General features: G+C 31.3%; 4 protein-coding genes across 5 annotated transcripts; 2 read left to right on the forward strand and 2 right to left on the reverse strand.

Moving 5' to 3' along the window:
• Nucleotides 1-4,959: 4,959 nt before the first annotated feature.
• On the reverse strand, nt 4,960-73,243 carry LOC134691374 (exostosin-1-like). The gene is made up of 9 exons (XM_063551881.1): nt 72,192-73,243; nt 57,475-57,549; nt 56,441-56,567; nt 39,001-39,120; nt 13,117-13,368; nt 11,619-11,717; nt 10,618-10,707; nt 9,870-10,030; nt 4,960-8,177 (listed from the first exon to the last, which is right to left on the reverse strand). The coding sequence occupies exons 1-9, from the start codon at nt 73,091-73,093 to the stop codon at nt 7,814-7,816; spliced, it is 2,190 nt and encodes a 729-aa protein (XP_063407951.1). The 5' UTR covers nt 73,094-73,243; the 3' UTR covers nt 4,960-7,813.
• Nucleotides 73,244-80,526: 7,283 nt separating this feature from the next.
• Nucleotides 80,527-87,641, forward strand: LOC134691375 (dnaJ homolog subfamily C member 27-like). Its single transcript, XM_063551882.1, has 7 exons — nt 80,527-80,862; nt 83,253-83,335; nt 83,859-83,928; nt 84,908-85,072; nt 85,727-85,843; nt 86,684-86,844; nt 87,355-87,641. Exons 1-7 carry the CDS (start codon nt 80,791-80,793, stop codon nt 87,485-87,487), a joined length of 801 nt encoding a protein of 266 aa, XP_063407952.1. The 5' UTR covers nt 80,527-80,790; the 3' UTR covers nt 87,488-87,641.
• A 5,148-nt stretch (nt 87,642-92,789) lies between these two features.
• On the reverse strand, nt 92,790-99,784 carry LOC134691376 (EF-hand domain-containing protein 1-like). Its single transcript, XM_063551883.1, has 11 exons — nt 99,543-99,784; nt 98,603-98,824; nt 98,170-98,320; nt 97,460-97,596; nt 96,864-97,091; nt 96,129-96,470; nt 95,410-95,550; nt 94,615-94,909; nt 94,153-94,237; nt 93,555-93,747; nt 92,790-93,024 (listed from the first exon to the last, which is right to left on the reverse strand). Exons 1-11 carry the CDS (start codon nt 99,588-99,590, stop codon nt 92,947-92,949), a joined length of 1,920 nt encoding a protein of 639 aa, XP_063407953.1. The 5' UTR covers nt 99,591-99,784; the 3' UTR covers nt 92,790-92,946.
• On the forward strand, nt 99,754-117,213 carry LOC134691377 (gamma-1-syntrophin-like). 2 transcript variants are annotated; one of them, XM_063551885.1, is made up of 15 exons: nt 99,754-99,854; nt 102,948-103,091; nt 105,625-105,783; nt 106,437-106,572; nt 107,950-107,987; nt 109,036-109,142; nt 109,853-109,982; nt 111,115-111,153; nt 111,969-112,085; nt 112,473-112,544; nt 113,743-113,895; nt 114,474-114,566; nt 114,958-115,068; nt 116,380-116,454; nt 116,526-117,213. In XM_063551885.1, exons 1-15 carry the CDS (start codon nt 99,846-99,848, stop codon nt 116,544-116,546), a joined length of 1,404 nt encoding a protein of 467 aa, XP_063407955.1. In that variant the 5' UTR covers nt 99,754-99,845; the 3' UTR covers nt 116,547-117,213. The 2 variants fall into 2 exon arrangements, with proteins under 2 accessions (XP_063407955.1, XP_063407954.1); XM_063551884.1 differs by lacking the exon at nt 116,526-117,213 and having other exon boundaries at nt 116,380-116,516.
• Nucleotides 117,214-144,179: the final 26,966 nt, after the last annotated feature.

Below are 144,179 nucleotides of genomic sequence, written 5' to 3' on the forward strand. Positions count from 1 at the left end.
TAAGAGGAGAACAACGACACAACACCGAAACGCAACACACACAGAAACGGACCAAGCAACAGACAAAACACCACGAGAATAACAAATATAACATCAAAACCAAATACATGAATTTGGGATAGACAAGTACAAATACCCATAGTCCTTTAGATTCTGAAAAGGCGAACAGAGCTTACCTTTTCAAACAATAATCTCACTCAAGGAAAAAACTATTAAAAAGCTATTTCTTTTCTTCAAACACTATTTAGTTCAGTCTTTATAACCAATTCGTAGAGGCGAAAGCCAAAACAGAGAGCTGGTTGTTCTGTCAAAAGGTTCAAAAAGTATAACTAGCAGTTTGTGATCATGTCAGTATTTCTTTGGCTGGTTTCTGAATCCTATACATGTGTTTCAAGTGATTTATATAAATGATTATTATCTAAATACATATTGCTCAAACTTTGGGGAATGAACTACTGGTGGTTTGTTGGTGTTATTTCTTATGCATTGCACTATATAGAAATTTGTATTTTCATGAATATTCTTCAGCTGTACAGTTTAAGTCAAATTGTGAAATATTGCCATTTGCATTTAACGTTTGCATTTCTGAAAAAAAATTATATGAAAGATTAACTGGTCTTATTCGTGCAGATTTTATCTCATTAATACCGAACGTAGTAATTTTGGATTACGGACTGCTTTATAATGATGTCCATAGTATTGGTTCAAGCCATCTACATTTCTTGTGATCTTGTCGTTTTCCAGAATAAGACAATTTATCTGTTTTGCACCTATTTTATTATTTCAATCTACAGTCTTTGCTCTTATACCATAATGCTACGTGCTTATTGCAGATTTAGAAAACTATTCGTTGATAAGAACAAATTAAATTTATATCTCGTTCGTATGATCCCTCGCGTGTTGTAAAAGGTCGATGAAAATAAGTTCTCTTTTGTTTTAACCAACGTTCAGCACTGACCCGAACGGTTCTGTCAACGTAAGAAATGAATGGAATATAAGTAGTTACATTGGTAACACAAGAAAACAACTTACTGTGGATATTTGTCGTAACTACAATCCCGTCCCCATTTCCCGAATGTGTCTTGTTACAGGATTGGTACTAACATGAGCAACACGCCGAGAAACACATGTGGGCAGGATCTGCTTACACTTCCAGAGCACCTGAGATCACCCAAAGTGTTTGGTGGGGTTCGTGTTGCGTCATTAGTTTTCTATAATGTGTGTTTCGAACTGTTGATCTTTCTTTTCTTTTTTAGCCATCGAACGTTATTGAAAAAGACAATAGTTTTTTTTTATTATATAGAAATGAGACACACTTTGTTTCAAATTGATTAAAGAAACTAACTTTCAAAGTAGAAGTTTTTTTTGTTCTAAAACTATAATTATGTATTACAGTTTTATAAACCATCAGGGGATTTCAAGATAACCTGTAGACCCATGAAAAGGCGTGCCCTTTTTGTAATGGAATGAGTGCTTATCATTTAACACACCAGACTCACGTTTTGTCTACATAAAACTGATCAGTGACGCCAGAGACATATATACACATGTTTCTGGTGACGCTCAGATCAAAATAGTTAGAAAGATAAACAAGTACAAAGTTGCAGAGCATTGAGGACCCAAAATTCCAAAAAGTTGTGTCAAATACGGCTAAGGTAATAAATGTCTTGGATAAGAAGAAAACTATGGGAACAAACTGTGCGCCTCTTCTTGCCGACTTCTTCTTATTTTCATATGAATCGGAGTTCCTCCAGACACTTGTCAAAAACAAGAGGATCAAAGAAGCCAGATTATTTAATTTCACTTTCAGATATATTGATGATGTTCTTTCCTTAAACAATCCGAACTTTTCTGATTGGGTTCCATTAATATATCCCCCAGAACTCGAGATTAAAGAAACAACAGACACGGCTTCCTCCGCCTCATTTTTAGACTTATATCTCGAATTTGACTTACACAGTCATCTCAGTACCAGAATCTATGACAAACGAGACGATTTTAATTTCGAAATTATAAATTTCCCCCACCTTAGTAGCAATATACCAACTTCACCTGCATATGGGATATATATTTCCCAACTTATTCGATATTCAAGAGCTTGCAGCTCCTACTCAGACTTTGTAAAACGTCATCAGTGTCTGAGTAGAAAGTTGATGAACCAGGGGTATGTCAAAGAACGTCTCGTCCTTTTTTTAAAAAAGTTCATCGGAAGGTACCAAGACCTTGTTGATAAATATTCCGTATCAACTTCTCAAATAATACACGATGGTCTTGATGTATAGATTCTGCGTACTGATGTTGTGTATCATCTTAACAACATGTTTTATTGTTCTTTTATTTGTTTTTGTTCTATAATTAAGATTACTTTTACTGTTGAATGGTTTTATGTGATATCCGTTTGACGTGGCTCGGTACTTATACATCTCGTCAATGTGTTTGTATTGGCTTTCATTTTTTGGTGATTTGTTTTGTATATGTGACTCTTTGTATTTCTTTTGTGCTTATAACGTGACTCTGTACTTTAAAAGATCCCGTCAGTATGATATTTGTCTATAATATGTCATTATGATATATATCTATTATGAATTACTTGTATACGTTGAACCACAAACGTCAAAATCAATCAATGGCGTAGTGGAATTGACAATTTTTGGATTCTCATAAATTCTATGTATAACTTTTGAACTAGTTTGAATCTCGGTCTATTTCTGTAATTTATTCTTACATACTTTTGATTTTTTAACTCTGTATGCGTACATTGCCTATGAAATTTTTTTTTAAATTGTTTGTATGCACATTGAACAACAAATTTATGTGACGTATATAATTTTTCTAACGTCAGACACTCAAATCAATCCATGTGTTCTTAGACAGTAGATGTTATTGTGTCCTGTTAAATTGTTCCCTTTAAAAAGTTTTGGATTCTCATATATTCTATGTATAATTTTTGGACTAGTTTGAATCTCGGTCTATTTCTGTAATTTATTCTTACATACTTTTGATTTTTTAACCCTGTATGCGTACATTGCCTATGTAAATTTTAAAATTGTTTGTATGCACATTGAACGACAAATTTATGTGACGTATATAATTTTTCTGACGTCGGACACTCAAGTAGATCCATGTGTTCGTGGATAGGTTTTTGTGTCCTGTTAAATTGTTCCTTTTAAAAGTTTTGGATTCTCATAAATTCTATGTATAACTTTTGGACTAGTTCGATTTCTGTAATTTATTCTTACATACTTTTGATTTTTTAACCCTGTCTGCGCTCATTGCCTATGTAAAATTTAAAATTGTTTATAATCCAGGTACTTTTGATAACTATTGTATGCACATTGAACGACAAATTTATGTGACGTATATAATTTTTCTGACGTCAGACACTCAAATCAATCCATGTGTTCGTAGATAGTAGATGTTGTTGTGTCCTGTTAAATTGTTATACGATGATGACTGATGTTCCCATATTTTGATTATTTTATTGATTGTGACTGTTTATTTAACGCATCATGTAAATGTAACGGAATTTGATGAGACTGTTATTAAAGTGAGAGGGTTAGCGCTATAGAACCAGGTTTAATCCACCATTTTCTACATTTGAAAATGCCTGTACCAAGTCAGGAATATGACAGTTCTTGTCCATTCGTTTTTGATGCGTTTTGTTTTTTGATTTTGCCATGTGATTATGGACTTTCCAAATTGATTTTCCTCTGAGTTCAGTATTTTTGTGATTTTACTTTTTTCTGGTACAAATGTATGTCCAGTAAATATAATCTACAAACAAAAGGTAATTCAAACGTATAACATACCTCATTTTTTGTCTTCTTCAAATGTATCTGCCTTGTAGGTTCAAAGTCATCTGATAACATTCAGATCACCTGATTTTGTATATCAAATAGTAGCTTACAAAAAAATCTTGTTTTCAATTCAGTTCAATTTCAATGTTGACACTGTGGAAATTTCATAATTAGCCCTAAAAGGAATCGTTGGTTATAAATTATGGGATGCTTTTAAGACTGGATAACAATATCTCAGAACATGTTAAAAAGGTGTAAACATAATTGAAAGAGCAACAATATATATAATTTTAACCTGAAGTATTATCATTATAATAATTTCCAAAATTAAATGTCAAAGTTTTGCATACAATCTTATAATCAAACAAGAATGTGTCCATAGTACATAGATGCCCCACTTGCACTATCATTTTTTATGTTCAGTGGACCGTGAAATTGGGATGAAAACTATAATTCGGCATTGAAATTAGAAAGATTATATCATAGGGAACATGTGTATTAAGTTTCAAGTTGATTGGGCTTCAGTTTCATCAAAATCTACCTCGACTGAAAACTTTACCCTGAAGCAGGACATACAGACGAACGGACTAACAGGCAGACAAACAAACAGAAGGATGCACAGACCAGAAAACACAATGCCTCCCTGCTATCGTAGGTGGGAATAAGTATAAACATGATTGAAAGAACAACATAATATATAATTTTCACCTGCAGTATTATCATAATAATTTCCGAAATTAAATATCAACTATGATACCCGCTAAATCGTGGGCGTTCAGAGCGTTGTTGTATGTATGTTACGTGTTGAAAGATGAAGTTGTAAAATAAAACATAATGAAAGGTATCAAACAAAAGTTATAGGTACTTGGGGACAGGACAATCATTCTTTTACCCTCCTCCTTTTTCTTTTTTTCAAAATTCCCATTTTTTTGTTTTCTCATTTTCTAAGTTGGCATTGAAATTAGTAAGATCATATCATAGGGAACATGTGCACCTAGTTTCAAGTTGATGGGACTTCAACTTCATTATAAACTACTTTGACCAAAATCTTTAACCGGATGCAGGACAGAAAGACGAATAAACATACGGACAAACAGACTGAAAAACATTATGCCCATAAATGGGGCTTAAAAATATAACAACAACTACATGTATATTTTTTTATTATCAAACTATGCTTTCAAAGATCACATTTAATCATATTATATTCACTCAACATAAATCACTTATTTTCTCTCATTAACATTAAATTTATGCATAAATAATGAAATGTGATAAAAATGTTAAATCATGCAAAAAATGTGAAAAATTTGTAAAATGTGTAAATGATGTGAAAATAAAGAGTATAAAAATGTACTTCTAATCTACAAATATTCTCTCAACGATACATTTTAGAGTCAGTCTTTTTTTAAAGCTTACTGACTAGCAATATTATATTAACAAACATTCAATATTCAAAAACAAGAATATACAATTTAAGTTTGTGACCATTTTTCATAGGTGGTAAAACAAGAGGTATATAGCTTCAAAATTTGATACTTGTAAAATAACGTCCTTATCTTTCAAAAAAAAATGCCATTATAATATAAAACATTGTTAGAAACTAAGCAAATAGATGTACTATAAAAATAAAAGTGTACAAATTCTCATATGAGATATTTGCAAATATCTTTTTAGGTGATAAGAATATTTGTTTCACAAACCAGTGTAAGTACTATACCAGTAAATGTTTAAAGAGATACCAAACACATTGACTATAATTCTGTTTTGTTCATTTAATTTTCAAAATATTTTGTCAAAAATATAAAAATTTCAAAAAACTTGAACCACACACTTTATCTGCAAAATTCATTGTATATATAGCAGTTTGATGAACACTAATTTTATTCATTGAGGAGTTTAAAATTGCCTCCTTAAGCTGATTGATACAGAGTTATCTCCCTGCAGTGTTATGTACCATATTAACTTTAGTCTTTTGACGTCACAATTAAAAAGTGATTGTTGCTTGACGTCAGAAGGTTATTTGGAGAAGATCTAAGGTCAATAGGAGACAAAATCCAGCTTACAAATACCAAAAGTGTAAATACATTTATTCAGTTTGTAGAAAAAATTGAATTAAAAGTAGAATATATGAGCTATAAAGCTACATTATAACAATACATAATTTTACAAAACTTGTTTCACAATAAATAGCTTAACTATCAATATACAAAACTGATAAATACTAGCAATCACTATAAATTGTCTTTTCAGTTCTCCGAAGAATAACATTGATAGTATGTTAAATTGATTTTTTTAAAAGATATTTAAAAATTGATAAATATACACAGAAATATAATTCCAATCTGTCTCAAAAATGAATTATCACACAATATTCTTAATGATAAACAAATGAATCTGAATTCTTTGATGAGTACATTAATTTCTATGTATAATTCCATTTTAAAGCATACAATTGAATTCCTTCCACAACTTTAAAAAGGCAGTTACCGGGGATTCACAAAATAATCATTTCTATTTACATACAACCTTTGTTATGAAGTGGTTTTATCACTAAGGCTGGAAAAAATTAAGTTCACAAGTTTCTCATATGTTCTTTTTTTTTAAGCAGATCAGAATTGATTCCATTAATTCCTAACCAATCAAGGCATTAAAAAGGGAACTTTACTGTTGAAATAAGGGTTATGTTTTACACTTGATAAAATTGATTGTTTATGTTCAAAACCATTTTCGGCATTCTTGACCATGTTAAATCAGCCAGTTTAATTGGTGGAGAACCAAAGAAGGCAGAATAAATGGCAGTCCTAGACAACAAATGACTTTGAACTCCTCACCTCAATGCAGACATGGTTGTGATGACTGCAGAGGACTTCTTAAGATTCTAGCAGCTATCAATTTTAGTCAACAAGAGTTTAATTGTGCCTTTTTGTATAAATTACATAAAGTAATTGTTTAGGCGTTTTTTTATGTGAAAATAAAATTTGGAAACTATTTATGATACAAAAAATAGTCATTAACTATCATCTCTTCAGGTGAACGTTTGAGAACACAACTTAGAAATTATTTTTTTCTAGCCTTATAATGTGATACAAAGTATTAATTAATTATGACTACCATATACACTAAACAATGCCCAATTGCCATTTTATGGCTCTGAGACTCTTTGTACAATTAATTAATTCTAAATTTAAATAACATTTTATTTTGTTCTATACGTGACTTTACTTGAGATTAACTGATTACATAGGATACAAACTAGGGTAACTTTGAATCAGTAGGCTGAAATAACATATGGATCGCCACAAGCTATTTAGTGGGTGTATTCCTTGAAATTTGAATTTAGCACCATTCTTTGATCTCCAGCATCATCTTAAATTTCTCAGCATAAAAATGAGATAATTTGAGATAAGTTTGGCCAAAAAAAAAATAATCAATATAATTTTCATTGATTTTGAAAAACCAAAAGTAAGATTCAATTTCAACTTTCTATAATATATTTATATTTAAGCATTCATAAGCTTCACCCTTGACAACGTTTCTATGTTAATCCCTGTAATAATTTGCTATGATTCTTTCTAATGAATATTGATTTTAAAATACTTGGTTATGTATCCATCATACAAAATGGTAAATTTTAATTTATATCAGATTTATTTTTTGAATACTTTACTGTTCTATAAATATACATACTGTGGATTCGTTATTATTCGTTGGATACTAATTTTCGTGAATTTCGTGGGCACAGTTAAACCATGAAATTTCATGTTCAACAAATGATAGATTTTTTATAGGTTTGTATGCAGACTTCAGCAAAACCACGAAATTATATATCCACAAATATGCAAGTTTTTCTTAATCCACGAAAATTGGTACTCACGAAAATAAATAAATCCACAGTAATTGCCTATGTTATCACAAATGCACCAATGAAATATGAAATGAAAACATTGATAAAAAAATTATAATGGAGAAATTGAAATATTTTGAAAAGTATTAGTAATTCTAAAATTAATCCATCATATAACTTCTATTTGACGAAATTTCTTCCGTAAGTTTGATACCGGGTCTTTGAATAACACCGGGTCCATCCGTACTTTTGATCGAATGAGAGGCATATATCCAAATAACTGGACAAAATGAGCTAAGCAAGCTTGTCTCTGTGAAAAATGTTGCTGATCCAATGAGAAAGAGGTTCTTGTCCGCCCACTACTTCCCAGCATGCTCTCTTTGTATATTTTTCTATGAGTCACTTTGATTGGTGGTTGTTTGGTCACATGACTGACTAGAAAATTCATAAGTATATCCTCACAGTTCTGTGATTGGTCCACAATTTGAGTGAATACAGTACTTAGAGAGTTTGTATATAAATAATTATAATACCTGAAATAAAAGATAGTAAAAAAATAATAAACAATGTGTAGTAGATACAAAATAATTACTGAGTTTAATTTTTATTAAAGCAGTGCCCTATTTGAGTGAATGTTGTAAATGACAATAAGACACTATGTATATGACTGTCATACCTGCCAACTGTCACTATTTGTGGGGGATTTCCCCCAAAAAGACTCCCAAATTGAAATTTTAAAAGAGCAATGTTGTCCACAATTTAAACAAAAAAAATAATTTTACAATGACTTCAGGCTTATAAAGGTATGAAGAAGCCAAAAAACAACATGATAATGTATTTGTAGGCCCCCTTGAAGATTTTTTATGACTATGACAGCCATCTTGCATGCAAAACCCACATGGAAATTTTGAAAAGTTGGCTGGTATGGACTGTATTTATTAATTGCATATTGCAGTCAGTTGTTCTTTTCTGAATATATACGAAGTAAGTAATTTTTCTAGTCTTCTTCGATGCATACAATAAGTTCAAGGATTGACTCGTGTGACAATTTTATTTTTCAACCGCTAAATAATTCATCACACTGCAATTGAAGATACAAGAATCAAATTAATCTTGGCAAAGATACAGCACTAAGATTGTTATTGTTTTGTGTCTGTCATAATAATTTTTTAATAAATAGTTTCAAATTAAGACACAAGATTACTCATTTAAGTAAATGTATTTACACTTTTGGTATTTAGCTGTATTTTGCCTCTGAATGACCTTATATCACCTCCGAATAACCTTTTGACCTCAAGCAACAATCACTTTTTAGTTGTGACGTCAAATATTTTGAATTATGAAGTCAAAGTTTACAGGAACCTATGTGATGTTATGTAATGGCGGACAAAGGAGTAAGTTCGGGAAGGACCATAATTGGCCCCAATTATAAAGTTCATAGTTACAAGACAATAAATGTTTTAAGTTGCCTTAAAGACATGTTAGAAAGTAAAATAGAACTGTTTTTGTCAAAGTTTGATTCTAACACGTTGATTTTTACATCCATAAAAGGTCAAAATAAGGGATTTTGGTGAAATTTGACAAAATCAGCTAGATTTCAACCCAATGAAGGACCAGAAAACACAGAGTGCAGGCGTCGACAAGCTTAAGATTCAAATAAGACATGTGAAATGTCTTCACAAACATTATTTTAAAAGATCTTTGTTGTCGACGTATGCGCTCTATGTTCCCTGTCCAATAATATATGGAAATTTACCCATTTTCTTTGATTTTTTCGTGAAAAATCAATATTAGTACAACTTGTGACGTCATAATGAAACGCAGAAACGTAAAATTTTCAACACAATGGTTTATATCCTAGCTTGTCAATGTATTAGCTGTAATTTATCGTGATATTGGTCGATAAATCTGAATTTGAAATTTACGCTAAAAAAGGGGGCCATCTTTTGCATACAAGTGTAAATACGTCTATTGTTTCACATTTGTCATGTCTGGGTTAAAGATGTTAGGGGTTTGAAGGCCACAAGGCGACCTATTACGTTTATATTTACTTCTTTTTAACACAAGTGAATAGCTGTCTCATTGGCAATCCTATTGAAACTCCTTATTTGTATATTAATAGAAGATAATTTGGTACACTGTAGACTTTATTTTTCAATATTAAACCCACCAGTGGCCCTCACTTCAAACAGTTTGAAGATCAAATTAATACAAATCTAACATACCTATGATAAACTGCAGCACCTGTTAAAATCATTGAATATTCATTACTATATGTAGACGTGTAGCTCCAGCGCTTTTTTGTGGTATCATAGAAATGTTCTCTGGCAGGATAACCAACAATTCTATCTGGAAACTCTCTCCATACTCCAAAGGCAAAATCAATCTAAAGAAACAAAATTACAGAAATTTAGTATTCAAATCCTAATGATATAATCAGTTTTTAAGCAAAATTGTAGTTTCTTTGTAGCTGGTTATTTACTTTAAAAGCTCTTTGTGTATTTATCTTTACTTGTTTGGCTTTTTACAGCAATCTCATTGTAGGTGTTTATTTTCCACCTAAATTATTCAATACCATTGAATATAATTAAAAGTTTTGGTTTTAGGTTAACATATCTATTTTACTTGTAATCATTTAATTTGAAGCTTTTAATTGGGAAAGTATTAAAGGATTGAAAATCATGAATTACTTCCCTTAAATCACATCATTGCCTTTCATGCAAAAATAAATTTTGTTGTTGAAAATTTGACCGTTGAAGAGCTTCAACATACAGAAAGTTTAATAGAATCTTAAGAAGTATGCTAGTGAAATATTGTCTAAAAACATGAATTATTAGGTGATGTGTCAAGCAATTTTAACAAATGAGTTATGGACCAAAAAAACTAAAATTTTGCTATAATATCTGTACCAGGATAACTGGCTGCACATTTCTCCATTTCTGCATCAACTGAAATTAACTCCCCCTGACTTACCTCATCTGTGGTGATTAAGGCATCTTCATCTAAACTAAACACTGCCTCTGTTTGTACATCTGGGAAAGCTTGGAATCTGTCACTAATTGACTGAAAAATAAGTGTAGCAATAAACTTATTAAATCATAAAACCAATTTCAATCTGGATCAAAGTCAGGAGCCTATAATTCAGTGGTTGTCATTTGTTGCTATTTTACAGATTTGTTTTTCTTACAGTAACCTATAGTGGTTCATTTCTGTGTCATTTGGTCTATTATGTGACGAGTTGTCTCATTGGCAGTCATACCATATCTTCTTTTCTTATATTTAACCCACAGGATCCCATGGGCAATGCCTATACCAAGTCATGCATAAGTCAGTTGTTTTCCATTCCCTCTGTTAGTTGATATATTGGGAGTTTTTGATTTCTTATTTTTTTTTTATGGACTTCTTACTTTTGAATTAACCTTGAAGCCTGGTATTTTTGTTAATACCTTTTCATTAAAGTCAGCTTTTATCTCAGTCATGCCACAGCTTAAATTATAATTGCAAAGTCAAGATGCAACTAGCACAACTTTGAGCAAACATCTCTTTTTCACTTGTTTTCAATATTTCTGCTAAGTTATCTACACCAGGTATGAACTTTCATCTGTTTACATATTATTTGGATGATAAGTTACCGTATAGCGGGTTATTTTAGCGGGTGTAAAATTTCTTGATTTCAATTTACCAAGGTATACGAAATATTTTGGCGGTTATTATTTTGGCGGATTAAAAACTTTTATTGATACCTTTGTATAAACACCTTTAATTTGGCGGAATTTATTTTGGCGATTTTGTTCTATCGGCGAAAATAAGCGAAAATTTGCACCCCGCGAAAATAACCCGCTATACGGTATTATGTTCATACTGTTTTTTGATTTTGGTTGCTATGTTCTTTTAAGTGCCAAAATCATTTTCCTTGTTGTTTGGTATTTTTGTTATACAACTTTTTATACCAATACCTATTGACAATAATTTACCTTTATATTTCTAGTTTTGACCAGTACTGGTACACCTAAGTTTCCTGGCCATTTTTGTGCAGGGGGTGGGGCTATATCACAGTGCCATACAACTATCATCTGAAAAACAAACATTCAATGCTATTAATAATGTTAGACAGGGAATATTTTATATCCGACATATATATATGTCTACTCAATTATTTAAATTCTGTGTCTGTCCAAAGTCAGGAGCCTGTAGTTAGTAGTGATCTTTGATTCACATCGGTCATATCTGTTTTCCGTAGCTTGTTTTTTTATACATTAGGCTGTTACTTTTCTCAATTGAATTGTTTCATATTTTTCATGTCAAGGCATTTTATAGCCAACTGTACAATTTGGGTTCTACACATTGCTTGATTCCACTTTATTTGAACTTTGGTGGATAAGTGTCTCATACTAAGGCAATCATACTACATTTTGTTATTCTTATAATAATAACAGACAGAATATAATTAGCTTATTTGACAACAGATAATTGGTTTCTAAGAAACAATGTACATTTTCTTATCAATTATTTATATTAACTGTGAAGAAATAACTGTAAACACTATTTCCATTCCTTTTCAAGGCTAAAATCATTTCTTGCTGTTTAGGAAGTCCACAAATATTGGACAACAGGAAAAATCATTTCATTGAAGCTTACATCCCCTTCATCTGTAGATGGATAGTTGTCTCATTGGCTATCATACAATTCTCCATATTTTTTTTTAACTTCAATGAAAAATCTATAGATAAGTTGCCTTATGGCTTCATTCAACAACAAAAACTGGTCATCAAGAGAAAGCAAAAGTGTAGACAGCATACACGTAGCCAGAGGGGGTTCGGACGAACCCCCCTTTGAAAACAAATAAGCACTGTTAAAGTCAATGTTCTGTTCAAATTGTGACTGTTAAAGCCGAGTTTGTGAGTCGAACGAACCACCCTTTGGAAATTCCTGGCTACAGGCCTGGACACTGGTGTTAAACACCAAAAATAAATCAATCAATACAATGTCCTGACTTTAGAAATGTTCACAAGTAGAAATGTCAATTCTTAAAGGAAATATCTTTATAATAAATTGCTTTGCTGAGCACAGCTGGATATGACCACAGAAGTCCAACCCAGAACCTTTGGGGCAAAAATGGACAAAATATTCGCACTTATGATACAGGTCTGAATTTGTGTTGTGATTTTAAAAATATTTGATGCACAATAGGTTTCAGACGACAATGACATTGCAATACTAATATATTATCGCAAAATGTTTTGAGGTCCTATAAAAATAGGGAGATGAAGTATGATTGCCAATGAGTTAAAATGAAAAAGATGTAAGCAATTAAAGGTTTACCATATGGCTTCAACAATGAGAAACATCTAATTTATATTTTATCCATGTGTACTTATTAATAAACTACCCGGTATACCTTATGTACATATGAAGATTTAGCGACTGTTCTGGTTCTGACGAGACTAAACAATGGAGGTTAATAAACTATACCTTATGTACATATGAAGATTTAGCAACAGTTCTGATGAGACGAAACAATGGAGCAGATGAAAGCATGACTGGTGATGTTGCATAGATAATGGCAGTAAACTGGTGCCCCGGACTGGTCCCATTGTCAGAGTAATAGAACGGGAACTGTGACTTGGAGGTGGAATATTCTTGTAGTACAGACAGAGCACCTGGGAAACTGTTCCACACGGCTAGAGATCTTGCCAAATGTCTGTTCACACGATCTTTTACAACCTGAAAATAGATAAAAGTTACTTTGAAATTTATCTCAATACTAAGTTGCGAATTGCAGCATTTTAAAATCATTTATCTTCATCTAAAATAAGGTTTTCAAAATGATACAGTTCTTTGTAATTATTTCAAAGTAAACAATCTGTTGTAAGGAACAGTGATATTTCACAGATTTCTTACAAATTAGCTCACTAATTAATGAAAACTACTATCTCCCAGAATAAACTATGCAGAAGTTTGCATATTTTTGCTTAAAAAGACAAAAACTCACCTAGTTGTTATTTTGAGTATATCACTTATTTATCGTAATTTTTTTTACTTTAATTTTCATTTCATGACATAAAGAAGACTTAAGACAATTTTTTTCACATAAAGCTACAATTTGACAAAAATATTTCAGTTATGTCCCCTTGACCACTACTATCTTAATTTCTAGTTCTACTAATTTTGAATACTTGTAGAACTAAAATGTACATGTGAATTCAAAACTTCTAATATTTTACAAAGTCTTTTACTTTTATTTTGCAGTAAAAACATCTTCAGAAGTGAATCTTCCCCTTAATCTCTTGTGAGGGAGATGAAAATCATCCTCTTTGAAAAGTTCTCCATCATATGAGTTGTTTAATAGAATTTTCAGAGATTGATTTTCACTGAATTTGCAAAGCATTTCCTTTTAGCATCTCACCAAGATCATTGTTTTAACTTATTCAATTTATGCAAAGATAACTGATTTTATCGTTTTATGCCTAACTATAAATATTAAAAATCTTGAATCAAAATTGTTGTCAAGTCCCCTAAGTTGAACACACCTTGTAGGTAGATTGTTGTTGGTGTTTTAACACCACTTTTGTGCTTTTTCATGGCAGTCAGTTTTGATGGGGGGAATTAAGTTCTTGAAGTGACTGGAGAATACCACCAACCTTCGATAGGTATACTGACAATCCTAGTCAATTAAGATTGGAGTCAAGTGCATTTGCACAAGCTAAAAAAAAACTAACAAAAAGTTGACAAATAAAGGCAACAGTAGTATACCGCTGTTCAAAACTCATAAATCCATGGACAAAAAACAAAATCCGGGTAACAAACTAAAACCAAGGGAAACGCATTAAATACGCAAGATACCCATACATCATACAAATACCATACTATCAGGTGTGAAACAGTCTGTTCTAATTCAACCAATGTGATTTATAGTATCTGCATTATAGTGTGTAAGTCATTTGTCAGACATGACAATCATCTGTAACCAATGCTTTTTTTATGATCTATAAATTCACACATTTTGTTTGAAGTTCAGTTCAGAAAACATTACTTATGTACATAAATATTTTATATTCTGACAGCAATTGTGCAGTTTGAAGTTAAGTTCAGAACATACTGAAGTACATAAATATTTTATATTCAGCAATGGTGCAATATCTAAACCAAAAGTAAAATTTGTTGTATTGAATTAAGTGTTGTCTTAAATCATCTGTTGGTATATCTTGGAAAGGTGTGACTTCTCTCAGGAGAAACCTTTTAACGCATCAACATAAACACAGCTTAAGTACCAATGCACTTAAGAATCATGCAATGATATGAAAATGCAAAAAGTTAAGTCTACATATTTTTTCTTTCTTTCTTATTTATATAAAATATAAAAGTATGTTGAAATTCTTATACAATAGGTTAAAAAGGGCGATTTGAAACGACCTTGACTATTCCTCTAGAGTTTCACACAGTTGGTCCAGGTAAGATATATATATTTTGAACAATGCATTATGCAACTTGTTCTAAGGGAGAAAACTCCAATAATGTCTTACAGAATTGATTGTTAATCCATTTCCTAGATGCAGAGCAAAATTGGACAATATTACTGATCACTTTTGTTAACATCTAATTCTATATGGCAACTAATTGACACAAATAATTATTTGTAATATTCCATCAGCTTTATCCCAAATTTTGATGGACCAGATAAACTTGTTTTACATTTGTCATTTCAGGGCTTTTTGTGGCCGACTTAATGCAGAAGTGGATTGCCCAATAGCTGAAGGTCATACATTGACATAAAGTTGTTAACTTCTAAATCATTTGATCTCTAGAAGAGAGTTGTACGTGTCATTGCCAATCATACCACATCTTCTTATTTCTATATATACAATGTATAATTAAGTGCCTAGAAAATCAACCTAAAGATGTTAGAGTAGATTTGATTCCTAACTTCCTCAATGGCGCCGGGGTGGAACCTGTACTTTTTGTTTCTATCTTCTTACTTCTACCACAACACAGCCTTTGATCATGAGAAACACACAATTTGATTGGCTGAACACGATTTTCCTCCATTGGACATAGTTCAAAATCGGGAACAACAATATTTTTCGTGTAGATTTTCACCAAATCGTGTTTTAGAGGGTTTTTCAGGAACACGATCGTGCAATCGTGACAAAGGGTCAAAATCGTGTAGTACACGCCTAAATCGTGAAAGTTGGCAGGTATGCTTCTACCACAACACAGCCTAATATTGCACATTAGTTCTTACTTTAGCATTAAAAGACTAATGTTATATCTTGTATCTTACTATTTTTACTGAGAATATTTTAAGGATAAATTCAGTAGCATGCATATGGGAATTTTTCAAATTGTTGCTCTTTGCTGAACATGGACTTGTTGTGGGTTATAAATAATGTATTAAAAATCATTTCTGAGAATAAATTCTGATTATTGTCTTTCAGTGATTTCCCAGGAGAAATAGTCAAGTATTTGCATGCAAAATTTTACAGATTGGAAAAGCAATTCTTCTAATTTATATTTGAGAAACATCTTAAACTTTTATCAGAGATTTGTTTTTATGACTTTTTTTTCAAAAGCAATTGAGAAGCAAGTTTACATGACAATACAACTGAATTCTATCAATGAAGAATGGAGAACAAGAGAACTATTATAAATGTGAACAAAATATGATCAACCTTTTTCGACTGGTTACCTACGACATCCTGGTACTTGGTCAATTAAGAGGAGTCATAATAGGCAGTAAAATCAGTGCAATTTGTGGGGAAATTTTACTATTTTTCTATGAGTTTGCCGTGTAAAGAAAATATGAAGCAGATATATATTTTCCCCAAGAATAGTACAAATAAAAAGCTTGACTTTCAAATTCTTTACGTTGCTCTATAACTTAACTTGGTATCTGAAAGGATGTCCTAGGTATATAACCTGTCAAAAAAATATAAACTTCGGAGTCAAAAGTCGGTAATATGAAATAGTCAATTGGTGGAATATATTCATGAATAAAATTGAAGGTGCAATTAAAATTGGATCTCTTAGGATCTCTTACTCATGATTCTATTCAATTATTTTGGACATTAGGAAGCCAAGTGAGAAATTGGGATTTCATTAGTTTGTAAAAAGAATGACAGAATGTTCCCATTGATTGGTATAAAGCTGTCTGTTTTGAATATAGATTTAAATTGTTTTAACAATAACCATTTACAAAAGCTGATAGATTTGTTTACAATTTATCAAGGTCTAAAAAAAGAAGTTAAACAGAAGTTATCTGCCTCATGATTTAATTAATTAGCATTAAATTCCAATTGGTCATAATATTAATCTTTTGTTCATATGCATATATATAAAAGCTCTTCAAATGTTGAAGTTTCTTATATATGATAACAAATATTGGTCTTTGAGTGTTCCTGATCAAGGTAAATCCCAAAAAGAGCTATAGAGATTTATCAACCTATATTTATCGCATTTTTCCCCTCCAAAACACCCCTTCTAGACTTTTGTTTTTATAAAAATTTGTAAGGGTTACGCAGAACCCAGTGTCTCGCCTACTTTTGCTGTAAATCGCAGGCTCAACAAAAATGAGGAAAAAAATCAATAAAATATTCCTCTTGATACTATCTTATGATTGAAAGAAGCTTCTGTCCAAGTTTGGTAAAAATCTAGGATAGTTAATGAATCTAATAAATGTTTTGAAAACTTTAACTGCAGACTGCATGCTGTATGTAATGTTAACTGGCAAAAAATCTAAGTCCATGTAAAAGTAAAATACAGAAAAAATGGAGTTATCTTTTTACAAAATTTACTTCTGGATATACTATTTTATGATCATAAATAAGCTTCTGTCCAAGTTTGGTACAAACCCAGGATAGTTGAAGAAAGTTATTAAAATTTTAAAAACTTTAACCACAGAGTGAATGTTATGTTTCCCCGCAGAAATACTAAGTCCATTTAAAAGTAAAATACTGGTCAAAAATCAAAAGTATATCTAAGTTCAGTATAAAAAATGTGAATTTTTCAACCACCAAATGCAAACAAAAATACCTCTTTAATTAGACAGGTGTCGTAATTACTACAAGCCTTAAACCCAAAACTAATTACTAACTTCGGTTAGAAACCTACAGACATTACTGTTCAATTCAAATTTCAATTGGCAAAAAATGACATTGAAATTTTTCAAAATGTCAATTTCGGTAATCTGAGCCGACTTTTCTGAGACAAGACAAATGCTAGTATAAGAAGACAATAAATCTTTGTGATACATTATATAGTTTGAATAGAACATACTATTTCTTTACTGTGTTTGCACAGACATTCAATTAAAAAAAGTTATTTTAAAAGAAAATTGGAGTTTTGAAAAAACGTTGATACTATAAATTGTATTACAATATTCTGCTATAACCAGACATTTAATTTTCATTTATTATTTTATGGGCTACACTGTGTATTTTTTCTTCAATTATAATATTTATTCTTTTCAATCATGTTTGTACTTAACCTTTTCTGCAGCTCACACTTGTAAAAAAATCTGTCAAATCTCTGCATCTTACAAAACCCAAATGTAAACAAACAATGTATTATTAGAGCAGTTTAAAGAATCAACCTTTTTGTACTTAAAGTCAAAGATAAAGATTCTAAACTTCACATGATTTTAGAAGATTCCATCACTTATATTTTGAATGACATTCATCAAATATTGGCCTCTTTGTACTTAAATCAAAAACAAAGATTTTCAACTTCACAGAAGCACGCCAACCTCAAAGAATATTCTTTAATGGCATTCAACAAATTCTGATGTACAAAAAAACATTTTCCCGTCTGTTTGATGTTTGCCTGATATCATTAATGGCAGCCATTTATTATATGTAACATTCACATGCTGATCATTACCAAACATTTAATACAAAGTAAATTGTTTCTTCTTATTAAATAACACCATATTCAAAGTCTGGTTCATGTCCCCAGGGCTATAGCGCTGACACACACCAATAGAGCATCAACACATAAAAAAAATAAACATCAACTTTTATCAGGTTATAACATGCGATAATAAAATTGTTCGTAAAACATCTACAATTTATTTGACAAGATAAAACAGTTTTTCAATATGTTTTTTTGATAAAATAGTATTCAACAGGGACATAAAAAGTCTATCTGATTTTTGCTAGTGCAAATTTAACTATATTCTGTCAGGAATAAATGGACAAATGGAATACATACCAATGATGAGGTAAAATAACAGCATAATCAAACACTAAAAGACAACTGGAAATAATTACAGTGGTCTCCATAAAAGAAACTCAAACATTTCAATTATCAACACTATAATAGGGCAGGCTCAAAATTGCCCTGGAAATCTGGTCAACTAATGTGACAAAACACTTAACAGATTGTTAAACTCATCAAATTCTATGTAAAACCAAGCCACATATTCTTTCACTTGAAAATATTAGGAATTTCTAGTTACATGAAGACCTGTTGGTGACCTTCTGCTGTTGTTTTTTTATGGTTGGGTTGTTGTCTCTTTGATACATTCCCCATTTCCATTCTCAATTTTATTAGAGCTCAAAAAAAGAAATTCAAGAAGCAAAAGTAAACTCTACGAAAAGATTTTTATTTAGTTAATACAGAAAAGTTATTTATTTCCCTTTGAAACATTAAAATTCCTTTATAAATCAACCATTTATTTTTTTTAAATTTTAAAATAAAGAACAAGATTTTCATATTTGTTTGAATTAACTCATGGTTAAGATTTGTATGTTAATAATAAAATCAACAGGTTTTCTCCTCAACATTGTAACCAGCCAAGGGAAATAACTTCAGTTGAAATTGATGCATGTCAACATTGTAACCAGCCAAGGGAAATAACTGCAGTTGAAATTGCTTCATGTCAACATTGTAACCAGCCAAGGGAAATAACTGCAGTTGAAATTGATTCATGTCAACATTGTAACCAGCCAAGGGAAATAACTGCAGTTGAAATTGATTCATGTCAACATTGTAACCAGCCAAGAGAAATAACTGCAGTTGAAATTGATTCATGTCAAAAGTTTTGTAAGAATTATATAAGTAACCAACAGTAAATCATTTCTAGACAAAGAGGATAATAGAATCTCCTAATAAATTTCATCCTGTACCCATATTTTGACTATTTTATTTATTGTGTCTGTATATTTAACGTGCATCATTGTAAATATAACAGAATTTGATGAGACTGTCATCAAAGTGAGAGGGTTAGGGCTATAAAACCAGGTTCAATCCACCATTTTCTACATTTGAAAATGCCTGTACCAGGTCAGGAATATGACAGTTCTTGGCCATTCGTTTTTGATGTGTTTTGTTATTTGATTTTGCCATGTGATTATGGACTTCCCAAATTGATTTTCCTCTGAGTTCAGAATTTTTGTGATTTTACTTTTTTCTATATAATCTGTTCATTATAATAAGAAACTGGCAACTTTTTAAAAGTTTGAAAGAATGAGAATTTTAGGAAGATAAAAGAAAAATTCCATCCATCTAAACAAAAAGTTCTACACCTGCAAAAACTATTTACGCTATTGTTCAGAGAAACAAATCTTTCTTTCTTAATTGGCTCATACACAAACATCTCTTGCAAATTATAAAGAAGGAGAAGCTTAGGAATAAATGTCTTACAACAAACACCCAGTTTTAATTATTCTGTATCTGTATAGGATATAGAGGGTTGTAAATCACATGTATTAATGGTCTGGATAGGGTGCACCATTTCTATAAGAAGATGTGGTATGCATGCCAATGAGACAACTCACCATCTAAGTCACAATGGGGTATAAGTAAATGACTATAGGTCACAAAGTACGGCCTCACACCAAACAGCAAGTTATAAAAAGTTCTAATCGTTGATCCTCTGTCTTTCCAACCTTCTGTGAGGGGGGGGGGGGGAAGGAGGGGTCCTGATCCCGCAAATCTTGGGCTTAAAAACATGAAAAACCGAAATCCTGGCTTAAAATCATGGAATACCGAGGTCCCGAAACTGGAATACAGATTCCCAGAACCCGAAAGGGTCAATCCCGAAATCCTGAGCTTAAAAAACACCCTATCCTGGAGTCCTGATGAAAGTCTTATCCCCCTCTTCTGTCTCTCCCTCTGCTTGTCCCATTTTCATTGCAAGCTTCAGCATGGGGCAGTTGTGACATCAGATACATTCTTTTAATTTTCATGTTGTATTTAATTTTTTATTCTTTTCATATATTTTTTTAATTACTTGATCTCTATTCTTAATATTTTATCACCCATTATTCTATATTCTCTATCTTTTTTCTTTGGGCTTATTTTTCTCAAATCATATATTTTTGGCCTTTTTCTGCACTTTAATTTTAAAGTAAATTACTACTGGTATATAATCTGTAAAACCAATCCAAGCCCTTCTAAATCACATGTATGAATTTCCAGATGAGTACACTTTGATATAAAACATCCTTCAACTGTCAGCCATGTTGGAGAGAAGCATGTGAAAAAAAGATTCTCATCAGAAATTCTTCACATGCTATCCCTTGGACATTGACAGATTAACCTCATATCTACTGTGATTAGAAAGTTTGGATTCAATTGCCATTTTTTAGTTGAAGGAAATACAAAATATAGAAATAACATGTGAAAACTCATCAGAATTCTTCACACTACAATTCTGCTATCCCTAGGACATTGACAGATTAACCTCTGATCTACTGCTATTAGAAAGTAAGGAATGTTTATTTGGGGGCAAGACAACATGGAAGAAATAATACCTGAAATATCATTAGAATTGTTCTCTCCACTGAGAAGTCAACCTTTAATCTCCTCTGATTAGCCAGTCAGGAATCCCATTGCCTTTTTTTATTAGGAGCTAGGGCAACCAATACAAAACATGAGAAATAACATGTGAAATTTCATTAGAATTGTTCTCTCTGCAATCTCAAGATTCCTTGGAATTGACAGAAAGTTAACCTCTTCTACACTGATTAGCAAGTTTGGAATTCAATTGCCATGTTTTAGTTAAGGGCAATATGTAAGAAATAACTTGTGAAAACTCATTAGAATTGTTTTCTCTAAAATCTGACCATCCTTGGACACTGCCCGTCGGACATCTCATCTGAGAATAGCAAGCTAAGAATTTAGTAGAGGTCAACGATTACAAAACAGAAGAAATAACAATGTGAACAATCACAATTGTTCTCTCAGAAATTCTACTTTTAGTATCTCTTGGGACATTGACAAAAACTTAAAATAAACCTCTGGTCTCCTTTGATAAGCAAGTTAAGAATTAAGTGGAGGTCAACAAATACAAAACATAAGAAATAACAACGTGAACACTCATTAGAATTGTTCTCTCTGAAATCAAATGTCTTTAATCTGACTTACTATTGGTACAAATTATAAGTCAACTTTTTAATATATTTGTGTGTTTAATTTATAGCAGTAATAAGAATCTATGATGTCAATGATTGATGCAAAAAAATGAATTATTAATACTTAAGCAAAACAAACTTTCTGATCAAAATCCTTCTAAAATGTCTGTGGATTTATTCATTTTTATGGGTACAAACTGTACCAACTACCATGCTTTATTGCTTTTTCATCATGTTCATATATCAGGTTTTGAGTTTTCTTGTTTAATTGTCTTAAATTTGCCATTTCAGCACCTTTTATAGCTAGCTAACTATAAAGAATGCACCATTGATTTGCTTATTGTCAAAGGTCTGTATTGTGACCTTTAGATGTTGACTACTCTCCATCATTTTGTCTCTGGTTGAGAATTATAATGTCTACATCTTCCTATTCTTATAGAAATATTTTTTTTAATCCATTCCCTAATGGACAACTAATAACTGTTGACCACCTGAGAGTTATAAGATCAATACAGTTCACACAGATCAATGGATTCTAAAGTCCATAGAACAGCCTCCCATATAAATCTATGATACAGTAAGCCACAATGTCACAGAAAGTAATTAAACAAGAAAAACCTTTAATGTCTGAGAGTTGTAAAATTAATGGAAAGACTTTCAGATTCCATTACAGGGATAATGTATCTTATTATTTGAAACCAAGTTGTCCGATTGATCATTTTGTCACATATGATTGGACATTGTGTCTTTTAGAAAGTCATCAATTTCATGCTGTTAGATTAGCTGTCTAGGATTGTTTGAGCACAGTCATCATTGTACTTTATAAGGAGAAGCAAGGTTAGCTTATGGGATTGGTTTAAAACTATAAGTACCTATGGGGGATCCAGCCATTTTAAAAAGGGGGGGTTCCCAACCATGAGTAAAGACGGGTGGTGTTTCAGCTATATGCTCCCATTCACATGCATTGATTGGCCAAAAAAGGGGTGTTCCCACCTTGGATTGCCAATGGTAACTTGGTAAATTTTGGTCATTAAAGTTAAGATTTTCCATAGGAATAATTTTGTTTCAATCAAAAGTACCTTGGAAATCAAGCTCTAAAGTAGGTCATCATTTTAAGAAAGCAAAGATTTTCCATATGATTGGTTTAAAATTGAAAGTCCCTTGATAAATTTAGTCATCATTATACTTTATAAGGAGAAGCAAGGTTTGCTATAGGATTGGTTTTAAATCAAAAGTTTTTTAGAGAATTTTAGTCATACTTTAACCTAATAAATGGGAGCATGGATTTTCCATAGGTTTGGTTAAAAGTCAGAGAGTGTCAGAGCAAATGAACCATTTTCTGACAACCAAGATGTCCATTATAATTTATAGAAGGGACATTTTTCCGTATGCATAGTGACCCGAGCGTAACCCTCCTCGTAAAAATCTGGTGACCACAATACACATGGATCTATAATTGATAAACAAATATCTGATTATACATGTTAAACATATGCTCTGAATACTTATGCTTTTTGTGATTTGTTTACTATAAGGTGACAATCGGTAAAACTCAGCTTCAAAACACGGCATTTAATGAGCAGCCATATTTGTTAATTCATAACAAACAAAGCGAGAAAAAATTGACGATTATATGATATATTTTCGAAAATAATGATAAAATCGTGCACCGAGGACTAAGTTTATGATGTATACATGCATTGGTTCAAGAATTGGACAAACATTATTTTTCACCTCTCACTCGTTTCATATGACTTTAAGTATAGTTTGACATAACAATTAAATCAAACATCCAAGAAATTGTTAGCTTTTCATAGTAATTCAAATTTCGGTCATTTAATTTGTCCTAAAAGTTAATATAATCACTCAAGAATCAAGATATATTCTATCTGAATTATTCAAGAGAGAAATAATTAGAGATTTCAATTGAATCTAAATATTTCCTTATACAAGACAAATTCATCAATAAATAGTTATAACTTTACCATGCATACAAATTAGAAAATTTAAAATCTGTATTGAGAATATATTGCTAAATCAGATCAGAGGGATTGACTCAAATCTCCAACAGCATGCAATTGAATAAACTACAGTGTCTGGTGATAAGGTCAAAGACGCACGTTTTTTAATCTTCCATTTTTTGTTGTCTACAAATAAAGTCCCTTGTGTAGATACAAGTATCAGATCAGAGAGCTTGACTCAAATCTTCAACAGCAATCAAATAAACTAGTGTCTGTCTATAAAGGTCCAAGGACAACAGTTATTGTTCTTTCAATTTTCATTGCCTACAAAGACAGAGTTCACGAAAAGTGTCAGTCCTCAGGATTTCACCACCAAAATTTTGCATATAGGACACAATCTTAGTATTTTTCAATAGATTATTAAATAATAGTGAGGACCAGCAGATTTTCTTCAAGGACCACCAGGGGAAAAAAGATTTCGCGAACTCTTGAAAGATAGTCCCTAAGTGTCTATAAACATGATAAATATTAACTCAAATCTCCAACAGTAATTGAATAAGCTGTACTGTCTAATGATAAGTCAAGGACACAGTTCATACTCTCTTTTGATTTGGGCTGTCTAGAAATATAGTCCCTATAGTGTTTACAAATATCAGATCAGAGGGCTTGACTCCAATATCCAACAGAGATAAATTGGTGACTTGTGATAATTTAGGTCAGAGTCAGTGGCGAATCCAGAAATGTTCAAAAGTGGGGACCCAATTTGACAGTCAAAGAGGGGGCCGCTCCAGTCTGATGCTTGAGTGATTCCCAATATAATCAACCAATTTTTTTCTGATTAAAGGGGACGTGGAGGTGGGCCTCTAGCTCCCCTTAAATCAGCCTCTGAGAGGACACAGTTTTAAAGCATCTTTGATTTTCGTTGTCTACAAATACAGTCCCTAGTGTCTATATATATCATATCAGAGGACTTGATTAATTAATATCCAACAACAACTAATAGTTTGGTTTCAAATGATTAAAGGAAAATATCATATAAATCTCATTGACCTCTGGCAGTGATGAAATATAGACGGTAACTGTTCTCTTCCTGTTTGACACTGACACAGATCTAGAAACATTAGATATTAACGGATAATGAGTCGGAGTGAGTGTTCCCATAAATGGGCACACACTTGAATGTTTCAAATGTTGGAAAAGATTTTCATCATTTAAATTAAGTCCCATAATCTTTATTTCTTGTGACTAATTTGGGTCTCTGTGTAGCACTAGAAATTGAAAATGAGATGTCACGAAATTTTGAAGCTGGACTTGAGTCACTTAATTAAACATTATACATGTTATAAGTTGCATATATCCAGAATTTTTTTGATAAATTGGGGTTGCCCGACTCAGACTGAGAGGGGGCCACTCAAATCATGCCCTTTGATGATAATGACTTTAGAATCATACCATTCAATTTCCTTCATAATTATGAAACACTAACATAAAAGTATTGTCATATTGATATTTCATACAAGAATCTTTAACATATAAATACAAAGAAATTTCAAAAGTGCTGAACTGTCAATTACAATTTTGAAGATTAAACTTTTAAAACTTCTAAATTTTTGACAGCCATTATGTAATACACATCCTGAAAATTTGCTATGACATTTTGATGGTGAGTTAAAGAGCATCTTTCAGAATATTTTATATTTTGTGTACAGATAAATCCATCAGAAGATAATTTAAGGCTTAAATTTCTCATAAACAGGAGATAATTCCTGGGAATCCATATTTATTCCCGAGAAAATTCCATGGATTGAGATGTATTTCTGTCAGGATGGCAAAGTTTTACTGCTACTCAACATGCAACATGTATTTTTTCTTGGAGCCTGTTTTGAAAATATTGACAAGTTTATTTCAATGTTTTAATGCATCTGGTGTTTACATGAAGAGCATTTTGATATTATTTTAAAAAAAATGGCTATAACATGATGCATCAGCACATTGTGACAGTCAACTTAAAATGAGCTGACATTTAAGGTTGACCTGACTTTATCCTATATATTTAGAAATTCAAGTCAGTCCAAGAAAATCTAATACTTTAATAACCTAGTTGTGTTAACATATATATTTATGTTATACATATTCAATTATGGATTTGAAAACATTTTCTGTATAAAGATTTTTATGTTTTGGTATTTGGTATTTGGTTTGAATGAGAAATTAAATGAAATAATTACGCTTCAGGTGGTTTACATGTGTGGCATTTTTAACATCTGTTCCTTGATTTTCCTAATCCTTAAGTATAATTTTAGAAGTTTCCAATATTGAAATCAGAGGTCTGGTAAAACCATTATACCAGTAAAACTAAAAATGTGTACGCAAAATGGTTGTTTCATTTTAAATTACATCTTTTTTTATCATGTTTCCATGCCTACTTTAAATAATCTGCATTTTTAGCAACTAGTCAAATGCCCCAGACTAGTAAATATTGATTCTTTAGTGAAACTTTTTCAAAATTTTATATAGTCATACAGGGACAAATTTTGATATTTAGTTTCCAGACTAGGAGATTTGGAGCAGACTAAAAGAAACTGACTTCACAATAACATTACAACAACTGTGGAGTTATAAAATTTCAAAGTTGATCAAAAGTGACACTTTACGATAAGAAAATGTCAAAGTCCCCACGACATCAATTTGTCTTGTAAATATTTCCCCCTGAAAATAATCCAATGCAATTTGTCTAATTCATGGTTCTGTCAATTTTTTCCAAGAATTTAATCCCCACAGGAGTGGACAGATTATTTTTGTCTCGTTCAACGATTTTGTCCAGTGATGACCATATTTGTTATCGCCTTCTCAAACTTAATTAAGGATAGTGTGAAATGCGTTTCTGGTTTATAACTATACTTGTGGACATTGTCACCAAAACCAACTCATTCATCAAATTATTCTTAAATAAATTATAATGCACATGGGAATATGATCGCAGGAAAAAAAGATGTTGCGGTATTGCAATGAAATTATTAATCTCCTCTATTCTCATATTTTCCTGGCACATACACAGAGAAAAAGATGGTTTTTTTTCTACTTATTTTTTATGTCCACCTCTCGTAGGTTTTCAATGAGCCAAGATCAATTGTTTAAGAAATACCTTTTTAGGACTGTTGAGGGTCCATCATAACTATCTTCTTATAGAAATATAAGTTGCTTATATTCACTTCATTTGAAGTTCAGAACTCTGGTGAATTAAATATATAGTTTCCTTATTTGCAATCATGACCTTAGTGGTGCTCAGAGTTTGCCAAAAATGGTGGGCATCATATTTGTAACTATTCCTATCAAAATAGATTTGGAACAATGTATGCTATAGTACTGCCGAAAAGAGACCAGACACGGTAGCATAATTTTACTTTACAAAGATAAATTATTTGACCAGTATTTAAAAGTAAACACTTTAAGCAAATGGCATCATATTAACAGCTATGACAACAGTTATAAACACCTCCAGGATAAAAATATGTGCTTCTTTGAATGTTCATAGTAAAACTCCAGATGGATCATCTCTTTCATAGTTTTTTTTTGCCATGTTTAAATTTTATCAATATTACCTAACAAACTTTTGTAAAAAAGTATAATGTTATAACAGATTAGAAGAACTAGACTCAAAGCAAAGTCATTAATTCTATGATCGTATGTAAACTATTCCTTTGATTCTAAATAGAAAATCATTGATTTTTCCTTTCAAACCATACATCTAAACCATGAAATTATACATTAAAACTGTAATCATATTTCACATTCATTTTGTCTTGAAACATTAAGTTGAATGTTAATTTTTTATATGAAATAAAACACCCACAGAACTTATAATCTAAGTTAAAAATAAATGAATGTGTCTTGATTCAGTTTTACTTAAAATATTGATATTACAGATATCTGATAGTGCACCAAAGTGCAGTGCTATGACATAAGTATACATTATTAGCTATCTATTTCATAAAAAAAGTTGCTGTTATAGCTGGCAATCTATAGGTATAAATATTAGATTGGAATCGAATGCACCTGCCATGTGTGGGGTTTGAACTGACACCACTGTAGTGATAGCATGGTTAAGTGATACAAAAGATGAACTATTAAATTACCGGTAGTTCACTCCCCACACCAATTCACCTTAAAAATGTAAAATTGAGAAAGGAAACGGGGAATGTGTCAAAGCGACAACAACCCAACCATAGAGCAGACAACAGCCAAAGGCCACCAATGGGTCTTCAATGTAGCGAGAATTCACGCACCCATAGGTGTCCTTCAGCTGGCCCCTAAAAAATATGTATACTAGTACAGTGTTTTGTATTGAAATTGCATTATAATAAATTACAAACAATATTTGGCCTTCATTATATATATAAGCCCAACAATGATTTAATGGATTTTTTATAACGATCAATAGATTCAATACACTTTCCACAGGATCTGTGAATTGGTATTAACACAAGACTAAAAGATTACGTTAAATTTTTAGGTAATTAATTTTAACTAAATGTTTTACATATTCGGTGTTATAATACAAAACATCTGCAACATCATGACAGCACTATACAAAATATTTTTTCTGGAAACATTGTTATTTGAAAAGCATTATTTCCCAAAGGTCATTGGTTCATTTCACTCAGCAACATACAATTCAAATTAGTTAATGAATTAATTTTATTCTACAAAAGCTGAACACATCAGTTCTATTTATGTAAATTATCTCCCTTTTATTAACTCTTCTCTCTGGAGGGGTGTGAAATATTGATCACAAATTACTTTATTCTAAGGGTAATTAACAAAAGACTAACAAGAAGGAAACAAATTACAAATAAATTGTGAAAAATTAATGGATTATTTTTTTAATATTTCATACAGTTTTAGTACTTGCTTTCTGTAAATTTCCGCCAATATGTTTAACCTTAAAGTTCTCACCTTAAGGTAATTATAAGTGTTTGCCACAAATAAGATTTGTGGCAGCAGATTTGTGCACTAAACTATAAACAATTTGGATTTGAAGGCAAATTACCAGCATAAAAATTGGAACAGACCAATATAAGGATAAAGAGATGTGGTAGTTGAGACAACTATTTATCAGAGACCATAGAACATTAGGATGTAAATAACGAAATGTAGATCAAAGTATCACCTTCAACACTGAGCAAAACCAAATAAGTGAAACTAAAAAATTGCCCCAGCATGACAAAATTAAATCAATTGAAACAAAAAGACAACAGCTTTAAGCTTAAGGAACCTACAGGAACAATTATGGCAGTTTAAGCAACTAAGTACAGTTAGGGAGCTACCATTTGATTTTTTTTTTTTTGGGGGGGGGGGGGGGCTAGGACAGGAGTTTTGAGTAAAAAAAAAAGGCAGGATGAGACACTTGCAAAAAAAAAGTCAGGACAACAATTAAGGTAGAAAAAAAGCAGGAAGGAACAGAGTGAAAAATAAAAATGCAGGACAGCTAGAGATTACAGCTAAAAAAAAATGCAGGACAAAATTTTTCATCCAAGCCCCCCCCCCCTAAAAATCAAATGGTAGCTCCCTTAAATAAATAAGTATTCACAGGCATTTGTACCTAACAAATTATAAAACAACCATCAATACAAATTCTAATGAAATCTCACCCCAAATTGAATTAAATTACAGTGTTTAAACTGGACTATCAATTCAAACTTATCAAACACTGTAGGATTGATTTTAATCAAACGTCCGTCAATATTAATGGTAAAACAAGGATTAATTCTTCCATCAATCAACCAGATGACTGATTTGAATGTATGACACATACCAAGAAACCAATTGCCCTTTTTTCTATATTAGATTAAATTTAGAAGTGCTAACATTATGCATAAATGCACAGCCATAGAATTCTATATTTGTTCTTTGAATTTGACTCATGATGCTCAATCACCTGTTATCAAAATTATTCACATCGAATTCTCAATACTGCAACTTAACCATATGCAGATAAATTTTAAATTTGTCTGTGATAAACGAATCATTTATCAAACTGAAAATTTAGCATAGTATTAGCAACACCAGTGCCAACTGTCGCTATTTGTGGGCGATTTCCCTCATGAAAGCTCCACAATGGTAATTTTGAAAGAATGAAAGTCCTGCAGCTAGCTAAGTTGTTTTAAAAGAAAAGGCACAGTGTGATTTAGATAAATGATTATATATAAATGTTTGAATTTCAGAATGCTTTTTTGTTTTTCTGCCCCTTGCAAGTTACTGTATCCAAAATTAATATTACTTGAATGCATTCTTGTTAACACAAAACTATGAATAATGTGCCTGGTCTTCACATTTCAAAAAATTGTTTCAATATAAAATGTATATTACGTTGCATCTGCATCTAAATGCAGAAAATAAATAAGAAAAAAATTGTCAAAAAACCACATGTTACATTTCTCATTAACAAACTAAAACGTTTTGTTGATGCAGCAGCATGTGCATCTGATTCACTGAAGTGTTTTTAGATCCTTGTCAGAAGGTGCAATCCAATAAAGAGGAAATTACAATAGCCGTCAAAGTAGTCCATTAGTCAAGTGTCCACACTTAAGTCTGGGACAAATATAAGTACAATATAAGTACGACAATTAGATAATCAAAGAACATCTCAAGTAAAATCCATAATCTGGGTCTTTTTGTAATCTTTTTATTCATAATTTTGTTTGATGCAATAATGAATTGTTTGATCAAAAGTGTCATTTTGATCTATACAGACAGACATAAGCCTAAAGGAATTATTGCTACTATCATAAACCTACACAAGTACTTATATAGTGTCCGACTTCCATAGTAAAAGTGTCATTTTGATCTATACAGACAAACATAAGCCTATAGGAATTATTGCTACTATTATAAACCTACACAAGTACTTATATAGTGTCCGACTTCCATAGTAAAAGTGCAATAGGAAACCGAATTATCATTTCAAATATCAAATAAATGTCACAATGTAACTCCCATTAAACTGTGTAGTTCAACTGATTTTATTTTAATGTTAAACATATTTAAAAAATAATTTAAACTAAGAATAATTAATTTTACATAGATGAAAAGGAATTTAAAAAAAAAAGAAGCTATTTTGCACAAGTTTGCAAATGAATTAAGTCTTTGCAATTCAATTATTTCGAAAAATTCATTCTCATACTCTAACTGAATGTTTTTCTAAAAAATACCGGGAAAATAATCAGATTAGTGAGTGGACTAATGATTCCATGAAACTGCAATACACCTTAGACCAAGACTAACTTAATTTCAAATCAATGTGAATCAACGTTGCTGAATACCTGCAAGTAAACTTTTAATATGAGTTTTATAGGTAATATTGATGGCAGATACTGATATCCTGGAAATATAAGGATTTTCAATCAAATCTTACAACTCATCAAATCATCAAATGCCAAATTTCCAATCATTGTCATATGAAGAATAATGGAAATACACATTTTATTTGAATTTAATGATCAATGTACTAGTAGTGTTTTTGTGGGTATATATTCTAAGGTTTTTCTTTTTTCTAAGTAGCGAAAACCATGTGAAAATACAGTTTGCACTGTTATCCATTGGTCTGATGTCCAAACTATGTTTAATAAAACACATCTATAGGAAAACTTTGGAATTTGGAATAGAAGTTGGAAAAAATTTGGTGCTGACATTACCATTATACTCATGGCCATGCTATAAAGACGAATACAAAATGTGTAAAAGTAATTTCCTCCAAAAACAAATGGTCATCCTAATTTAAACTCCAATACATGGTTTATGTTTACAAATTGTGACTTAGATGGAGATTTAGTGTCTCATTGGCACTGACATACCACATCTTCTTACATCTGAGTGTTCTGTTTTTTTCATTTGTTTCAATTTACAACATTTTATAATGTAAGTTATATATGTAATATTTTGAACATGATATAGAAAATATGTAACAAGTTTTAAAGAAACCATTTAAAAACTGATCAGAACATTTTTACACCAGGATGAAATCATATAAAAAACTAATTTAGAATTCTATAAGGAGGCTTTTAATACTTCATATAATCGCTATAAACTGCTTTTAAAACATTTTTCTTGTACAATTTCACAGGATGGTAGGCTGACCTTAAATTATAAGTAATTTTATGTATTGATTACCCTATAATTTTAACAGTTTGAACAAAAATAATGTTTTTTTTCTAATTCTATATCCATTTATAGGTCCATTAATTAAATCTGTTACAAGTATACATGAAACACTTCCACTGAATTTAATACATTTTAAAGTGTATATTAAGTCTTATAAAATGAATAGATTAATTGGGGTAAAATTTAAAGCATCAACTTTTTACAAAGTAAAATTTCTGACCCAAATATATAATCTTATTGTTATGGGGCAACTCTTAACTTTCTAGCACTTTCTCCACTCTCTGTGGTACAAAACAACTTTCTAGCACTTTCTCCACTCTCTGTGGTACAAAACAACAAAGTTATCTATACAGTGCCACAGTTATTGTAGAATAAATAAATTTTGTGTATTTACTGTCTTCTGATTGGTTAAAATTATTAGTTTTATTTTCAATGTTGGCAATTTTAATGGCGACACACCCACTCTGACGTTGTGTATTCATACGCCAACATGTGTGTACGTTGTTATTGTCAAGATAAATAATATAAAAAGTTCTTTGAGCCTTATTTTTGATAGAAATTTATTTATAATGAATGGCAATAATTTATTTTGATTTTATTGAACCATAAAACTAATTTTTGACTCTTCACATTTTACATAATTCGCTTCGCGGATTATTCAATGTGAAGAGTCAAAAATTAGTTTTATGGTTCAATAAATTCAAAATAAATAAAAGCCATTCATTAAAGAAGAGATTTATAGGAGGATAATGAAAGGAAAGTTTTTACTGAAAGATACATGCAGATGATGGGCTACTCTTCTTAAATCTTTGTGAAAGGGTCTTAACAGATTCACTTCATAATTTTGTAAGTGGAAAGAGTAAAACATATCTACCACTTGCACAACGTGGAATGAAGACAATGCATATTTTTTATGCCAATATTTATACTTGGGCTGAAATCTTCAGCTTTGCAACCACTTGTTATTTAATAAATACCTCAATGGATGATTTATTAAAGAATGTGGTACTGGTGTTTTTTTAGTGGAAGAGACAATTTAACATAAGCAAGGCGTTGATTCAGCCACCTTTTGAAGGAGGTGTGGGGGGCTTCAACACATGCATGTCATATAAAAGAGACGGGGGGGGGGGGGGGTCCAACTTTTTGTTCCTTAATTACAAAAACAAGTGGGGATTCAAACCCCAGAACACCCCAATGCATAGCTCCCATGTGCTTGCTGTTAAACTGTCTTCAGGAAACCATGCATATTTTTAAAGAAAAGTTGCACTATTTCACAAATAAACTAAAATAGAATTTGACTTTTTGTCAGTGATGCACTTAATATCAAATTGTGAGCTGTTTTTTATTCAGGGCCATGAATCCAATTTACTTCCTTTCCCTTGGTTAAAATTCAAGCCTCATTTTAATTTTTATCTCCTGCACAAATATTATTCTCCAGGTGTGGAAGTCATTTACCAAGTTATGCAATGTGTTTAGCTTGCATTTCAAAGTCAATTACCTGAAAGTTGCAATAATAAACACAGCATGTGTTCACACTTTAAAATCTTCACTGTAGTCTGAACATGGAAGTCATTTATCTCAAGTACTTGGCTTTGATAATGTAAATAGTTATAGGAGATCAGAATTCTTCTTCTAAATAAAGGACAGGTGTTTAAATGTATTTAAATTAAAGTACAGCTGACCTTTCTGACTACCATGTAAGTAGTTAGTCTTTATATGGACCGTGCCCTTATGAGGATCAGCAAACATTTAAAAACTCTTGACGAAATATATGTTGCCTTATCATGCAACTATTTCTAATTACTTAGCTTCCCTTTCTTTATTAACTGCTTTTATTATACTGATGTGTCTTGGTTTTTGGTTATTCAGTTTAAAAATCATAATTCATTTTTACTGAAGTTGTCCCTTATATAAGTGTAAGAACTAGCTGACCATTTATGGAGCAGGATCTGCTTTCCCTTCTGGAGCACCTGAGATCACCCCCAGTTTTTAGTAGGGTTTGTGTTGCTTAGTCTTTAGTTTTCAATGTTGTGTCTTATGTAATACATGTAGTATTATTTGTTGCATTGTCCTTTTCTTTTTTAGCCATGGGGATGTCAGTTTATCTTATTTTTTTGCCTAAGCGAGGTCAGTTTATTTTCAATCTATGAGTTTAAATGTTCCTTTGGTATCTTTCCAACCTTCTTTATGGACATTCTTTTTGTATATTTTATGCCCTTTCTAGCTTGTTGCTTTGCTTTATTATTGCTGACAATGTTCTTTGTAGGAGATGATTCTCATTTGACATATTCTTATCAATTTATGTATATTATTCCACCTGCCAAATCCTTCATTAAAATAAGTTGGTTAACATCTAGTATATAATGTATTACAGCCCTGAAAAAAATATACACTTTTCAATTTCTCAAAAAATCAAATTAATATTATGAAAAAACTAATTTTTTCACTGACAATGTAAAGAATTTTTACCATGTCAAATTGTTTAATTTTTTTCCATAAACAATAAAATAATTTAAAAAAAAACACAGCCATAATAAATTTTCTTTTTATTTCCGATAAATCTCTTTATTTTGAGAAGATTTATAAAAATATACAGCTGGTTATATCATTAGGTATTCAGATTGATCACTGATTTCTGCTGATGATGGGCTAATTGAATGTAAAGATTTACTTGGCATCTCATCAAAGAGAATTGTTATAGTATAAAGTCATCATTTGACTTTACAAACACTTAAAATTAAACTGCCAAATGATTAATTACAGCTAAATGCTTCAATATTTTCTCTACAGAAAAACTGCCTGCTATTTTAACCATGGTCTTTTAAAACTCTGTGTCTGGGACCAGGCTGCTAAAAATTTATTACACTAGCATTACATCATTTATAGAATTTTTCAGATTAAAATGTTGGGTTTTGATGGGCTATGCAGTGGTGGATCCAGGGGGAGGGTTTTTGGGGTTCGAACCCCCACTTTTTTTGGGCGATCAATGCGTTTGAATGGGGACATATAGTTGGAACAACCCCCCCCCCCTTTATCCTGGGTTGGGACCCCCCCCCCCTTTATCAAATGAATGGATACGCCACTGGCATGTCAGTTTGAATATCCCTCTTAGTATTTTTTGCCCCTCCTTGGTATATTGCAAAATAATTTGATTTTAAATCTACTTATCAAAGGAGTAGGTACAGTAAGACCCTATTTTGGCCCCAAAATATAGCAGTTTTACAAAATTGTTAAAATGTAAACTTTTAGTTATTTATTGGACAGTAGAATGCTTTTGCTACATAAATATTGGCTCTTTTTGACAATACAATGCACATATAAAGGGTACTAAAACCTTTAAGCCATGCATGCTTATTTACTGAAATCTTCACAATTCTTAGCATTTTAGTTAAATTTTAGACGGTTTTCGTGTAAAACAAAAGTGGCCACATCCATGTTCATCCTTAATATAGAAATGTAAGTTGTATTTTATGATAATACATAACATATATTAAGGTTGAGGATGAACACAGATGTGGCCACTTTCATTTTTGACAAAAACCATCTGAAAAGTGACATTTTTGGCATATTTGGTAGATTTTTCATATTTGAGTTTGAATCGTATTGTTTTTAATAACTAAATCAGTTAAAATCTTTCACATTGACTAATTGATTCAAATGAAATAGACACTTAAATGTTTAAAAAGTGGTCAAAATCTTTCATCAGATGAACCTGAAATTTGAGACCAAAATCGGTCCTTATCAAACCTACTCCTTTAGTGCCCATCAAATAGAAGCTAATATTTGTGATGATACAAAAATTATTTGTTTGTGCATCAAATCATATACATGTATTTTGGCAGGCTGCACGTTTTAAATCTTAAATTCTTTATCAACTGTCTCAGGAGCAGAGAAATATTGTAATACACTTGATGCAGTGGTGGAGTATAATATTCATCCATTTACAATACTTATAAATTAATGTTAAAATTCATTTATCATATTAAGTATATGACATAATCATTTGTATTTTGGGAAGTCTCAGTGTGCGATACTATATCTTAACTAATCATTATGTACAAAATCCATTTCTTTCATAATAAATTACATAATTCCTATATTTTTGTTCAATCTGTACCTGTTACAGATATCACCGTTATTTTAATTAAAGGTGACTCTTTGTAGTAAATTATCAGATGATTAGCAAGGTACCAGGAACTTATATAATAAAGCAGACATTTTAAAAATACGACTATTTCCTGAAATTAAGAAATAATTGAGCTGTTAAAACAATTATTTCTATAATCTGTTAAGTCGTGAGACAAAAATTGTTTTAGACATGAAATCATCTGAGATCACTTCCTGGATTATTGCTTTTGAGTTTTTAACTACTCCAAGTATTGTATATGCATGAATGTTGAGTTACATAATATTGAATTAACTTTTTTTAGCCTATTTTTAACAGTTGTTTCTTTTTACATGTAATCTAAAGGAACCTTAAAATATTTATAACCTTACAACCTTCCAGTAAATAATCAGCCGATTAAGGAAGATTAATTAAATCATCACAATTCTACAGTCAATGTGTGTGGCTCTTAGACAAGGGTTACAACTGCCAATTAAAAAAAAAAAAAAACTGTCTGGCTTTCCCATGTTTCTTTCTTAATATACTTGTAAATTCAGAATGATTGTTCACATTTATTGATGAGAATTTTGAATAGACAAAAATGTGAAATTAATTATTGCAATTTCAGACAAAAAGGTGCATAACAGAGACCAGGGTACCAGTATCAAAGATCAGAATGTGAGTTCTTATTATTGATTGATTGATTTTTGGTTGCTTCACGTCCAGTGGCAAATGTTTCATGCATATTCAGGACGAGAACAAGTTCACAATAAATACTATAGGTAGGTCTTGAAATAATAGAGGCCATCTGGGATGATTGTCGGGGAAATTTGGACTGCCACTGGAAGATGAGGGTATATTGGATAGGGACAGTAATTTTGCCTTGCAACTTATAACATTATATCAGCTGTACTATAATCTAATCATAGCATCTCAAAATCACATTTAAAAAGATACAAGAGAAAAATAAAGGCAACAGTAGTATACCGCTGTTCAAAACTCATAAATCCATGGACAAAAAACAAAATCGGGGCAACAAACCAAAACTGAGGGAAACGCATTAAATATAACAACGACACAACACCGAAACGCAACAGCACACCGAAACGGACCAAGCAACAGACAATACACCACGAGAATAACAAATATAACATCAAAACCAAATACATGAATATGGGATAGACAAGAGAAAACAGAAACGAACAATATTATAACAATGGCCATCTTCCTGACTTGGTACAGGACACTTTTAAAGGGGAATAAAAGTGGTGGGTTGAACCTGGTTTTAAGGCATGCCAAACCTCGCACTTTAATGGCACAGTTAAATATAACATAGAAATGAAAACAAAAAATTACAGGACTACAATACAAATAAAAATCAGAACATATTAGACAAAGAAAAGCATGATTAATAGATAACAAAAAGCATCAGGTTTAAAATTCAATACGCCAAAAACGCGTCTAGTCCACACGAGAATCACCAGTGACGAAAAAAATACAAAATTGTACAGCACTGAAGATCAAAAGTTGAAAAGGTTTTGCCAAATACGGCATTGTTTGTATGCCCAGGATAAGAACATTCATATTATATAAAACAATTCACACTATTGCAAACAGTAAATTTTAACAAATGAATATGAAAGAGATATACATAATGAAACTGAAGTAAAAACTAATTACAGAAAACTAAACCCGAATACATAACGCCCAGATATACAAGATCGAAAGTGAAAAAAGTACAAAGTTGTACAGCACTGAAGATCAACACACAATTAAAATCAACCAGACAATCTTCATATTCATGGATTACAAATATGAGGAGATACTTTCAAATATTTAATTGAACAACTACACCGAGCAGACATTTATTGAATTACGAATATACTTATCAAACATTTATCAAACTTCAAAAGTTTTAATTATGACATAAACTGAAATTCTTCATAATAGTCTGCAGTTAAATTATATGACAGCTAAAATGAACATCAATATAGTCACATCATATTAGCTTTCGTCTGCATTTCATTTTTTCTGGGAGCTATTAAACCTTTAAAAAGATATTAAACCTTAAATATCTTTTTAACTGACAACAAGCTGGGATGATAAAAGCTTTATTACCTCTTTAACTGCCAACATGAAAACTTCTCTTACAAATAAATCAACCTCATGTGGGTAGAACCTTTTGTTCAAAAAGTGCACATGACCTTCAATAATGCAAAAAGTTTACTCATTTTTTTTTTGTGTGAGAAAAGAGTTTATTCAGCAATTTCCTCTTTCCTGCTGTCTGTCCTCATTTATTCCACAGCTAGTATGTAAAAGAAAGCAACATCAAATGTTGATATGGTCCAGCATACCAGTTTCATAATATACATTCATGTACTCAGGATTCATTATTTTTCTTGTGATATCAATTTTTGGTTGATTTTGGGGGAATCAATGAATCCTCGATTCTATAATGTTCAACTAGTACAAATTTTTGGTATGCCTAATGTAAGTGTATGACAAATCAACCTTAACCAAACATCCCCAAAAATGTTTCCTCTGGTCATTTTAAACTATATTCCACGAAAAAACAAATGGATCACCTAACACTAAATTTTGGGGACTATATATAGTCATGAAATGAACTATATTTTTACATTTGCAATACTTGTACTACTGGAGTTAATCTTCAATGTAACAAACAAGTAATAGTTGTCCCTAAAAGTTTCTTTCAGAGCTGAATTCCTGCAGGAACTTTTACCAGTACGCAAAACAAACCAAAGAGTATTTTACAAACCTGTAACACTGTGTTTACAATTTTATCAATAGAAGAGAAGTATGTCTCCCATAGGAACTGTGTTTGTTGTTTCAGCGCCAGAATCTCAGGAACAGACAAGGATCGCACAATGGATGGAACCTGAAAAATATGTAAAACAATTTAATAATTTTGCTATATATATATATGGAAGTGTTTAACGATCTTGACTGGCTATTCATATGACTTCAGAATATATCAGTGTAAAATTGAGTTATTTGCCTTAGATATCTGTAAGATAGAAGTTTAATAACTCTCAATTTTTCACTGATATATAATGGAGATAAATCTTTTTCACTGATATGAAAGAAAAAGAACTCTTAGTTTTTCACTGATATGTGTAAGAAAGATAACTCTAAGTTTTTCACTGATATATGTAAGAAAGATAACTCTAAGTTTTTCATTGATATCTAAGGAGAATAACACTTAGTTTTTCACTGATAACTATATCTCACTATCTCAATGAAGAGCAATGTACATGAATAAAAACTTTTAAAGGTTACAATACTGCCAATCTAAACATCATCTAAAAACAAATGTTTCTCAGTGTGCAAGACTTTGATTATTAGCTCAACCACCCAAAGTTCTGATTAGAACTGCTCTGAGTCAAAAATACAACTGGTATTGACAGGAAAATTTCTCAGAGGTTTGCTTTGCTTATTTCAAGATTGTATAATATGTGCTTTAATCATCGTATTCATGCAAATCACAATATTTGTGTGATGTTATTGTCTTTTTTCTTTTTAATTTTTAAGAAATATTAAAATAAGAAAGTGTTTGTTATTGAGACTGAACTTTCCACCAGAGACCTAATGACGAAAAAAATAACTATAAGTCATTGTAATGCCTTCAACAATGAGCAAAACCCATACTGCATAACAAGCTATGCTTACTGTAAACTGTCCAAATATTGACTATCAAAAGACACTGTGAGTGAGCTGCCCATGGCTCTGCAGGTGTCAGTATAATAACAAACACTTAGACAGTAGATAGAATAGTGAATTTGTGTAAGGAGTTACAATTTATAAAAGTTATTAGGAATAGGAATGCAGCTTATGGTCTTAAATTACATATATAAATTTATTCTTCCATACATTTTTTTGAAAAAGTTCAAAATTTACATTATCATTTATCTTCTGAGATGGGACATACCTGTGGTTTAACCTTCCATCAACTTAAAGTACTGTATAAATAATATACTTGAACCACCCCCAACTTTTAACTACAGGTAATTAAACTTAATCAAAGGTAAATGCTACAATTGACCATCCATATAATTGGTCAAATTTAAAGGTTAAGAACTTAGACTATTGTACAAGTAGACCAAATCATTAAATTAATTATCAAAACTAAACTAGGGGTTTTACTGACAGAATGGAATGTATTCAAAGTAAGATTAATATACCAAACATGAAAGAATTTTATGTGGAGGCCATTTTGGTGGTTTAACCTTTCAGTCCTTATAACAAAAGATCAAAATGAAAAAATCTTATTAGATGAAATCAAAAAGTAATATAAATGTAAATGCACCTACTAATTATTAGTAAAAAAAATAATTCATGTTATTAACATTTCTGAACCAAATTCTAAGATTTTCTTGAGCTATACTTCATTTTTTTTAAATCATAAAAAAAATTAATAAAAAAATTAGCAAACATGAAAGAATCTAATGTGTAGGCCATTTTGGTGGTTTAACCTTTCAGTCCTTAAATATAACAAAAGATAAAATATGAAAATTAGCCTTTAAGGAAATAATGAAGAAGAATTGACTTAAGGGTGTACCAAACACCTTGACTAAAATGACCTTAAACAATGAAATTCAAAATTATATGAATGCAGACAGTGGCGGATCCAGGGGGAGGGTTCAGGGGTTTTAAAACCCCTTTTTAAAATGCATTTGAGTGGGGACTTATAGTTGGAACCCCCCCCCCCTCCCCCCCAACCCCCAACCCTTAGATATGAGTTGGTTTTTTTTATCAAAGCATTGTGAAAAGTTTTATGACATTTGGTTGTGGTAAACTTAAGTTAGAGAACATAAAACGAAAAATTCAGCATTTTCCATTTCAATATATATATATAAACAGGAAAAGCTCTGGTAAAAGTAAGGCCAACAAATTTTAAACTAATGAAATCTATGTTTTGTGGTAAAAAAAACATTGTGTGTTGACAGTGCATAACATTCATAATGTCTGGTTGATGCAAACTTCAGTTAGAGAATGGAAACGAGAACAGAGAAGAAAAAAATTAGACATTTTTCCATTTGCTACCCTGAGATCTATATCTGTGATATTCTGTATATGTTTCATAATATTTGGTTGCGGAAAACTAGTTATGAGAACGGAAACAATTTCGCGATGTACAGATGATAGGATGTTTGAACGTTGGGAAATCTGAATAAATTAACACGTTTTATCTTTAGTACATGAGTCTAGGTCTCAGTATAAGTCATACAAATACTAAATTCGACTAATTTTTTGTCGATTCATCATCATCTATGTCTGACCTACATGTAGTATAAGTCCTATACTTATCTACTTAATGTGACGATATTTGAATGTCAAAGTCTACCTGTTTCTAAAGCCTAATACTTAAATACCTACAAAGTCGTGGGGTTATAAAATAAGTGTATAAGTGTCCGGTCAAAATGACATGTTCCCATGAGTATAATGTCACCAGTCTCTCCACAGCGGTGTCTGACCCTTGACTCAAGGACCTGTTCAAGTAGTATTATAAAGGACACACTGCTCCTTGTGATAACATAAAGAAGACAAATAATCCAATTTATATCATTGATGGGTGCTTAAATTATACAACCCTCAACCAGCTACTTTTAAAAGGTATAAAGTATTATACATGCACTTGATGACTCAAAAATTGTCTTGTGCCACATTTCAAGTGATGACTAATTGGTAACTTATCCTTAATTTCAATACCAGCAGTTTTAAGAGCTTGTTTATAGTCTAGTTTCTGTCTGAGAGTATTAATGTATAATGATTTTAATAAATCAATATAAAAAAGAAGATGTGGTATGATTGCCAATGAGACAACTATCCACAAAAGACCAAAATGACACAAACATTAACAACTATAGGTCACTGTACGGCCTTCAACAATGAGAAAAGCTTCTTTCTATCTTTTATAGATAGTTTTCAAGATAACCAACAAAAACAAAGAAATTGTTAAATATCTTTTTAAGGCAATAAATGGTGACCTTGCCTAGACTCTAGTTTCTGTCATGTTGACTTATTTGTTGATCATTTTCAACTTTAACAAAATTTTAACAAAGTTACTGAGATGTTACAGAAATGACAATTCTAAGGACAGCAACCAAATGGCACATTGAAAACAAATCATATCTATATAGGTAAACAAACTGTCACCCATATACTCCTGACAAGTTAGGATTAAAATCTATCAAAATATAACATTCCTTAATGGACAAAAAACACTCTAAGATATTTGTAAACTGTCACATCTGAAGATTGCAGAATTCCAACATGTGTTAGTGTAAAAACTTAAGCTTTCAAATAATATGTCCTTCTAAAATGGCCATTAATTTTGATTACTATACAGCCCCCCACAGCAGGATATTAAGCAGGTGTGATCTTCTTAATAATTTATTAGTACAGATCATCCTTCTGGGTTAACAGTATGACAAAGTACAGGTGTTAAGTACACAGGTATGTCACTTTATCAATCAGTATCTAAATTTACAAAATACTCTCAAGAAGTACAATTGTATAGTGACTGATTTATGGTAGAATCCTCCCAAGCTCTGCCCCCCTTTTTGTTCATTTATAGAGCTACATTTAATATGGTTAAAAAAGTAATGCAGACTTTTTACATGTTCCACACCAAACATTGTTTAGTTTTGGGCACCCCCTCCTATTTTCAAAATATTAGATCCTCATCAGAACCCCCCCCCCCTAAAAAAAATCTATGTTTTTCAGTCGTCCATCTATTTATTCTAATGTTGTACAGTTAAAAGGATATTTTTCTAAACATTTTTTATGTGATGTTCTAAAGAGACAAAAAACATTCCTTCATGTTGATAACAGTCATCAATGCCCTCATTAAACTGTCAAACATGACCTTAGTACAAAAGACCATTTAATTTAATGGTCATCTCAAAATACACAAGTTGATACAAATTAATTGAGATAAATAGTATAAAACTTCAAAGTAGACATCTGTGAGCTTGTTATCTCAGTTAACCTTAAGATTATCATCTCTTTGATTCCACATTATGAGATTCTTTGATAACACATGATGAGAAAGAATGATCTTTTAATTAAGTGTGTAATAAAGATGAACTGCTTAGGTGATAGCATAGGAATTGAAGCCTAAAACTCAAATCAAAAGCCTGGATTATGGGTCCAAAAAAATTGTCTTCAGTAAGAAGATGTGATATGATTGCCGATGAAACAATAATTTTAAGAGGTTGATGTAAAGCACCTTCCATTATTTTAATATATATATAGTCCACAAACTGCTAAAATAAGCATGGTCTCCAGCTGAGCTCAAATCAAAAATGGTATTTGCTGCTTTCGTAATGACAATTTGTAAATCTTTGAATCAATGGTGTATAATATTAATCAAAAGATATAATGATATAATTGCAAAAAATTTAGTATATTCTTCTTGTAAAATCTTTGAACTAGGCAGATTGCAAATTTTGTAAAAATCGTAGAAGACTTCCAATTAATTGCTACCTGTAGTGGCAAATATTTCATGCATATTTATGTAAAAAATTTCAAAATACCAGACTTGAAATTTATACATGTTATAACAACATCACATCGTTTCATTCGAGAAAATTCATTGAAGAAAAGGATGCTTTTTATTATATTTTTTTAAGTCAAAATTTCTAAAAGATTTCCTGAGAATGCGGTTTCACATAGAGATAGACATCACAATTTATAATGTACTTGACACATTGCTAAGGTTTAATGCTATTGTTTTGGTCTGGTGAAAAAATAACATGGGAGAACTGATATGCTTCAATACATTAACATTATCACAATATGCTGATTCTGTAAGAATTCCTCTTTGGTTTTCACCAACAATGATTTAATACTATATCAACACTCCTTTCTAAAATTCATAACCTTTAGCCTTGAAAAATCAACTAGAGGCTCCAAGTGTATTTCATTGAGGCCTTTACTAAAGTCCAAAATTTTAATAATTTTTCATAGAAGATCCAGATTGGCATTAAATGTTCTGCAATGGTGCCTATCCTCACAATATCATGACATATTAAAATTAAAAAAATTTCAAGTCTGTGAAGTCAAAGATTTTCAAGTATGAATAAAATAATTTTGACTAAATCTGGATAACTTCAGAAATTGCATACTTTGAATGTTTTTTATCACCTTTATGGTGCCTATCTTCACAATATCATGACATATTAAAATTAATTTTATTTTCAAATCTGTGGTAAGTCAAAGATTTTCAAGCATGAATAAAATTATTTTGACTTAATCTGGATAACTACAGAAATTGCATATTTTGAATGTTTTTTATCAGCTTTCATGGTTTCCCCTTAAAAGTGGTTCAAAGATAGCTATAGAAGATGGTGATTAATTTCATAGGGAATTTTAAATTTTAAAGGATGCAGCCTACAATTCAATGCTACGGAGCTAAGTACACCATGCATATAACATCTATAGGGAAAATATGGACTTCATATTATCAGGCTTGTCAAGTAAGCTTATTATAAACTGTTTACACAGAGGTATTTTGAGTGATGTAATCATAAACTGTAATGATTGTTTATGCCCTTGCCACCGGAAGAAATGTATCACTATTTAGTCATGCATCTGTGACAAGGGGAGACAAATAACAGATTGCTAAGACAAATAGAGGAAATGCAGATAAATAACTGGTAGCTCTGTCAAGCATCTCATTGTGTCAGTTCAAATCAGCTGCATTACAAAGGAATTATATAAGACTTTGACTTGAGGAAAACCCATTGTGTGCAAAAAAAGGCAAAATCTCAAAATCTGCAGATTAGACCAAGTAAAAATGATTTTCACCTGCCAATTGTTTGATGTTATCCTCAGGGTCAATACTTTTTTTCTTCTTCTCAGACTATTTTTAATGATGCTTTAATAGTCACTCTTACAATTAAGTTAATTTCATAAAAAAAAGTCTTATTTATCTGCATTCTTTGAGGTAATAGTATCACATACAGATTGGTGTACACTTTTGAAAATATTACCCAGAATGCATAATGGACTCTGAAATGGTGATTGGATAGTATTAGTTAAGAGAAGGCCCCAACTTTCAAGACACAAGAACAAACCACTAACACCCACTAAATCTGCCCTAATTTTTTGCATTCCTCTTTAACTATTTAAAGTTTCTGTGAGAAAGTAAGAGATATATTTGCACATTTTAACTACACCAACAACATGGCCATCTTTATGCAATAGTATCACATGTATCTGTGCACCAGACTAGATAATACAGATAAAATTATTAACATCACAAAAATGTAGGCTGAGATTTCTAACTATGATAAAACACAGACAAACCGAGTGCTCGCCATTTTATTGTTTTGGAGGCTTTACTCATATTATATTTAAAGTTTGGGGGATAGGATACATAAGAGTAAAAATAATTAGCATCACAAAAAAGTAGACTGAGATTTCTAACTATGATAAAACACAGACAACTAAATGCTAACCATTTTATTGTTTTGGAGGCTTCACTCATATTATATTTAAAGTTTGGGGGAAAGCATACATAAGAGTTAAAATAATTAGCGTCACCAAAAAGTAGGCTGTGATTCCTAACTATGATAAAACACAGACAAACTGAGTGCTCGCCATTTTATTGTTTCGGAGGCTTCACTAATATCATATTTAAAGTTTGGGGGAGAGAATACATAAGAGTTAAAATAATTAGCATCACAAAAATGTAGGCTGTGATTTCTAACTATGATAAAACACAGACAAACTAAATGCTAACCATTTTATTGTTTTGGAGGCTTCACTCATATCATATTTAAAGTTTGGGGGATAGGATACATAAGAGTTAAAACAATTAGCATCACCAAAATGTAGGCTGTGATTTCTAACTAGATGATAAAACACAGACAAATTAAGCTCTCACCAATTAATTGTTTTGGAGGCTTCACTCATATTATATTTAAGGTTTGGGGGATAGGATACATAAGAGTTAAAATAATTAGCATCACCAAAAACTAGACTGAGATTTCTAACTATGATAAAACACAGACAAACCGAGTGCATACCATTTTATTGTTTCGGAGGCTTCACTCATATTATATTTAAAGTTTGGGGGATAATATACATAAGAGTTAAAATAATTAGCATCACCAAAATGTAGGCTGTGATTTCTAACTAGATGATAAAACACAGACAAATTAAGCTCTCACCAATTAATTGTTTTGGAGGCTTCACTCATATTATATTTAAGGTTTGGGGGATAGGATACATAAGAGTTAAAATAATTAGCATCACCAAAAACTAGGCTGAGATTTCTAACTATGATAAAACACATACAAACTAAATGCTAACCATTTTATTGTTTTGGAGGCTTCACTCATATTATATTTAAGGTTTGGGGGATAGGATACATAAGAGTTAAAATAATTAGCATCACCAAAAACTAGGCTGAGATTTCTAACTATGATAAAACACATACAAACTAAATGCTAACCATTTTATTGTTTCAGAGGCTTCACTCATATTATATTTAAAGTTTGGGGGTAGGATACATAAGAGTTAAAATAATAAGCATCACTAAAAAGTAGGCTGTGATTTCTAACTATGATAAAACACATACAAACTAAATGCTAACCATTTTATTGTTTTGGAAGCTTCACTCATATTATATCTAAAGTTTGGGGGTAGGATACATAAGAGTTAAAATAATTAGCATCACTAAAAAGTAGGCTGTGATTTCTAACATTTTATTGTTTTGGATGCTAAGTTTGGGGGACAAAATAATACTAAGAGTTAAAATCATTAGCAATTCAATTCAATTCAATTCAAATATTTATTGTCATATAAACTCTTAACAATAGGTTTGTGACAAATTATATAAACATACACAAAATAGATTTCACAAACAAAACTAAAAGAAAGCATATCCCATAAAATGTAAAAAGTAAAAAAGCTAAACAATCTATCTATATATATATATAATTAGCATCACAAAAATGTAGGCTCGGAGATTTCTAACTATGATAAAACACAGACAAACTAAATACTTAGCTATTTTATTGTTTTGGAGGCTTCACATTTAATCATTTATCATATTATTATATATTTAACATGTTTAAAGTTTGGGAGAGATTTACCATCTGGTAGATATAATTGATCATTATGATATAACAGGTATAAACTTTACATTCTTTTTTAAGTATTACTTTATCTGTATAACCTTGGCAATTTGTTTGCCTTTACTTTATTTTCTCTGATTTAATGATTCAGCTATAAGTTGAACACAAAGCAAATGCTATGAAATTTAGGAAATGACCATGACCAAAAAATTCATAAATAAATGTGTTGTATAAATATTAAAGATGTGGCATGATTGCCAACAGGTCAACTGTCCATAAGAGACCATATATAATGGCATAGAAATTAATAACTTGGATGTTATCTGTTCTTTGGTTGGGTTATTGTCTTTATGACATATTTCCCATTTCCTAAAGTTAAGAACGACCTTCAACACTGAGCAAAACCAGTACCACATGGTCAGCTATTAAAATATTGGAACATTAATGTTTCTTGGTCCACTGAAAAATGGAAAGGGTTAAATAGAAATGTCTACACAGTCAAAACCTTGAGACTATACTCTAATATACAACCTATTTAGAGTAAAAGACTGGATTTTCAAAGTCAAACACAATAGTTATACTAATGAATTGAGGGACCAGCAATATCTCAATCCAGACAAGGAACTGATCAGTCATATCAATCCAAGACAAGGTACCAGTAATACCTCCATCTAAACAAGGTAACAGGTAATATCTTAGCCAGACATAAGGTACAATTTGTATCTCATTCCAGACAAGGTACTAATAATATCTCAATCCAAACATGGTACCAGTTATACAAACAGAACACTTTACCAATCTATTAAAATTAGTTAAAACATCAAATTACGCAACCATGTATTCTCTAATGTGCTTTCATTTTAACTGGTTACATAAGCAAACTATTACGTAATAACGAATAAATGAATTTTTGGTAAGTTTGTCCCGTCAGTTCAATTACCTTTCCATGATCAAAGAAGTCAGCGTAGACATACACATCCTGTATCTTGTAAACACATTAAAACGCAACCATTTACTTTTAAAGAAACTACATATTTAATATTATATAAATGTATGCGTGTTTAACCCATTTTGTTTTTTCACTATCAGCGTTTAATGTCATAAAATATCTTATAAATGTTAGAGTTTGAACGATAAAATTTTATCAAACATGCATGTTTATGTCCTAAATTATAATAGGTTTTACCTATATTAGGTTGAAATGTAAGCATTTTTGAGTCACAACATTACCACATACAAACATCTTTTCATCTTTATTAATTATGGCTTCAATATAAAGTCAGGGATTTATACCACCCTGTCAGCACCAACTATTTAAAGTCACAGAGTTTTAAAAAATATAGCAGCGAATGAAACAGCAAAAGATATGAAGCAAGTCAAAAAGATATAAATATATGTATTTTTCAATACAAAATGGTTGTAAGACTACCATTTAGGATAAATAATTTGCATATGGGCCCAAAGTTTTCAGGTATATTTTCTCATATAAAAGTCTACATTATATGTAAAACAGTTAAATAAACATTGTGTTATTGAAATGAGCAAAAATTATATAACTTTTAAGTAAGCAATAAAAGATGCTTGGACACAATTGATATATATTTAGGTAATTTACAGTTATTCTGATCCTTTCAGTGATATTGTTTGCCTTAAATTAGTGGAGATTAAGGCTTTTTCCCCTGGAGAAGAATCCCAATTTGTAAAATAAACTGTTATCACAGAGATATGTCTCGCCTTTTTGTAATTTTGGCATTGAATTGTGCCAATTAATGCTAATACAATTGCAAACCAAATATCAATGACCTACCACAAGTGGATCCCCATAAATTGGCCTAATCACAAACTAATATTGTAATGTAAGCAAATCAATCAAAGTCAATAGACCATGACTGAGGGGGAGGAGCCAAAAAATCTCCATGGCAATGAGATGTGACAATGCTAATACATCTGCATACCAATTATCATTGATGTACCACAAGTGGATCTCCATAAACTGACCTAATCACAAAGTAATACATGTAGAGTAAGCAAACCATTCAAAGTCAATAGACCATGACTGAGGGGGCGGAGCCAAATAATCTCCATGGCAATGAGATGTGGCAATGGTAATACATCTGCATACCAATTATCATTGACCTACCGCTAGTGGTTCCCAATAAAACTGAGCTAATCACAAACTAATACATTGTTGTCGCCGTCGCCGACGCCGGAAACAGCATACCTATGTCTCGCTTTTTGACTCCGTCAAGGCGAGACAAAAAATGGCTTCAAATTATTCTCAAAGAAACAACTTTTTTTCCCCAACAGTGCAGTCTCAGTAACAATTGTACACCAATACAAACTGAAAAACACTCATTTAAACATTTTTCATGCCTAAAATGACTATATGTGCATATTTGAGGGTCTATTTATGTATCAACACTGACAAAATGGGGTCTTATTTTAAAGCAGGGTTTGACTCTTGAAAATGGGTCTGTAAATTGAAGTTTCAGTCAAATTCATGGTCTATTTTAAATTTCCCAATTTGATGAAAATGATGCATATTTTTCCAATAAAAAAGTGTAGAGGTAGTTTTGAAAAAAGCTAAAAATATCACTGCCTCTTTTTGACTTGTAATATGGGTCAAAAGAATGTATGGATAGATTGCTGTATGCTTAATGTCCAGTGGCAAATAAATCCTGCCTGTTTTGGATAATTGTTTTAAAAGAATCTTTACCCTGGTAGTTAGAATTTATCAAATATCACCTCAAAATCTATTTGGAATAAAAATATTATAACTTTCAAAATGATACTCTCTCTTTACAAGTAAAATGATTAAAGCTCATACAAATCTCTTTCTAAAGTACATGGAAATAAAAGTAAATATATTTTACATATTGGCCTATATTTTAAAATTTTAGGTCACTAAGTTAATTGAGATTTAACCTACAGACCAAATCAAACAAGTAAATGATATGCAGAACTTGAAATAAAATATGCCCAGGGACAAAAGTACTATTATTACACAAACTACCTGTTAAATCAAAAATAAGACATGTCAGAAAGAATTCATTGAGTAAGACACATTTTGCAAGTCATTTTAGCATGTTTAGTGCGGTTTCTCATCACAATGTATGTAGTGTTAACTTCTGGTCCACATACAATAAAGGATAATAAACCTTTTATGTTGCTAATGATTTTTTTGTATGAACAAAATGAGATTTTGTGTGACTTATTAGACTTGAAGTACTGATAGACATCTTTAGAGATATTTTTTCTAAGGACATAATGAAATTTTCAAATAAGCATTTAATAGATGCACTATGTCATTAAAATTTAGGTACATGTATATGAAGATTTGTAAAGAAAGCACAATAGCTCTTGTATGGAAGAGACACTCTTATAAATTTTCAAAAAAGTGGAACATACAATAGTGAGATGACAACTGGAAAAACAGTTTCGACCATTATGTATTGCAAGCAAAAATGTATCTATGACTCATGTTTACATGCATGTATCTACTATAAGTCAAGTCAAATGATATTTCATATTTAATCCATAGACTTTGTATGTCTGGACAGAAGGGCTACTTTCAACTTTCAACATTTAAGGTCTTTGAAATTAAATGCACAATACATTCAATAATCCATAAAATTGCCTCCCTTTCTTACTCTTTAATATTCCTCCATCAAAAGACTTTTATGTTAGTGGTCATAAACAAAAGTGAGGTGGGACCCAGTTGTTTAGTTGTTTAGACCATTATACATATATGGCAAGCAACCTGAAGTAGAACACCATTTTAAATTTAATCCTCAGAAGATATATATATACATAGTTTAATTTATGCAAGTCAAAATGTATTTTATATTTATCCTTTAATTGATGAAGACTTATGTCTGGACAAAAGCTACTGCCATCATTCAAAGTCTTCGGAATTAAATGGTCAATATCAGGTCGCCCATTTGTACAATACATTCAATGTTCCATGGGTCAGGGTAATGTGTTCATAAAATTGCCTCCCTACGGTGGACACATTAATCACCCCTTAGATGTTTGCTTAAATTCTATATGAAATAAAATAACTTTACTTTTCATAAAGTTGAAAAGATAAATTAATTCTCTAGTTCAGGTCCATAAAGCTGTAGTTATGTCTTTTGTCATATTGCCAAATGATTTTTTAATCCATTCATACCCAATTGTCAACATTTAACCGCCCCTTTTTTCCCCTATCTAAACATTCAGTTGATAAATTTGTGTTTCATTGTCCATATTGAGTTCCTAAGATTTAACGTATAATTTTGTTAGATTATATTTTAAAGAATGCTTGAAATATTATTTGCCAAGCTGTTTTCTTAGCGATAAAGTCCAAGTGACAAATTTGATTTTAACCTCTGAACAAGCAAGATAAAAATCATTCAAAAATTAGATCTTATTCAATTACCTGTTATTTGGGGTATGAGCTTACATAAGCAAATTGTATTTTACACCTTGATTAAACATAGCATATTTATCTCCAGATTGTGCAAATTAGCAGAAAATTTGAGGACAGAATTACTTCTGTAAGGGGGATTATGTAAATGTGTTTAATCAAGAGAAAATGAGGTCTGGACACAGTAGTCTAATTGTATCAACTTTCCTACGAAAATAGGACAACTTTTATTTGTAGCTTAAATGTGTTTATTTAAAGAGAAAATAAGGTCCAAATCAGTTCAATTGTATTATATTTACTAATGAAAAGGAGTACTTTTAATATGTAGCCAATTTTTGTTACAAAAGTTTAAGGATCCAGTCCTAGCAAATATGATCTTTAGCCAGTGTATACTCACAATGCAATTAAGAGGTTAATATTAGAGGGCCAAAGTAGCCTATACTTCTTAATTTGAAGCTTGGTCTGTAGATTTGAGCTGAAAATGTCCAGAATGTTTAACCTAAATTTGAACAATGTTGCAGGTTTGCCCCCAAAGTGAAGATGTTTAGAATTTTTCCCTGCATCTTAATGTTTTATTTTTTCATCCAAACTAATGAAATTTGTTTTACACTAGTCATTTTGGGACCCTTTATAGCTTACTGTTTGGCATTAGCTAAAGACTTCTGTACTTTGTCCTATAATGGTTTACTATTTACAAATTGTGACATGGATGGAGAATTAATTTCTCATTGACACTCATACCACATCTTTTTTTTCAAATCATTTATACAGAACATGCAAGGTGCAACTGTATTTTGCCATCAAAGAACTTTTCCCCTTGGGATACCTCATCTTAATCTGCGCAGCAATGACTGCACAATTTAACTGCATTATTTAAAAGGATATCTGTACTGTTTGATTCTGATCAAAGTAACTTTAATTGCAGGTTAACTTTACATTGTACATGTTGTATAATAGGAAGTTATCTGATAATCTAGTATAAATTTAGATCTTAAGATTGTGCAGCGTGTGCAAAATTATTCAAGTAAAAATAGATAAGTTTCCTTCTTTTAAATGGCTAAAACTAAGGTTTTCAAATTTAAGAAATAAAATTTGAATTTTATTGTGATACTGTCTGCATTGTTCATTTCAAATGAATCAATTCTTTGACTGATAGTCTGAAATTGTCTATGGTTAAATTGAAGGTCTTTTTTAAATTTAAGAAATAAGATATAGATTCTTATGCAACACTGTCAATATTATTCATTTTGATCGACCAAGTATACACAATTGATCTGAAATTATGAATGCATCATTTGATTTTTGGTGGTAGTTTTCACTATTACATATAGATATTCTTATTTTTATATGTGAGCACAAGCCTTGAGAAAGTCTGTTTTAAATTTTCATTAAAACTGGGACAACATTGTTGAATTTGAAGATTTGTGGACATCAATTCATTATTTGTTGGTAGCAATTATTTGTTAAATGGTTCCACTGTTGCACCTCCAGTTTCTTCAATAAAATGAAATCAATGACAGTAAATTTATTTTCAAACAAGAATGTGTCCTCAGCACACGAATGCCCCACTCGCAACATCATTTTTTATGTTCAATGGACAGTGAAATTTGGGTAAAATCTCTTATTTGGCATTAAAATTAGAAAGATCATATCATAGGGGACATGTGTACTAAGTTTCAAGTTGTTCGGACTACAACTTCATCAAAAACTACCTTGACCAAAAACTTTAACTTGAAACGGGACAGACGGACGAAGGAACGAACGGACGGACAGACGAACTGACGCACAGACCAGAAAACATAATTCCCCTCTACTATTGTAGGCGGGGCATACAAAGATATATTTAACTCTCTCATCCTATTTTTCTAACTGATGCGGTCCCTTAAACAAACATAATGTCTTTCTTAAAAAATAAGATTTCTTGTAAATTGCATCACAGGAGTCGCCTTCATAAGGGACAATAAACCATCAACAGTTTATGAAGTATAAAATAATTATACTCTGTCATCCTATATTGTTACTGATCAATGTTTTATTTAAACAAACAAAATGTCTTTCTTCAAAAAGTTAATAGGATCTCTTGTAAATTTTTCAATGAAAATATCTTGCTGAATAAATTAGCAAAGCAATGAACCAAACAGACGAAAATTAATGGATTCAATGCACATGTGTACAACCAGAAGTGCATTTAGTACAATCCGTTGTCTGTCATTTCGTGTGTCATTCACAACTTTTCAAATTAAGATAAATAATCTGTCCCATGATTCATACAAAAACAGCGGTTTTTAAAAGATTTAAAAAAAATTTGAACTTCCCTCTACACTTTCAAGCTGTGCTATATTGTGTCTCAATTTAAACTTGAATCTTTGTCACCCGATCGGTGATTATCATGTTAAGTAGGAATATAATATCACATATTTATCACCAAGAATTGCCTGAATATTTCAAATTTTATGTATCTTTCTTAAATATTTATTTCTAAACATTTATAGTTTTTATGGTTTAAACGTGTGAAAATTTCCTTAAAATTGCTTATAAGAGCCATTTTAACATCTATTTAACCTGATTTTTAACTGAATGTTAGAATTTTTGGAAATTTGTTCTATTTTTACAACAAAAGACGACAAATGTTTTACTTTTTATTTCGTTATAAAACATCCCTTTACCTCTCATTGTGAAAAACTGTCAACAAATTTAACACCTTTGAATATATATATACAAATCTTTTTAAATTTGACACGTCAGTAAAATATATAGTCTTTTATGAATGACAGTATACTGTTCAAAAGAACACCTGAATATGTCGTTATATTTTCTGTAACTAGAGAATTCAAACTACCACCCTCTTTACAAATCGTCAGGTGCACTTGTTTCGAAGGATGTGTCAAATATACTTTGGTAAGACCTGGTTACTTAAGTGTGTTTATTAACAAGTTCACAATATAAATTATTCCCTAAAAGCAAAATTAAATGCTAGAATTGAACATTTATTGAGAAACTTCACCAGTTTGAGATTTAGATAAAAAAGATTTATCAACTTTTAAGGCTGAGACCAGTGGTGTGTATGAATCCAGAAATGTTCATAAGTGTGCAGGCCCACTAGCTGTCTTAGAGGGGACCACACTCCAAGCATGCTTCACTGGGATAATCAACCAAATTTTCCCAAAAAGTATGTCCTTCACTAAATTCACTTCTGAAGACAACATTATGCACCCCAAATGGCATTCTCTTAACATGGAGTATCATCTTGCCTCACAGTCATAAAACTTTTGAGCATGATTTTTGTACTCAGACTCGTAAAATCAACCACACAGATTGCTGGATTTCATGTTTCGAGCATGATTTTTGTGCTCAGAGCACTGAGCAAAGTTTTATGCCTTCAATGCCTGATACCTCAAATTTACATCTGGACACAGAGGCATAATAATTTCAATATATGCTTCATGGCCAACCCCACCACGGTCCTCAATATGGGTGTTAATTACTAACAGAAGGGAGTGGTCAAAGTAACCATCAATCTATTTATATCCCAGTCACCCTAAGATGCCATGTTTGTCCAACATTTACTTATATTCCTACACAGAATATTGTTTGCCTATAAGTAAAACCTCTGTTTATATTGCAGCATATTTATACTTCAGGTAAATATACTCTGGAGGCATTCATAGATATTGAATGGACAATTAATCTCTTGTCAAAATAGATGGGATTACTTCCAGCATATTTTTTTTAATGAGCATTGGGCATAGAGTCAATGCAATTTTTTTTTAAATGAATGTAGATTTTTGTTTTTTAACAGCAAAATCATAATAGTCCAGCATATATAATCAAGAACATTGATTCAAGGGCAGAGAGCTGATATTTTGTATTGCTCAGAATATCTGAATCCAGCGATTTATCATTGCAAGTAAAACTAAATACCTTTATGAGGACGTGTTTTAAGTTGCAAACACAGTACATGCTTGGTTTACACATCGATAACCTCACAGACATAACAATTACAGGGTTATGTAAGATCTAAAGGGAATTAAGTGAAGAAATTGACTTAATCCTATTGTCTATAGACAAACTGAATTATATCTAATTCACGACGGTGACGTAATATTTAAACAAGTCCTAAGCAATGTTAGGATCAGTCTAAACGGAAGCATGCAGTTTTACCCAAGATACGGAGACATTTTTACCTTTGATTTGATCATTTCACTTTTGACTCCTTTAAAACTGTCACTCTGCATTAAAACTTGACAATCAAGTAGTTATCTATATAATTATTCTGACTGAAGATGGTTTTATTTACAAAAGAACGGATTAAAATATTTTCATTTCAACTAAATCCAAACCTTTCACAATAAGTACCCACCATAAAATTCAAATCCTCAATCTCCAACCTAAGTTGAATACAGTGGTCAAAGTATTTTAAGCTCTTGAAAATATGGAGAATAAGGACCATTTTTCGACAAAAAATGGCAGTAATTTTACCTATATATAAATAACATTTTTTTTTAAAAAGGAGGAGGGACTCAGGCTCGTGTGCAACTGTCTGAAATTTGTGACTGCGCTCAATATTTTTAAAATTATGCTTCATTGACTAAAGTTTTTAAACGAGGAGGAGGAGGAGGAGGAGGAGGAGGAGGAGGAGGAGGAGGAGGAGGAGGGTCAGTTTATGTCTGCATTCATCATTTCTGAAATGCTTCAATCCCTACCTGAAACAATAGTCTTTCATCACCCCACACTGCAGCCTTGCTCCAGTCAATAACCTCAGAGAAGGGTAACTCCCATCCATTGCTAAGTAACACAGGAATACACCCTGCCTGCAGGGCTTCTAAAAATCTGAAAAATGACAGTCATTGTTAAGTAATAATAAGTAATCCATTAGTGTTACAGTATAGTTCCAGCTTTTCACTGGACCATCATGCTGAACCAGATTTTAAGCCTCCTTCTCGTTTGAATTGTTTTACATTGTTTTATCGGGGCCTTTAATAGCTGACTATGCGGTTTGGGCTTTGCTCATTGTGCAAGGCCGTACGGTTACCTATAGTTGTTAATGTTTGTGTCATTTTGGTCTTTTGTGGATATTTGTCTCATTGGCAATCATACCACATCTTCTTTTTTATATTGTTCACTTCACAATGTAACAGTCTACTGGAAGATATGTCACCCTTCCTTGACATTTTATTCCACCTTCAAGCCTTGGGGAATTTGCTCTTACTCTGTAATGCATTGTGTAAAGTTTTACAACAATTTTGAAAGTCTTTGGTTTGTCATTGCCTAGGATTTGAACCCAAGTTGAGTAAGTTTTTGTTTATCTTTCTTGTTTGTTTTGTTACCTAGCGGTATAAATAACATTAAAAACTGATCATGTCATCATGTTTATTTTTTTCAACACATTTTATCAAGTTGTATTGAACATTATTATCATACTTGACTTTTTATACTTATGTATGCAATGTATATGTTTGCATTTTGTTTGATTTTTCATTATGAGGGCCTCAGGGAAGATTAGTTATATAGCTAACTGTGTAACCCTCTTAAAATAAAGTATTGTTGTTGTTGTTGTTGTTGTTTCTATGTAAAGATCTTTAATCATTTATTAGTCAAGGCATCACATTGAATATTGAGATGAAGAACAGCAATAAAAGTACCATTCCCTTTCTTTAAGTGGTTTGTTGTGCATGTACTGGTACTAACGATGTTGTGTCATCGATGGAAACCCTTTCTATTATAAGACAATTGTTACCTAAATGATCCTAATCTTCTTCCTCGTGGCACCAAACAGAAAGTAGCATTGTATAACAACTTCTTATAATCATATCTGTAAAATAAAAATAAGATTATAAGACGTATTACTTATATTACTGATTGATTGATTGTTGGTTGCTTAACGTCCAGTGGCAAATATTTCATACATATTCAAGACGATCTTACTTCTATTACTGAACTAGGTACCAGGATAAAATTTGTGAATCATCTATATATATATTCCGAAGAATGTATGAATCTACTGCCATTTCATAATAATATAAGCATATGATGTTAAGGCAGAATTATTAGAAGGGATCATGCTTGATCCCTCCCTTTTGAATTTTCCCCTCAGTTCAATCGAGGCAGGTGGGCATTAAAATATTCAAACTGGGAGAATGACTTCATTACTCTTCATGCTCATAACTAGTTTGAAACATCTTATTTCATAATCAATTATTAACAACTTCTTAAGCAATCCTAATTAACTGCCAGCTTTGATGATATAATCTGCTAAAGACATGCTGAGAACAATTATGTTATCATGGTTATAGAGATGTCATTGCTCAAACAATTATTATCTCTCAAACAATCCACAAATGTTATGTCATACCGAGTTTTCAACATCAGCTTAAAAATACATGTAACCTCTCGCTTTGCTGCATTCACAGAAAGAAAACTCAAAACCAATTAAAATTGAATTAAAATCAATTTTGAAATGTTTAGAGAATTTTCTTTCAGTATGCATGACACATCTTCAGAAATTTCATCAACATGATCAAATAGGTGTAGAACCGAAAAATTGGAGGTAAAATTTATAAAACATTCTTGGGAAACATCTTCATCAAAGCCATATTTAAAAGTGCTACAAAAATTCCAACAAAAAACAAACTTCTAAGCTGCGAAACACAAGTTCTATGATACATATATGAATATATTTCTTATTAACAAATTCTTGTGAAACAACAACATCAAAGCCATATATATTTAAAAGTGCAAAAAAAAAATCCAACAAAAAACAAACTTCTAAGCACAAGTTCTGTGATATATTTGAATATAATTGGTATTAACAAAAGCATATTCATGTTACACCCAAAATCTTCAAATACAAAGATGACATTTTAGCCTTTATTTATCTTTGTTACATACATCAAAGGACCTTGATATTGTGGCTTTTATATGATTTTTCACTGGAAATCTATAAAATTAATGCAAACACATGGCTTCTCGTAGATTCTGCCTCTTTATATATCCCTAACTAAAAAATTTTGTTAATGTTTGACAGCTGTAGTTGAGACAATCAATGTCATTAGCAAACCCTAATATTTGCTAACACTTCAGGCAAGAAAGGAATGATTAATAGACTTTTGAAGTTGTCATTAGAATGACACAAATGAGAATTTATGCCACTCAAACTAACTGTAAATTTATGCCACTCAAACAAATGATAATCTATGCCACTCAAACTAATTGTAAGTGACAATAGAATACATTACAAACTTAAACATTTCAATCATTAGCAGAATGTTTCCGATTTCTTAGAAGTTATTTTTTTTCAGAATTATCATTGTAATTTATTGAACTCAGGGACTGTGTGAGACAAAATGAAAACAAACTTTGTGTGTAAAATGTTCATGATCTACATGTACTGTAGTCTGTACATGTGTACACCATCTTCGCTAGCCTGTGATGGTTACGATCCGTTCCCAAAATCTCCTGCAAAGATGACAGTACACACTTATACTAGGTACACGTAATCTCGAAAATCCCAATGTATCAAGTTTAAAATTGAGAATGGAAATGGGGAATGTGCCAAAGAAACAACAACCCAACCATAGAGCAGACAACAGCAGAAGGTCACCAACAGGTCTTCAATGCATATATTCAGCAGATACATGGCAATTTAATAGAATCATCTGAGAAAATTGTAGATGAAAGAAATCCTAATTGTATGTACATGTTTTTCCAGAGGAAAAGAGGTTGTCAAACAATAAGATGAATACAAAAATTGTGCATGGTAGTCGATACCAAATTTCATGGAATGAAATCGTATTTTGTGGAAATTTGATTCATAGATATAAGAAGATGTGATATGAGTGCATTTGATACAACTCTCCATCCAAATCACAATTTCATGATAAAAGTGTGAAACCATTACAGCTCAAAGTACGGTCTTAGCATATATATGAATATAGTTTTCCCAAAGTTATATATAAATTCATGATCCACAGACTAAGCAAGCAAAATATATAAATGCCTGTCTGATCAAATGAAACTAATGAAAAGAATTTTTGTAATCAAATTCCATGATCAGCCAACTAAATTCCAAGATCATCTTTTCTTTATTTTCTTGGCATTTCATCTATCAGGTATATATACATGATATCAATATTTTTACAAGAAAAAATGTGTTTGAAGGCTGTTGGTATAGGTACTAGTGAAATTTTACCAAATTTTGATAATCAGTTTGAGGTGTTTATCGATTAGAGCAAATTGATAGATATATTATTTATCGTGTTTATCTGCAAGGTATAGGGACATGTGCCAGGTCAAAGCTGGTATAAACAGAAAAAAACTTTTTTTCTTCAGCATTTGACATTGAAGAAATAGAAGTAACTAGATTTGATTTTTGTTGTTTTAATGCCATTTTAAGCACTGCATTTATGCTATTTTGTGGCTGGCAAGTTTGAATTGGTGGAGGAAGGTAGAGTGCCCCGAGAAAACCAATGACCTTCGATAAGAAAACTGACAAACCATTGAAACCTAAAGTCATTAAGATTTGAGTGAGTGCACCCTCTTGATCGGGGATGGAACTCAGAAGTAAATAGATCATAGATGTAAGAAGGTGTGGTATGAGTGCCAATGAGACAACTCTCCATCCAAATCACAATTTGAAAAAGTATTTCCATTATACATTTGTTGTAAGTCAATGTATGGCCTTCAACAAGGAGCCTTGGCTCATATCAAACTTAGCTGTAAAGTACCCCAAAAATGAAAAGTTGTGTATGTAAAACCATTCAGACAAGAAATCTAAGTCTTAATTATCTGTATAAAAAATGAGAAACGAGAAATACTTATGAACCACATTTTAAACTAGTCTATATTACCTACATGAAAGGGAAACAATCTTATTCTACATCATCAGTAAAATAATTTCCATTTAAAAATCAAAATAAAGTTTTTTTTAATTCCTAAGTTGACAAGAAAAGTTAAAGAAAAATATATGAGGTTTCAAACATCGCAGTGATTCAGTGAAGACAGTTTGTGACTATAAGTATCAGCTGTGAAGAGCATCTGCTAGCAAATTATTCTATGAAACTTTAAATTAATCTCAACAAAAGCAAAAATTCAAACGTCAATCAAAATCTTAAGTCACAGAAATAATTATAAATCATAGCATGATCAAAACTAAAATTCCAAGAAAGGACACAATGGCAAAAAAAAGCAGAGTCCCAGAAAGAACCCAATGGCAAAACAGAAAGGCAGAAAAGACGAAAAATCAATTTACAAATTATAATACTGAAAAAAAATATCGCATGATCACATGATAAGGTAGCTGCGGAACAGTAGCTCTTAGCTCCTTATGTTATTATTTGACAACTTGCGGATATATAAAAAGCACCATAAGAGTTAGGGTTCCCCAGCTAATGATTTACAAAACGTAGGTGTTAATTTAGTTCATAAAATTGAGAATGGAAATTTGAAATAAGTCAGAGACATCACTCTACAACAGATAGTTACAGCTGAAAGTCTTCAACACAGCAAGAAAATCAAACACCTGCAGCTCCCTGGGCCCTTCAACAAAAATGTGTACTATAGTTCAGTGAAAATGAATGTCATGCATTCCAACACCTTAAATTCACCCAAAATGAGCTCTTTTCAACACCTTAAATCAACATTGTTGAATCATTTCAATGATAATTTTATTAAAGTTCAATATCTTTTCTATTGAATATTGGACAAGGTACTCAAGAACTTTCTAAGTATCATTAAACAGTAAGACATAATCTGTTTGAATAAACAGTGAAATATTTAGAGTACCTATAATTAAAGGGGGGTAATGTAAACCTGTTTGTTTAAAGTAGTGGAATGTTTATATCCTGTTAAAAAATGTGATGAAATTATTGCTCTTATATTTACTAAATTGGACAGTCAAGTTTTAATAAGTGAAAATTTTGAACTTTGAAAAAAAAAATATATATATATATACTGGTATATGCATGTATTAGCAACACCTTGCAGGCTTTAGTCTGAATGGGTGTGTCTAATTTGCATCCAAGATATCATTGTCAATATAGAATTAGATTGACAGTTAATTTTCTATAAATTAGTACGGGGAGGGGAGTCTTTTAGAGATTTGACCATATATGTTATTGAAAATTAAAGCATGATAAATGCAAGGTATCCAATTTCATTTTAGATATATCTAGGTGTAAATATTTAAAATGCTGCTGTTATAGTAGTCTCTAGCTCTTTTATATATATATAATTAATTATTTACAATTTTAAACAGCAAAAAAAAGAGGGTTATTTCCAATAGTGCCTAGATGCTTCCAATAATAATGAATGTAGATCAAAAGCAAGAATGTGTCCATAGTACAGGGATGCCTCACTTATCATAGGTAACATGTGTCCTTTAAGTTTCAAGTTGATTGGACTTCAACTTCATCAAAAACTACCTTGACCAAAAACTTTAACCTGAAGCGGAACAGATGGAGGGACTAACGGATGGACAAACAGACAAACAGACGCACAGACCAGAAAACATAAAGCCCATAAATGGGGCAAAAAAACCAGCCACTGAATGCAACTAGTTACAGGGGGTTAAAATTTACCAAAATAACAAATCTGTTAACTTTCATACATTAATATGAAGAAAACGTTTTCATTCTATTTAAATAGAAGTTTTTCAATACAGTTTTGAATCCATCATTCCAATTCAATTCACTAAACAAACATTAATGTCTGGTCTCCACCTTAATTTGGACTTAACTAAGTACACCTTTTCACCTCGACAAATGGTCTAGAAGATGTTCACCTACAATAAACAGTACTAACAATTCAGTTATCTTTCATATCTGAATATTTTTTCAATATTTTAACTCAAGCATTAAACCTTTATGTAATAGCACAACAAACATTGAACAAAGCCGATCATTTTGTTAAATTCCTTTTTAACCATATATACATACAATTTAACGTACTAGAATTGAGATTGTATCAGAAATCTTATAAAATTTTAATGCCCTGTTTGAGGAAATAAACTTTGTAATTTCGTTTTATTACACCATTGGTATAAAAATTCTTTTTTAAACAAATAAGGAGAAAAAGTTTTTTGATAACGACCATTAAATTTGTTTGCCAATGTGACATTAAAGTTTTGATTTACTATTCAACAATGTAAATATAGCCAAGAAGTTTTTTCTTTCACACGCCTTCGAAAGGTAAAAATATCTTATAGACTTATATTTGACCATGATAACCCCTAAGATACACCCCAGGAAAATTTATGTACAATCTGCGTTCTAATTTAATGAATGATGAAAGTTGAGTTATACAGGTAATAAGATGGTGTTAAATTTATACCTTTAAGCTATTTAATGCTTGATATTTCCTATCAATCTCAGTTTTAAATCCAAATGATTTCAAAAATGATTAGTTTTCTTGAATAATGTACTGTCAATTCAATCACCCTATCTACATACTAGACCACTATTTTCAAACTATGTATGAGGGGGGATAGGACCTTTATCAGGACTCCGGGATCGGGTGTTTTTAAGCTTGGGATTTCGGGATTGACCCTTTAAGGATATGGGAATTCTTTATTTTGAATTTCTCTACCTCTGGATTTCGTATTTTTAAGCCGGGCATTTTGGGATTTCATGTTTTTAAGCATGGGATTTTGAGATCAGGACCCCTCCTACCTCTGCTCATGTATTATGCAGTAGTACTCATACAATATATAATTTCAACACTATCAGTGGCATTTCCAGTGGGTGGAAAGTCACCCCCCCCCCCCCCCTCCTTTTTATTGGCGGATCAATGCACTTGAATTGGTACATATGGTTGGAATGCCGAACACCTTTTAAATTGGCTAGATCCACTTCTGCCTACAGATACATGGTCTTCAAATATAAAATTCAATCTTAGTTAGGCTTATAAAAAACATGAAGAATATGAGGCTTATATTTGCCAAAGTTTTTCTATCCTGATTTGAGCATAGAAATAAAAAGTATTTGCAGTAGTATACCTGTTTATTTAATGGAGATTTTAAATCGGTTGTATATGAAATATTTTGGGTATAAATCAGCAATTTTCAATTTGAAGAGGACAACTTAAAATTCCATAAACCCACGGGTAGTGTTCTTTATAGACTCAAAGATTTAACTGTATTTAAACAACTGTCACGAACAAGGCTTTTTAAGGTCAGTAACTGTATTAGGACATATGTTAAGATTGTGAAGATGGTCTGTGCAAAGACATGTAGCACATGCACAAGTCATCAGGTCAATTCATTTTGGAGGGGGGATAGGAGGGTTCCTGATCCCGAAATCCGGGCTTAACAACACGAAATCCTGAGGTCCCGAATTTAAATAAAGTAAATCCTGACGTCCTGAAATTCGAAAACAAGAATTCCCGGATCCCGAAAGGGTCAATCCCGAAATCCAGAGCTTAAAAACAGCCGATCCCGGAGTCCCGATAAAGGTCCTATCCCACCTCATTTTGACTTCTTGCAAATACATGTACCATATGCACAGTTGCAGTATAAAATCTATTACACCTATACATCTAATTATGCTAGGTCATTCACCCTAAATTAATGTCATTTACTCATTAAGTGGATCTGTAATATTATATATCATATTACATCTGTTTCCAAAATATAGGATATCAACTACCTACTTCCCATCAGTTAACATGGTTAATGGCTTTCTTCCTTAATTCAACAATTTCCATCCTGTGACATAAATGTTTAGAATGTCATGTCATGTTTTTATATTTCATTTAATGACTATTCATCTTAATATTTCCTATACTTAAAAGAACAGTGTCTGGTTACATATCAAAGTGTTGCCCTTTGAACATTGGTGACTCATTTGGTTAGTTATGTCAGAAAAACTTGTTGTCTTATTAGGAAATACAGCGAACTTCTTTTTTATTTTTCACCCCAAATATCTTTTATTTTCTAAAGCAAAGGGAAATATTTTTTTTTTATATAAAATGGGTTGAAATCAAATCATATAAAACAGAATTATCTCCATACAATGAAGTGAACTTCGACATGTTCAACAAACTTTCTATTTTATACAAAAAAACATTTGTCAGACAATGCAGATTAAATATTACATTTCAGACAGTCACTGAAAGTTAAATTATTACATTTGTCATGTTTGTCAGTCAATGAAACTTAAAGTATTACATTCATAACATTTGACAGTCAATAAAACTTAAATTAAATTATTACATTTGTCAGACACTGAACCTTAAATTCTTACATTTGTCAGACACTGACCTTAAATTATTACCATGATTACATTTGAAAGCCAATGAAAGTTAAATCATCAAATTTGACAGTCAATGAAATTTAACTTAAATTGTTACATGTGTCAGACACTGAAACTTAAATTATTACATTCATGACATTTGACAGTCAATAAAACTTAAACTTAAATTATTACATTTGTCAGACACTGAACCTTAAATTATTACATTTGTCAGACATTGAACCTTATATTATTACATTTGTCAGACATTGAACCTTAAATTATTACATTTGTCAGACACTGAACCTTAAATTATTACATTTGTCAGACATTGAACCTTAAATTATTACATTTGTCACACTGGACCTTAAATTATTACATTTGTCAGACATTGAACCTTAAATTTATTACATTTGTCAGACACTGAACCTTAAATTATTACATTTGTCAGACATTGAACCTTAAACTATTACATTTGTCAGACATTGAACCTTAAATTTATTACATTTGTCAGACACTGAACCTTAAATTATTACATTTGTCAGACATTGAACCTTAAATTATTACATTTGACAGACATTGAACCTTAAATTATTACATTTGACAGTCAAAATGGTCAATGAAAGTTAAATTATCAAATTTGACAGTCAATGAAATTTAACTTAAATTGTTACATGTGTCAGACACTGAAACTTTAAATATTTTATTTGTAGGACAATGAAACTTTAATATTACACAATGAAACTTTAATTATTACACTTGTCAGAAATGAAACTTTAATATTCATAATAATAGTTTTCAGACAATGATTCTTTAATACATGTGTAACATTTATTTTCCGACAATGGATGATGCTTAAATGCAGAATTACTCTGTTTTTCTTTAAATAAAAGCTGTTGCACTCCTAGCACTAAGCCTTTTGTAATCTTCCATAGATCAATAAATTCTTAGAAAAGATGTTACAAATAAAATTTTATTATTTCCAATTATATTTTAAAATGTTAGATGAAAAGCATTTGAAGTTTTGATCTGCTGACTAAGAACAGATATTCCAACAGCACGCCCACATGTAGTAAATTAATAAACTTATTAAACCCACATGCATAAATTTCAAACACTTTATGCAGGAAGATAGGAACTTTAAGCCATAAACCAGAAATTTTATAATTGATTCCATAACTTGTTAATGCATCCTGAATTCTAAAAGCATTCAAATTCGATTAAAACTTTCTGCACTTGCTAAAAAGCTTTATATCCTGATAAATTAATTCTCAGCTTTTGATAGATCTGTTGAAATATATATACATGTTCACTTGAAATGTTATACAAATTAATTTCATGAAATATGTATACAGAACCTTGCCAAAATAATTGTGAATGCAGAAGTGGGATGTTCAAGTCAGTTGAGATTGAGGACAGGTTGAGACCAAAAAGAACATATTGGATGGAGAGTTGTCTCATTGTAGTCCGAGATTACTCTGACGTCCAGCTTGTCTGGCAAAACAGCCGTCGGACGTCAGAGTAATCTGGGACTATCATTGGAACTCACACCACATCTTCCTATATCTATATATTCAATCCTTCCACTTCTTGATATTTCTTAATCCACATCTGTAAGATGTCTATCTATGATTGTTTATTATTGTTTATCATGGTTTACTACTGTATATTATTGTTTTAAAATCAACAATGATCAAAGTGTACAAACACTTCTCAAACATCTGTCACCTTCTGATTATACCCAGTTTTTTTCCTTTTTTTTACTTCATGTATTTCTGAATTCTCTGTCATTAATCAATGGGAGACATCAACAATGCAGATGATATCCAGCAAGATTTTTCTTCATTCTACACCAAGCTTTTCTTTATATTTGATTTTATCTTTGGTATGATCTACACACTACACATGGTCTACAAGTTCATGTTTATTTACTAACGATCACTGCCAGTCTCCTGGAGAGCACCAGATCTAGAGTTCATTCCAGGTTCTTACATGTTTATTTACTAAAGATCACTGCCAGCCTTCAGCCAGAGCACCAGTTGTAGATTTCATACCAGGTTCTTACATCATTTGTACATGTTTTAACTTGATAAATCTGTGTTTTGTGTGTGGCATTTCTAATTTCGATTTGTATGCAGAGGCATATCCAGCCATTTTCAAAAAGGGGGTTCCCAACCCAGGATAAAGGGGTCTTCAACTATATGTCCCAATTCAAATGCATTGATCGTCAAAAAATGGGGGGGGGGGGGGGTTGACCCTCAGATCTTTTCATAGAGAAATAGGTTGAGGTACTACATGTACTAATGCATTTAAAATTTTAAGACAACAAAATACTGTGGACATCACAGAAAACTTAATACACTAACACCAACATGGCCAATGCCTTATTGATAATTACTTAACATCACATCAGGGCTAAGATAGCCTTAGAAGATGACATGAATTTATTCAATTGTTTGCTTTTTATCAAATGATTCATTAGAAGAACAGACTCAAATACAGCATTTCTGTCGAGAGCTAATAGAGGCATGACAGGATAAAGATCATTACCAATGCCGCCAAGGTTTCTTGATATTAAAGTGTTTGGTCAATTTCAGACATTGAGTACGCTACATTTATCATAAGATTGGCATACAAACAGCAAAATGACTCACACATTTGAATTTAGAGACCTTATATATATATATATATATTAATGAGGAATAAAATGGATTACTACATACAGTACTGTAAATTGTATGTCGCTTAAACAGACAAAAAGAAATGCTGAAATGGATGGTATCTTAATTTGCCATTTAAATTCTGAATCAGTGAAATCCACAAAAATAGAAATGTCCTTTAGGCTATGATGTAATGACAAATTTATCTCTGCATATGGTATTATATGGCATAATATGGTATTTTAACAAATAAATGTTCAAATTTTTGTTCTTTAGTTTTTACAAACAGTTGTCATGGTTGTCGCAAAAATAAATGTAATGTAGTACTAGCATGACTAGTGCACAATGTAAATTTAGAACTTTTTTTGTCCCTTTTTTAACTTGTTACAAAATAAAATATACATGTATCACAGATTAGTAATCTAATTTATTAAGATTAGACTAGAATCAAGGCATTTAGAGGCATGCATATATAATAATTTCAGATTCTATGAGATCATGTAGACATGGTAGATGGAGAAACACTTAAAACACACAAATGTTTTGGCCATCCCTTCAGATCAGAGCTTTATGTTTCAATCTCCTATAGACCCCTCTCTATTCCTTGTTACAGAGGCAAACACTTGACTTGACATACTGTGTAATTAAACAGCCATGATTCACATGTCACCCTCCCCTAGACCCCTCTCTATTCCTTGTTACAGAAGCAAACACTTGACTTGACAGACTGTGTAATTAAACAACCATGATTCACATGTCACCCTCCCCTAGACCTCTCGCTATTCCTTGTTACAGAAGCAAACACTTGACTTGACAGACTGTGTAATTAAACAGCCATGATTCACATGTCACCCTCCCCTAGACCCCTCTCTATTCCTTGTTACAGAAGCAAACACTTGACTTGACAGACTGTGTAATTAAACAGCCATGATTCACATGTCACCCTCCCCTAGACCCCTCTCTATTCCTTGTTACAGAAGCAAACACTTGACTTGACAGACTGTAATTAAACAGTCATGATTCACATGTCACCCTCCCCTAGACCCCTCTCTGTTCCTTGTTACAGAAGCAAACACTTGACTTGACAGACTGTGTAATTAAACAGCCATGATTCACATGTCACCCTCCTATAGACCCTCTCTGTTCCTTGTTACAGAAGCAAACACTTGACTTGACAGACTGTGTAATTAAACAGCCATGATTCACATGTCAGTCTCTGTACTGACATACCTAACGAAATAATTTGTTATCTTAAACCTACTGTTTTCCTTTAGTTTGCTATAAAACTGATTTATTACAAAAAGTGTGAATAGATAATGAAAGAGTATTGCTACTGTTTGATGATGTGATGAAAATTAATTCTGTGAACATGTACATGCATAATATGCAGTAAACTGACTGATGGTGATGCATGTGCAGTATACATGTACATGTATGCTTATTGTGCACAAATTAGATGTGGCAATTGAAGACAGCACAGACCTGAATTTTGTAGAACTTGTACTGTACCAACCCAATACACTGTATCCCCTGTGACTTATCTTATATTATCTGAAAACTATCCTATGATCATATTTGTCAATAGAAATCGAGGTGCCAAGGAAAAACATACAAAAAATTTAGACACATAAAATATACAATTGTATAAAATGTATTTTAAACTGTCTAATTTTTAAACAAGGTCGAAGACTTGATTATCAGCAAACTTTTCCATTGGAAACACACTGCTGATTCTAAAGACTGTGAACTACTATCAAATTTCAATATTTGTCAAGTAAATATTTACACCAATTATAGTGGATGGTGATTTTGAAGTATTTATTTTAAGATTGACCAATATGACTTATGTACACCATGTACACAGTTGTCACTGATATAAATAATGTTCAGTCCTCACAGAGTCCTTAATGGTCAATTCCTTCATGACATATACATGTACATCATTTAAATGTAAAATAAAGAATGGAAATAGAAAATGTGTCAAAAAGACAACAACTCAACCAAAGGGCAGAAAACAGCCAAATGTATATATACATGTATATTTGCAGTATACCAGTACTGACTGTACACATAAACAATAATACAATATAATCCATATGATAAATGGATTTAACAAGAATATATATGCCAAATTCTTTTTAAATCTTAGTATTTAAAGTTACAGGTAATTGGCATAAAAAGTGATTTTTGTGTTACAGTATAATGGGGAAACATCCCCCTTTTTTTTACAGCTGGTCATCCTATGTTCCAATATTCCCAGATGAAATAGACAAAAGTCCAGAGAACATCAAGCAATTTTTGCCATAGTCATGATAGTATTGAACATGAAGAAAATTGGTTTTTTTTCATGTCCATGATGACAATGTCGATGACAGAAAGTAAAATTTAAAACATGGATGTAACTGACAATTTCACCAGTGCAAGATACAACTTTAGGTGAACTTTTAATAATTTGGTATTTTATAAGTAAAAAATACATCTAGTCATGTATAATGAGGTAGAATTATGTACATGTAGGTGTTTCAGCTACATCATGATCTCAACTTTTCAATCTTCAACAACTGTGCTTTCTGCTATAAATACGATACATGTCAGAATTTCTTTCTCTGGCATAAAAAAAACAAGAATGAGTCTATAGTATGATGGATGCCCCAATCAACTATAATTTTCTATGTTCAGTGGACTGAGAAATTCAGGTCAAAACTCTAATTTGGCATGAAAATTAGAAAGATCATATCATAGGGAATATGTTTACTAAGTTTCAAGTTGATAGACTTTCAAATCCATCAACCTTGACCAAACTCTTTACCTAGAGCAGGGCAGCCTAACTGGTGAAAAAAACGAATGCACAGACTGAAAAACATAATGCTCCTAGGTGGAACATAAAAACATGAACAAAATTTTCATATATATATATAGATATAGGAAGATGTGTTGTGAGTGCCAATGAGACAACTCTCCATCCAAATAACAATTTATAAAAGTAAACCAATATAGGTCTGACTCAATGTACAGCCTTTAACACTTAGCCTTGACTCACACCGAACAACAAGCTAGAAAGGGCCCCAAAATTACTAGTGTAAAACCATTCAAACAGGAAAACCAACGGTCTAATCTATATAAAAAATGAAAAACAAGAAACACCTATAAATTACATAAACAAACGCGAACTACTGTTCATCAGATTCCTGACTTAGGGACAGGTGCAAACATTTGCAGTGGAATTAAACGTTTTAATGGTACCAAACCTTCTCCCTTTTTCTGAAACAATAGCATAACATCACAACATAGAAAATATCAATTGGCAGGCTTAACTTACAAATGACTTAATCAAAAAACGTAAATTAACACACTATGAACGATTCAAATAAATTATGTATTTAACCTACATGTAATTGGGCTGCATATTTACTGAACAAATCAAGACTCGAAACTTGTCAGATTAATTCTTTGGCCAATATACATGTAATATAATCTTTCCTTTGATTTTTCTATTAAATTTGGATAATCTCAACCTAACTTCACACAATACTTGTGTCAAAGAAAATTAAGTTTTAAATACTTCAAAAACAAAGTCAACACTATTTCCCCAAAGATTTGGCTTAAATAGTGTTTTGTATTCAAAAAGATTCAATTGAAAATGTCTACTGATAGAATCGGTTTTCATTTTACGACAATATTTAACATGTACATGTATGTAAATTTGATGAATGAGCTTCAACTGCATGTTTTAATGTACATGCATGGGTAAACTAAAGGTTTTTATCAAATAAAGTACTGTTTCAAGTGTTTTGTACTCAAATTCACAATAACCATGTTTTATTATGCCTTTTAAATCTGCATTTAATTTTTCATATTTTGAATTATTATTGTGATTATGTGAAACATTGAAAATAAAATTCCCACACACTATAAATGACAATACATTTAAAATAAGTTGTAAATTTCCCTTGAATTTAAGAGATCTGATATCAACTTCCACATACATGTAGCCTAGTGTATTTTTTTTCCTTCATTTTAATTGCCTTTTATGTACATGTAGCTTATATTTTTATTGAAGCTTCAAATTCGGGAATGGTAATTTACAACTTCTAATGTAAATTACTTGTAGTGGGAACATTTACAATACATGTAATAAGGAAATTTCATAATTTTTATTTATATCTTGCCCACCTTTCACTGGTAAAACCTAAATCTTGGTTTATGAACCCGGGCGCTTTTCATTTTTGAGGAAATGAAATTTTACAAATGAAAAAAAGAAAAAGCAAATCATTATCATCATGATTATGTTAAAAAAAAACGCAGCAAAATATGAATTCACGTAATTAAAAAAATAAAGCAAAACGATTTGATATAAAAAAAAAAACGAATCTATTATCATAAAGCTTTCCTTTGGATTCGCTATGATTTCTTTACTTGATTTTTCTTGTTCTGACCCCTCCTGAATTTTAACTGAAACATTCTGATAAGGGGGCAGAAAAGAATAGCTGCTCTTCATGTTCTTACAAACATACTTAATTGTAATATTGTATATATAAATCTTAGTTTATGTAATGTTATTTTTAACTTACTTGTCATATTCTTCGTTATCAACTTTACATCTTGTATCATTTAATTCTCTTGCTTTTTTCTGCCAGTTTTTTCCATGCCTACATGTAGTTAATAAAATTATATCCTCTTTGTTATGAATATGGTAGAGTGAATTTCTCGTTTCTGAACCGATTCCTGTTAAATATCTTTTTCCTTTAAATCCTAATAAATATTCTCGAAACGGTGGGATGTTGTTTATAGAGTTATACACATAAGCTCTTTCCCCACCTATTTCGGGGAGTTCTTTGGCAAATAATGGAAACGATATATCGAATCCAGGGCGGAATTTGAACACAGATAAACTTGCTTTGGCAATCATTGCCTCGCCTATATCAAAATCCAAACTTTCTATATAGTTTGGCCAAGTTCCTGAATATAAATTTAAAACAATATGATTTTTACCATTATTCCATAACGACAATTGGTCCAATTTAGATTGGATATCTTTGGCGTAGTCTTTACTAAGGGTATCACGATCTAATGTATCAATGGATAAAATGAATATACACGCTTGCTCCGGGTCCGATGTATAATATATGGAATTTTGAATGGTCCGTAAGATTTTACTATAGGTTTCTGAAACCCTTTCTTGAATGGGGTAAATATAAACTTTAAATCCCAGTTTACACTTATTGAAATCAAAGCAGGTTTCCATCCTACAACGTTGTTTTTTGGACTCAGATGCGGTTTCCCTTCTTTGTTTAGAGGACAAGTGCAAGTCCTCTTCAAAGATTTCATCCTCGATGTCAAAGAAACTGTACAAATTCCTTTGAAAAATTCTTCCATGGTGTGAATTTTTATGGAGCTTTGTACCCAAAAAACACAATAAACATATGATAATCCCTAGAAGAATTAAAAGAAAATATCGCTTTTTGGCCTGCATGGAACATTTGATCCTATTACTCTAGACTGTCATTTCGAATCAACAATATTTTACCCAATTTCAAACATATTTTCAACTAAATCCATTAGGAACGAGAAATACACACATCCATGGTGGCCGCCATGTTTACGTCAATGCTTTGTGATTAGTTGAAAGGTCAAGCGATTGGGATCCTAATGGGGGAATGTTGTGTATTTGTTATTAATCAGATTATATAACTACCTATTAAACCATTAAAGGTGATAATCATTTAATTAACGCCAATATACATTAACTGTTTATCTAATCAACACCGAAAATATAATGATTGCGGGAAAATCGTTAATTGCATATTAAACGGGCACCTGTCGTTTCTTTTTACCGTAAATGTTATAAATCTCTTACCATGCCTTTCACTATTGTACTAAGATATAACAAGTCGCTAACAAAATATGTAAATGCAGTTCAATATTTTAGCATGCATTTTTGATAAAAAGAAACTTAAAGTACCTTAAAAGTTTTATTATTTTTACACTCATAATTTTATTATTAAAATTGGTAGTTAAAAAACGGCTGTGTTAAACTGTTCACAGATTTGAAATTCAAAATACCTGATAATTATTTCAAAATTAAATTTAATGTAAACATTTTTTTTTTTATTTTGTCTGATAGTATTTTTTTTTATTGGCTAAATTTATATGCAATGGGATTTTTAAATCTATTTTTACAACATTACTTGAGGTTGTATGTATATATAAATGAAGCATATGATTGTGACTGATTTTAAAATCTTCAGAAGTTATTTCATAGATAATAAGAAGATGTGATATGAGTGCCCGGCGTTTTACGTTTCCGCAAATTGGCATTACTTTTCCGAAAAAAAAGATGACGTTTCCGAAAAAAAAAGTTTACGTTTCCGCAAATAAATATCTTACTTTTCCGAGAAAGAAAGTAACTATTCCGCAAAAAATAAATTATTACTTTTCCGCAAATATTAAGGAATACTTATTGATCGAAAGCAAATCCATGATAAAAAAAAATCAAAATTTATGAAGTTAAAGGTCATCAAAACATGCAAGTTAAATTCATCATTGAAATGGATGCATGAAAACGTATGTTCAAAAGTCGGCACTAATTCGCTATATCTTGATATGAATTCATAAGTCAGTTCTGGCAGAATATTTGTTGCAAACACGTCGTACAAAATCCACAGTAGTACATTCTCCGTTTACAAGTTTTGTATTTTGTTCAAGAAGGAAGTCCATCTTCTCCTTTTCCGATATATCCGAACGGGAACTTTTACAGTTATAGAGTTCACATCTTTATGTAAGATGTTGTTTGCAGTTTCGATAACTCATCGACACAGACAAAAATGTTAGGATGGCTAGCATCACTCTGCTCTTTCATGTGGGCATGAAAAGACTCGGCACCATTCGTTGTTCTCTTTTGGTCGGGGTCAGGAGGTGATGCCCAAATGGTTGGTGGAAATCTAGAATTGCTATATATATAAAACTTCAAGATGTAATCTGCAAACTTTATGCACCTACCGTCAGATGGAGAATCGGCTACTAATTCAACAAACCATGCTTTTAAGCATGTCATTTGGCAAGTAAGACAAATCAAAGAAATGTGTTAGCCCTTTACCAAAATCCTTACCAGAGTCAACTAGTTATATTTTAATTTTATATTGAAGATATAAGATTAGAACCTTTTCTTTATTAAAAATAATAAAATAAATATTTATCTAGTATAATTGTATTCAAATGTTTATAATTTACCAGGTAAATTTCCGGAAAAGTCATAAATACAAATTGCGGAAACGTGTACTTTAAATTTGCGGAAACGTGTACTTTAAATTTGCGGAAACGTGTACTTTAAATTTGCGGAAACGTAGTTTTGGGACTTTGAAAAAATAGCGGAAAGGCAATACGCCCTGAGTGCCAATGAGACAACTCTCCATCCAAATGCAAGTCACAATTTGTAAAAGTAAACTACTATTATAGGTCAAAGTACGGTATTCAACACGGAGCCTTGACTCACACTGAACAGCGAGTTATAAAGGGCCTAAAAAAATTAGTAGTGTAAAACCATTCAAACGAGAAAACGACGGTTGAATCTACGTATAAAAAAAAAACGAGACACGGGGAAAACACTTATGAACCACACCAACAAACGACAACTACTGGACATCAGATTCCTGACAGGTACAATTGGGTGCTCAATATTTTTATATTCATTACTTTTTACAAATTCTTAATTTCCCTTTGACGGAAGAATGTTTTTATATCACAAAATGGTAAAAACATTTACTAAATTATATCATGTGTACAAGGAAATAATATCGTAAATATAATTTGATATTTAACATTCATTCATACATCTTAGGTATTTCCATGCAATCTTTAATCATTGTGTTAATGGTAATATTCTTTACAGAGCACAATATTGTCGACATTCACCTCAAAAGCTAACCAAAAATTTAAACAGACTAATTCAGAAGGGATGTTGTTAGGACATTTCAGCTGGCATATGTTGGTAATGGGAGAGATCCGTTTGCGCCAAAAATGCGTCCTTTTGCGCCACAACTTTTTTCTCCAATGTTTTGGAGTTAAGTATGACATCCATTTTCACAGAACTAGTAATCGTTAGGTTTTGGGGGTCAGCTGGAGACCGCCTCCGGATGCGGGATTTTCTCAAAGTGTTGACGACCCATTGGTGGCCTTTTTCTGCTATTTGGTCGGGTTGTTTTCTCTTCGACACATTCCCCATTTCAAATTCAATTTTATTTTAAACTATATTAAATCAGGGATTATAATACTAACCCTAATTATAAAATAGAAGATGTGGTATAATTGCCGGCACAAATTAACAATTAATATTCATTGTCGAAGGCTGTCATGACAGTGGTCTATTATAGACTAAAGATCACTGTACAGCCTTTGACAATGAGCAAAGTCCATACCGCTTAGTCAGCTATAAAAGACCCCGAAATGACAAATGTACCACAATTCAAACGAGAAAACTAACAGCATAATTTATGTACAAAAATGAACGAAAAATAAATATATAAGACATCAACAAACGACAACCACTGAATTACAGGCTTCTGACTTGGGATAGGCATATACATACATAATGTGGTGGGGTTAAACATGTAAGCGGAACCCATCCCCTAAAAATTGGACAACGGGGTGTAACAGTACAACATAAGAACGAAAAATAAAAATCAGTTGAAAAGGGCTTAACTGATCAGGTTGACACACATTTTTAGAACTAAATATAACAAAAACACAGACTGAGTGGATGTGGCCGGGTACCTGTATTGTATCCGGGCCAACAACAAAAAGTTACCAAGTACTGACCTGAGAGTACTCGCAGTTACTCACAGCTAGTGCAAAGCCTCTATCAGCTAATCAAACAAATTATGCATCTAAATTATCAATCAATACACATCCAACTGATTTAGACATCATAAAAAGTCAGAGAAAAACATTATCCTAACCCTTTTCTGACGGTATATATGTAAGTTAACAAAAAGCATATGTTACCGTTTTTCTTTTGGTATGCACCTAGCTTGGGGGTTCAGGATATCATGGCTATAAATAAATAAATCGGTTTAAGACTTTAACAAGGTCCTACTTTTCCAATACATTATTTGTCTAATTTTCATTGTTTGAGCGTGTCCTAAAAAGAAATACATGATACTATAATTTAATGTCGTACAACTGCAACGTACGCATATGCACATCTATATACTACTCTGAATTCCAGTAAAAAACAAAAATATAAAAAAAGAAGATGTGGTATAATTGCCAATGAGACAACTGTCCACAAGAACAAGAACAAAATGGCACAGACATACTATAGGTCACCGTACGGCCTTCAAAGACTTTTTGAAATAGCTATTGTGCAATACGAATCTATGAAACTGACCTTATACCCTCTAGCTTATATCGTTGCATTCTAATCAAAAGTTATGATCTTCTAAATCTGAATTTGAAGGCTCTTTTTTAAGACTCTCACGCTAATCAAGTCTCTATACCAAAATTTGACAAAACGAAAAGGTCTCTCTTCTGAGTCCTTCATAATAATCCTTTGTTTCTACTTCATTTTTTTTTAATTTAACATAGTTATCATAAACCAAAGCTAGGGTTTTGATTAAGACTCACAAAATCTAGGTAAGGGTTGGGGTTAGGGTTTGGGTAAAGGTCAGGATGATTTCAGTGTTTAGATAGGGATGAGATAACGATTCAAGATTATGGTTAGGGTTAGGCTTGTTAGGGTTCAAGTTAGGGTGAGGGTTAGGGTTAGGGTTAGGGTTAGGCTTGTTAGGGTTCAGGTTAGGGTTAGGGTTAGGGTTAGGATCGGGATTATTTCAGGGTTTAGATAAGGATGAGATAATGAGTCAAGATTATGGTTAGGGTGCCTGGGGGTTAGGGTTCGGGATAGGGATGGGGTATTAATGAGGTCTTTTCACTACTATGATATTTCTTAGCATGCACTTTCGTGTAGCTTTTTGTTAACTCATTTTATAAATGTTTTTTTCTGGCTCACATTTATTATTCTTTATATACATTTTTGTCTCCCTTTACTCCTTTCTTTTGCATGTCTCTCGTCACCTCTTTCTTTTCTGCCGCTCCTCTCTTGTTGTCTCCCTTTACCCTGTCAGCAACCTCGATTAGGTTTCGGTTAGAAACTAAGCTTTAATTGTTAGTCTTGTATGATTTTTATGAGTTGACCTTAGAGGAATTTGACATTAATGTTTATGTTCTTTTTTTTACCATAAAGCTTTCGACTCATCCTTAGCTTTCAAATTTTCGACTTTGACCGTTCCTGATGAAGGAAAATCAAGAAGAGCGCTTTGGACGCATAATGGTTTTTTTTTGTTTTTTTTAGAGTTGCTGTTATCATTTTTTAGGATAAAGACTAGGTTTTGAGTTTCAGGGATAAGGTATGGTCAGGTTTATCTTTTTTAGGGGGAGTTACAGTTGGTTTGAAGTTTAGAGTAAGAGACACGTAAGTAGAGTAAGGTTTATCTAGAGTTAAGATAGGGAAGTTTGCGTTAAATAAGTGTCGAGTTATGGTTACAGTGATAAGGAAGTGTTTAAGGTTAGTTTTGAGGTTATATTGTAGGGTATACCGGCGTTCTACCAAGGATTTTTATTGTAAGTCTTACTACGAGAATCATTGGTTCTACACTAGATTAAGTCGGGTGTAGTGTTAGGTCTATGGTTTTTGTCATGTTGTTCATAAAAATAAAAAGTTTTAAGTAAGGCTTACGATTTGATTCTATGTCTAGATATAGGAAGATGTGGTATGAGCGCCAAATGAGGCATCTCTCCATCCAAATAGCAATTCATAAAAGTAAACCATTATAGGTCAATGTACGGCCTTCAACACGGAGCCTTGGCTCACATCGAACAGCATGCAATAAAGGGTCCCAAAAGTTACTAGTGTATAACCATTCAAACGGGAAAACCAACGGTCTAATCTATATAACAAACAAGAAATGAGAAACACTTATGAACCACATAAACAGACGACCACCACTGAACATCAGATTCCTGACTAAGGACAGGTGCGAACAATTGCAGCGGGATTAAACGAATGATTAAAATGGGTTTATATTAAAGTAAGGGTTAAGGTTTGGGTTTGGGTTTGGGTTAGGGTTAGGGTTAGGTTAACCCTATCCTTTCTCTATATGTTCCACCAAAAAGTATATTGAATTGAGTATGCATATAATAATACTTTTTTTTACAAAAGTTTATTTGAGCATAATTATTTGACATTGTTGCATTAATGTATATTGGTTAGATCCAACAAAGCAGAATTAGCTATACAATTTACTGATTGTTTGTAAAACGTTTAAAAAAGTAGAATAATTAATAAGAGCTCCCAGGAAAATTCAATACGGACAGTCCCTTATCAAATGACAAAATCAAAAGCTCAACAAAGCAGAATTAGCAAAGTATACGTCAAACGAATGGATAACAACTGTCATATATCTGACTTGGTACAGGCATTTTTTTCTGTTAAACAATCCAATCCAAGACTTAAGGAATAGAATATATTGAATCCCGAAACTTTTGTAAAATATTTCGGAATTTTATAATTGATTAGGTTCTTAAAATGTTATATTTAAACACAGAGTGTTCAAAATTTTCAATCTGGGAATATTGTGTTCTTTTCTGATTCAATGTCATTTTGATTATGCATACAACATGCATGCTGGTATGAAAGTATATCAAAACAGACGAAGAGTAACTTCAAATTGCAACTAAATTAGATTGTCAGATCTAAGAAATAGTGTGACCGTACCATGGTGATGTACTAAATTTACCGTTTTTATTCTCGCTTTGATTGCTTATGTCTTTTTTTTTTTTAAAGATCATGTGGAAGCATGTATGGTTCATTAGTAAAGGACGAAGAAACGTGTTTTAATTCGTTAAAATCGTGATTTTTTTAAAATTCAATCTACATAAAAAAAAATAACATTTTAATAAAAATAAAAACTGTGCGATTTTAGTTACAGAAAAACATCAACATTTTGAAGATTACATTCTGACGCATGCCTGATTGAGGTTGCTTTTAAAAATTAATTTCAATTTTTCTTTATTTTTAAGCTTTACGATTTTTATTGAACTTTTAATTTTTACATTTAAAAAAAAAAATTAAAAAATTAAGATCAAAACAATAGGTTCATTTAGTTTAAGTGAGAAAAAGGTTTTAAGGAATACTTCATGGGTAAGTGCATCCTTAAAGTTGTCTGTAGAAGTTTTGTTTGCAATTTCAGGTGGTAGTTTATTCCAGTCTTTGATTGTTTGGCTGGAGAATGAGAATTTAAAACTGTCTTTATTGCATTGGAGCTGTCTGAATGTTAATTGATGAGTAGATCTTGTTTTGGACTGGCTTTTCATCAGAATATCTTGAGATGGTATTGCAATTTCGTTATGTTTTACTTTGTGGAACATTTGTAACCTGGTTTTAAGCCTTCGTTCTTTTCAGATTTTGAAGCATATCAGATACACTGCTGGTGTTGTGAAATCTGTTGCATGTATATCGTGCAGCTCTTCTTTGCACTTGTTCCAGTCTGTATATATTTTCTGATGTGTATGGGTCCCAAACGGTACAACAGTATTCGAGTTTTGGTCTTACTATTGTTTGATATGCTCTTTCCATCATTAAATTTGAACTAATTTTTAGATTTAGTCTGACGAAAGATAAAGATTGATTTACTTTTGCAAATATATAGGGGTACTGACAAAAATAAAGATTGTAAATTGCTTGATATATTATAATCACTATAGGCTAGATAACAAATAAATTTTCTACGTGTACTAATTGTTAATCGATGGTATTTATGTTATTTACGGTAGAGAATAGAGATTTCCCTTGACTGCCTCACTACAACTATCCAATGAAAAATCACGTTTCTGTTTTTGTTCGGTGATATATCAACTTCCGGTTGGAGTTGCCATCGACGCTTTATAAAACATTCCTAAGAAAAATGTGACATGGTACAAGATTAAAGCAAAGACAGCACATAGTTTAAGATATTTCAGTAGTTTACCACTATCTATCATGATGAATAGAAAGACACCTGTGTGATTTCTTATCGATATTGCCCACCAAAAAAGAAACTTTACTGAAAAGTTCCAAAACCGGTTCATCAGGTTCAACTGACTGCAATGAAAAATATGTTGTAAAACCCAGATCATATGGAAATGGGCAAAATGAAAAAGTCATTGCGTATTAAAATCATCAGCATGGGAAATGCTGAAGTTGGAAAGGTACATTTGTAGTTAAAACTGTTACTGTTGCTTAGTTTTATTTGGTAGAGCTGCTACAGATGTAGCTGTCCCTTGCCTTGCACAGCGGTGCATATCATATTAAAGATATTATTGCGCAGACATGTGTGCACTATAAATACATTTTAAAACACACATCAAATTCCCTCTGCTCCCATTTCGATGTAATAAACAAAACTCAACACATATTAAGTAATGATAATCATATTTTGGCATAAATAAAAATTTACAATCATACATATGTCATAAATAATTTCTCATTTAAAGTCCATATTCTTGATAAATATTAATTTCCAAAATATATATAAATGCACCAGTCACTTCCCAAACAGACATCAAATTCATCAATCTGCATTATCTGAAAAAGACTAATTTCTTCGATTTAATAAGGTATAACACATGTACAACAATATTCAAATAATACAAAAATAAAATGGGCGGAAGGGTGGGTAAATTTAACGTGTTGAATTGACCAGTAAACTTTAGAAATGTCCAGGAAATATTTATGAAAATTTACCTGAAGTGAACAGGTATTTCTATTAACCAATCAAATTCGTATAAATTATGAACGATAAATTTTGTTCAAACAGGTAACGAGTAATGTCGAAAGGTAACGAGTTATGACAAAGCATCAAAGATGGAATTAAGTATTTTCAATTAATTAAAAATTTACAGTTGATTGGCATATATTTCTGCCCAAAACATCTATGATACGCTCCCTGTGTTGCTTGTTTTTTTTTTAGCCCATTACACTTTATTTCTTCTAAGCAAAACCAAAATATCTGTACTATTAATCGAAATAAATCAATTATATTATTAAATACACACCAAAAAAACAAAACAACTGACATGACTTTTAAACATTGATAAATAGAAACTTATTTAACGAAAAAAATCGCCAGAATTTATGAAAGACATGGAATTATGATAAGTCTTGGGCTGAGTGGTCTAAGTCGTTACTACAGTGTAATCCCTAGCCAAGGTGTAAGGATGTGAGTTCCAACCCCGCGCTTGACTCCAATCTTAATTGATTGTCAGATTTCCTATCGAAGGTTGGTGGTTTTCTCCAGGCACTCCAGTCAGGGTTTCCCCATGGTCAATTATTTTTTTCGCCACTTTCACCAAAACAATATTTTTTTTTTTTCGCCACTTTATTATTTTTTTCGCCAAGTAACACAAATATATTTTTCTTTTAAAATTTTCCTTTTTTTCCAGCCCCATCCCTAAATAAGAAGTGGTTTTTACAACAAAACGAAGCATCTTATTACTTGGAATTGATGTCTCGTGTAAGATATAATCATTACATTGAAGGATTACTCTCATGCCAACCTATTGAATAGTTTTCTTCATAACGAAAGTTTTCTTTTCTAGACCATCATAAATAAGTAAAACTATATGCTTGAAACACGTGTGTAACTGAAACGACTTTGTAGTAACCTCTAGATCTCTAATCAATGATCTATATGAACATGATGAAAGTTAAATGATAAAGTTTTAATCAGAGACCTTTCATGCTTTTGAACATTTTTCGTCATAACAACAATTTTCTTTTCTGAACTATCATTAAAAGAAGGAGAGGAAGCGTGAAAATTTTGCATCAAACACGTACGTCGCAAAGTGGTTAATAAATCCCTTTTGTGACATGTGACAGAAGCCATTTAACCATTTCATTTTGTCATATCATACAATCAACACCTTTATTAATTAGTCCTTTGATGTCGATAGCTATGAATGCAATCAGCTGATTATTGATTTTCTGTCAAAATCTGAACGAGTTCGAGGTGAATTCTGAGTATTGTCTGATCTGAAAAGTCAGGGAAACCCGAAAAAAGTAAATAAACAAGATGGCTGAAAATAAATCGTTTTATATATTTCTTTCGCCAAATTCTTCCGCCAATGACAAATTTTAATCGCCACAATTATTATTTTTTCGCAAATTGCGAAAATGGTGACCGCCGGCGGAAACCCTGTCTCCAGTTTTCTCCACCAATAAAAACTGTCTGCCACGAAATAGCCTTAATATGGTGCTTAAGCTATTTCAAATCAAATCAGTGTTAAACAACATGTAAAGCCTCATACTAAGAGGTTCCTATGTTTTAATTCTTTGTGATTACCTTTTTTTGAAATTCAGCACAAAAGTAATTGAAATGTAATTATTTATTTTTGCAGCTGAATGTAAATGTCATGGCCAGTTCAAGTGTTATTTGAAATATAAATGATATGATTTTTGAACACAAACTCATATTTCTGTAATGGTTTTTATAATATACACTGGATTAAGTCATGTATTGGTTCAATGTTTAACATTGTTGCATTGTACATAAATTTATAATTCATAATGTGTTTTAAAATATATTCTCTTTCTATTTCAGAGTTGTATCATCAAAAGATATTGTGAGAAAAGATTTGTTCACAAATACCTGGCAACTATTGGAATTGATTATGGTGTTACTAAGTATGTCAATGTTACTTAATTCAGCTTGATTGTTTTCATAGGGCTGCCTGCCTTTTTTCTAAATGACACCCTTCTTTAAGACATCCTGCCTTTTTTGCAAGTCTATGCTTTCATTGTCATATTATTTTGATGAAAATACTGTTATTTTCCTCACATTTTATCAAAATCTATCGACAATTTAATTTCGATGGGTAAAATTTATTAAAAACATTAAAAATAACATTTTCATGAGGAATTCATCTTTTGTTGATCAGAAATGTTCCCTGAAAATAGCTGAAGTGGAATTGTGAACTTGATTTCCAATTGCTTAATCTAGTCTTTATATTTAAGCATCACATCAGTCAAATTATTCAATAACAGATGCCTACATTTGTAGCATGTCTTCTTCTTCAGGATGCATTGTTTTTTAAAGTGACGCTAGATGCTACTTTGAAGAACTTTTAAGTTAAAAGTGTTATAGATTTATTTCTTATGTTATTGAATTTGATATGAAAGTAATTAAACAAATTCCTCACCTTTTCAGAGTCAACATAAGAGATAAAGAGGTTAAAGTCAATATATTTGACATGGCTGGACATCCTATATTCTATGAGGTAAGTAAACAATATGTCAGGAACACACAATATACATTTTACATGTAGACCATGTGATATGTGGAATTAAAAATCCTTATTAACAGACTGGTATTTTCTAATGAGGTGAGTCTCTTGTTTTTCTATTTCAAAAGATAACATCCAATATATGATTTACAATAAGTTTTTTCAGATGGAATAAATCTTTATAAAAACGTTTTAAATGAACTTTTCTTTACTATGGTTTATTAGATTTCATATGGGGTTCATGAAGTCACCTTTAAGTTTAAAAGTGAAGCACATCAAATAATAATTACATTAGATGTAAGTTTCATTATAATACGCTATTCTGATTGGCTAACATGTTATTCCGTAAACAATTGCATCAGACAATAACATTTATCATGCATGATGACACGAGGTCCCACAAAAAAGTGCACAGGTGAATTAAATAAAAATGGATAAAAATCGTGTTTTCACGATTTTAGCTAAAAAAATGTAATTATAAGTATTGAATACTTCTTTTTGAAACTTTATAGGGTTGTAAAAGCGTTGACCGTGCGTACATTTTTAGAATGAAGCGCTTCCACGCTTCATACAAAATGTACTTCGGTCAACGCTTTTACCACCCAATAAATTTACAAAAAGAAGCATTCAATTCTTAAATGTTGTTGCATTAATTTCTATAACATTGTTTATTTTTAACAAATCTTGACAGGAAAAGTCCTGTGGTTGAAATATTTGTTATACTGTACACTACTAACCCTCTACAAATCAATATCAGCCTCACCCAAAAAAGATAGTAAATTTTATTTAGAGATGACGTAATAACAGACAAAACATGAGCCCTGATAAGCTCTTTAACCGACTTTCACATAAAAAATCATGCAGCATCATGCAAATGGAAATCAATTTTTATTTATGGACACTAAATATGAAAAAGAAGATGACACTAATAATGTTAGAACGAGTGAAACTTTAATTTTTATGTTTATTTTAGGTAAGGAATGAGTTTTACAAGGATACTCAGGGAGCTATTATTGTATTTGATGTATCAGACAGAGGCAGTTTTGAGGCACTGGATTCCTGGCTATTGGAGCTGCAGAATGAAGTAGGAAACCAGTCAGAAGTAGATAATATTGCAGTCTGTGTTTGTGCTAACAAGGTAATCTCATTATTTTTGGTTGTCCATTAAATAAACAATTACTCTACATTCATTAATATTTGTTGGATACTAATTTATGTGGATTTCAGGGGTACAGGAGAACCACCAGTTTAAATGTTCAATGAATTACCAATTTTCTAATGAAAGAAGGACGAAAGATACCAAAGGGACAGTCAAACTCATAAATCTAAAACAAACTGAAAACGCCATGGCTAAAAATGAACTTTGCCAGAATCACAAAATTAAATATCTACTAATATGCAGGTTTTCCTTAAACGACAAAAATTGATGCCCACAAAAATAAATGAATCCAGAGTATTAGCCAGAGACCATTACTTATTATCATATTAAAATTTCACTCGATTATAATGTAGTATATTTCTCTGAATTTACAAAGTAAATTAATCAAATACAACAATTGAAGCAATGCATTTGAATTAACATATATATATAAGTGCTGGTTACTATATAGGATTAAAAAAAAACCTTCTAAATATTAGTATTTGGAATGTATTTTTAACTTTGGACTCATTATTGTTCTGACAAATGAGCCCAAATGCGTCTGTTGTATTCACATTTTATAATTTTTACATTTTGTAGTTTGATAATGTTTCCTCATTCATTATGAATTGATGTATTTCTGATCTTTTTTAGACTGATAAGAAGAGAGTGGTTGATGAATCTGAAGGTAGGATTTGGGCTGACACAAGAGGTTATCATTACTTTGAAACATCAGCACAAACAGGGGAAGGTGTCACAGAAATGTTTCAGGTAAAAACTCAAATATCTATAGCTTATTGATGAGCTTTCAAACAAAAGGTATTTTAAATTTACTAAACCAACCTGCCTTACAAATAACAAGATGTGATCCTACCTGTAGCCAGGGGGGGGGGGTCATTTAGACGACCCCCCCCCCCTCCTTGAAAACAAATAAGCACTGTTAAAGTAAATGTTCTGTTCGAATTGTGACTGTTAAAGTAAGGTTTATGGGTCCAACGAATCCCCCTTGGAAGTTCCTGGCTACGGGCCTGGAGATATGGTGGCAAATTAGACAGCTAAGACCAGACTCTAAATGATGGAGATGTTAGCAACTACAGGTCACCATACAGCTTTAAACAATGAACAAAACCCATATCACATAGTAAACTATAAAAGTCCTCAAAAAATTTGAAAAGAGAAACCATAAGAACCTGACTTCTGCCATTAGAACGAACAAAAAAAATATTTTTTGTGACAGCACAACATATTACCTATTGCATTGGTTGCAACCATAACCATGATTTCCTAGTGAAATAAAAATTGTGAAATAAACTCTTTTATTTCACTCCTCCTTCTACAATAGGTGTTGTCAAGACCTTGGTGATAACGTAATACCAAAGCTAATTGAAAATGCGCATAAAGATATGATCCTTACGCTTTTCTACTTTTGATTCCATTAAAAAGCTCATTGTCAAAGCAACGTTATAAAAAGAATAACAATCAAAGAATTCAAATATTGAAAATCTTAAAAATTAGCTCATGTACTATGCATATCAGTGAATTAATTTGTTGAATATTTTTCTATTTGTGAATTTTTTCGATAAGTTATTCTATAATTATTTGTATTTACAGAACTTATTTGAGGGTGTTGTATCAGCTGTAGAAAATGGTGGAAAGAAAGCGCCTTTCATGACACAGTTAGGATACTCCAAGGATCAAGTCGAGGCTATACAGAAGCTTAAAGCAGCAAGGAGCGATTATGAGAGGCTAGGTGTTAATATAGGAGCTTCAAAGTATGTAAAATATGTTAAATTGTGTAAACTTTTTATATATAAGAATGAAAGAATAAAACATATACATGTGAGGTATTTGTCAAATTGACAGAAAATAACCAAAAATATTTGAAGGGCAGTACCATATTAGTCTACAACAAAAGACAGGGGTTAAACATGGTGTTTAGCTCTAAATCTTATCAATCTTGTATAGCACTACTGATGTGGTTCCTTAAATCCCTAAGAGAAAAGGCGTTTTATATTTTGAGTTTTGATTCAGGGAGTATTTCATTTAATTAATTATTTAATAATAGAAAAATGATTAAATAAAGCAATTTATTTTTAACTGAAATTAAAGTTTTAACTTTAATTCATTAACAAGTTGTAGGAGCAAGCAAAAAACATTTGAACACAATTTTTTTATGATTTTGTGTGGATAAGTTTTGGATCTATTCTACAATTATGAGAATTTTGTTATCTTATACAGTATTGAAGATAAAAAATCACTTACATAACAATTTACTTTTTCAGGGATGAGGTGAACAAAGCTTACAGAAAATTAGCAGTATTATTACATCCAGATAAAAGTGTAGCACCAGGCAGTGAAGAGGCTTTCAAACTTTTAGTGGCAGCTAGGACTACTTTGTTAAAGAAATGTTCATAACACACATTCAATATTAGTTGTTGATTGTACCTTATAGCGGGTTATTTTCACGGGGGTAAAATTTCGCTATTGTCATTGAATTAGGTATACAAAATATTTTATAAATATCTTTGCATGTGCACTTTTAAATTGGGGGAATTTATTTTTGCCGATTTTGTTCTTTGTGCAAAAGGAAGCAAAAATTTACACCTCGCGAAAATAACCCCACTATACAGTAATTATTTTATTTATAGGTAACACAGTCATTAAACCTGTACTTAATGGATTTAGAAATTTAGAAATTATGTTAAATTTCACTGATTGTTCCAAGTATCTTTACAAATGTTTTCTAGTCCAATGAAATTTTTACATTCAAAATGCAGTTCTATGTCTCTATAGAGCAACTTGCCTTTAATGATATTAGGTTTTTAAAACAATCCTTTTAATTTAAAGTATATATAAAATGGCTCTAAAGAGCAGGGAAAAAATGCAAGGTCATCATCTGTGCTATTTTAAATTGCACTACATGGTTTTATCCATGTAGTGCAATTTAAAATGTTGCTTATAACAACACAATGATTTTTCTTTTCATCACAGATTTATAACATGTAGGTTGAAATGCTATTTTCTAAATTCTTATAAAATTTAGTTATATTTTTATAGTTTATGAAAGAAAAATAAGCCTATGTTCATTGTATGAAAAATTTAAACAAGAATCATTTCCCGCCAAATTTTCAATTGCTTTTATCTGAATAGCACAGATGATGACCTTGCATTTTTTCCCTGCTCTTTAGAGCCATTTTTTATATAGGAATAAGTTTCTACACAAAAAATAATTCCCAAACCATTTTTTTCATAACTCTAGAAAAGTGGCAACCCTTTTAACTGCATTCATTAAAAGTTTCAACAAATCCATGAATACTGTGATATTTTGTTATATATTTTTGTTTTAAAATTGCTAATTTTATAAGTTTTAGTCATAGAAAACCACAATTACAATATGTATGTAAAAATGTAATAAATGTCACAAATGAAAAATAAGTGTATTTGCATGTACTAAACTGTATAATTTAACTTCTAATTGATGTAAAAGAATTAATGAGTTTTTTCATGCATTTTATTTGATCCTATAATTTGAGTGTATCATCAAATCAGAATTTGTTTCATTGTTTGTGTACCATTAAATAGTAAGATGTGTATTCTTAATAATAATTCAATTTGTTTTTTGTCATGCGAAATAAAATTTCATTTTATTCAATTATTATGATGTATCCAGCCATTTTAAAAAGTGGGATTACTAACCCAGGACTAAGGGGGGGGGGGGGGGGGTCCAACTACATGTTCCCTTTCAAATGCATTGATCGTCCAACCCTGGAACCCTCCCCTCTGGATCTGCGCCTGATGTATAACTGTAAAATGCTAGAGAGTTTGATTTGCTGCAGCTTGTGAATTGAGTTAATTGTTAATTCCAATAAGAAATGCTGCACATTTTATATTCCTTACAAGCTTTCTAAGTTAACCTACCGGTTTAAATTTTTTTTGCTTGGATATTGTTTAGTTGCACTTAAGTTTCATTGATTTGTCACTCTTAATTCCTAATAATTGGTGAAACAAAAATTGCTTAGACAGAGCATTTCACCTTTTATATTGTTATTGGAGTAATTGCCCTAAGATGATATTATTGACCCAATCATTTTGCATTTTTTGCTAATAACATCATTTATGAAGTGCAACTTTCTTATAAACTAAGAAGATTGGAAATAAACAAAATAGTTATATTTGATCAATAATATCTTTTGTTTTTATTTGTTTTTACTTAATGAGAAATATTTTGCAATACTAATTAATGTAACCTTTGTTGTGGTGTTGCACTGTTTTAATGTATTAAGCAAAAGAATATATATATTTATTCCATATTGCTAAAACTTTAGCAGATTTTCTATTGGAAAGGAATTTTGAATAAATAATCATATTCACTTGCAGAATAAGTATATTCACCGTGCAAAACGTCGCATTCTTTTACGTGTATAATTTTGGTAAAAAACATTTGATTTACAATTTGTTTTTTGAAAAACTGATATTCACTTTGGCCATTGGCTTCAGTGAATATCAGTTTTTCAAAAGTCATTAAAACCACATATTTACCTCATCCAAAGACAGTTATTTGAAAAGTTGAAATTAAAAATCGAAAAAATTGTAATAGTTTTTCTCATTATTGATCTATAGTGTTAAACATGTAAAATAATAATAATTAATTTTATTAAAGTGTCACATACTGTCTACAGATGTTTATACAGATTTTATAATTAACATATAAGGTGCTAAATGCCTCTACATTAAAAAAAATTACCAAATAAAAATGTATGTCCCTTTGTCAATTTAGTAGGTGGTTAAAATATAACAACTCCTTCATAAATCAACCAAATTCTGCTCGTTGTAGAATGCTACTAGAGTATAGCCTCTGAAAAAGTGTTTCTAAACAATTTAAACTTGATTTAAGAATTCTATGATTCATTAATAACACTTAGTTAGCATTGTTATAGGCTGTTATAGCAGATTAGCTTCTACAATATGTTTTAATTTTGTTAGTCAATTTAGGAACTTATTTCTGGAGGACAAACTGTTTATTAACAGTCCTACAGCCAAGGGAAATTAAACCAACAAAAAGTATATGAACTGAAAATTTATCCATTTATACAAATATTGCATATAAGGTTCACTATAGTTGAGTATAATTTTCCTGAAGGTAAATTTTCAATATTCCGACAAAAAATAGTAAGTAACTAGGTTTAAAACTGGTTGAGGTTATATAGGATCAATGCTAACCATTTTGTTATTAGTCACTTTAACGTAAGGCTATTCCATTGATCTATTAAATTTAAAAAAAAAAATACAATCTATATCAATCTGGAAAATATAATCTTTTTCCCTTATCTAGGGTTAAAACTTAAGACTTTGGCAATGGTAGCCCACAGCTTAAATTTTGAAGCCCACATATATAGTCCTAAACAAGAAAAGCGGAAATGTAAGTAGCCCACACTAAATTTTAGGGGCCATTGGCCTGTGGGCCCCTGCTAATTTCATACCCCTGCTTATCTTTGATCTTGTAACAGTGATTAAGATTAGAAGAGAGTCCATGATCAGTAGTCATTATAGAAGTATTTGTACTACATTACTATAATTTGAGATTAGATGCTACTTTGTTTAAGTTTTATAATTAATTTATAGTAATGTTTTTTATAAAGCAAAATAAAAATGAATTATTTTATAAATTTATGTTTCTATATTGTACATGTATTACCAAGGAGGTTATAAGCAATAAGAGTATAATTTCCTACCAGTTGCTGGTGTGAAATAATCGTTACTGTAAATACAGAAATTATTGCGTGCAGTTATTGCGATTTTGTCATTGACTAAAACACGTTTAAGGTATTGCGATATTGAGAAAAATCATGTTGTAGTTTTATGAAAAATATCAAAATACGAGTTTAAATTAATGCGATCATAACCCTGTTGCATTTTTGGCAATAATTAAAAAATCACAATAATTTCTGAATTTACAGTATTCTACAACCATTTAATTAATTGGTTTTTTTATCAATATGTGGTTTGCTTGGTTCGAATTCTCCATTGGTCAAAATTCAAATATAATAGAAAAAGAACATTTGGTTTCATTGCCAATGAGACAAAATTCCACAAGGGACCAAATAACACAAAAATTAACAACTATATGTCACTGTATGAACTTCAACAATACAGCCATCTATAAAAGGGCCTGAAATGACATGTAAAAACATTTAAAAGAGAAAAAAAAACCCGGTTGTTTTATATACAGAATAATGAACTACAAATAGGTAACACAGATACAAATCTAAACCACTGGATGACTTGCAATTTTGACACCATTTCTTGTCGAGTCTGCGACTTTTGTCACAGAAAGCTTGTCATAGAGACAGTGATCCAGCAGTGTTGGTGTTAACTTACTTCTTAAAGCTTTATATTTAAGAAGGTAGAAGACATGGATGCTTCATCCTTTGTGTATAGAAACCTTATGTTACAAAGGTTTGGTCTGTCACATGACCATTGTCCTTGACCTCATAAGAAGTAATAGGATAACTGTATTTTGTATGTGCGTGCCTAGCAAGATCTTCATGCCTATCAGACAGTTTTCGCTCTACCCCAACCTCATTTAATGGATCAATTACTAAGGATAAGTTTTGGTGGTTAAGTCCATATCTTAGATACTATTATAAAAAGCAATCTATAGTTAAGTATACTTGGCTTAGGAAGGACTGTAAGGTGCACATGTCCAACTGGCAGGTGTCATCTGACTTTGACCTCATTTTCATGGTTCTGTGGTGAATGTTATGTTTTTTGTGTTTTTGTCCCTATTTCTTAAACTGTAATCAATAGATCTACTATAGGTGGTGTGTTGAATAATTGTAAGGTGAACATGTCTGACAGGCAGGTGACATTTGACGTGACCTCATTTGGCATCTGGCATATATACTAAATTTGGTCCTAGTATCTATGATGAGTTTATTTTCATGGTTCAGTGGTCATAGTTGAGTTTTAAAGTTTTGACCTTTTTTTTTAATACTATTTGCAATGGGTCAACCATATTTGGTGTATGGAAATATATTATGATGTACGTTTCAGTCTGGCAGGATTTGTTTGACCTTGACCTCATTTTCATAGAAATTGACCTGATGCAATTTCATTTCAATGCATATGTTTACCAATATTGTATGTATTAAATCTATAAGGAAAGTGTTTACTGTGAAAATTGAGGTGTTATATCAGTACCATACAAAACAGACCAAAATTCACCTTTTGTATTGTATTTCAATGTTACAAAATTAATCAAAAGACTTATATATGTACATGAATGTGTGCACTTGCATAAGGACGATTAATATCTGATGCAGCTCAAATGTTAAACAATTAAAACAAGAAAACTAAAGGCCTGATTAAAATTAACAATTATGAAAAACAAATATATGACAGTAACATTCAAGGACCACTGAACAACAGGGTCTCTACTTGAGATGGCACATAGAGAAAGTGATAAGGTAAAAGACCTTTTCCACAATGACAGGGGTATACAATGTCCATAAAACCTAACAAAACCAACTGCTTGATTAAGAAGTTGCTGATTTGAAGTATTCTAACAGTTCTTGCTGATTTCTAGTAAAATTTTATGTCTTCTATGCAGCCTTCACATTTCAAATCTCTTTTAGGACTGCATTCGTGGGTGTGAATCTTTTTTTTTATTGCATTAATTCTAGGTATCAACAAAAAAAACCCAGATATAATAAGTTAGGTATTCTCTTCACATGTATTGTTTTTTTTACAATAATATACAATATACATAAATTTTTTATAAAAGTTTCAAGATCAATAAAATTTGGTCCATAGTACAAATCGTACAGAAATTGCTTTAAAATTGTATCACAGTTCTAAAAATAGTCAGGTTTTCTTCATGAGCACTCAATGAATCTTCTGAAATCTTCTAATGATATTTTGCCTTCTGGATTCGATGTGCACTGTCTAACAAGCTGAAATAGAAAGAATTTAAATATTACAATACAGGAATATACATCATTCAGGAAGTCATAAAAAAAACCAATTCAAAAATTTGATTCAACCAATCAGAAATGTAAATAATTTAATAGCATTTCGAATGCTATACCACAGGGCCACCAGCATAGGCTTGTAAAAATTCTGATGGGGTTGTTAATAACTATCTCTTTAGATTTAATAGCTAACTAAAATTTTGTAAAGATCAGTTTCAGGTCTGTAGATTCAAAATTTATTGTAAAGCCTGCAATTGCCTTTCACAGCTGGTAGTTTGTGAGAAATTTGATCACGTAAATTTAAACTTAAAATTACCATAGTGGTCATTTCCTAATTATCTTCATAAATTTTGTAAATTCAGATAAGTAGAAGCATATAAAAACCTGAGTTTTCATTAATGTATTGCACACCCATCATGTTTTTTTTTATATTCAAACCGTTTTTGTTTGAACTTGGTTTTGGTGTAAAAGACAGATAGCTCTTGTTTTCTATTCTAGGGGAGATAACTTACTTCATTGATAACATCATCATCTACTGGCAGTTGTAAGCTTCGGCACATTGCTCTCATATCATCTCCACCAATATATCCTGTTCTATCTTTGTTGTATCTTAGGAACATTGTGTCAACTCTTGCCTTGTCTGTTATAGCAATCTTTTTAAGCTGAGCTCGTACTTGTTTGACTAAGATTTCTAAATCTCCAGGACTGGAAAAAAAAATAATAGTTTGAATTGTATATCTCTATAAAAGGTCATTATTAGGTTGATGGTCTAACATAAAGTGAAGTGTATACATAAATTAATTTTCACAATTAATCATCAATTTTGTTATGTTTAACAAAAAAATAAAATGTCATCAAATAAAATATGTGTGACCACTGCATACGTTTTTGTTAGAGTATAGATTTTTTAACAATTTTGGACTTCTCTGACATATATAAAAATTTCTGACTTTTCTAATATTTATTAAAAAATCTGACTTCTGACATTTATTAAAGTGTATTTTCATACACAGAATAGTGAATTTTATTCTGAAGCTCTGGAAACAAATTAGCTGAGAAAAATTAAATGTTAAAACTTGATTGGGGAATACAAATAAGTTGTACACATACCTTCTCATGACTTTCATAGGTCCTCCTTTGACTGTTTCCATTGGACGTGTTGTTAGTCTTTCTCTCAGTGTCTGAACTGTTTCAGCTAAAATATAAAAAATAAGATGTCAGGCCAACTGTAAATAGTCAGTGATCTTAAAGAACATAAAAATATATAAAATCAATGCAAAATAGAGGTATGAGATGAAAGAAAAAACCATAGAAATCTGACAAATCACTATGGTTTTGTAAAAGCATATTTTCAGAATACATGTGAACTGTTTAAATTTTCCAAAGCAATTTATATTCACAGCTTTCATGAGTAAAAAAATTATTGGGAATAAATCAACCTGATATTTACCTAAAAAATACATCAAAAAGTTTATACAATCACAAAAACAAGATGATTCTCAACAAACCACTTTATTTAAAACTTAAAACCTCTTTTAATATGTTATCAAATAAAAAGTAATAGTTCTTTACCTGGGAATTGTGCAGAATGGTCCTCCATATACTTGAGCACATATTCGTCTGCGTTTGTGATGACAAATCTGTGTTTAAATACATCAATTACAGCACCAATGTAAAAGTCTTGTGGACCATAGAATACTGGTTGACCAGGTGCACAGCCTGGCTTGGCAACTCGTGTCCTCTCCAAAAACTTTCCTCCAATGATTCCAGAGTTTCGTACTGGTGGTTCATAGATTGTCATCATGTCGTCTGCTAAACGATATGATACGATGAACCTCCTTCCTCTGTCTTCTGGTCGTACTGAATCCTAAATTAAAAATAAAATAATATTTAAAAAAAAAATATTAACCATTACAGTTTAATAGAAATTTGATATTTCCACTGGTCCACAGAGAGACTAATTGCCCAAAATGCAATTTTGTTAATGAATAAATATGCTGCTGAATGTTTGTATGGTGTGTTACAAGGATGCCCTTTTTTAAGTGGATTTTTTTCATGATATCGAAAACAAAGCATGTAGATATTCAGTAAATGGTTGATATCTTATAGTTTCTGTTGAATCTTTTCATATTTGTTTTAAGACATGAGACAATTTAGATGAATTTGAAATGATTAGTGTTGTAGTTTGCTGTTTTGTTGAAATAATTGCAATTACTCCATAACTTGTATTATTTACAGTCATTAGTATTCAATACTGTTTCAAACTCAAACCTTAAACTAAAACAGGTCTAGATCTATATATACTGTGTTGAAATAAAAGTAAAAATTAGGTTCTTGTTCACATTTCAAAGAACAGTAAAGACTTACCATTGTGGCTTCAAATCTGAGTACTTTATGATCATTTTCCAACATTTTGATGAAATCTTTCTTGGGTGGTTGTGGTATAAGTGATAGACATGATTGTAAGGAATCTTCTAGTGAACCAAAATTATTGTAGGGTGGAATTTCCTGCAAAATAATATTAATGGAATTATTATCATACAAGTAGAGAACCAATACATTATTGAAGGGTAAATATTCATAGGATGAACAATAGGATGATTTATCAAGAAGAGATATTACCACAACACATCATTGCTTCTGTATCTTTTATGTTCCATTCTTTGCTCTTTATTGATGAATAGTTTTAATTAAATCCTTTCCTTATAATATTTTGCAATTTAAAATCACACTGTAATTTCTTAAGAAAACCAGAATACACAAACAATTCAATTGATTAAGGGGAGATGATATATTTCACTTGAACATCTATCAATTAATATTTATATTTTATTTCAAAATCCTTGCTTTGAATCTATTTTTTGTTTCAAACTAATAAAGCTTTTCTTGGGAGATTTTTTTTTTATCATTAATTAATTCTCTGTAGCAGTCAGTTGTAATCCTTTCTGTATCATTTTAAATTTTGAAAGTTCTATTTGTTTCTTAAAAGTAAAATACTTTTCTATGATATGTATACAATAAATCTGCCCTAAAATTTTTCATATTGAAATCATTTAAAGAAAGTCTATACATTGAATAATACATACCATTTTTGGTAGATTTTTCACTTTTTCTTGCACATCTACTGTATTAAAGTCTGTAATTCCAAAGTTTTGATAATAAAATGCCTTTGTAAAATTATCACAGTCATAGACCAAAAACCTTCTTCCGTACACAGTGACAGTTTCACCGATTTTGAAGTCTTTAGGTGTATAATATTGTTTGATTTCATGGTCTGATAACTCCATTACAACAGCTGGGAAAGAGGATTCTACATTATATCTATTTTTTGGAACTTTGTGTCTCCCTATTAAAACTGGGAATGGATCTCGGCCATCATTGGCATTGTGTACTTCTCTGACTTCTAGGGTATCGTCCACTAAGTAATACTATAAAGGAAAGAAGACCAATAATTGTTGACATAAACAAAGAAATATGTGTTCAAATGGTTAAGAGAAAAATCTTGATTCATAATTATTTTCATTTATCACATAATAGTACCCTGGTTATGTGGAAAGAATGTCCTGAATAGATAGAAAAGTCTAGTCTAGTTTTTAATAAATGAAATAGCTAGTAGAATAATATTCATACAAGTCTTTGCCTCATATTTTATTCAAATCATATGGGTTTTTTTTAAAGAAAATTGAAAATGTGCGTTTTAAAGTTTTTCAAATTTAGATTTTAGGAAAATCTCAAAGAATTACAACAAAAAATTAACATCTTACAATACAAGCTTTTTTTTGAAGAATTTATTAGAGGTAACAAAATCATCCTAAACTTACATGGATAACAAATGGTCTCATTTCACCAAACATCTGATTTGTATCATCCCAAACAACATACAATCGAAGGACTTTTCTGTCAAGTTCCAAGAACTGTTTCTTGGCATCAAATGCTGAGGCAGTGGTGTAAGTTCTGAGTGCAGCTTTTTCCTTCCTTCTATCAATGTATGGATCTGAGGGTAGATTTTCTCCTGGGTTTACATCTAAACCTTCACTTTCTAGGAAATTCTAAAAGGGGAGATAACTATAACATTACATTTTATGCTAATTTACAAGCATATATTGTATAATGGACATAATATTTGTAATTCATAGCTTCTTGTTTGTTGTGTTTATTTGTCAATAAAAGGACTGAATGCTGACCTCAGATGACCTTGTAGACAGACATTGATGGGTTGTTGTCTCATTGATGATTGATCTTTTTTCAACATCTCTTTTTATACAAATCAATTTAATTTCTATATTTTCAATCAAGAATATGTTATTCATTAAAAAGTTTAATAATGTAAATTACAATTGCAATGGAATTATTCCGTTCAAATCTATCACAATCTCTTCTCTATAAAATCACAAAAGCCAGCTGTTTTAGTACTTACCGTGGTGAATTGGTCACAGTTGACAATACGGAATATTTTCCCGTAAAATGTGACATTAATACCATTGTTCAGATCCTTCCAATGCCAATTGTCTCCCTGGTCATTCTTTGGTAGCCTCTGTCTCTTTATCAGTTTTCCTGAAATATGAAAATAAAATAAAATCATGTCTAGTGAAAAGGGGGGGGGGGGGTTCGGAGTGGTCCTGATCCTGAATTCCCAGGCTTAATAACATGAAATCCTGCGGTCCCGAATTTAAAAAAAAAAATAAATTCTGACATCCCGGATTTCCAAAAAAGAAATCTTGTATTTCAAAAGGGTCAATCCTGAAGTCCCAGGTTTAAAAACACCTGATCCCAACGTCCTGCTCCCTCTCTAGTGGGTAAAAATAAAAGTGTAAATGTCTGCTAGTTTGAACATAATTTATTGTATTGTAAATATGTATTTTACCAATACCTTTAAACCTTGTACAATGAAATAATCAACAGTAGAGTATATTAAATTTTCTAAATATGCTTATTTCAATTTAAAAATAAGTGAACTATATATGAACAAGAACTCAGAGGAGTTATGACTGGAGAATAAAGAAATCATTCATTCTTGTTTTTATAGTAAGTAATGTTTGTTTTCGTGTTTTATTTGGTAGCACTAGCAGTTTTGAATGTCTTTAATAATAACTCTTTTCTAGCAAATCGTTTATTCTTTTAACCTACCTTGTGGCATTCCTGAGTTTTCTACATGTGGCTCAACCACTGATATACTATCATCTTCTAGATAATAAAATATATCTACTGGACGAACTCTAAAGTACTCATCTGGAGATTCATGAACTGTCTGCTTGAAATAAGCATTGAATCTCAGGACCTAAAAATATAGACAAAGAATATTTAAGATTCAGTATTTTTCTTTTACTCAGAAATTATTTTCATTCTTACATTCAAAATGGAAGACAATAAAATTTGAAAAGAAATAGTAAAAAAACTTATTTTCTTTAAAAAAAAGTACGAACATCTATCCCTGTTCAAAGAAAAATAATCTCAAAACTTAATTGTGACTTTTTGTCGGTGAATTTTCTATCTTTAAAATTGATCCATCACTGCTCCAGTTATTTTAGCTGAGGAGAATTCTTTTTAGTTTCAACCGTACCTTTTTGTCCCAAGCAACATGACCAGGAACAAAGTCTTCTGGTGGTGCTTGTTTGGCTTGACCATAAGTGAGTGTTGGACTGTAGTTGGCCAAATCATCAAGTTCCTGTTCAGACAATTGGTTGTAGACAATAGGTTCTCCACCTATCCCTACTTCTGGTCTGCCTGGGATGGAATAACCATTCTTGTAGTTCAGTGTGTGACTTCTGTGATGTTTCCATTTCTGCAAAAGATTATGGTTAAAATCATTAACAATAAAAATTGATTGTAGATACATTTTTATTGTTTTATATACAATGTACAGTGGATATAGCTAAAACATAAATATACCTGCCTATTGTAAACACTGAAGACAGTGTTGCAATCAATATGTTGGTGGGTTTTGTCTGATAGATAAACTATTCACCTGCTTTAATCATTTGTTTAAAACTTCTAAACTTCTTCAGGTTAAGAACCGCAAACAGAAGCATTATCTTACAAGCATGTTATTCCTACCTTTTTACACAATACGGGTATTCCCCAGATGAGAAACTTATACATCTAATCACTATTTTAAAATACATTGTATGTGCTGCTTCTTGACGTCGTCGTCATACAACATCCCTTTTCTAATGTGGATTTAGATATTTTCTATTGTGACATCAAATTTTACGAGAACCTTTGAGGTGTCCAGTAATGATTTTCCCTTCAATTCAAAGAAATGGCATTTTATTTTTAGATCCAATATTGTTAGAATACGAAATCATATAAATCACTAATGTGTCACATTGTATTGTGTTGAGAATTTATTGCATTTGACTTACATCTTTAATTGATTACAATGCAAATTGTGTGAAGTGGTGATGGCAGAAAAGTTATCTTATGTATCATCTTGTCATCATTTTTTTCATCTCCTAACTAATCTCACTTTTCAGTACATTATTTATTTTTAAGAGACTTACCGTTGGATCTCTGAAGTTATTTCCAGGAAGGAATGGTAGTCCTTCCATCTTATTTGTTGGTTGTTGTTAAATTGCAGACTTCAATGCTAATTCTATTTGGTTTCTCACAACAACCGTACACATTCAGACACTGTTGCTGGTGGTTGCTACGCAAACATATAACTCGTGAGATTTTACGAGATCGACCTGTTGACGCGACATCTATCGGTAGCCAACCTTTCTCGTCTCACATTTGAAGAGTTTACCGAAAATGAAAGTCTAGCATAAATTTTGTATATTTTGAACACCCCATGATCGTATACTATGGAAGAGGTTATTATTACTTAATTTCTACACTTGAGTGTGAAGATGAAAAGTTTTATTTACAATAATGAAACACTTGATGAGTAATCCCGAATTGTAAACAATTTTCTTTCAAACTCAAATGTTTATGAAATTATGTTTGACAGTTTGTCTGCCAAAAATTAAACAGAAATCAGTGTGAGTTTGTCAAACAATTTATGTTCATTAATCGCCTTGTCCTTAATTACATCTTTTGAAAAGATGAGAATATATCATCTTTTATGTTGTGCACTTTTTCATCATTTAAAAAAAACAAATCCTGAGACCTGTGGCTATTTTTTAATTTTGGTTTCAACACCTTCCTGTAGATCTGAGACTAACTATAATGTTATAGTAGTCTCAGTGTAGATGTAAGGCATCAAAGAATATTTTTATAAAGACTTTCATAATTAGTGTGAAAAGTTTAAAGGTATCACTTTTTGATAATAAATGAGTTGTTTTTTAGTCTGCAAAGTATGCTATTAAACAAGGATATAACATAGGCTCTCGTTAGCTTTTAACCTACAAACAAAACATTCATAATAATACAACATAATACACATGTATTTTTTTATTTTTTTTTTACTTTTTCATTTTCCATTTTTGTTAATGAGTTAACTGTAAACCCCTATCTAATTTAACTTAAAAGGGATTAAAATCAATTAGAACAATAAACAAGTGTTATTATCCCTTTGGATATATACACATTTCTGACATGTGAGGTATTGTCTAATTACCATTTTTTCAATTACCTAATTTAATTTGATAATTTTATAAGTTACATTATTTAATTACCGGTAATAACCTGATACCCAATATACTATCAAAACAATTCCTGATTTTCAAGTATTTAAACTTCCCAACATAATTTCTTTCCTTTAGTACCTGTAAATTAATTAGAAAAAGTGGAGCAATCAGTACCCTTTGATAATTTATGTTAAATGAAAAGTCAGAAAATGTTTGTATAATTCATTCTTGCAATTTTTTAGGTTTATAAATAGGATCTACACTACCATGACTACAGTAACTTTTGACATAATTTATGACCCTCTAAAAATGGTCCAAAGGAACCTCAAAGTTTGTGACAAATGAACATCTTGATTAAACATGTTTAACTAGATTGATAGGAAATTGCAATTGATCTTTCACTATTTAAAAGGAAAAATAGGAGTTTTAATTTAGGACCTCAGGATTTTATATTTTTAAGCCCGGGATTTCGGAATTTCATGTTTGTAAGCCCAGGATTTCGGGATCAGGACCCTCCTTCCCCCTCTCAGCTTTACAGTGATTAGCTGTCACATGTGACCATTTCTCATGTCTATCACTTATTTCCTGTGTCTGAATACTTGGCATTTTTTGGAAGAGTTCAATGAAGAAACAAATTTGTTTTCACATTTTTGTCACTGATCCAGTGGTCAGCACTTCAGTGTTGACATGAATATCTATTATATGGTCATTTAAATAAATTTCCTGTTACAAAACTTTGAATTTTCAAAAAAAATAAGGATTTTCTTGTCCCAAAAATAGATAACCTGAGCCATATTTGGCACAACTTTTTGGAATTTTTGGTGTTTTCACATTTTTGTCACTGATCCAGTAGTCAGCATTTCAGTGTTGACATGAATATCTATTATATGGTCATTTAAATAAATTTCCTGTTACCATCATGACCATGGTTACAAAACTTTGAATTTAAAAAAAAAAAAAGGATTTTTTTATCCCAGGAATAGATAACCTTATCATTTGGCACAACTTTTTGGAATTTTTTGGTCCTCAATCCTCTTCAACTATGTAATTGTTTGGCTTTTATAACTATATTGATCTGAGCGTCACTGATAAGTTTTATGTAGACGAGACGCATGTCTGGCATATTAAATTTTAATCCTGGTACCTTTGATAACTATTGATATCTATATCTTCTAGGGCATATATCTCTACCTTTGATAGATAAAACAAAATAGGTTAGTGAGTTGATCCTTCTTCAGATCCTAGCCTATAACAGCAAAATGAACAAATTCATATACCATACATTACTAATTGGTGTTTTATAAAAAAAAAAGTGTACTAAACAAGTATAATAATTCAAATACATACATGACAGATAAAGGAAGATGTGGTATAAGTGCCAACGAGACAACTCCATCCATATAACAATTTATAAAAAGTAAACCATTATAGGTCAAGGTATGGCCTTCAACATGGAGTCTTGGCTCACACTGAACTGCAATTATAAAGGGCCCCAAAAATAACCATAATTTGAATTAAAAATTGGATGAGATACATTTTCGTTCAACTTATGAACAGAGGAAGATAACTCCAATTTATATTTGTGAATTTTCAAAGTATCAAACTGATAGTGCTCAAGGTTACAAGAGCACAATTATTCGTAATGCATTTTCCATAGGATACCACTAGTGTTCTGTATTTTTTTTCTCGAAGACTACAGAAACTAGGAAAAAACGGGTGGCAGTTCCTGTTACTAGAAATGCCAGGGTTGCATTACAACCACAACAAATACAGGGTCATGTGGCTCAAATTGACTTAAAATGCAGTTTTTAAACCTTATTGGATAAGCATTTCGATTAAATGTAATTCCAATCCTGTATCAACCAATCAGAAGCCGTATAGGATTCTATTCTGAGTACCATCTTGGAGTAAAAAACTTGCTGGTATAATGTAAACAAATAATTGCGCTCTTGTAACCTCAATCATTACCCTTGCATAGCTGACAGGCACTTTGTTTATTAGAACCTAATGATCAGAATGACTTCATATTTGGTCAAAAGCTTAACAGTGTTATAATATGTCAACTTTGGGCTCTTCTGACACAAACATATTCTTATTTATACATACATAATAATTTTTAAAAACTGTATTTTTTGGTGTTTACTGATTTATGAAGTTTAATTTTTGGTCATTAACTTTTCATATTTGAACTGATAGTAGCATCAATAACTGGTTCCACTTAAGCCATTTTGATATTTTTTTATGATGGAAGTTTTTAAAGATCTTAACTGGCAATACAGCCCAGCCCTTCCACGGTCGGATATTTTTTGTATTAGATTTGATTCATTTTATTCATAGGTCAAGAGTGGTATGGTTTCTTTGCATGATGGGAAATCAAGACCCCAGCCAGTCAAATTGCATCTTACAAATGATGCCTTGATATTACTGAAGGAGGAACTGGTTCCCATTTCACAGGAAACAGAACATCAAATGAAAGATTTGGTAATGTATTTACAGCCTTTATGTGTCAAACCACCAATACAAAATCTATACAATTTTTATACGACCGCAAATTTTGAAAAAATTTTTGTCGTATATTGCTATCACGTTGGCGTCGTCGTCGTCGTCGTTGTCGTCGTCGTCGTCGTCGTCGTCGTCCGAATACTTTTAGTTTTCGCACTCTAACTTTAGTAAAAGTGAATAGAAATCTATGAAATTTTAACACAAGGTTTATGACCATCAAAGGAAGGCTGGTATTGATTTTGGGAGTTTTGGTCCCAATATTTTAGGAATTAGGGGCCAAAAAGGGCCCAAATAAGCATTTTCTTGGTTTTCGCACTATAACTTTAGTTTAAGTTAATAGAAATCTATGAAATTTTGACACAAGGTTTATGACCACAAAAGAAAGGTTGGGATTGATTTTGGGAGTTTCGGTCCCAACAGTTTAGGAATTAGGGGCCAAAAAGGGACCCAAATAAGCATTTTTCTTGGTTTTCGCACCATAGCGTTAGTATAAGTAAATAGAAATCTATGAAATTTAAACACAAGGTTTATGACTATAAAAGGAAGGTTGGTATTGATTTTGGGAGTTTTGGTCCCAACAGTTAAGGAAAAAGGGGCCCAAAGGGTCCAAAATTAAACTTTGTTTGATTTCATCAAAATTGAATAATTGGGGTTTTTTAATATGCCGAATCTAAATGTGTATGTAGATTCTTAATTTTTGGTCCCGTTTTCAAATTGGTCTACATTAAGGTCCAAAGGGTCCAAAATTAAACTAAGTTTGATTTTAACAAAAATTGAAACCTTGGGGTTCTTTGATATGCTGAATCTAAAAATGTACTTAGATTTTTGATTATTGGCCCAGTTTTCAAGTTGGCCCAAATCGAGGTCCAAAATTAAACATTGTTTGATTTCATCAAAAATTGAATAATTGGGGTTCTTTGATATGCCAAATCTTACTGTGTATGTAGATTCTTCATTTTTGGTCCAGTTTTAAAATTGGTCTAAATTAAAGTGCAAAGGGTCCAAAATTAAACTAAGTTTGATTTTAACAAAAATTAAATTCTTGGGCCTCTTTGATATGCTGAATCTAAACATGTACTTAGATTTTTGATTATGGGCCCAGTTTTCAAGTTGGTCCAAATCAGGATCTCAAATTATTATATTAAGTATTGTGCAATAGCAAGTCTTTTCAATTGCACAGTATTGTGCAATGGCAAGAAATATCTAATTTCACAATATTGTGAAATAGCAATTTTTTTTTTAATTAAGAGTTATCTTTCTTTGTCCAGTATAGTAAGCAAGAAATATCTGCAAGAATTTTTTTTAATTGGATTATCTTTCTTTGTCCAGAATCAACTTAAATCTTTGTTATATACAATATACAATGTATATTCACTTTTTACTACCAACTGATAAATTTAAATAATCTTTACCATTCAGTGATAACAAGCAGTTTTTTTACATCTTAATATTTTATGATGTATTTAAATGAGTAGTAATTGTTGCAAACTCCATTAGAATATTTTAATTGAAATTAGTTTTGGAATAAGGGAAAGGGGGATGTGATTAAAAAATTGGGTTCAATTTTTCTCATTTGAATTTTCATAAATAAAAAGAAAATTTCTTCAAACATTTTTTTGAGAGGATTAATATTCAACAGCATAGTGAATTGCTCTAAGAGAAAACAAAAATTTTAAGTTCATTAGAATACATTCATTCTGTGTCAGAAACCTATGCTGTGTCAACTATTTAATCACAATCCAAATTTAGAGCGGAATCCAGCTTGAATGTTGTGTCCATACTTGCCCCAACCGTTCAGGGTTCAACTTCTGCGGTCGTATAAAGCTACGCCCTGCGGAGCATCTGGTTTTTAGTTTTCACAAGTTTGAACAATATATAGTTGAAGGACGCCTCCGGGTGCGGGAATTTCTTGCTACATTGAAGACCTGTTGTGTCCTTCTGCTGCTGTTTTTTTCTATGGTCGGGTTGTTGTCTCTTTGACACATTCCCCATTTCTATTCTCAATTTTATTTGACTGTTTCATTGGATAAAAAAAATATATGGAACACTAAAAAAATTACATCTAATAGAATGACATGTTTCATGATAAGCTAAATTCAAAATGTTGTCAAATCAAGATTTGAATTCAAATACTATCCCACAAAGCTAGAGTGCTTGAAGAGATCAACCAAAATTCAGCAGAAAAATTACAATCCTAGTTGGGTGAGATAAGAGTTAAACACATCTGCCACTTTCTGAGTCTTTCCATACCTGCTAACTTTTCAAAATGCCCATGGGTTTTTTTCGTGCAAGATGGCTGCCATAGTCCTTAAAAACATTCAAGGGGGCATTCAAAATTTCAATTTGGGAGCCTCCATGGGGGAAATCCCCAGCAAATGGTGACAGTTGGCAGGTATGGTCTTTCAGGGTTTGAATTCACAACCTTGTTGTTGACTGGATATGTTTTATATAACCTAATTTAAACTAAATACATGACCTTATTAAAATTAACTTAATATATAATTTTTCACAGGTTAGAGAAGTTAGCATCCAAAGAAAAGATAACTCTGGATTAGGATTAAGTATAAAGGGAGGAGCAGACCATAACTTACCTCCCCTGATTTCTAAGTTATTACCAGACTCTCCAGCGGCTAGGACAGAACAGTTGTTTGTTGGAGATGCAATTATAAAAGTAAGAAATTAATCGCAATAAACAAAAGAAATGAGCCCTGCCTGCACACATGTACATGACTAATAAAGTACACAAAGCCAAAAATACATCTGGTTGAAAGATTCTCAAGAACCATTATTCACTGAAACAAAACAAAATCTGAATGCCATATAGATAAAGACATGGTTGAATAGAAAGAAGATTATTTTATAATTGGCACTTGACTTGTATGCTTGTGTATCTAGAAGAACTAGCATTGAAGGAAATACAGAGTAACAGACATAAATCCATTATAGACCCTAGTTTTGTTGTTGTTGCCTAAAAATGGCTACTCTAAAGGTTTTATTGGCTCTCAATGTGGTGAATCTTTAAAAAAAAAGTAAAATCACAAAAATACTGAACTTAGAGGAAAATCTATTCGGAAAGTCCATAATCACATGTCAAAATCAAATAACAAAACGCATCAAAAACGAATGGACAAGAACTGTCATATTACTGACTTGGAACAGGCATTAAAGTTACAGGTCTCCAGAAATGATTAAAAAAACCCAACCAAAAAATGTTTATCTACCAAACCAATTCTTTACTTAAGGTTTATCCTATACAATCACATTGGCTTGTTTGGCCTTTCACACGGTACCTGTTACACTACTATGCTACTGGATACATTTCAGATAAATGGAGAGTCATGTGACAAGATGACTCATAGTGAGGTGATGACAACTCTAAAGAATGCAGGTTCAACTGTTACCCTAACTGTTAAATATTTCAAACCAGCAGCTCCATTCCTGAACAAGATGATGACCCCAGGTATCAGACATGTGATTCTTCTGGTGGGAGTCAAAATCTCCCAATTTTCAAGCCTCCTCTGTCCCTTCCATTAATGATTCAAATGTTGAATTTTTTTGTATCAAAATTTCAATACCAAAAAATGTGTTGGTCTCTATTTTTTATCACCATCAATGTCAACATACATTATGTTTTTGTGTAACCGATGAGGGCAATTTTTACCTGTTTACTAAAGAGCTTGTATAATTATATGGCTTCAATTGACAGCTTATTTATCTACGATCTTTACCTGAGGCTTACTGCCATTCTGTAAAAAGCTTTGTGTATTTAAAAAAACTTTATAAGAAATTTGAGTTACTTCCCTTGTTTTGTCATATTTTAAGTTACCCTCCCTAAAATAATGAAAATTGATAAAAGAATATAAATGAAATACAAATTGAACAAAAAGTCATATAAGGATGGTAAATATCTTAGGCCAAATAAGAAATTATTATTTTGAAAATTCTTTGATAGATCTTTACTTTTTTTCAATGCCTAAGGATGTCTGCTTGTCATGTTTTGGAGTTTTTGTCAGTAATTTTTAAGACATGAATTGGCCATTTTTAGTGACAGTGCTTATTCTGGCAAATTAGAAATTTGATAAAAAAATAAGAAAATGTAATAACACTGTTAAACATGTGAACAAATATTGGATGATGCAGCTGAGAAACACACTATAAATGACAAAGATGAGGAAAGGAAAATAATTTCTAAATAAGTCTTGTTAAGACCTGTTGGTGACCTTCTGCTGTTGTTTTTTTATTTGGTCGGGTTGTTGTCTCTTTGACACATTCTCCATTTCCATTCTCAATTTGACTTATTCTTAGTAGCTAGTTGAGTGATAAAGGTTCTTAAGGATTAATTCTACACAGCTACTTTTGCATAGGTACTATTTCTGTACTAAAAAAATGCAGTACTGGAAATTTACTTTTAATATTTAGTACTATTTCTTTACTTTAAAACTATTGTAATATTTAGGTACTTGTATTTTAGAGTGCTTGATTTGCACCAAATATTTTGGTACAGAAATAATACAATATTCCATGTTTGAAAATCATAACTTGAAGAGATTTGAAATAGAAAAACTTTCAAAATGCTGAAAATGTAACGGTAGTAACCAAATATATGTAGTACCTAAATTTCAAGTACAAATAAAGTACTGTAAAATACAGGTACCTAAATATTACAATAATTTTAGAGCAACAAAATAGTAATGAATATTAAAAGTAGATTTCCAGTACTACAAATTTTTAGTACAGAAATAGTACCTATGCAAAAGTAGCTGTGTATACTTTTATCAATTATTTTATATAGTGACCTATTTCTAGTGTTAATATATTCCATTATACCTCTTTACAGATAGCCCAAGTTACAACAATCAAGACAATGGTAGTCAGGTGAGTCAAATTTATAGGTTCAAAAGAGAAACTTTGGTATTTAAAAAAAAATATGTCTGCCTTGACTTGCAATTTCTGTCAAAATGACCCTCCCAAAGGTGGAATCATAAATCTGTTTGGAAATAACAACTCAAAAGTAATTCATGCTGATGGGGATCTTTGGATAAAGGTCCAAATTTCACGTTCAGTATGTCAACTGAGCATGCACCAAAACATGTAAGACAAGGACCAATAACTGTCTCTGAATTAGAATATTTTCTAAAATATGCATATATTCTGTTTAAGCAAGATTGATTCAAGGACAAAGGAGAAGGTTCACGAAGGGTTAAAATTGGCCCTAGATATTTAATGCTTTTTAAATGGGGCCAAGCAATTATAAATTTCAAATAGAAATAATTGTGATAATACTGTTAAGACTAAAATATACTTTTTTGGCACCGTCCTTTAAATCTTTTGAAGCTATGACCCCTTAAATATACATTTTTTGTATTTTAGGTTAATTTTGGTCAATTTTGTCCAAAATTTGTAATTGTTTTTAGCATTATTAATCTTGGCCGCCATCCACGATCCAAAAAGTTTTTATATTGATGAATTCTATATCACATTTGGAATCTTTTGGTTACAAAAGCTTTGAATCATGGGTGTTGGCCAAATTTTTCTTAAAGCTATTAGGTCTGAGAATTGCCCAAAGTCATCATAATTTGACAATATATTTATCATCATTTTATATACAAGGCCTAAAATAAAATATTGTTTGTTTCCCCAATCCCGACCGTCCCTGCAAAAACAGTCGACTCATTAAATTTTATTGTCAAAACTAAGTTAAATATTATGTTATTCATTTCCAATTTGCAGGGTTGCCAGATCGACGGATATTGTTCCAGCTTTTAGAAGAAAAAAAAAATAATTTACCTACCTACCTACCCTCACCTGGCTTGACAGGGTCGGGATCGGGGAAACAAACAATATATTAATTTAGGCCCAACTGTCATCCCATGACATGATTATTAAAATTGAATTTATAATAGTATATTATAACATATTTCAGTGTAGAGAAATGTTTCCTGGTTTAGAAAGACAATGGCGGGTCTATGTATCAATACAGTTATTGTTTGCCTATTTAACAAGATTCTGTCCTGGTACAGATAAACTAAGGTTAGTTATTTATTTCACAGACAATTGTTCTTTTGTTGAATTCATTTTTAGCATATGAACTGTAAAATATAATATCTTTTTAAGGAATGACTGTACTATTTTTTCTGTCTATGAAGAAATAACATAAAAAATTTGGTGCACACTGAATAACGTGTGTAGCGGGTTATTTAACAGTGTGCACCACATTTATCATGTTATTTCGAATAGACAGAAAACATATTACAGTCATTTCTTATAATTTAATTATAAATTCCATTTTAAACTAAAAAAACTAAAAGCAGGTGATGATGTCACGGTCACATGACTAAATTATGTCTCTGGGCTGATAACATCAGCCAATCAGAATACGTGTTACATCCAAAATTAAATTATTAAGTTATGGAATTAAAGTGAATTATTGATGTAGATAGATTTCTGACATAAGACAAATTTTTTTATACACAGGTCGAAGTCTCACATAAGGTATATTTTTGTCTATCCATGCACACACGTACGATTATTTCTTTATTTAACTCCAGTATAATTGATATTCATAAAATTGAACACCAAGTTGAGATCCACAAGGACTGGCTGCTTTTAAATTGTAATGATTTAAAATTTATTCCAGTATTATTTTGCATACTTATTGTTTGGTTTAATTTTTTTTTTTATATGCATAGATACTATGCTTCATTGCATAGATTTAAATACATTTCTTTCTTACTTTTCAGAACTAATGCCTTTGAAGTGATTGGAGTAGATGGTTCATCGACAGGTGTCATTCACTGTGATGACAGTCATTCATTGGCTGATTGGATCAGAGCAATATCCAGTAATATTTCATTTCTCATTTCAAAAATGGTAAGTGGTATTTCATAGAACCTAATTTGAGTATGTAATTTTATTGAATGTATGGACTTTTGATGTGTGTATGAATTTAGTTTTTAAGTAAAGCAGAATGCATTGAGTGTGTAGGTTAAATCTTTGGTTAGCTAGATGAACTGTGAAGTCATTATTAGGTTAGGTAAACTACCCTTCTTTAAAATTAGACTAGTCCCACATATAACCAATCTATCTGTCTGTAAGACTAGACTACCCTGAAAGGAGGGTTGTATACCTGACCTTATAATAACTTCACAGTTCAGCTATTAAGCTAGCTAACCAAATATATTCTACCTTTACCAGACACACTCAATTGCATTGAGTCTCAAGTGAAAATGAAAGAAAAGCCTTATAATACATAGTAGTAATGACTTTTTCACTGATTTGCAGCCTGTCTATCTTTTTGTAGCCTGTTTATCAGTATGGTCATATGTTTAAACTGTATATTCAGAAATGTTGTACTTATTATAGAAATTGTTGAATTATGGCAAAAACACAAGATTATTTATTGCTCTATTAGAGACGACATCAAAAGATCAATGAAGGATAAAAAACTGAATTCACATTTCACTGACCCCCCCCTCCCCCTCTTAACTTAATTTGGGAAAAATTGAATGACCAATAGGGATATATGTAAAATCGATTTTGGATTAACAAAACTTGCAGCAATGTTGATGCCCCACCTCCAAACTATTTGATTTAAGTTTTGTATCCTTCATCGATCTTTTGATGTCATCCCTTAGAAAATGTTGCATACAAATAAATATGACAAATATTTAAATGAGTTTTTATTTTTGAGAAACCTTTTCTGTCACAATATTCATAAAAACAAAAGCAATGCAAATATATTTGAATCGACATCATATGCACTGACATAATATCTGTCAACTGTCATTATTTGTGGGGTTTTTCCCTAATGGAGGCTCCCAATTTGAAATTTTGAAAGAGAAAAGTTGTCAACAATTTAAAACAAAACAATGAATTTTACCATGGCTATAAAGGATTGTTTAAGTATGAAGAAGCAAATATACATCATAAAAATAAGTTTGAAGGCGCCTTTTAAGGTTTTGCTATGATATGATAAATACATTATCATTTTTTTTAATATCAGATAAGGATGAGTAACAGACTGCTGATACCAGAAGAACAGGTTGGTAGAATAAATTTTAAACATAAGTTCACCACACGAAAGCCAATTTTCAGTTCTTTTCTTCAACGCCTACCACTCTTAACACCCTGAATGCAATTTGTATTTGTGATAGCTATACAAGATCATACAACTAGGTTTAAACCACGTATAGTATGGCGTTTATTATCACTGAACTAGTATATATTTGTTTAGGGGCCAGCTGAAGGACGCCTCTCGATGCGGGAAATTCTTGCTGCTTTGAAGACCTGTTGGTGACCTTCTGCTGTTGTCTTTTCTATGGTCGGGTTGTTGTCTCTTTGACACAATTCCCTATTTCCATTCTTAAATATATATTAAACCACGATTTTCTTTTGAAAATTATTAATACACAGATGTTTAGAATATGACAGTTGTTTCTAATGGTTTGTTTGGGGGTAATATTCGAGCATTTGATTATTTAAGCATTTATGGACAACCTTCGTTTTGGATTTATTTAGGGGTTCCATATTTTTTGTTAATACTTTTTATGGTATAGATCCTTAAACCAAGAAGTGAACAACCTTATAAAAACGATTTTTTTCTCCACTAAACATGAAAAAAAGTATTTGTATTCTACAGTATACTATGGATTCATTTATTTTCGTGGATTGAACAAAACTTACAATTTCATGGATATTACATTTCGTGGTACTACCAAAGTCTGCACACAAGCCTTTTGAAAAATTGTAATTTGTTGAACATTTAAATTCGTGATTTACCTGAACCCACGAAATCCAAGAAAATTGGTATTCAACGAAAAAATATGAATCCACAGTAACTGTTTATTCTATTTCTAGATACTGATGATGAATTGGATGCATGAGCGAGTTTCACCATCATTACATAGACCAGCATGGAAACCTAAATTTGTAGCTTTAAAAGGACCAGATATTTATCTCTTTGACTATCCACCAGTAAGTGGCAGATGATTTAAAATTAAAATATACACAAAGGGGTAGAAGTGTTAAAAGTGAAAGTATCCAAGTAGGACCTAAAAGATTGTTGAAAAATAATAACTATTTTTTTTTGTATAATAAATCCTTTGACTTGCAGATTATCAATAATTTTATACTTATAAAGGTTGCTAAAACTACTAGAAGATGAAAAGAAATCTTGCCAGTATCAAGCTTTAAACATTAAATACCCTATCAGTATCTTTATGGCCTCACAAAATATGATTTCTATATTTCAAACAATTTGAGAACTGTGTTTTTTTCACACCAAGAGTTCCAAGTGGTAAATTTTAAGTTTTCTCTTCCAAAGTTATACGTAAATTACTGTAAAACTCTATGATTTTTCAGATGCAAACCAGAGACTGGGTTAGATGTGATACAGTGTTCAAAGTTTATGAATGTATGCTGCAGATTTGTAAGGTAATGGTTGATTAGAGGAAAATCCACCTCTACTTTTCTGTTGCTATAGAATTGTAAAAATTAAAGTAATTTGCAAAAATTATTTTTCTTATGCAATTTGATTTCACATATGATTTGATTGGCTAAAATTCTGCTTAATAAGAACTGACAATCTACATGACATAAAAAAATGCCTATATATTTATATGTAAAAATATCCAGAATATTTTTGTCTATTCCAGCAATAATTTATATACTGATTTAGTAAAGAATTTACCTGCAAAATAATACTTTGTGAAATATAGTTCAAAGGAGTAGGTTCGGTAAGGACCTATTTTGGCCTCATATTTCAGGTTCATCTGTCGAAAGATTTTGACAACTTTTTAAACACTTAAGTGTCTATTTTATTTGAATCAATTAGTTTATGTGAAAGATTTTTACTGATTTAATCATAAAAACACACCGAGTCAAGGTGAAATATAAAAAAATCTACCAAACATGCAGAAAAATGTCACTTTTCAGATGGTTTTTGTCAAAAATGAAAGTGGCCGCATCCGTGTTCATCCTCAACCTTTATATATGTTATGTATTATCATACAATACAACTAACATTTTAATATTAAGGATGAACACGAATGCGGCCACTGTCGTTTCACACAAAAACCGCTAAAATTTAACTAAAATACTAGAATTGTGAAGATTTCAGTAATTAAGAAGTTTAATCCACCATTTTCTACATTTGAAAATGCCTGTACCAAGTCAGGAATATGACAGTTCTTGTCCATTCGTTTTTGATGCGTTTTGTTTTTTGATTTTGCCATGTGATTATGGACTTTCCAAATTGATTTTCCTCTGAGTTCAGTTTTTTTGTGATTTTACTTTTTAGCATGACTTAATGGTGCTAGTACCAATATATTTTCACTGTATTGTAAAAAAACAGCCCATATTTATGTAGCAGAAGCATTCTACTGTCCAATAAATATCTAAAAGTTTACATTTGAACAATTTTGTAAAACTGTTATATTTTGGGACCAAAAAGGGGTCTTACTGGACCTACTCCTTTAGAAAATACAAGTCAATATATGATTATTACAATTTATTGTATTTTAAGTTTTTTAAGGCAACTTTTTATTCAATATAATTATGTTCTTGAATAAAGCAAAAAGACATACACCAGTAAAAGATGTAAAATCCCTTATTTTGCTCAAATTATTTTTAGGATAAAGAATTATTAGATGATAGACAACACTGTTGTAACATACTGGCTGGAACTGGTGAGAAACTTTACCTCAGTACAGAAAGTCGAGCAGAGTTACTACATCTCGAGAAGGCTTGGTACAGAACTAATCATAGCAGTATTACTAGATTAAAGGTATGTCTGAATTACCATAAACACAGGGTCGAGGTGGCTTAGGTAGGCTTGGTACAGAACTAATCATAGCAGTATTACTAGATTAAAGGTATGTCTGAAGTACCCTAAACATAAGGACCCTAGTTGTCTAGCTAAGTAGTTTAATCTACATTGAGGTTGTGCATTCAAATGGAAAAAAAAAGAGACATTTTGTTAAAATTTCGTACTTTTTTGTCTGTATTTTACTTCTTAATGGACTCAGTTTTTCTTCCAGTTAACATTACAAGTCATAGTCTGCAGTTAAAGTTTTTAAAATATTTATTAGGTTCATAAACTATCCTCGATTTTTACCAAACTTGGACAGAAGCTTCTTACAATTAAAAAATAGTATCAAGAGGAATATTTTGATTGATTTTTTCCTTATTTTTGTTAAGTCTGCTATTAACAGCAAAAGTAGGGGAGAAACTGGGTTCAGGGGAACCATCACAAATTTTTGTATTCATCTACATTTTAGTTTATAATTAAGATGGCTTGTTTTAAAAATATTTCCATGATAAAATTTCATATTAAACATGTTAAATGTGAGGGCTCTTTTCCAGCACAAGACATTTGGTTGTACATGGAGAGGGAATTTATGTGGACTGACATTAGATCTGGACTCAGGATTTTCTCTGTATGATAACAGTACTAAAGTAGGTAAAATTAAATTTGTAGATTCATTATTAATACAATGTAGTGGAAAACCAACTTCTGTGTATTTTGTGGCTAAAAGTGAATCACAAATTAAAATTTGAACAAAATTCATATTTTCTGCAGGCTCATATATGTATGTAGACTTTGATAAAAGCAAGAAATTAAATATCCATAAAAATCTTTTTTTTTCTCAATCCACAAAATATTTGTCAAACATTTTATTGTCTTGTGCCAAAACCGGGGCCTTAATGCCCCTACTCCTTTGCTGTATAAAATTTTCCTAAATTATTTAAAAAAAAAGGAATATATCTGCCTCAGATTTATATCAAAGCAGTAAATAAAAAAAAACAAGTATATCAAATGCAGCTATTTTAGTTTTGTGTTTTACAGAACTTTCAGTGGACATACAGATTTTCCCAGCTACGGGGATCGTCAGATGACGGCAAGACACGACTTAAACTTCACTTTAATTGTGATCCACCTGGTTCAACAGAAATAAGGGTAAGTGTAGGACTATAATGTATAATTACCTCCCTTTTTGCTATAAATACTAAAGTAAGAGTATGACTGTATAATGGGTTGTTGTCTGCCATGTTGCCACCTATTATGACAAGTTTTGGTTTACAGTAGCTATGTTTTGTGTCAGTTTTTTTATATATAAAAAAAGCCTCATTCAATATTTGCTTATAAAGTTCTTTTAAATTTATGTAAAGTTGCAAACCAATTGAAGTAATTAACAATGTTGATCCAACTGGACCAGCATAAGTTTGCATCCTATTATTATATAAGTCAGTGTTTAAAAAAAACCTTTTTGGTACCCTTTCTCAAGTCTATTGGTTTGTGAAAGAAATTGTTTCAAGTTGATACAAGAATATGAACATAATGAGAAAAAAAAAATTGTCAAAGTTTGTGAAATTTTTACATTTGCACCCAATTAAGAATAAAGTAGAAAATGGCTCAAGTAGGATATAGGGACAAATAGCTCCGGTTAAAAATTATATATTCATACGCTAAAAAAATAGAAAATCATACGCACAAAGATACTTAATGTATTGAAATAACGTTGAAATTGTTCCTATTAGTGAGGTCGGCAGTTGGGACTTATTGAAGAGTAAATGTTCCCTAAAAATTACGGTCGGCAGATCAGCAGTCGGCACTTATTAGTAAAACTTTACTAAAATACTAAGGTTGGCAGTCGGCACTTTTTAGTAAATGTCTACTAAAATACTAAGCTTGTCAGTCGGCAGTCTGCACTTATTAGTAAATATTTACTAAAATACTAAGGTCGGCAGTCGGCACTTATTAGTGAAAAAATGTTCCCATAAAATTAAGGTCGGCAGGTTGGCAGTCAGCACTTATTCATTAAATGATATTTAATAAGCGCTGACTTGCTGACCATTAAATATAAATATTGTATACTGAATTTTAATAAGTGCAGACCTGCCGACCAATATATATAATACTAAGTTTTTATAAACTTTTTTCATAAAAAGCATCCAAAAAGTCTTACTTTAATGAACTATTTAATCATCATTCATTCAGATTTACTCAGTAATACCGATTTACTCATTAAATATTCCTTCCGCTGGAATTATGTACCCTTATACACTACTTGAACCTAGAAATTTTGGTGAAATGTGACCAGTCTTTTGTATTTTGACAATTTTTTGAGCACTTGGCTGAACAACCTAAATATTGCAATTATAATTGTTATTTGTTATATCAAACATAATGTTACAAGATCATGTGATATGTGTGATCCTTTATCAAGTCAAAATAATGCAAATAATAATTTCCCTTTTTATATTGTAGGAAATAGAATGTACTGGACTCCACACATTACTATACTCAATGAATGCTTTCTTGTCGGCCAAACTTGCTTCTGTGGATCCAACATTCTTATCCTAGTTATTGATGTACTCAATGAACGTGTCTTGCTAGTAAAACTGGCTGCTGTCGATCCAACTTTCTTATCCTAGTTATTAATCAACACACTGATGTACTCAATGAACGTTTCTAGTGAAACTTGCTGCTGTGGATCCAACATCCTTATCCAGTTTAATAGAAGTCTGCCATTGTAATGTTAGGGAATCCAGGAGAAACAAAACTTCCCATAATTCATAGCTTCCTGTTAATGAGTGCTATTATATCTTCCAATATATTTGATAGATTGTTATATGTGTGCAGGATAGTTATGATTCATAGTGTGTTGCCTTTGCGTTCACATGTACATATTTATATCAATATTACAATGACAGGGGGTAAAGGGTCACATTGATTATTTGTTGGAGTTTAACACCAGTGTCTTGTCTATATCATAGCAATTACCAGTCTTCACGACGAACTGTTAAATCTACAGGCCAAGCTAAATTTTTGATTTTTTTTTAGTTAGATTCTGTTGGCCTGTAGATATGATTTTTACAGGCCAGAGAGCAATTTTACAAGCCTGGGCTGCACTTAGCGGAAAGACTGAATTTCTGGTAGTTTTTTATAAGTAAATAGAATTGTTGAACCCTTAGAGAACCAAAACATTGAGCCGGAAAACTAGCAATTTTAGTCAAACATACAGCTGTGAGCAAGGTTTAAAACTGGTAACCTCAGTGTTGACTGGTTATCTCTGTAGATGGACTACTTATACAATATATCTTCATAGCCATAGCTGAGAAAAAAAATAAAAAATAGAACAAGTACTGGGTATACAGGGAATAGAAACATGGTGACAGAGTTGTGCCTGCTGTGACTGCTTATCATATATTATTGAGCTATATATAGATTCCAAAAGATGTGGTATGAGACAACTCTCCATCCAAGTCTTAATTTATAATAGTAAACCATAGGTCATGTATGGTCTTCAACACCAAGCCTTAGCTCACACCTAACAACAAGCTTTAAAATGCCCCAAAAATTACAAGTGTAAAACCATTCAAATGGAAATGAATGTTAAAATTGCTAAAAGAAAATAAGTTGGTTCCCAGTATAGCACTGTTAAATTAGTTTTGTGAATACCCAATCTTACATGTTTATTTTTTTTGTAACCCAGATTTGTTTTCAAATTGATTTATGACTTTTGAACAGATCTAGAGGTATACTCTGTTACTTTTATTCACAAACTTAATTGGTATAATGGAACAAACAGCTATTCTAAGCCAACTTAAATTTATGCATAATTGTTTTGTGTTAAGTCCTTTCTTGCCAACTTTTTGATGAGTTATTTAGTGATTTTCTAATTTTGTTGATGTATTAATATGGAAAAAGTTTCTGGTTGAGAATTTTCAATATTATTTATTTTTTCTGTTATTTTTTTTCTGAATCTCAGACATCTTTAAGTGTATTTAAAAGGTTTGTGCAGAAATAATAAATAATTTGATATTATTTGTATTCTGAAATATAGAGTTGAATTTTTACATTTTGTTTTTAAATTTCATCCAAAATATTTATGGTTTTTGATACTTTAATTATTGATTTGTTTTTAGGGGTATTTAAATGTTTTGTGCAGAAATAATAAATGTCTTATTTAATATTTGTAGTTGGAAATATAGAGTTAAATTTTAACTTTTTGCTTTTTATATTTCTTTAAAATTATTTTTGTATATGTAACTATATTACTGTAAAAGCAGAAATTTTCGTGGGGGATTTAATTTCGTTTATTTCGTGGATAGGAATTATCCACAAAATTAAAACCCCAACGAAAATTTAACTGTAGATTTACATTAATTTATGATCTGACAAAATCCTATTGACATTATATAATGAACATAAATGCAGACAATGAAATAAATAGGTTAATTGATTTGATATCGATATTCAAAGGTTTCTGAAAGTCAGACAATAATCCTAATCCATGTACAGTAATTAATACTCATCAATAACTGTCAGTCAATGTCTTTTAACAGTCTAATGCGTCTGTAATGCTCTAAAGTTGTAATACGTTTATTACACATTCATTGTCCTTGGATAAAACATCAAAGGTGTGGAAAAGCCAATTAGCGTGCGCAGGTTACGACTCTTGATTAGTGCTCACTGTTACTATGAAATGCAATTATTGATTTTTCCCAACGGCGACAGTTCAAATCAATGAGTATTGAGTATTGTCAATCATAAAGTGACATTTATATATTTTTCCAAACTTAAAAACCACGAAAATTAATCCCCACTAACTTACTTTTGGATACAAAACCACGAAATTTCAACCCCATGAAAATTAATGTTTATACAGTATATAACTACAGCTAAACTAATGACTCTATTTATGAAGTGAATGTTATTAAATTGTAAGCTCTGCATTATACTTTTTAGTTAGTTTTATTTTAGTTGATATTTTGTAATACCATATATCAGGTTATTTTTGAGGGTGTAAATTTTGTGATTTACAGTGAATAAGGTATACAAAATAACTTTTTTTTACAAAACAATTGCATTTTCACTTTTGAATTGGTGGAATTTTAGTTTATAGATTTTGTTCTATTTTTGGAAATAAGTGAAAATTGACACTTTCCGTGAATAACATGATATCTGGGGTTGAAGTCGTAAAACTTTGCTCAGTGCTCGGAGCACAAAAATCATGCTCGAAACACAAAATCCAGTAATTTGATTGGTTGATTCTTGAGTCTGAGTACAAAAAATGTGCTGGAAAGTTTTATGGCCGCAAGGCCTGGTATGTTGAGGTTGCAATAAGTGTGATTGACACTAATTATAAGTGTAACAAAACAGTTTCTGCTTACAGTAGCTTTTTGCTGATAATATGAATCTCATACAAATATTTATACATATTTTACTGTAATCACAGAACATCTACAATACAAGGACAAGTAAATAGTATATACACATGTACTACTGTGAATTCATTAAAATTTGTTGGATACTAATTTTCATGGATTACAAGGGTACAAGGGAATCAGAATTCAAATATTCAACAAATTATTAATTTTGAATAAAAATGTATGCAGACTTTGCCAAAAACCAAGAACTAAATATCCATGAATAAACAAGTTTTTCTCAATCCACGAAAATCAGTGCCCACGAAAATAAATAAATCCACACTATAAGATTTACAAAAGTGAGTTAGGCCAAATTAATATATTGTTTGTTTCCTCAATCCCAACCCTGCCAGGTGTTGGTAGGTAGGTAGGGAAATAATTTTAGTTTTCCAAAAAGCTTGAACAATATCATACAATCCGGCAAGCCAGGAAATATGTGACTTAGTTTTGACAATAACATTTTATGAGTAACACTGTTTTTGCAGGGTCGGTCGGGATTGGTGAAACAAACAATATTTTATTTTAGGCCTTACAATATACAGATTGTCATACAAGTGAAAGCCAAAGATTTTTTTTATAGTATACTGTTTACTTTTATAACTCTTATACGAAAGGATTGTAAAAATAATTTATTTGGTTGAGTTTTATATCATTGTTACCGGTATAATAACTTTAGCATTGTTTATTTACAGTATAAATATGTTGTGAACTGGTTGTTATTCTGTTCAAATATTGTAAATTCAGAAATTATTGCGATGTTTTTATAATTGCAAAAATTGCAACAGGGTTATAATCACAATAATGTTTTACTATGAGAAAATCACAATGATAAATGCACGCAATAATTTCTGAATTCACAGTAACAAGGTGTATAGACTTTCTGTACAAGGTTGACCCAGAACTTCTGTCAAAAATCCTCGTTAATATGTAGATCTTTGATAATTTCTAATCAAACTACAAGTTAATTGAAAAATAGCCAAAAAGTGGCCAAAGAGGGTAAAATGCGAAATATATGATCTGTGAAAATAAGTTGATTTACAGTATATCAATCTGCTGTTGGACAATAATCAGCCATCCATCATTATCATCATCTTTGGCCTATTACTAGTATTTATTCTCAGATTTTGAGTTCACAAGATATCTTTGTATCAATTTTATGCGTACACATTATTACTACTACTGGGTCGATGCCTCTGCTGGTGGACTGATAGTCCATGAGGGTATCACCAGCCCAGTAGCCAAGAAAATACAGATTTGTTTGTGTAATAAAATTTGCTATTACAAAATGTTAGAAATTATTATAAATTAAGGAATGTATCTCCCTCATGCAAAGCTCTGATTCCTTTCACCAATTTGGCTATAATTTTTGGACCTTTTGAATTATAGCTCTTCATCTTTTATATAAGCTTTGTATTTCAAATATTTTGGCCACGAGCATCACTAAAGAGACATGTATTGTCGAAATGTGCATCTGGTGCTGGAAAATTGGTACTGTTAATGTTATTAGCTTGAAGTAATTTAATATGAGGTCAATAAGATTTATCAAAGAAAGCATTTTCATTGTCATTGTGTACATGTATGCCTCTTTGTTTTTATCTTATTGAGTTAAGAAGTTCCCAAAAACTCATAATTGGTATACAAAATAACAACTTGTAAATAACATTTATACACACAAGAAATGATGTTATTTATATAGATATATACGAATATTGTGTACAATCATATAGTTATTGCTTTTATATGAAGTTTAGCTTTAACACAGTTTTGTTTTATAATGTTACTGATATTTTTATTGTGTTTATTTGATATTATGGATGTTATGAATAAAGATTTACACATGTAAATATTTGATTGTTTTGTGAAATGTATATATATATATACAGGGGTGATTTAGTTTCCTGCCAAAAAAAAAACACCCCAAAAAACCAATAATCATATGATAGTAGTTGTATAAAAAGCCAATTGGTGGCTTAAATAAAATTGAAAATGGAAATGGGGAATGTGCCAAAAAGACAACAACCTAACCATAGAACAGACAACAGCAGAAGGTCACCAATAGGTCTTCATTGCAGCTAGAAACTGCGGCATCCTGAGGCGTCCTTCAACTGGCCCCTAAACACATATGTAGCATAATTGTCTTATTTTGTTTCAATATTTCAAATATTAAAGAACCTAAACACAAATTGAAGCAACTACAGTATACTCTGAAAAAAGAGGGCTTTCACATGCATTTACTGGTATTTCTTTTATGCTTTTGCTATATTTCTTTACAAGAATCATATATTAATTCTTACGGGGATGTTGTGAGCATGCTTAGAGGATGCTATAGCTTTTTAAATAGGCTCTTTTCAGTAGTTTTGGTTAACACCTCTGTAGACACCTGGTCTGTTCAAATACACCTTGCATGACATTTTACAAAACTGAAATAGACGAGAAACAGAATTGCTTGAAAAGAAATAGCAAGTCTCCTCAAAAAGATAAAGGTCATTAAAATATTTTCTTATTATAGTTAATAATCAGTCCTTTTTTATACAAACATATAATCATAATTATAATTAGAATAGTTCATACTATATAAATTGATACATAAAAGCCATCAAACACAAAATATTCTGTAATTATTTTTAGAGTATTTTTAAAGGCAGTGCTTTAAGGCCTGACTTTTAAGTCATGAGGTTCATCTTTTCAAACGCAATCTTTGCAGGGGGTCTTTTGGCCAGAAATAGGTCCGGAAATGTTCGAATTTCTCCTCTTCTTTTTATGATATGATATGGTTTTTATTTCTTTCATTTACATTGGGGACTAAAGAAACGATCAGTGTGTTTTGTTTGTTTTATAGAACTTGTTATGAGTGTGTATTTTGCATTATAAGCAGTCAACCTGACTACAAACTATCATTATGTGTATTCCGTGCGGAAAGAGGTCGGGTCAATTTCGAGTGTTATCTGACATCTAAAGATTCTTTAATTAGTTCAGACGTTGATATAACAATGAAAAGTCGACTGAACATGATTAATATTGCATCTTCTATAATTCAAAGCGGAATTCGGTTTATGAACGAGAAACTGTAAAACGTTTTCAATTTCGGTATTAGTTATGTATGTTGTCTACGTATTATCCTGGTTCCCGGTACTACGTTCCGGGTATTAGCTTTTTGTGTATGTGATGTGTAACATTACGATCGGGTACCAGCCAATCTACGTGTGTATGTGTACATGATTTCCCGCCAAAATGACCGTTTTACAGCTATGGAGAAAATAGTCCATAAACGTTCCGTATAATGATATGTAAATTCATATTATCTGTGTATAATAAATATAACAAAATGGATTCCACAAAATTGAAAATAACATTATTTTACGAGGATTTCTCATATTTTTCTCACTTCCGGGCGCAGTAATACGTATGTTTTGAAGAAGCTCGAAGAATTTGACAGAGTGAATTGAGAAGGAAACGGATAGATATACGTCCTTGCTATCAGGTAAAACAATTTAAATGTACAGAACAAACACATTTACTTCACACAAATAGTACAGGCTTAAGCTTTTTATTGTCTTATACACGACTGTAGTCTAGTCGACGGCGGTGACCTACAAGGTACGGGTCATACTGGGTCAAGTCTAAATATGTAAACATATCCACGTGCTATTAGGTAGAAAGCATCGTAATGCAATATCTACAATTTTCCCTCCTTTATACATCGTTTAACCAGATATATTTCTCCTTTATAAATCGTTTAACCCGATATATTTCTCTCAAATACACTTAAACACGGGTTGTATGTACGTATCTTTTCTAGTGTTTTCTTGTCCTTATTAAAGTTCATTTGTTAATGTTTAAATATTTTTGAACGACTGAACACAGGAGTGAATGAATGCAACAATTATATATACTGAAGACTTGGGCTGTACAATGATAGTGTACGTATATCATACTGATAATTATTCTAGCAGTAATTATGTTAATTTAGGATGTAATGACAGGAATTCATGAGCTATGCCTCAGGCTTTCTGAAAAAAATATCAATGACAATGTAAACAGGAACAAAACATTGACACGAATGCTGCTCTCTTCTATGTTATAGTTATTTAGGTATGTGTGTTGCACAAGTTTCAAAAAAAATAAGTTATAAAACTTTTTTTCAGGGCCCAAACCCTCTTTAAAGAGACTTGTCTACTGCCATACCCATCCTAATTTCATGCACCATTTGCAAGCAAGAGACTGAATGGTTTGCAAAATTAAAAATCGGGACGGTGTCCAATTAAAACAAAAGAACTAAACTGGATGAATATTGTAGGAGAAATCTAGAGGAAAGTTTTGATTTGTGAAATTGGTTTTCCTGAAAAGTCATTCATCCTAGCCTGCATAAAGGACCTATAACTGTCCACCACCAACTGACGAGCTAATGTTGAGCTTCACATATGGAATTACTCAAATACCATCAATGTCTGTGTTTTCAGCACAGATTTCACAAGTTATGACACAGCTGTGTTTTTTTATACCTGTTTATACATTTAGAGTTGTATACTAAATTTTATTTTTTTTATCAATAAATATATATTGTATTTTGCCAAAAGATGCATACTAGTGAATGAAAGTGGTGCAGTTCATTTTGCTTTGGTATATAGAATTGAATTACAATTGTTCATGTTATTGGAATGCTTATAAAAATAAGGAGATGTGGTACAATGTATATGATATTTAGTGAGTAAATCAAGCAAAAGTGAATAAGAAATTGGTATAAGCAGTTACAGGTACATGTACTACTGTACAATCTCAAACAATGAGAAAAACTCATACCGTAAAGAGAATTTCATATTTACAAGTAAGTTTTGTTTTTGCGTTGAATAATTTTCTTCTATTGTTTTAATTGCAAATATTGGAAGTGGTTAAAATGCTAATGAGACAGCTGTTATGGCCACAGAGCCTTAATTGAAAACTTCTTTTTCATTCATACCAGTAGATTTTGCCTGGAGTTAGAAACATATCTGCCAACTTTTCAAAATGCACATGGGGGTTTTACATGAAAGATGGTTCATATAGTCATACAAAACCTTCAAGGGGACCAGTTGGCAGGAGTAATATTAACTGGATTTAACACGGTTCACAAGTGGGGGCGATTTGGTAATCCAGGTTGGGGCAGTTTTTTTGTCGAGCCTGCAACTTTTGTCGCAGAAAGCTCGACATAGGGATAGTGATCCGGGGCGGCGGCGATGTTAGCTCAGTTCTTAAAAGCTTTATATTTTAGAAGGTGGGAGACCTGGATGCTTCATACTTTGTATATGCTTGCCTCATGTTACGAAGTTTCCGTCAGTCACATGTCCAATGTCTTTGACCTCATTTTCATGGTTCAGTGACAACTTGAAAAAAAAGTTGAAATTTTTGTAATGTTAAATTCTCTCTTATTATAAGTAATAGGATAACTATATTTGGTATGTGCTTACCTTGCAAGGTCCTCTTGCCCGTCAGACAGTTTTCACTTGACCTCGACCTCATTTCATGGATCAGCGAACAAGGTTAAGTTTTGGTGGTCAAGTCCATATCTGAGATACTATAAGCAATAGGTCTAGTAAATTCGGTGTATGGAAGCACTGTAAGGTGTACATGTCCATCTGGCAGGTGTCATCTGACCTTGACCTCATTTTCATGGTTTAGTGGTTATAGTTAAGTTTTGTGTTTTGGTCTGTTTTTCTTATACTGTTTGCAATAGGTCTTCTATATTTTGTGTATAGAATGGTTGTAAGGTGTACAGGTCTACCTGGCAGGTGTCATATGACCTTGACCTCATTTTCATGGTTCAGTGATCAAAGTTAAGTTTTTGAGTTTTGGCCTTTTTTTCTAATACTTTATGCAATAGGTCAACTATATTTGGTGTATGGAAATATTTCATGATCTACATGTCAGTCGCGCAGGTTTTATTTGACCTTGATCTCATTTCTTACAATTCGTTGCTCAGTGTTAAGCTTTTGTGTTTTGGTCTGTTTTTCTTAAACTATAAGCAATAAGTCAATTTTATTTGTTGTATGGAAGAATTGTTAGCTGTACATGCCTACGTGGCATGGTTTATCTGACCTTGACCTCATTTTCATGGTTCAATTGTCAATGTTTAGTTTTCTTGGTTTATGTTAAGATTATGTGACAGTTGTAATAAAGCTTTATTATTAGGATTATCAACATAATATCAATGATTAGTAAAGAAGGCGAGACATTTCAGTGTGTGCACTCTTGTTTTTAAAGTGGGGCGATTTGTCATGGATTCCCTTCAAATATATTCTAATGTGGTTTTTGGCTTCTTCGTGCATTAACAAGCTCATAGCCATTGTTGAATTAATTGTTTTCTTTAAAATAGTCGACAAAATTGCTCTTACAAAATTTCCATTTGGGAGCCTTGAGCTCGAAGGGGGAAATACTCTGCAAATACTGACAGTTGCCATGTATGGTCATCAAAAAAGTTGACATGTTACTATGTACATTTACCATTATGTTACTTGATGTTCTTGCTATAAACACAGTACAGAGACTAGTCAATCTTTGTGAACTATTTTTTATGGGAGTCATAGAATATGCGTATACAATCAATAATTAAAAATAGTCTATTTATATTGAAAAGGAAAAATTCTTATATTTCTAAAGAAGAGGGACGAAAGACACCAAAGGGACAGTCAAACTCATAAATTTAAAGCAAACTGACAAGGCCATGGCTAAAAATGCATTTCATGGGAGGCACAGAAAATATACTGTAAACATAGACTATAGATATAGGTGAACTAGGTACAAAAGAACTCTGAATCTTAAATTCTACAAACCACCTCTGTTCTATGGAAGATAATGGTATAACTGGACTAGAAATACACACAACCTGTAATTAACTGCCTTTACATTTGATTTAAAACTATTACTCAATTTAGACCGTGCATAGGAAAATATACATTTGTTGATGCATGAAATTTGACCACGACTATCTTGCTTCTAACTCCTAAATATCAAAAGTGGGTTCAACAAAACCTAACTTAATTGCAATGAAAGGCCATTGGAAGATTTATCCAAGAACAAAAATATTCTGACAAAGGTTAAGTTATAGTAATTCCAAATGATGCAGCTTACCATTAGAAGTCACTGGCTCAACTCATAGATGTTGAAACTAACTTGAACCTCACCACATTTCACACATTTAAAATCAACCATACTTTACTCTCTTTACTTCCAAAACCTGAGATCAACTAATATATCTGCAATTACCTTTTGAACAAAGAACCAAAAACACCGCAGTTGTACCTTCTACCTTAGATACACAAAACTTGTGTGGATGGTTCACCACCAGGCATACCAATTACCAGTGCCAAAAACTGTCCTACTGACAAAAATCAGTATTTTTGTAGATATCAAATAATTTTTCCATCTTACATTTAATGTATGAAAAGTTTTGTAAGAGAAACCCAAGTCTTTATCAATAAGAACGAATGTATCAAAAATTTACCAGTAGGTACGAATCTGACAACAACGAAAGTCACCTCATTATACACCAACATTCCAAACCAAGAGCCTACATTTAAACAAAATGTCTAATCATATATCAAACACAAGAATTGTAGAATGATAGAACTACTTAAAGGTTGCATTTTATATATACAGCTGTTTCTCAAAACACGCCTCTTTGGGGAGATCTTGAATATTCATATAAAATTAATTTTGTTTCCCAGTTATGCTCTCTGTGCTCCATCTCATACAGACATAACCTGGGAATGTTACCAGTAAATATACATGTGCATATTGGATACATTGAAATATGTGGTAACCCTTCATTAGAGGTAGGGGTAGTTAAGAAAATCAGTGTTAGTTTAATCTCTGAGAAGTTCAGGGCATATACACGTTAACATATGCCGCACAGCCCTATATTTTGACTTTTGATCCGATTATTGCACAATTTCACGTTTTTAGCATTTGAATCTGGTGATCTCCCAATACCTTTGTGTAAAAACTTTAATGTTGTAGTTTGTAAGGAGATCTTGGTACACCTTTTTCTATCTATGCATGATTCAAAATTAATTAAATAAACCTCTCATGGCTGTCCTTTTCTTGATAAAATAGTTTTGACTATTGCTACCTCCCTTTTCTATTTTTTAAATATTGAAATTTCCGAATATGGAAAAGAACTGTTAAATTGAAAAATGTTTTCTAAGTTGTTTTATGACACTGTCTCTGTCGCCATTGCCTGTTTATTTATTTGCCTTTTCAAAAAGGTCAGACAGTTCCTCTAGATTTTTTTTTTAAATTTCCCACTTTTTTTCTTCACTTAAGTAGGTAGTACCAGCCTTTTTAAGCCTTGGGTGTAAAACATGTATTTTTCTTAAATTGTCGTTGGTTGTTATTCTAAAAGTTAAGCCGTGTTCACACCAAACGCCATGTAAAGTGAACATGTTTACAATAATTATAGGTTAGACAATATTTGGTCATGTTTTATGAAACATTCATAAACATTACCAAGTATTGTCTGACCAATTTAGAACATATTCACACTTTCGAGTAACCTTACAAAATTGTCCTTCCCCATTGTAATATTCAAACCTAAATAAGAGTTCACTTTTTATAATGAACTAAATGTAAAACATAAGTGATCATCATTTCAATGGATGGAATAAAAAAGCTCTGACACAGTTTGTGAGAACCGAATGGATAAATTGTTTTTCTTCTGCTTAAGGTAAAGTTTAATACTTATATATCTTGAGATGAAAAAAAATTAAAAAGCAACACAATACAGACTTTTTTTCTAAATTCTTTCAGACATTGGACTGATTTTTTTTTGTATTTGGCCAAAATTAAGGGTTTTCAACTTAGAAAATTATGGAAAATCCCAGTTATACTGACTCTTTTTCTATACGCCTCTATTTTTGAGCTGATTTTTTAAATGTGAGACGACCATCATGTTTGTGTCCGCATTTGTTATTGAAATTGCAGATTTTTCAACATTTTAAGACGGGACAATTCGTGTTGCTTTGACAGATCTAGTTTTTGTCTGTTTCGATATGACCCATGTGGATAGCCTATAGCAGTGTGTCCTCAAGGGCAAATCCAGCCGATTTCAAAAGGGGGTTCTAAACCTAGGATAAGGGGTAGGGTCCAACCATATGTCCCAATTCAAATGCATTGGTCGGCCACTGGACCTATATTAGAATCTAATATGCTGGTAGTCTAATTACAACCGCATTTAAATTCCACCATTGCATCATCACTTCAAACAGAATTAGTCGGTTAAACCATGTGATTGAAAACAATAGACTCAACAGGTTGTTAACACTTTCAAATATCAATAGGGTCAAGCAACATTTTTAAAATGATAAGATCGTGTAAGCGTTAATTTTGTTACAGATACGAAATTTTAGTGATATTGATCTTCAAACATTAAGCCGGTCATGCACTAAGTTTGTGAATTATGTTTGCGGTTCTTTTGACATGCATTGTGACGTGTCATCGTATTAATTTTATATTAGAAAACTATAGCAGTTATATAAGAAAAGTATCGCATTCATAAATTTTTGATATTAAAAAAATATCGCTATGATATAAGACAAACATCGCATTGATATTTTAAAATATAGCAGTATCTTTGACTTATAGGCGATTTTGGCTTATCCAACAATTGATTTCATCTCAATTGCATTCCACATAATTTGCTACATGACATGAATTGAATTTGTACATCTGCAAATGATAAATCGTGCATTTATGTCTCATTTATTCAACAATTAAATTTTTTCGTTTAAATACACCTTGCTTGGTATAACTTAAAATAATTCATGAAAATTATACAGCAGACGTATGTCTTGTTAAATGTCAGCCTGTTTTTAGAAAAGAATCATTACTTTATACCGAGAAATCTTCGTTTCTTCATAAAAATGTAAACATTCGTCTGAGATTTCCCACAATGCAACTCGTTGATATAAGACAATATCGCTCATTGATATAAGAACAGTTTTTATCGTATCGCACCTTCAATAAACTGGTTATTAAGAGTTCACTTTCATAATTAACTGACAATGAAAAGTCATTCATGTATAGCATTTCATAGTGCATAGAAAACCATGTACTAAGAAAATTAGAGGGAGAAAAACTGACTTTTCATTGGACGAGAAGGGGTGTAGTGTACACATTAAATTTGTTCTCATCTATTCACCTTGTTTAGTTACCTGTACATAAGATTTGTTCACACTTGTAAACGATATTTTAAATGTTCATTAGCAGAATTGAATGCAAATTTTCGCACAACTTTTCTAGCAGTTAGGAAACGACCATTTGACAAAAAAGGGATGGTGGATTTTCCCTTGAAAAGTATTCTGATCTTTAATTTTTTAAAACAAACATTCGGGTAATACAGATGATTGAAATAAAAATATTCTGAACCCAAAGTTCCCCATACTTGATAGTGTCAAATATTGAAAACAAAAATATTTGATTGCTTTCATCGAATAAAAATGATTAAAAATGTTCGCGCGAAAAAAAATCTGACTCAGACCCTCCCCCTCCCTTAATTTGGGTTACGTTTGTTCAGTGGTTGCTCATTTATAAAAGCCATTTTGATGATTTGTAGTAGTTTAAGGAAAATAAAGATTGCACATTAAAAAAAGGCTGCATCAGCGTGCTTACAGAAAGAAAAAAGGATTGAGATGTTAAGGATCACTACATTTCTATCTTTTGTATTTGTTTCAAATGGTATTTTCCCCCAAGGAGTATTTGTGAAAAGGAGGGGTAAATATTTTTTTTTATATTATTTCTTAGAGTATTTTAACGGATCTGAGATACAAGACAAACAAAACAATTTACCTCAAACGTTTTTCAGTAATGCATTTGTGAGTGAATAGTTGTTTGAGAAAAGATTAGTGGCAAATATTTCTGTGTATGTCCAGTCGATTTGGGAAGACCTTTTCAAATAAATTATGTGTTTGACAATGATGATGTTGATGTCTTGATATTAAAGGGGTTAATAAAGCTACGTTGTAAAGTGTCATTAAATATGATAGTATCAGTTTTAGCTAAATATTTCTGTAAATAACTTTAAAAAAATAAAATTTGTTTCTTCTTTATATACATGGTAAAATTAATGTTCTTAATGCGTTGTTTCGTGTACACTCAACCTACACAAGTCCTACATTGAGTTTCGACTGCATGTAGACAAAAAACAATTTAAACTACATTTAAACATTGAGTTTTATCAATGGGAACGTAATTGTGTTTTGTTTATGTGTGAGTTACACTAACACAACACCAAGTTTAGGTCAATGTGAACACGGCCTTAAATAAGAATAAAAGCAATATGTTTATTAACAATAATAAATACAACAGTTTTAAACTATTATTTATCATAAAGCATTTGTAATATTGCTAGTATCGTTTCATAATTATTTTATTGTTGTTGTTACTTTTGTTTATGTCACAAGTATAATGTTATTTATATGAAAAAATAAAGATTATTATTATATTTTAATATAAAAAAAGATCATTTGACCGGTATCCCATGGCTTATAATTCTTATAGTAATCAATTTCCGAACATCATATATAACACTTATCCTCATGAAAAATGATTAAGTCGAGAAAACGGAAAGTCAGCCCTTAAATTCCACATACGTTTTACCCTTGACTTATAAAAGGTATTGAACAGATCTCAAGGTTATTGAACAAATGATTACCTTACCTTCATACTTAAATATAAGTTTTGTTTAGTAATTAACACTGTGAATATATATTTGCTTGTGTGTGCTCATAAGTGAAATTGAGAATGGAAATGGGGAATGTGTCAAAGAGACAACAACCCGACCAAATAAAAAAACACAACAGCAGAAGATCACCAACAGGTCTTCATTGTAGCGAGAAATTCCCGCACCCGGAGACGTCCTTCAGCTGGCCCCTAAACAAATATATACTAGTTCAGTGATAATGAACGCCATACTAATTTCCAAACTGTACACAAGAAACTAAAATTAAAATAATACAAGACTAACAAAGGCCAGAGGCTCCTGACTTGAGACAGGCGCAAAAAAGCGGCGGGGTTAAACATGTTTGTGAGATCTCAACCCTCCCCCTATACCTCTAACCAATGTAGAAAAGTAAAAGCATAACAATACGCACATTAAAATTCAGTTCAAGAGAAGTCCGAGTCTGATGTCAGAAGATGTAACCAAAGAAAATAGCATGCATGTATTTTCCGTATTATTGTATTATTTTAAATTCAATATTGAAATTTGAATTTTACCTTGTACACATGCAATATGGAGAGAGTTTTTATAGGTTGTGACGTTGCTCAATTCTTTTTATGTCTTTATGAATAAAATATGTTTAAAATTAAAACAAAAATCTAATCAAATTAAACTCAAGACAGGTGATTTAATTGCATACACTTTTTCTTTATTTTGAAGATATTTTTTTAAATATAGGACGTGTTTTGTTAAAATTTCTATGTAATAAATAACCTAGTCTCTTGTAGAGAGTTGTCTCATCGGCTATCATACCATATCTTCTTTTTTATTTGTGACAGGTGGTAAATTTGCAATGGTCAATGTTTGTTTATATATTTGTTCGTTTCTAGAGTGATTAAGATAATAGCACAATGTTGACTGCTGTTCCTCTTTTAATGCGACTATAATACAAGTGAGAGGTTTAGCTACCCATAAAACCAGGTTAAAACCATTTTCTACATAAGAAATGCCTGTATCAAGTAAGAAATATGGCAATTGTTATCCATTCGTATGATGTGTTTGAGCTTTCGATTTTGCCATTTGATAAGGGACTTTCCTCTTTGAATTTTCCTCAGAGTTCAGTACTTATGTTACACTACTTTTTATAGATATGAACGGCATTCTTATAAACGTGATTAAGTCCGAAATTACCCATGATTGGTCTACGTCGTCAGTGTACAAAAGTAAAATAATTGTGGACGAATGTCAACCCACATCGTTTGCGATGATCTAATCCTTTTAAGAAATGCTTTAGTCAGCACATCCTATTGTATTATTTTCAAAATGAGAATTCATTTCCGTTTTCATATCTGACACGCTAATTTTTATGATTTTTAATGGCAGTTACGCCTATAAAAGCATCATCTTACAATAATTTGGAGTTGACAAAGTATAAAAACGGTAATGTTTTATCTGTTGATGTATATGAAGTTCATTGCATAATGTCCAATATTTAGTTCGGTCTCATGCGCAAGCGCTAATATTTATCATTAAACAACGATAAACTTCTAGATTTATATAGGATAATTTTTATATCCGTATTTTACCTATAAACTTATGGTATTTTTCTTCTATGTGAATACATGAAGTATATTAAATGTTTCAACCGTATATTGGTGTGTAAATATGATTTTATAAACACAGGTCAAATTTGATTCGGAATTAGCTACTAGTATACAAAGTAGAATATTCCGTTTAGAATATATAGACTAGCATTAGCCGCAACTACTCCGACACGTATATAAAATAAAACTTTTTTGTATTTTAATGTTTAAATTTTAAAAAAACTCAACAGATGAGAAAATAAAATAATGATTTAGCTGAAATATATCTGTTGTACTTCATCGATGTTTTGAATGTGGAAAATTTAAAAAAATCGTCACGGAATATAGACGTTTATATATGGAATCTTATAAGACTGTTTTACAAGTAGGAGGTTTAGTTAGCTATAAAACCAGGTTTGATCCACCAATTTCTACACACGATAATGTCTGTACCAAGTCAGGAACATGACAGTTGTTACCCATTTGTTTGATGTGTTGGAGCGTTTGATTTTGTCATTTGATTAGGGACATGTCATTTTGTATTGTCCTCGGAGTATTATTGTGATTTTACTTTTTATTTGTTCGATCCGCTATCACACGAAGACATCGGAACATATTTACTATTAGATGATATACAATTACTTTCTTTTGATGAGGATAATGTGTGGTTTTATTGACTTGTGAAAAACTGAAATTCACTAAGGCCAACAGCCGAAGCGAATATCAGTTTTTCCAAAGTCAATTAAACCACATATTTACCGAAACAAAAGACAGTAAATGTTGTATATCATATTCCGAGGAAAAAGAATGTAATGGCAAATATTTACCAAAACCAATTGCACATCAAACGTTTTTTTTAACAAAAGTATACACATAAAAGCACGCGAAGTTTTCCGCGGTGATTATCCTTTTTCCGCAGGTTAATATGCTTATTTATTCAAAAACCCATTCACATAGAAAAACCTACCAATATTTTATCAATATGGAATAATATAGGGTTATTGAATGAATATTGTGGAATATTGTCCCGAGTAGAATTTTATATTTAGCTTGCGAGTGCAATATATGTTCTACGAGGGACAATATTCCCCAATATTCATGCAATAACCCTTTTATTGTATAGCAATATAATATTTGAAAGTAAAAATTGGTTTAAACTAAGATTTTGACGTTGATGACGTCATGGATTTTGAAGATTTATTGCACTAGTGCAATATTAGAATTTATTGCACGCTGACTTTTGGTAACTTTCTGTGGAAAATATTATTTTATCTTTTTAGAATTAAGAAAAAATAAATTTATGTGGATACATGTACATGCATGCATACAATCAAGGATTTGATATAACCAATTTATTTCATATTTTGTCTGGTTATATAGAGTTCTAGCATATATATCTCAAGGAAGAATTATTTAAAAACTTTATACCAATTATCAAAACTTAACATTTTCATAATTATATTCCAAATAGTTTGTCAACCGATTTCCAATAAAACTATGATAAAACACACACTGTTTAGGGTTCATTCATGCTGTTCTCTTACTTTTTATGTTGAAAAAAAAACAAATTATTTATTAGAACTCCTATATTCATGTTGGAATTGAAAGGATTTCTAGTGATTTTAAAGACGTGAAGAATAAGAGGAAGACACCTTTTTTTTTAATACTGATATGTTTTGAAGAGAATATATACAACAAAGACTTTTGTTATTTTCAAAATATGTATGATTCTTATTTCATAATTTGTCCGTTAAGCTAACTAATAGAATTTTTTTCTCTAAATTCATACAAACTTCTCAATGATATACATTGTTTTAAAAAGTTTTAAGTACGTTTATAACAAAAATATTAACACTTTATCTTCTCTATCAACTACATGTATAACCTTACTCAACAATGGTCCATTTTCTGCATAAACTGGAATCCGCTTGTATTAAATGTTTCGCTCTATGAACAAAGTGTAGTAGTCAGTCGAGAACCATATTGCACACATGCTTAGCTATACATCTGTTATAATCGTCTGACAGATGTTTTATTTCATTTTGCATACTTTTTGAAACATTAGTCTATAGTCCACATTTGTTATGCATTTTGTATGTAAATAATGTCTGTGACATGTTTTGATTTCTATTATTCAAAAGTTGACTTTTCGTAGACGTTACATGCAACGTTTTCACAAATTGTATACTTTTCATTAGGGGCTTTATTTAATAAATGTTACACATAAGTCTATACTACATCTCTATGCAATTCAAGCCGGTAAGTTTTAAAAACTATGGTCAGAAAAGGCAATATATTAATAATGTATTCCGTGTTATCATTAAACATTCATATTTAAAACACGACAGTTATTTACCAGTATAAAGAAACAGTCATGTTAAAAGTTCATGCTCCGGGTTGTGGCCTTTCGTTATTAACCCATATATTTGTTTCAATCAAAGATAATAAAAAAAACTACAACAGTATAGCCTGAGACATCCTTCAATTTTATATATAGGTGAGTTAATTTTGAATTACTTCACATGGAATGGAAACTTATTGTCATCTGTTTCTATGACAACAGTAAATAACAATTAGAAACATAAAACAGATTCCGCATTTCTATATTGGCATTACTGTGATAAGTCGCGTGAATGTAAGCATACAGTTACATTACGTATTTAGTTTGACAATGAAGTAAGTAATGATAGTTTCTTAATTTTTATTTTCCATAGCATAATTGTTTTGTTTTTTTATATTTATTAGTTTATCATTTTATTTGATGGGGTTCCTCTTCAAAATATGACTTTATTTAAAATATTGAACATATTCGAAAATAATTAGTAAACAATGTTTTAAACTTATGATATTTTTTTCTAGAAAATATACTTCTATTCTAATATTTTTGATAAATAAATGGACAATGAAAGTGAATTGACTGGAGATATAAACAACATGATGTTAAGAAACGGGGAAATGCAAATCTCTGCCGAGCTTTTTTCCCCGTTTCGGGCCAAATCTCTATATCGTTGATATGTCAGATCAATGCATTATGATTGTTTTTATACTGAAATCTAGAAAACACATTTTCAATTGTTGTTTAATGTGTTAATGTTATTTGAAATAAATATTTGGGAAAATCCCCTTTAAAAAGGTCTCATATCAGGCTGAGAAATATACAACACAATGAAATATACATTATCAAAAGAAATAAGTTTTGGCAAATCTTTTAGGAATTTTGGTTCTCAATGATTTTCAACTTCGTACTTTATTTGGCCTTTTAACTTTTTTGGATTCGAGCGTCACTGATGAGTCTTTTTTATACGAAACGCGCGTCTGGCGTATATACTTAATTTAGTCCTGGTATCTATGATGAGTTTATTTGTAACCCGCAATCGATGGTGAACGAGTATGGACTAAAACATCAACAATAAGCATAACAAATAGTGATTTATAGGTTTAAACAAAAACATAATAAAAAGTGAAATATGTTTTTCCTAAAAAATTAAAAGAAATAAGTTTCAGTCGTTCCACGCATCATTGTATACATTGTAAACAAGAACAAGTTGAAGAGGTCGTATGAATAATTAAAAATAGTTTCTGCAATTTCTATCTAAATATTCACGAGGAAAGGGATATCTGGTCAGTAACTGTATATGACATAGAAATATTCAGTCAACGCATTTTGACTGCTCAAATAGAGCGAGTGCAGTATAAATGACATTTTTATCTTTTTTCAATGAATGATAAATAAAGGCAAGAGTAGTATATTGCTGTTTAAAAGTCAGAAATCGATTAAAAGAAAACAAATCCTGTTTGCAAATAAAACCGAAGAAAATACATCAACTATAACAGGTAAATAGCGAAATAACAGAGAAGTGAAACCAAAGGCAAAGAACAATGTAAAATACAAAGAAACAAATTAGATAACAACTACCAAATACCTGACCAGCTACAAGTATATATCAATCATCTTCAGTCAAAACTTTAACACGATTTTCATATATCATTTTAGAAATAATTCCTTCATGTCATGCTCTAGGCTCATTTTAACATGGGTAGGCATTATATTTGTTGATATCTTACAGTGAGCGTTAGCATGACATGAAGGAATTATTTCAATTCTTATAAGACAAATATAGTACTTTTACGAAAATACCGTAAAAATGTTTGGCTGTTCCCGTTTCATCCTCGAGGAGTCTGTACTTTACATTTCATTTTTGAGTTTAAAAAATACGAGCAGGGTGAATATATGTTGTTCGATATAAAATATATTATAAAAAAAATGTGAGCTACTTGAATGTATATATTTTATAGGATGACGATGCAAATAACTTTAATATAAACAGTAAATTAGTGCGCATGTGTCAAACAAATTTTGTGCTCATTATAACACGGCTTTGTTTGCAAAGTGTAATAAGGACGTCATAAAATACTTGGGGTGATCTCATTTACTCCGGGGGCGATCTCATATACTCCGGGTGTGAGCTCAGATACTACCGAAGAGTGAGCAGATTTCCCCCTTCATGTCGCATTCGTCGTGTTGTTCATGATAACAACTATATAATGGGACGCTCGAGGTTTAGACAATAATAATCAATACTTCATACATCGACAAGAACGTTCGAAAAATGCTAATCTGATAATATGCCTTTTGTTTTAACATATCACCCCCGGACATTATGACTTGTTTTCTTAAAATTTTATATACCAATTACCCTTTTGAAGTAACGACTTTTGGGAATAATTTGATATAACGAAACGTGCACGACCAACATGCGAATAACAAATCCAAAAGCTTAAGTTAACGACTACTTTTGACAAGATATTTTCATTCAGATTCATAGTTTTCAGGACGTAAATATTTCTTTGAAACCAACATTTGCGTCATAAGTTGTATAAAACATGATAAAAGATGACTCTAACTTGATCATTAACAGTATATATCTTACCAAGTTAGAAATAATTAGATCAATTTTTGTTTTAACGACCTTTATTGTTGAAACTTTCTTTAGAACGCTTGGACGTTTAAGGAAACTGTGACACGATTTAAAAAAAAATGTATACATATTTAGTCTTATCACATGCTTCGTACAATTTTAAACCGGATTAGTCGGCATTGTTAATGCCAAATAAACAAGCGGAGTCCAGAGGGTGATCTAACACTGACACACCAAGTCTGAGTGGGATAACTATTTAACATCCCAGCTGTTTAAGATTAGACAAAAAAACATTTACAATTCATAATATCTAGTTAAGATTGCCACACAACCATTACAACATACTTTATATCTTACTATATGATTGATGTATACCCTTTATGACCCCAAAACCCGATGAGTAGATATGAAACAATGTCAACTCGCCCCATTCTTGACAATCGGCCCACACTATATCGCCACTTTATAAAAACATCGCCCCACTCTTGATTGCCGACTCGCCCCATTAAAAAAAAATTTAAAAAAAATGTAAAATCATATTGAATCATCAGTCTGAATACTCATTTATTAACGAAAAAGGTTTATAGTGGATTTGACATTCCCGCCAAAATGTTACAGAACAAAGAAAAGCATGCATAACCAAGAAACTCAAACTGGGGTGATCTGGTAGGGGTGATCCGGCTCAGAGCACCCCCGTTAGAACAAAGGAGCTGGGATGTAATTCCAATATAACTTTATTTTAACAAAATTTGATGTCAGTATGTGTTCATCTAAACATAGAAACTTTGTACACCAACATTCTGGTCATTTAAACTTAGAAGTAAGTTTGAAGTTATTTCTTTTGACGAAAATATGTAATTGAAAGGGAGCGGTTGGTCGAAGAGTTTTGACTAAGGGCTTATTTCCAACCCAAACTAGTTTTATATTGACTTTTGTTTCAAAAGCTCTATTAGGGTAAGAGACCTTTGGATATAACATAACTGATATTGTAATATTTATGTTATCTCTAAACTAATAAGTATAGTTTATTTTTTTTCCAGATCTTCATAAGATGATTTACAGTTATCAATTGAACCTTCAGTAGAATAAATCAGTGTTATTCAGAATTCACGATGACATGATTTTACGTAGTAGAGCAACCATGAAATTACCTATTAGCATACATCAGTGATATTTGGAATTCACAGTAACATCATTTTACGTAGCAACCCGAACGGAAAATTACACAATATCTGAAATCAGTGTCATTGGGGAATTCACAATGACATTATTTTACGTAGTTGCGTAAACAGAAAATTACCTAAAGCTGAAATCAGTGTTATTCAGAATTCACAATGACCCTGTTATTCGTAGTTAACAGAACAACCACATATCCGATATCTGAAATTGATAAAAACATAACAGTACGACTTGTACAATATATTTTGATTTTTTATGTTTTTCTTTACACGTTACACTTCAATACACGGATCATGTATGTGATACTTAAGAATACAAAGCTACGTATTCCTGGCAACGTTATTTTATGTTTTATTCTCATCACCGACATTGCAATAGTTACGAACTTCGGAATCACTACAGTTTGTTTTACTTTACACGACAACGTACAGTTATCCAAGCTGTCAGCAGGAACCATTTTGCTTTTAGATTTATTTCTTACCGGAACACAGCGTTGGTATTTAGCCTTGGCATCACTGGAGAAAATGTTTTACTTTATTAAAGTTTATCAACATATAAAAGTTTTCGGACACAGAAAAACATTGTTGTATTTGTTGTTAATCACAATAGTATCATTCATATTCTCTTGTATAACTGTGATTTCAAATAATGTTGCATGCAGACCTGACCGATTGACATGCAATGTTAATTACTCATTCAAAAATGCTGCGATTACGGAAAAAATTACAATGAGTATCCGACTAACCGTAGAAATATCTGTGTTTATTATTTCAATTTTATTTTTACTGATAACGTTTGTCTTTTCTTTCATCATAGCAAAATCAGACCCAACCTTAGGTCGAAAAAAAATAGTCTGGATAAGAATGATGAGGAATTTCCTTTCCTTATTTTCTGTATCATTTGTAATTTTTATAGGAGCGATTGTCACGAAATTTTCGGCTGATTTCGATTATCCACTTTTCACGAGATTAGGTACTTTATTATATATGCTAGGATCACCAGCTCTGGATCCATTAATCATACTATACGGAAATGTACCTGTGAGAAAAGCGTTTTTTAATAAGAAGGATTTTATTACAAATTATGCCCAAAACGTCATAGAGAATCGAGTAAGTGATTGCTGAAGAAGAATCACACTTTTTAATCGATTGTTGTCGAGAGAAATACGGATAATTCAAGTATCAATAGTCCCTGAGCTTTGTAATTGATGAATTGAACATGAAAGAGTAAATCATATTTTTTAACTTATCTAATTTAGAAGGGGATATCCCGCCATCTTCTATTGTTCAGAAAAATTAAATTATTAAAATATATTATTCTAATGTAGTTGGTCATTTTTTTCTATGCAATGTGCAGATTTGAGGAATGAAATATATTTAAGATGATATTCATCTCAAGGTGTTTTAACTTTTTATGAAAACTGTTTGTACGAATTCAGAATCGTTTTGTTTGTTTCTTCTGAATTTTGCAATTGTAAGATGATTTCATTTTAATAATGGAAAATGTTAGGAATTTTAAGCACAATATTACAAAATGCATTTGTCAAGGAAACAAAAGCTCGTTACATATATTAATTTTACACACTAAAGTCTACAAACTTTTTTTTTACAAACTGGTATAAAATGCATTTTAAAAAATAATTCAAAACATAATAAGTTGTACAACTGTAAAATATAAACAATAAGATTTTTATTGATTGACAAATAAGAAGATGTTGGGTAAATTGCCAATTAGACAACTCTTTACAAGAATCAACAAGACACATACGTCTTTCGAATATCTTTTCACAAATATTAAGAAATCTATTGAGAAGCATTTTCTTAAGCACTCATGCCATTTCAATATGACAAACATAACATGCATATCAAGACGAAAAGATGTTGAAGGAATAGGAAGATGCATTATGATTTGTAGTAGATCAAACGCTCTACATAGATTTAGTTCACAAGCTATTAAAAAATCAACAGAAAGACAGACTTCCCATCAGAACACACGATTCTTATTTTGAACCGAACCCATGTATTCCACCTAAAAAACACAAGGCAGTACCTACCTTTTCCCAATTAAGGTGGTACCTAACACTTTAACTAAAATTAATTTGGCTCCTTTAATTTTCTTAAAATTTTAACAAAGTATTTAATTTGACCCTTTGACAAAAATATAAAAATTTCAAAAGGTTTGAACCAACTGTTTTATCAGAAAAATTACACTGGTTATATAGCAGTTTGACAAACACTAATTTTGATCATTGAGAAGCTTAATATTCCCTTAACAGCACAACGTAATTAAAACGTTTAGCTGATTTTAAAGAGTTGTCTCCCTGTAGTGTTAGGTACCACCTTAAGTCATTGGTGTATTTAAACCATCTGCATTCTCTGCCTCAAGTCTAACACCTGATCACCGAGACTTTTATTTAACGTTTTGGTTAATTGGAATCAGCTGAGGTCATCATGCAAAGACTTTCCAATATTTTAAAAATATATGTGGTACATGATGCATATTTTGAAGCTTACTTTCAAAGTCTTTTTTGAAATTTTATATGTTTTCGCTTCGTAGGTTTAATCAATAATAATACCAATAAAATTGAAAATGGAAATGGGGAATGTGTCAAAGAGACAACAACCTGACCATAAAACAAACAATAGCAAGATGTTCATCAATATGTCTTCAATGTGGCGAGAAACTACCGCAACCGGAGGCGTCCTTCCTCTGACCCCTTCATAAAATCTATACTAGTTCAGTGATAATGGACTTCATACTAAACTCCGAATTATACACAAGAAACTTAAATTAAAAATCATACAAGACTTACAACCTGTGAGAATACATATTTCATCGTCATTTAATGTTTGTTTTTTCTTTTTGTTACATTATTTAATTGAGATCAGCTAAAAATATGACACATTGTATAAATTCTATACGTTCTATTTATTTGGTTCTTGTTGTGTTATATAAACGGTGATGAATATGTAAATAAGTGTTAAACCGGTATTATTGTGATTAATAAAGACATGTCAAACACCAACTATATATCTGCTTTGTTATCCTATCTAAGCTTTTTATTCTATTTTTCTAAATTCAATTTGAGTCAAATACAATTACAAAAGGAGAAAGTCCGGTAAGAGCCGATTTTAGCCTCAAATTTCAGGTTCATTTAATTAAACACTTTTAAAGGTGTCTATTTTAATTGATTCGATTAGTTTATGTGAAAGATTTTAAATGTTTTAGTCAGTAAAAACGCTCTGATTCAAGCTTAAATATGAAAAATCTATCAAATATACAAAAAAAACGTCACTTTTCAGATGTTTTTTGTCAAAAAAGGAAGTGGCCGCATCCGTGTTCATATTATGAATGAACATCAATCAATGCGGCCACTTTTTATTTTTGACGGAAACCGTCTAAAAATAAACCAAAATGCTAAAATTTTAAAAACTTCAGGAATTTAGCATGACTTAATGATGCTAGAACGCGAGATTTGTGCATTTTATTGTCAAAAACAGCTCATATTTTTGTAGCAGTAGCATTTTAATTTGCAAAATATAGCTTAAAGATTACATTTTCCCAATTTTCTAAAACTTCTATATTATTTGGCCGAAAATTTAAAGTGGAATGAATCTTATCAAGTGACCAAAACAAAAGCTTAAACATAACCGAATGTTAAACAATTGTAATATTATGGACTAGGTACTTTTCATCAAGTGGAAAAAGATATACATAAACTCATCATATATACCAGTATTGATTTTTTTTTATTCACGGCAGACGATCGTTTCGTTTACAAAAGACTCATCAGTGACGCTCGAATATTAAAAAATAATAAGCCATGGTTTTGTAGTAAGCTAAACCTCTTAGTTCTATGACAGTTATATAGCATTATGTTATATTGACAACAATTAATGTGAAATCCAAACAAATTGACGGAATAGGAAAAACACATTTTGGTATGACATTCAATAGTGTGTGTTAATCAAAATGAAGATAAAAAACAACTGTTTAAATAAAAAAAACTAAATGGTATATATCATGTATACACACTCTTGAAACACAGCAAAAAAGAAAAGACGATGACAAGAATACAAAAATGACAATTGGAAGTAGGGAAATATATTAACCAAACTCCAATGTTGTATAGCTAGTTTATACCTATACCTTTAACTGCATCATTATAATTGAAGATACATCATCAATTAACGGTATTCTATCATTATTATAAAAAGTTTTATAATTTGCAGTCAAACCACATATCATTATCGTAATCAAGCCATTAATTGAGTATTGTTTTAGTCGATTTAAGTGACAAAATGTTCATGCATTAGTATAGTGAGTACGAGGACAAATGGATAACTTATCAATATCGAGTTTTTCAAATACGTCCATCAGAATTTATGTCAAAAATATATTAAGCCTTTGGAAATTGAAATTATATTCTATAGTGTATACGTCCAAGTATTTCACAGAAGACATCAGATTGAACGGTTTATTCAAACTTGCTGTAACTTAGTATATACACATCAAGCATTCGATTATGACGTCAAAATTTATTGCTTTTCTCTGAATTTTATTTTGTGACGGCATGAAAATAAAGGAAACCATGCCCGATAACGTTACATAGAAGGAACACATATTTCTGCAGATCATTGAAAAAATTAACTAGTTTGCTTGCGTATTATTTGAAAATCATTAGAGAAACATATATCTCGTGTTATACGATATTTATCAACTCTCGACAGCTATTTTTTTTATAAATTTAACTGTCTCGAATGGATAAATATCGTATCGCACTAGATGCAGTGGTAGAATCTATAATTATACTCACCTGCCGGATCTCCGACCTTTGACTCGATAATAAGGATATTATTGATTTCAATAGAAACTATCATTCTAATTTGTTTACCAGCGTTAAAAGCAAAATTACAAGTTTGAATAACCGGTAAATATATGTGTTGATGATTAATTCGTCAAAATGCTTATGAAACTAATCAGCGTCAGGAAAATTATAAGTCAACTTTAAATTACCTCATTAGGTGCCTATTAGGCAGCGAATAAGAATATATATATATATTTTATGATCATTTATATCATTACCAGAAATAATCAATCATAAATTGTCTCGTTGATTTTTTTCATATATCGCATTCAACTATTAATTATGGACAGATCCTCCTTGAACTTTTAACTCAAGTAGAATAAGGAGGTAATATCTACACTGTTTGTGACTTGACAACAAACATGTTGATAACATGACTGTTTAAAGTCTATGCTACAAAACAATAAAAAAAAACCTGCTATAATGACACAACATTCTGTTATGACTATTTCACTTTATATTGTAACCACCCTAACCGTATTGTGTTAGTAAAATAAAATTCAGACAAAAATTCAGCCATGATCTATCCAGAATCGACACTCTTTCAATCGTTAATTCATATCATTGTGTCACAATAATTCAAACGGTTACCTGCATGATATGTTTGCTTTCAAATCA

This window comes from Mytilus trossulus, chromosome 11 (genome assembly GCF_036588685.1).
Source record: "Mytilus trossulus isolate FHL-02 chromosome 11, PNRI_Mtr1.1.1.hap1, whole genome shotgun sequence".
Lineage (NCBI taxonomy): Eukaryota > Metazoa > Mollusca > Bivalvia > Mytilida > Mytilidae > Mytilus > Mytilus trossulus.

What these genes read in the sequence shown, in the direction of transcription:
- LOC134691376 (XM_063551883.1), bottom strand. Translation starts at nt 99,590, where the DNA reads ATGGAAGGACTACCATTCCTTCCTGGAAATAACTTCAGAGATCCAACG. An exon ending in ATGTTGCTTGGGACAAAAAG is followed by an intron (nt 98,321 to 98,602) that starts GTACGGTTGAAA and finishes CTATATTTTTAG; the next exon opens with GTCCTGAGATTCAATGCTTA. An exon ending in TGAGACCATTTGTTATCCAT is followed by an intron (nt 96,471 to 96,863) that starts GTAAGTTTAGGA and finishes TTTCCTTTATAG; the next exon opens with TATTACTTAGTGGACGATAC.
- LOC134691377 (XM_063551885.1), top strand. An exon ending in ATCAAGACAATGGTAGTCAG is followed by an intron (nt 107,988 to 109,035) that starts GTGAGTCAAATT and finishes AACATATTTCAG; the next exon opens with TGTAGAGAAATGTTTCCTGG. An exon ending in CATTTCTCATTTCAAAAATG is followed by an intron (nt 109,983 to 111,114) that starts GTAAGTGGTATT and finishes TTTTAATATCAG; the next exon opens with ATAAGGATGAGTAACAGACT.
- LOC134691374 (XM_063551881.1), bottom strand. Translation starts at nt 73,093, where the DNA reads ATGCAGGCCAAAAAGCGATATTTTCTTTTAATTCTTCTAGGGATTATC. An exon ending in AGAAGATTAGGATCATTTAG is followed by an intron (nt 56,568 to 57,474) that starts GTAACAATTGTC and finishes GTCATTTTTCAG; the next exon opens with ATTTTTAGAAGCCCTGCAGG. An exon ending in GGTGCTGCAGTTTATCATAG is followed by an intron (nt 8,178 to 9,869) that starts GTATGTTAGATT and finishes CTTTTATTTCAG; the next exon opens with GTATTATAATTATTTATATA.
- LOC134691375 (XM_063551882.1), top strand. Translation starts at nt 80,791, where the DNA reads ATGGAAATGGGCAAAATGAAAAAGTCATTGCGTATTAAAATCATCAGC. An exon ending in TCTGTGTTTGTGCTAACAAG is followed by an intron (nt 85,073 to 85,726) that starts GTAATCTCATTA and finishes GATCTTTTTTAG; the next exon opens with ACTGATAAGAAGAGAGTGGT. An exon ending in GTGTCACAGAAATGTTTCAG is followed by an intron (nt 85,844 to 86,683) that starts GTAAAAACTCAA and finishes TTGTATTTACAG; the next exon opens with AACTTATTTGAGGGTGTTGT.